This window comes from Pleurodeles waltl, chromosome 3_1 (genome assembly GCF_031143425.1).
Source record: "Pleurodeles waltl isolate 20211129_DDA chromosome 3_1, aPleWal1.hap1.20221129, whole genome shotgun sequence".
NCBI classification, from domain to species: domain Eukaryota; kingdom Metazoa; phylum Chordata; class Amphibia; order Caudata; family Salamandridae; genus Pleurodeles; species Pleurodeles waltl.
The window spans coordinates 1,303,712,899-1,303,857,077 of record NC_090440.1 but is presented as its reverse complement, the minus strand read 5'-3'; the positions used below and the strand labels follow the sequence as shown (position 1 = coordinate 1,303,857,077).

At 43.4% G+C, this 144,179-nt stretch overlaps 1 protein-coding gene across 1 annotated transcript; it reads right to left on the bottom strand.

The window, feature by feature from the left end:
• Window positions 1-28,472: 28,472 nt before the first annotated feature.
• Window positions 28,473-135,937, bottom strand: CCDC14 (coiled-coil domain containing 14). The gene is made up of 13 exons (XM_069224653.1): window positions 135,803-135,937; window positions 113,334-113,389; window positions 112,996-113,059; window positions 110,671-110,737; window positions 110,444-110,584; window positions 109,262-109,507; window positions 101,248-101,342; window positions 97,675-98,251; window positions 96,485-96,626; window positions 91,989-92,071; window positions 67,209-67,427; window positions 51,420-51,552; window positions 28,473-29,688 (listed from the first exon to the last, which is right to left on the bottom strand). The coding sequence occupies exons 1-13, from the start codon at window positions 135,830-135,832 to the stop codon at window positions 28,641-28,643; spliced, it is 2,901 nt and encodes a 966-aa protein (XP_069080754.1). The 5' UTR covers window positions 135,833-135,937; the 3' UTR covers window positions 28,473-28,640.
• Between the last annotated feature and the right edge of the window lie 8,242 nt (window positions 135,938-144,179).

Here is a 144,179-nt window from a genome sequence, read left to right as displayed (position 1 = left end):
ACCAGAAGCCTCTGGGAAATAACAGGCTTTCAACAACCTTAAACCCAGCACCTGAGCTTTATCATCTGAGGGCTTACCCTGCTAAGTAGTGCCACCCTAGCCTGGACCCTGGAGGTGGGCCTGAATTTGTTGTGCCAGCCCAACTGTGGACCCAGCAAACCAATGTATCTCCTTTGCTGCATGTCACAGTCCCAAGCAGAACTTGCATTGTCTCTGCTGCGTGGACTTTCTTGGTGCAAGGACTATGCATCGTCCTTGCAGCCCGATCAGAACCACCTCTGTGCAACGCATTCTCAATGCACGTCCTCACATCGCAAGCCTCGACAATGATGCAGAACTCCACTTCACCACCCCACAGGCCCACAGAATCACTGCTGCATGATATATCTCCAACCAGGACTTTGCATGGCACATCCTCAATGTGGGACTCCGCAACTTAAAGTACTCTTGATCAGCAGAACTAACTGGGTTCCTGTAGCCAGCCAGTACTCCATCATGGACAGCCTGACTTTGTCCCAGTTTAGTGCAACCAGATATCCCTAATTGGTGCTTTGTGCTTTTTGGCAATATTTCCACTGAAACCTTTAAACTCAAGTACTACTGATTAGATTTGTTTTGTTTCTGTCTTGATGTACCTATTAAAAATTCTTCTAGTTTTTTGTTAATTGGTGTCAAATTTTCTTGTGTTGTGTTTTCATTTTATTACTGTTTGAAGTGATGCATAAATACTTTACACATTGCCTCTAAGTTAAGACTGACTGCTTTTTGCCAAGCTATCAGCTGGTTGAGCTACAGGTTAATTTGGGATTTGCTAGTGCCGCACTCTGAATAAGACTGTGGTTGCTGCTTAAGTAAGGGTTTCATTCCCCTCATCCAGTAACCAAATTTCTCACAATGAGATATACATTTAACAAAGTGAAATTTATTTTGGCTTCTGTATAGCTGTCAACAGATACAATATGAAAACACCATTTTTATTGGGACCCCTGAAGAGGTAATAAAGCACCTTTGCAACCACAGCTGGCCATAGTCAGACACAACTCCAAAGCCATTCGGGCTATTTGCATAGATCAGCATTTTCAAATTCTCTGATAAGGAGCAAGCTATAGTCAATCCAACCAATTCCATCACTTGTGCTGAAGCTACGTTTGGCAGTAAAGATGCTTTTAGAGTCTCAGAAATGAAACATACTGCATTGACAGCTCTCAGTGCTCCATGTTGGCCTTTCAAGCAAGAACCATCAACAAACAATAGCGCAACAGCCATTTCCAAAGATGTCTCTTTTATGACTGGTATTGTACATAATTTAGTCACCTCCAAACAGTTGTGATATGGTTTGTCATCAATCTCTTCATTTTCCCTGTCTTCACAACTTTTGTCTGAAATTGAAGCAGTGTTACTGGGTTCACAACATTGCATCTCCAAACAGAAATGTTCTGTGCTGCACATATGGTCTGCTCATAACCACTCAGTCTACTGTTCATTAAAGGTTAGGTTCTCAATCTTGTCAAAATGATTTCAACTGAATGGTGGAGTTCTACACCTGAAGTATGACCCATAACATTCCTTTCACTTTGTTCAACGACAATGCAATTAGTAGAAACTCATTTCAAACAACCTGGAAGACTTACAGGTACTGGATTCAACCACAGGAGAAAGAGATGCCTCTGGGCATAGTTAACCTCCATGTTACTCTCTTACAATCAAACCTACACATCAATTCCTCTCATGAGAAAAGAAAAAATGTTAAATTATGAGGCATCCCCAGTGCAAGCATATGACACAAACACTCTTTTGGTTCTTCTTAAATGCATCAATGCATTCATTAGCAAATGGTACCGGATCTTGGACATCACTACATGTTAACCACACTAAAGGCTTTGGAATCCAGTAAAAGTTTGGAATCCACTGACAACAGTACCCAAAAATTCCACGAAACATCCAAACCAAATATTTCAGAATTGCAGAAACTCATTTTTGAGACTTTCCTCACATCCTTTTCAATATGGTGTCCTAAATAGATGACTTCCTTCATATAATACTGCATTTTAGTTAGGGACACCTAAAGTCCATTTTCAGCTAGATGATTCAACAAAGCAATTGTATCAAGTTTACAGTCCTCTTTTGTCTTAGATGCAAACCAGTAGGTCATCAGTGTATTGCACCTAGACTGAATTGCTTGGAAGCATCAACCTCTCTAGATCTTTCTTCAAGATTTGGTGAAAAATGTAAGGATTTTCCGCATAACTTTGTGGGATTCTGCACCACACAAGAACGATATTCACTAATTAGAATGCAAAAAGGAACTACAACTCCTCATGCAAAGAAATTGAAAAGAAAAGAAAAAAACTTGGAATAAGTAATTGACTGTATACCATTCTGCTTCTGATGGAATCTGGAACAAAATCACTGTTGGATTTGGTACCACTGGACAACAAGGAACAACAATTTTATTAGGCTTGTGGCAATCCTATACGATTCTCCACTTGTCATGCAGCTTTTTTCATCCCATCACAGGAGCGTTGCAAGGACTACCAAGTACCTCCCTGGGGATTCACTGCTCTATCATCTTTTCAATCAATGGCTTCTTTCCCGCTTCTGCCTCTTCAGTCAGTCTGCACTGCCTTGTTCTAGGAAATATTGGATCAGGTTTAATCTTTAGTTTGACTGGTCTTGCTCTTTTAATCAATCAAATCTCTCTTTCACAAAAAAATCAAATATCTTCTTTGATTGTATGTTTTAAATCCAGAGGTAGGTCTTCTTTGCCAAGATCTTGTGAACTGATTTTGAACATAGAATCAACATCTTGTGTTTCAATCTCAACACTGTCCTGTGTGGAAAAAAAATAATCATACAATTCATTTTGTAGAGCAAGTCCCTTCCCAACAAATTCACAAGCCCTGAATCACACAAAATAAATTGGTGCTTTTTCTCCATCTGGCCAATTTTAACTGGAACATTTGCTGTAACGTGAACAATTAATTTATTGCTGATCCTTACAACTTAGACTTCTCTTCCTGAGAGGGATAGGTTTGGTACTTTCACAGAATGAACGAGTAGCCCCCATATCAATCAAAAATTAAATGGGATGGCCATTGACTCCTCCATCAACATATAGGCCACTTTGGTCGACCTCGAGGACTGCTCCAAGTATGTAATTTTCCTCCCCCACAGGCACCATCATTGTGAACTACACACTGCCAAGTCGCCATTCAGAATCAGTAGATTCTATGGGTACTCTACACAATAGGGCATTTTATTCCTCATGTTTTGCTGCATCACTGGATATGTGGGCAGTGGCATTACATTCTGCTCAGCATTAAGCATATTAGGAAACATCACATTATTTCTCTGCATCTGTGAAATTTATTTTACATTTCCCAGAATCCTGTTAGATTCTATCAGCATTCCCTCTTCCAATGTCCAACCTTCCCACAGAAGTGACAAGCCATATGTATTTATTTTCATCCTTTCAGCACTCATATTAATGCCATCACCTCTAACACCAACTTGCATTTGCATCCGATTCATTCCATCTGTATCAGTATGAACAAAATTTATATTTGAACCTCTCTGATTCTGAGGTCCTTTATCCAACTGCTTCATTTGGCCATCAACTTCTCCTTAATCTTTTCCTGCTTCTTATCAATATAGTCACAACTATATTTCGTCAATTTCAAAATGTCATCTATGATCTTTGTCTGCCAACACAATTCACTCTACTGAATGTGATTACTAATACCTGGTCTCAAACAATTCATGAACGCAGGCAGTAAACCACTAGCCTCATCCCTTTTGGAGTCTTTAGCTCCACAATGTCTCTTGAAAATCTTTATATGTCTCTTGAAAATCTTTATATGTCTCTCATAAAAGGCATATGCTGACTTTTTCAGCTCTTATGAAGTTCTCAAAATTTTATTCTAATGTAAATCTTTCTCGGGTACTCACTTTTTCAAATGCTCAGTCACATACTTGTATTTGGTAGCTACCTCTCCAAAAGGAGCAGCAATAGGAGTAATCCTAGCTGGTTCTTGAATTGGCCATCCAGCAAAGCCTTACACTCAGCCCACAAACCCCTCAGACCTATGATCTCAAACAGCATAATCAAAACAGAGCACAACATCTGGAAAATGTGTGTGAATTTGTGCATCTCTTCATACCTTGCCATGTATTCTCTCATAATTTCAGAAAATTATTAGTAAATGCATACAAATCTGCTCAAGTTCATGGCGCATGTACAAAATTATGGAAACAAAAAGAGTATGCAGTTCCTAGGATGTTAGAGGGGTCTGATCTCACAGGATCAGATCTCTCAGGAGCAAGGGCCCTCACACACCCAAATGGGTATCATGCTTCATCATTGGACAGCTCCTCAATGGGCTGGTGCTGCAATGCCCAACTGACCCCACTGGGGGGGGGGGGGGGGGGGGGGGGAGCTCTTTGCCGAAGATCTTCGATATCTTGCCAATGTGAAGGATGAGGTGCTGTGTTCTGTGTGGTGATGTGAGTAGACTGGCGTGAGTTGGAGATAAAAATAACAAAGGGGTAACCCCTTCTCTTATTTAATATACAGTTATCCTTGTTATGATTACAAACTAATATAACATAAGCCAACACTGGATGCAATGGCCCAAACTGGCTCAGAAAGAGTATGTACAAAGAAGGTTGACATGTCTCTTGCCTATTTAGCGTACAAAATGATCAGGACAATTTATCAGGCTCAAAATCCTAATCTACTTTGAATATTGGGCCGCCAGAGTGTACAGGGATTATTATAATCATGTCCAAAAGGTGTTCTCACTAGTATATGATATCTCTTCAAATTTTAAAAGCTGACCATATTAGGTATAGAGTAGTGACCCAACATTGGTGACAAAGCAAACGCTCAATGGCGTTCAGAACCATAGAAAGCAGGAATGAATTTCACCCATGACCTATCATGTATCATGTCCTCTGTCACCATGGAGGCACACTCTGGCAGCCTAAAATTCACAAGTAGATTAGGAATTCGGTCCTGATGAATTGCCCTGATCATTTTTTACATTAAATAGGCAAGAAACATGTTGACCTTGAGCCTGTATGGACCATTGTATCCAGTGCTGGCCTAAGTGTTTAATCCATTTTGTCATTTCTTTTCACATTCTTTATCTTGCGGATATCAACCTCTAATTCATTAACTAATTCTTCTAATTTAACATGTGCTTCATTTGCATATCTGGCTGCTTCTTTAACCAGATACGTAATTTCATCAGCATTATAAGTCAAAAGTCTATTTTAATCAACATTTTTCTGTAGCAGTTCACCGAATTACATTTTCAAAATGCCAATATTAATTTGTTTAGGAACTTCTTCAACCACAACTGTTCTTATAGGTACAGCAGTTTGAGCCTGCACTCCTGACTGTGTATACCCACTTGTGCCAAGCACAGCAATCATTCCTATTTCTGTTGGTGCACTCAGTACCACTTCAATAGTAGAAGAACTTTGTACAATCATATTACCATCCCCCCAGCTAGACTCACTTGTTCCTGTTGATCTTGCTGTATAGGAAGAAAGTCTAGAGCTAAAAGCTCATTTGTAACTTTATCATCAATACCAAAATTATCTGTTTGCTTTTCCTTTTTATCTAGTTTACTTTTGTCCTCCTTTTCATCACCTATAACATGGATCATACCCTCTCTCCAACTGTTTTCCTACTGATCCCTTTTACTCTCAAGCCAATGTTTAAATGAGTTCTTCACCTTCTTCACTGCTTACATTTTTCTTTTCCTGTTGCCATGCAATCCAATTTATTGAGCGCCTCAAACTGTGTGGGCCGGAGACTGGCTTCATGTCATACAAGGCTAATCTCAAGAAATCCAGCTCCCTAACATTAAAGGTCCCCCCAATGGAAATTGTGAAACTTCATCTTTATTACAATTTGAAATCCAGGTACACATATAAGAACCAATCTCTCATCATTTCGTGGGCTGGCACTTCCTCTGCCAGTAATTTTCGACCCTCTCTAGGTACAACAGCTTTCCTAACAAACGTCCCATTATTTTTCACTTAAACAAATTCAAGTATCAACTCAAAATCACAATGCCAAGCTAGCAAACAACAACTAATCATAGCACAGCTCTGTCAAAGGTCAACATATCAGAGGGCCTCATCAGTAACCAACCAATTGGAGCACTGATTTGTGATGACATATCACCAATCCCAGCACGGCTTCCTAGATGACTAATTACAATAGGGAGAAGGGGTCAGGTCCTTTTTCAATTTATTAAAATGATTAATCTCCACAATTTCACCAAACTCTACAATCTACTTTACACAGCTAAAGTAACCTTGTGAGGGGGGGAAGAGTTCTTCAGTGATAGACTATATTTTTGTTAGTGAGGAGCTGTGTGCTTTGGTCTCTAGGGCCAAAATTAACAAAAGTCCCTTTAGTGATCATAATCCCCTGGGTCTTGGATTACGAATTACCAGGAGGGGGTGAGCTGATCCTGACGGCCCAGACCCTTGAAGTTACGACCCAGTGATCACGTTTGGTATGGAGAATTGTGGATATAGATTCTCTCTGAGGAAAAATCAAATCAAATCATAAACCTTTATAAAGCGCGCTACTCACCCGTGCGGGTCTCAAGGTGCTAGGGGGATGGGGTTACTGCTGCTCGAAGAGCCATGTCTTGAGTTGCCTCCGGAATGCGGAGTGGTCCTGGGTGGTCCTGCGGTTGGTGGGGAGGGAATTCCATGTCTTGGCCGGCAGGTATGAGAAGGACCTCCCATCTGCTGTGGTGCGGCGGATGCGAGGGACGGCGGCGAGAGTGAGGTTGGCGGAGCGAAGTTGACGGGTGGGTGTGTAGAAACTGAGGCGGCGGTTGAGGTATTCGGGTCCCTTGTTGTGGAGGGCTTTGTGTGCGTGGGTGAGGAGTCGGAAGGTGATCCTTTTGTTGACAGGAAGCCAGTGCAGGTGTCTCAGGCGGGCGGAGATGTGGCTGTTGCGGGGTATGTTGAGGATGAGGCGGGCGGAGGCATTTTGAATTCGTTGCAGAAGTTTCTGGAGTTTAGCAGTGGTTCCTGCGTATAGGGTGTTGCCATAGTCCAGGCGGCTCGTGACGAGGGCGTGGGTCACGGTCTTTCTGGTGTCGACGGGGATCCAACGGAAGATCTTTCGGAGCATGCGGAGGGTGAGGAAGCAGGAGGATGATACGGCGTTGACATGTTTGGTCATGGTGAGAAGTGGGTCCAGGATGAAACCGAGGTTGCGTGCGTGGTCTGAGGGGGTTGGTGCGGTGCCAAGGGCCGTGGGCCACCAGGAGTCGTCCCAGGCAGTCGGGGTGTTTCCGAGGATGAGGACTTCCGTTTTGTCTGAGTTCAGTTTCAGACGGCTGAGTTTCATCCAATCTGCGACGTCTTTCATTCCATCTTGCAGGTTGGTCTTGGCGCTGGTGGGGTCCTTGGTGAGGTAAAGTATCAGTTGAGTGTCGTCGGCGTAGGAGGTGATGATGATGCTGTGTTTGCGTACGATGTCGGCGAGGGGGCTCATGTAGACATTGAAGAGAGTCGGGCTGAGCGAGGAGCCTTGTGGGACGCCGCAGATGATCTTGGTGGGGTCTGAGTGGAAAGGGGGGAGGTAGACTCTTTGGGAGCGGTTGGAGAAGAAGGAGGTGATCCAGTTCAGGGCCTGTCCTTGGATCCCGGTGGAGCAGAGGCGGGTTATTAGGGTGCGGTGGCAGACGGTGTTGAAGGCAGCCGAGAGGTCGAGGAGGATGAGGGCGACTGTTTCTCCGTTGTCCATCAGGGTTCTGATGTCGTCTGTGACTGAGATGAGGGCGGTTTCTGTGCTGTGATTGGCTCGGAATCCGGACTGAGAGGGGTCGAGTAGGTTGTTGTTTTCAAGGAAGTTGGTAAGTTGCTTGTTGACGATCTTCTCTATGACTTTGGTGGAGAAGGGGAGGAGCGAGATGGGGCAGAAGTTCTTCAAGTCGCTTGGGTCCGCCGTAGGTTTCTTCAGTAGGGCTTTGACTTCAGCATGTTTCCAGCTCTCGGGGAAGGTGGCAGAAGAAAATGAGCTGTTGATGATGGTCTGGAGATGCGGGCGATGATGTCGTCGGCTTTGTTGAAGATGAAGTGTGGGCAGGGGCCTGAGGGGGCACCGGAGTGGATGGAGTTCATGGTGGCTTTGGTCTCTTCCGTGTTGATGTGAGTCCAGACGTTGAGGGTGATGGCTGGGGTTGTAGGTTCTGTGGTGGTTGGCTGGGTCTGGTGTCCGAAGCTGTTGTGTAGGTCGGTGATCTTACGATGGAAGAAGGTGGCGAGGGACTTGCAGAGGTCTTGTGAGGGCGTGATGGCGTTGGCGATAGGGTTGGAGAGCTCTTTGACGACATTGAAGAGTTCTCTGCTGTTGTGAGTGTTTTTGTCCAGTCTGTCTGTGAAGGAATTTCTTTTGGTGCCGCGGATCAGTTGGTGGTGTTCGCAGGTATCGTTCTTGAGGGCAGTCATGTTGTCTGCGGTGTGGTCCTTGCGCAAGGCTTTCTCGAGGGTGCGGCAGTTTTTTTTTTTAATTCCTTGAGGGTATCAGTGAACCAGAGAGGTTTTTTGGTGTTGGTCTGTCTTGGGAGGCGTCTGAGGGGAGCGAGGTTGTCTGCGTAGTTGGTGATCCAATGCGTGAGGCTGAGGGCTGCGTCATTGGGGTTGGTGGAGAAGGTGGGTTGGTTGTCGCTGAGAGTGGAGAGAAGCTGTTCCGCTGGGATTTTGTTCCACTGTCGGCGTGGGATGGGTTGTGTGCGGAGGTGGCGAGTCTTGCGTCGGAAGGTGAAGTGGACACATCTGTAGTCGGTCCAGTGTATAGCGGAGGAGTGGCTGAAGAATACGTGGTTGCTGGCGGAGAAGATGGGGTTGAGCGTGTGTCCGGCGATGTGGGTGGGGGTGTTCACCAGTTGCTTAAGACCGAGGTTGGCGAGGTTGGCGAGCAGGGCGGTGGTGTTGGGGTTGTTGTTCTGTTCCAGGTGGAAGTTGAGGTCACCGAGGAGGATGTAGTCCGGCGAGGCAAGGGCGTGCGGGGAGATGAACTCAGTGATAGAGTCGCTGAAGAGGGCGCGTGGTCCAGAGGGTCGGTAGATGAGAGTTCCTCTGAGGGTGGTCCTGGGGTCGGTGTGGATCTGGAAGTGCAGGTGTTCGGCGGCGGTGGTGACGTTGATGGAGTCCTTGAAGACGATGGCGATTCCTCCACCTACTTGGTTGGTGCGGTCTCTCCTGGAAATCTTGTAGCCGTCGGGGATGGCTATGGCGATGTCGGGGGCCGAGGAGGCGTTCATCCAGGTCTCAGTGATGAAGGCGACGTCCGGTGGAGTCCAGGAGGTGCCATAGTTCAACGGCGTGCTTGTGGACGGAGCGTGCGTTGATCAGGATGCATTTGAGGTGGTTGTTGGCGCGTGGGCTTGCAGGCGTGGTGGTTTTGCGGTGGAAGGTGAGTTTGCAGGTGCGACATACGAAGGGTCCGTGGGTACATTTCGGGTTGGCTTGGAAGCAGGTGTTGGAGCGCCCTGGGTTGAGGTCGTGGAGGGTGATGGGGTCGTAGCGGTGCTGCGGGGTTTGGGAGTGCTGGGTGCCAGGGGTCATGGCGCTGGGCGCGGTCATGGCGCAGACGCGCTTGCCTTTGGCGTGCCCGCTGCGCGGCCGCGCAGCGGCCGCCATAAAAGGGAGGAAGGGGGAGGAGGGGTCAGCTGGGGGCGGGAGGGTGGAGACGAATGGGAGCAGGGGGGACGGGGGCGAGCAGGAGGTGGCAGCAGGAAAGCGGAGGGTGGGGGGGTCAGGTAGAGGGGAGGGGAGAAAAGATAGGGGAGGGGGGGTTAAAGGTGGAGGGGAGTAAGGGAGAAAGCTAGGGGAAGGGGGTTAAAGGTGGAGGGGAGTAAGGGAGAAAGATAGGAAGATAGAGGAGGGGGGTTTACAGAGGTGGAGGGGAGTAGGGAAGGACCGAGAGAGGAGTCAGGAACAGAAGAACAGAAGAGAGAAGAGCCAAGAAGAAAGGTAAAGAAGAAGAGGAGCGAGGCGTCAAGAACAGAAGAGAGAAGAGTCAAGAACAGAAGAACAGAAGAGAGAAGAGCCAAGAAGAAAGGTAAAGAAGAAGAGGAGCGAGGAGTCAAGAACAGAAGAACAGAGGAGAGAAGAGCCAAGAAGAAGGGTAAAGAAGGGGAGGAGAGAAGAGTCAAGGAAGAGGAGTCAGGCAGAAGAGGAGAGACCTGAGAAGCAGAGGATACGAAGAACACAGATGAAGAACACAGAAGAAGGGCCAAAGAAGAAGAGAGAAGACGCAGGACGGGGTACAGGGAAGAAAGAAGAACACAGATGAAGAACACAGAAGAAGGGCAGAAGAAGAGAGAACCCGCAGCAAGAGGGCTGCAGAAGAGGAGCAGAGAGCGAAGAGAAGAAGGACAGTGGAGGAGCGGAGAGAGGTAGGAGGGGAGAGCGGAAGGCAGAAGACAGAGGCACAGGAGAAGAGGTGAGTAGCGCGGGGCAGGGCGAGGGGCTGGGCGGGGGGAGTACTTACTGTTTTTTAGCAGGACTTGCTGGGAGGTTTCAGGAGCCTGGGCTGGTGGAGCTGCAGCGGCAGGGGGAGCGACCTACCCTTGGGTCAAGGGTCGCTAACTCTGTCGGGCAGCGGGCGCCATAAGAGGGAGGAGGGGGGGAGGAGGGGTCAGCTGGGGGCGGGAGGGGAGCGATGAATGGGAGCAGGGGGGGCGGGGGGCGAGCAGGAGGTGCCGGCGGGAAAGCGGAGGGTGGGGGGGTCAAGTAGAGGGGAGGGGAGAAAATATAGGGGAGGGGGGGTTAAAGGTGGAGGGGAGTAAGGGAGAAAGATAGGAAGATAGGGGAAGGGGGGTTAAAGGTGGAGGAGGGAAGGACCGAGAGAGGTCAGGAACAGAAGAACAGAAGAGAGAAGAGCCAAGAAGAAAGGTAAAGAAGAAGAGGAGCGAGGCGTCAAAAACAGAAGAACAGAAGAGAGAAGAGTCAAGAACAGAAGAACAGAAGAGAGAAGAGTCAGGAACAGAAGAGAGAAGAGCCAAGAAGAAAGGTAAAGAAGAAGAGAAGCGAGGAGTCAAGAACAGAAGAACACAGGAGAGAAGAGCCAAGAAGAAGGGTAAAGAAGAGGAGGAGAGAAGAGTCAAGGATGAGGAGTCAGGCAGAAGAGGAGAGACCTGAGAAACAGAGGATACGAAGAACACAGATGAAGAACACAGAAGAAGGACCAAGGAAGAAGAGAGAGAAGACGCAGGACGGGGTGCAGGGAAGAAAGAAGAACACAGATGAAGAATACAGAAGAAGGACCAAAGAAGAAGAGAGAAGACGCAGGACAGGGTGCAGGGAAGAAAGAAGAACACAGATGAAGAAAGAAGAAAGCACACGCAGGTCGCGGTGCAGAGGAGAAGGAAGAAACACAGATGAAGAACACAGAAGAACACAGATGAAGGACACAGATGAAGGACACAGATGAAGGACACAGATGAAGAGAGAACACGCAGCAAGAGAGCTGCTGAAGAGGAGCAGAGAGCGAAGGGAAGAAGGACAGTGGAGGAGCGGAGAGAGGTAGGAGGGGAGAGCGGAAGGCAGAAGACCGAGGCACAGGAGAAGAGGTGAGTAGCGCGGGGCAGGGCGAGGGGCTGGGCGGGGGGAGTACTTACTGTTTTTTAGCAGGACTTGCTGGGAGGTTTCAGGAGCCTGGGCTGGTGGAGCTGCAGCAGCAGGGGGAGCGACCTACCCTTGGGTCAAGGGTCACTAACTCTGTCGCGCAGCGGCCGCCATAAGAGGGAGGAGGGGGCTCTAATCACCTCCCTGCACTACTTGCCTGCCTCGAATTGCCCAAGAATTGCCATGCAGTGTCTACCCAGCTTGTTGAAATGGGTTTAGTGGTTAGTTGCCTGAGGATAAAACCCAGCAGACTTAGGCCAGATGCGCTCAAGTGTTTTGACTCCATCAGGCAAAGGAACACCAAGGGATACACGTAGAGTGCAGCAATGTAGAATGGATCACAGGCTTGTGCGAAGGATTAGGCGTAAAGAATCATAAAATGAGTCATGGAGTGAGTTGGTGATGGTCTGCAGACTGAAAGACACAAGAGCCTTTTGGGTAGCCATAGGAAACATTAAAGATCCAACACCGTTATTACCGATAATAGTCAGGAGGTACGGGCCTGTCACTTTAAAGCAGTTTATGGGTCTTCGAATGAAACTGTGGCAGGTGAGAAAGAGGTGGTATTTCCTTTGTGAGCGGAATTATCTGTAAAAGAAGTGTGCAAGGCTATCAAAAAAACACCATGCAAGAAGGCACGTAGCCTGGATGGGATTCCCATGGACTTATACAAATATGGCTTGGATCTCTGGGCCCCTCTTTTGTGAAATTGCTTTAACGCTCTTTGTTAGACAGGTTACACACAATCATGGCATTCAGCTGTAATTATACCAGTTTTCAAAAAATTTAACCCGAATCTCTAGAGTGCTATCGTCCAATATTGTTACTGGATTCCGCTGTTAAACTGGAGGGAGAGTGGTCTTGACATGCCTTTTGGACTGGGCAAGGGAAGTCAGCATCCTGTAGGAGGTGCAGTATGGTTTCTGTGAGGGGCTCGGCACGATGGAGCACTGTTTAAATTTACACCTGCAGATTATTAAATACACAATTGTTAAGCAGTCCTTCATCTGCCTAGCCTTCATGGACCTGTCCTGCGCCTGCGACAGCGTGGTACTGTCTAAACTCTGGGAAATACTGACAGAGATAGGGGTGGATGGTGGTCTGGTTCAGTTTCTGAGAGCCTTTCATTACGACCTCTCTGCCTCAGTTAGGTTTTGCCACTCTGGAGAGAGGACTGACTGGTTCAGGTTAGAAGGGGGGTAAGGCAGGGGTGTGGCCTGCTGTTTCTATTGTACATAAATGGACTAGGTACCGCCCTGTCAGCTAACATCTCCGATGCTCTTTCCATCTGCAGCAAAAAAGGTTCCCCTCCTTTTATATGCAGACAATGCCATTCTGTTGTCAAGAACCCCAGTGGCCTACTTGTCGGTTTCAAGAATTTGTCACCTTTATGGTCCCCCTTCGTCTGGCTACTAAACGCTCTAAAATCTTTGTAATGACGAGCAATCTAAAACAGACCAAGATTCGGGGTATTAAGCTACAAGGTCAGTCCGTGGCTCTCACCCAGGACTTCTCTAACCTGGGCGTAGTTTTTGATGCAAAGGGGAATTGGGGCTCTTGAGTGGCTAAAGTCCACCAGAAACTTTTAGGCTCTGTTGAGTACGTTTTTAACCTGGCCAGACGTTTTGGGGAAAAAAACCTGGAGCCATTTGTTGGAAATATATAGGAGAAAGTGTCTTCCCATTTTAATTTATGGAACAGGCATCTGGGAATATATTAATCCCACAATATTCCAGGATGTACTAAACAGAGTGTTATGGAGACTCCTGGGTGTGCCACCTAATTGTTTCACCTTTATTCTGCACCAAGAGCAACGAATGGATCACGTGGAGGACTCTATTAACCTGGCTCCTCTCCTGTTATGGTGCATTTGAAGCAATCCACATTCTCCTTTTAATGGGGAAATCGTTCAGAACGTTTTATCTTGGGGCAGAGGTCTGCATATTCCCTGGATTAATTATTTCAAATCTGCCCTGTCGGATCTGGGGGAGCTGCAGCTTTTTTTTTATAAGCCTGAAACTCTGTCAAAAAATAAGGCCCACGTTAAAACCTTGTTTAAAATGAAAAAGCACAATTTCAGAGAGAATGATTCATCTAAACCTACTGTCAGGTCATACATTGCTACACTGAACACACCAGGCATGGTGTGGACAGACTCTGGAGTTGACAGACTCCTCCTGGGACAGAATGCTACTCACGCGCTTTCATTTGGGCTTCATGAGATGGCATTTGAGTTTCCCTTTGGGACAGTCTGAGCATTCCAAAATTATGGTGTGCCCATGTGATGAATCATCACCCCAGAGCCTGTTACATTTCACATTTTATTGTGAATTTAGTAAACAATACCTAATCCCTATCATTAGGGATCAAGATATTCGAAGTTCGGTGATGGCCTTTGAATACCTGCAATTGTTGGACTCCCCATCGAACTGTGTTAATGTATGCTCCTTTTTAAAATGTGATGTTAACAGAAGAAACTTAATGCTCTTTTAATTAGAAGGATGTTTTTCCCCTTAGGCCGCAAGAAAATGTACTATATTGTTCATACTTGGATGATTCCCAAGCTGTGACAGTAACATTTTGTGGTCATCTTGAGCTGGCACTTGCACATTATTAGGCCACGTGGAGGTGCGATGAAGGACGTTTTAATATTTAACAAGCGGGTTGATGCCACCTTATATGTGACATGTCAAAGTAGATTTGATGCCTCCTTCTCTGAATGTTTTAGAGTATGGATGCTTCTGATGTATTCTAATCAACGCTCAGTGCTGTTATTTGTAGTTTTTAACAATGTGATGTATGTTTGCCTACTGTACTTTTATGGCTACCTTGGTGGCCGAAATAAAGATTTTAATGAATGAATGACTAATTCACAGCATGACTTATCTGTGAACAGGGACACAAGATTAAAAAAAACTCTTTAAAACCAATAAACATAAGCATTTGTCTGCTTACCCTAGAAAGGAAAGAAAAGTCAGTAAATCTAGCAAGACAATTCAGTGGTAAACCATGAAACTTCAGAAACAAGAACAATATTCAAAATCAAGAAGGGAAAACCAGAAAATCCATGAAAATGATTCTTAAATTTGTACAATTAACACTAGGCAGAATCCTCAGTTCCCCCCCCTAGCCATGGTAATCTACCCTATTCAGTGTGCTTGCTCTCATCCACTCAAAAGCAAGACTTGCCAGCTCAAATTAAACACACTATCTGCGGAAGAAAGCATGTTAGTTCCGAATCCCTATGAATATGTAGGTGGTGCCTGGCTCTACACACCATAATTTACAGAAACGTAAAAACAATATATCTCAAGATCTTGGATTTCGTTGAATCCGATAACCAAACAATAGAACTTCAAATGACCTCCGAATTTGTTTATATATTTGAATAATTCATCAGTACAACAGTAACCAAGCCACCAAGTGAACCCACAATCATCATTGCATATCAAAATATTGTATATTCACAACAAAAACAGAAATCCATTCCTCAAACATGCACTCCAGCATACATCACAAATGGACACACCACACAGATCAGTTAACCCTATTTATACTTACACACCAAACCATTCAGAAATGCTCATCAAAACACTTCTTGGGAGTTTCTGACGTCAAAAATTTGGCAAACTTCTCAAAATTTGCAATTCACAGGTAAATCTTTTGGGGAACCCCTATCATGCTACTGTTACACAACCGTAAGCTGCTACCACTTCTGTAGGAACTGAAACCCAATATTTTACTATACCCCAATATCATGATTACTCCAACATTTACCTCTGCGCCTCAGCTCCTGCACCCTTTTTCTTGCCATAACAGTCAACACCCTACTTGACATCAGGCCCAACAAATTAGAAGAGTAGATGAAAATAGTAGCTGGAAAACTCAATAACTCACTTGTAGATGGATAAAAAGTTAAAGGATTTTCTAACAAAATCTCAAAATAAGGAATACAGGGAAATGCAAAATAAATGCCATAAAGGCTCATATACAGAACACACAGTTAGCAATCAGAACCAATTCTAAGTCCCAATGGGCAGCAAAAATCATTAAAGAAACGGACAGCATCCCCAGAGGAAAAAGGAAAGGCTCCAGCTCACCCTCAAAATCAGCGGGTTTTATACACATTTTACGCATAGGTAATAAGCAAAAAACAACCAGTTCAACATGGCATGTCTAGCGATAACGTATATTAGACAAATCAGAATGGAGATTGTCACAAACATAATTATAACACTAACACATTTCTAATGTAGAGAACATCTTCCATTAGCTTCCACAGCAACAGTGCAGTCCGAAGATGTCCAACAAAATATGAAACATTTTCAAACAGACATACACCAGTGAACTAGCAAGCTTGCATTAGAACTTCCAGCAGAAGAGTCCTTCATAATGTTATATTTACAACACAAAGAAATTTTAATTCACAATACAAGTTCTCATAGGAAAATAACCAATTGTGTAGCAGTGTCCAGTGCGAAAACTGAGGAGAGAAAACATACTGGGGGGATTAATTGAGAGGGGTAATGAACAGGAACAGATTGAACAGAACAACAAAACAACATCCTTTTTCAATAAAATAGTGTCTCTACAAAAATGTGGCACACTCGACTATGTTAATAAACACACTTCTAAACCCCTAAAAAAAAATTCAAGTGCAGCATAATTAATTCATTGGTTACAACTATATTCACTGTAGAAAACATAAGTTCTGAAAAAAAAGTTTGTCTCTCAAAATTGCACATTTAGAAAAAGCTTTAACACTTGCCCATGAATATCCATTACTTCCGAGCAAGAGTCATATTTTAAATTGGAAAAAAAAACATAAAAAGGGCAAACAGCAGCATTCCCTTCAGCAGTGCTTGTCTGTTTGCCAAGCGCCATTGCCACTGTGCCCGAGCTGAAAAATGAAAATGAACGAGCACACCCAAATTACAAACCATTGGTGTGAAATCCTGATCTCTAAAGTCTGGCACTTAGTTCACAAACTTTCATAAAAGAGCAAGACACGGTTTCTCTTACCTAGAAACTAATTCAGAAACAATGGATGTCACTTAAGAAAAAAACACTGTGACTAGGTCTACACTATTCACAAGCATTTGAAACTAAAGTCAATTATATTTAACACAAGGCTGCCACCCCCTGGACAGTTTTTAAGTAAAATAATGCACGGCAATAGCGTGATGAATCATGCATATAACCATAGCTGGATCTGAAAACTTCGATAATCATATTAAACCTATATCATCAGTGGTAATGTGCAATATATCTGAGAAAATATAGAAGTTCGGCTCTATGTAGCGGCACTCTAAGAGAACACATTCTCATACTCTTCATAATCACCCATGAGGAATGGAAATTATTTATTTCGTGCATTTTTACTCATAATTGAGCAATTTATTACATTTTGAAATCCACTTCTTTATATTTTGCAAGCTAGAACTTGGCCTGTAGCAATGCATCATATAACTATTTTTGCATTTGCTTTTCGACTCTCCTTTGGTGTACGCTTTTTTCTCGCTTTCTCTATCTCCTCCCCCTGTCAACCCCATCCCTTTCGTTGATTTATTAAAAATAATTTAAACTGTATTTTTCAGAATGCACACTACTATCAGGCCGCTCACTGTCCCGCCTGTGCATTGACGGGCAGCCTTCTTAACATATTTATTTATAAGAAACACCCTTCCAAAATGCTCGACCATGTTTAGGGAGGACCCGGCAAACAGTTTGGGAAGCTTATTTCTCATAAAGTATTACACTTTTAGGTTTCCTTTGAATCCATTTTACTGCAAGTAAAATGGCTACGTAAAAAACGCGACACGTTAAAAGGCGAGACCTATTGACTTTGCCAATGCTTGTTTCTGTTAGGAAGCATCAGTGTTAAAACACAAAATCCATCTCGTCTCCAGCACTGGAAAGGACCATTAATAAACGTTACTCCTGACTTGCTGGCTGATAACTTCACTAGAGCTTTGCAATCTTTTGCGTCAGTAGTGGACTTACTGAAAGAATTGACTACTTGTTACCAGTCACTGGCTCCTGCTAACACTAGTGATTTGGCTTCAATGAAAGTCAGACAGTTTTCTCAACATGCTGCTGCAACCTGTAATTCATTGTGTTTTGTATTTCACATTGTTGGGTTCGTGGACTGGGAAATCGGCGGAAAACTTGTGGTGTCCTTTACTGCTGGCTGAAATTGAATCCAATTGTTTTTTGTGTAAGCAAATTGTAAAGCAATTAAAATCTATCTGCAATAAATCATGCTAGAGAAGTATTCGCTGTTGTGAAAGTATTTACATCAAGCTTCATCTGTTCTTCCTGCTGCATCCTTTCCTAGGCTGCATGAAATAAATTCTTATTCAGTCAATTAAAAAGCCCCATTATTAGCAGCCCATTCCCGAGGTATAGTATTAGTATTTTAGTCCGTGCCCTAGTTTTGTACATAAGTGGGCTAGGTCTGCCAAAGTGAAAAATATCTTTTGGGTGCTATTAAATGTAAGGACATTGTAGGAAAGTACCATCTTGCCTGGCATGTTACCCCCATTTTTCACTGTATATATGTTGTTTTAGTTGTATGTGTCACTGGGACCCTGGTAACCCAGGGCCCCAGTGCTCATAAGTGTGCCTGAATGTGTTACCTGTGTAGTGACTAACTGTCTCACTGAGGCTCTGCTAATCAGAACCTCAGTGGTTATGCTCTCTCATTTCTTTCCAAATTGTCACTGACAGGCTAGTGACCATTTTTACCAATTTACATTGGCTTACTGGAACACCCTTATAATCCCCTAGTATATGGTACTGAGGTACCCAGGGTATTGGGGTTCCAGGAGATCCCTATGGGCTGCAGTATTTCTTTTGCCACCCATAGGGAGCTCTGACAATTCTTACACAGGCCTGCCACTGCAGCCTGAGTGAAATAACGTCCACGTTATTTCACAGCCATTTTACACTGCACTTAAGTAACTTATAAGTCACCTATATGTCTAACCTTTACCTGGTAAAGGTTAGGTGCAAAGTTACTTAGTGTGAGGGCACCCTGGCACTAGCCAAGGTGCCCCCACATTGTTCAGAGCCAATTCACTGAACTTTGTGAGTGCGGGGACACCATTACACACGTGCACTACATATAGGTCACTACCTATATGTAGCTTCACCATGGTAACTCCGAATATGGCCACGTAACATGTCTATGATCATGGAATTGCCCCCTCTATGCCATCCTGGCATTGTTGGTACAATTCCATGATCCCAGTGGTCTGTAGCACAGACCCTGGTACTGCCAGACTGCCCTTCCTGGGGTTTCTCTGCAGCTGCTGCTGCTGCCAACCCCTCAGACAGGCATCTGCCCTCCTGGGGTCCAGCCAGGCCTGGCCCAGGATGGCAGAACAAAGAACTTCCTCTGAGAGAGGGTGTGACACCCTCTCCCTTTGGAAAATGGTGTGAAGGCAGGGGAGGAGTAGCCTCCCCCAGCCTCTGGGAATGCTTTGTTGGGCACAGAGGTGCCCAATTCTGCATAAGCCAGTCTACACCGGTTCAGGGACCCCTTAGCCCCTGCTCTGGCACGAAACTGGACAAAGGAAAGGGGAGTGACCACTCCCCTGACCTGCACCTCCCCTGGGAGGTGTCCAGAGCTCCTCCAGTGTGCTCCAGACCTCTGCCATCTTGGAAACAGAGGTGCTGCTGGCACACTGGACTGCTCTGAGTAGCCAGTGCCACCAGGTGACGTCAGAGACTCCTTGTGATAGGCTCCTTCAGGTGTTAGTAGCCTTTCCTCTCTCCTAGGTAGCCAAACCCTCTTTTCTGGCTATTTAGGGTCTCTGTCTCTGGGGAAACTTTAGATAACGAATGCATGAGCTCAGCCGAGTTCCTCTGCATCTTCCTCTTCCCCTTCTGATAAGGAATCGACCGCTGACCGCGCTGGAAGCCTGCAAACCTGCAACATAGTAGCAAAGACGACTACTGCAACTCTGTAACGCTGATCCAGCCGCCTTCTCGACTGTTTTCCTGCTTGTGCATGCTGTGGGGGTAGTCTGCCTCCTCTCTGCACCAGAAGCTTCGAAGAAATCTCCCGTGGGTCGACGGAATCTTCCCCCTGCAACCGCAGGCACCAAAAAGCTGCATCTCCGGTCCCTTGGGTCTCCTCTCAGCACGACGAGCGAGGTCCCTCGAATCCAGCGACACCGTCCAAGTGACCCCCACAGTCCAGTGACTCTTCAGCCCAAGTTTGGTGGAGGTAAGTCCTTGCCTCACCTCGCTGGGCTGCATTGCTGGGAACCGCGACTTTGCAAGCTTCTCCGGCCCCTGTGCACTTCCGGCGGAAATCCTGTGTGCACAGCCAAGCCGGGGTCCACGGCACTCTAACCTGCATTGCACGACTTTCTAAGTTGGTCTCCGGCGACGTGGGACTCCTTTGTGCAACTTCGGCGAGCACCGTTTCACGCATCCTCGTAGTGCCTGTTTCTGGCACTTCTCCGGGTGCTACCTGCTTCAGTGAGGGCTCTTTGTCTTGCTCGACGTCCCCTCTCTCTGCAGGTCCAATTTGCGACCTCCTGGTCCCTCCTGGGCCCCAGCAGCGTCCAAAAACGCCAAACGCACGATTTGCGTGTAGCAAGGCTTGTTGGCGTCCATCCGGCGGGAAAACACTTCTGCACGACTCTCCAAGGCGTGGGGGATCCATCCTCCAAAGGGGAAGTCTCTAGCCCTTGTCGTTCCTGCAGTATTCACAGTTCTTCAGCCTAGTAAGAGCTCCTTTGCACCAACCGCTGGCATTTCTTGGGCATCTGCCCATCTCCGAGCTGCTTGTGACTTTTGGACTTGGTCCCCTTGTTCCACAGGTACCTTCAGACAGGAATCCATCGTTGTTGCATTGCTGATTTGTGTTTTCCTTGCATTCTCCCTCTAACACGACTATTTTGTCCTTAGGGGAACTTTGGTGCACTTTGCACTCACTTTTCAGGGTCTTGGGGAGGGTTATTTTTCTAACTCTCACTATTTTCTAATAGTCCCAGCGACCCTCTACAAGGTCACATAGGTTTGGGGTCCATTTGTGGTTCGCATTCCACTTCTGGAGTATATGGTTTGTGTTGCCCCTATCCCTATGTTTCCCCATTGCATCCTATTGTAACTATACATTGTTTGCACTGTTTTCTAAGACTATACTGCATATTTTTGCTATTGTGTATATATATCTTGTGTATATTTCCTATCCTCTCACTGAGGGTACACTCTAAGATACTTTGGCATATTGTCATAAAAATAAAGTACCTTTATTTTTAGTATAACTGTGTATTGTGTTTTCTTATGATATTGTGCATATGACACTAAGTGGTACTGTAGTAGCTTCACACGTCTCCTAGTTCAGCCTGAGCTGCTTTGCTAAGCTACCATTATCTATCAGCCTAAGCTGCTAGACACCCTATACACTAATAAGGGATAACTGGGCCTGGTGCAAGGTGCAAGTACCCCTTGGTACTCACTACAAGCCAGTCCAGCCTCCTACAGACATCACATATCCTACTTTTACATACCAGGCAGCCTGCCTGGTGAGCTACAAGGCTTACATAGGAGTAATATTTAAAATGGAGGGTTTTGACCTGTCAAAGGGTTTTATTATGGCGGGTTGTATTTAAGTTCTTACACTGCTACATTCAGGGTACAATTTTAGGCCTGAAGCCATATTTTCACAGCCACTGCAGTGGATGGCCCAATAGGTGCTGCAGTGCACTAGAGGCATATAATCTACAGACTCTGGGTACACTTTGAAACATATACTAGGGATAATAGGCAAGTTAACTATGCCAATTATGAGTATGTCAATTCAACTATGTTTTAAGGGGGAAGCACAGGCACTTTGTGCACCTTTCCCTTGCTAATCAGTAGCAAGAGTTCTAAATAAAACAAAAATATGAAGTCCAGCAGAAGGCAAAAAAAAAACAAGAGTGACCACACAGAAAAGACAGATTTTCTACATTGACTTACCTGAAACATGATTTCATTCTTTCTATTATTTTTATTTAAAATTGTGCTTTTATTCATGCTTTATTTTACGTTATGTTATTTCTTGAGTATTTTTGTATCAAATAGGTCTTTGTTCAGCACCCCTCGCCCATTTGTGGTATATATAAAATATAAAATAATTTGCTTTTCAGGCATTAGTAGCATCGGAGGACCTTAACACACAGATATCAATCAGTTTTTGTAAAGCGCGGCTACTCACCCGTGAGGGTCTCAAGGCGCGAAGATAGTGAGTGACGGGCTTTGTCTGAGGTGAAGGGGGAAGGTTGTTTCAGCTCTTTGCAGCGATGTAGGTGAAGGATCGTCCTCCAGCAGTGGTTTTGCAGATGTGAGGGATGGTGGCCCGGGCCATCTGGGTTGAGCGGAGGGATCTGGCGGGGGTGTGGAAGGAGACGCAGTGGTTCAGGTAGGCTGGTTCTGCTTTGTGTATGGATTTGTAAGTGTGTGTGAGTAGCTTGAAGGTGATTCGTTTCTCGACCGGGAGCCACTGGAGGGTACTCAGGTATTGGAAGATGTACCCTCGGCGTGGGAGGTCCAGGATGAGTCTGGTGGTGGCATTCTGGATGAGTTGCAGTTTTTTTATATTTCTTGTCGGGATGCCGGTGTAGTGTGTTGCCGTAGTTGAGCATGCTTGTGTGACTGTCCTGCGACAGTCTGCTGGGATCCATCTAAAGATCTTCTGAAGTTTGCGCAGTGTTCGCCAGCAGGAGGCGGCGACTGAGTTTATCTGGCGTGTCATGGATTGGGAGGAGTCGAGGATAGGAACATAGGGAAGAGAAAAGTGGTGGATTTAATCTTCTCTGGCACCAAATATGAGAAATCTCTCATTTGCCCATGATGCGAACAAAATAGTAGCGAAATACTCGGATCTGGGATTGTGAAATTTGAAATATTTCCTAACTTTAAAACAAATAGAGCTACAAATGAGAAGATTTTGAGTCCTGATGCCAAGGTAGATACAAGTATGATGGACAGTAATACAGTAGAAGCATCAGGAGTTAAATGGAGTAAAATGAAGAGTTTATATTACACTGGGCAGGATACAAAAGCGTATAGTCAACCAGGAGTCTTGTACTGTCTTCTAGAGAAAGAAGAATCATGCTAAATTCTGGATTTTCTGCACATAAATCGTAATGCTCCAGCAGTTCTCAGATTTCTGGTATGGTCTGCCTGCAGAAAAAAATCCCAGTCTCAGCTAATTTCTCCTTTAGGTCTCTTTGCTTCGCAGTTACAGAAACAGTATAACAGTCAGATGGACCAAGGACAATACTGCCAATGAGCAATTGTTACGCCCCAGTTCATTTTGCTACTATCCATTCTTCTTAGTAAAGTTGTCTGTGTTGCCAGACGAAAGAAATGATCAAACTAGAAGCGTTCAAATCCTGGACACTAATATAATGGGAGAAAAATAGTCCCAGCATAAATTAAAACTTAAATTTAAAATCCTCATAGGATAAAGAATGCATTCATCAGAGACGTTTTAAGGCATGGGAAAAGAGGACAAGTGCCCAGGTTCCCCACCTGCTAATAGGTCTGGCTTTAATGGGCTGTGCCCTCCACTCAATATAGGATGCCACTCACTATGCTTTTACACAGGCACAACACTGTTCTTCTACAGATACACCATCTCCATGCAATCACACAGGAACACAACTCATTTTGCACTCGGACACTATTACCCTGCCCTTACAAACCCACTGCACTCCAACAACACTCACTCTACATTTACCATGCACTCCTACAACGCTCGCACACCTCATCACGTACTCACACTGTTCCCATACCTCACCCTTCACTCAAATACCATTCACATTGACTGCTCACCCTGCACACAAGACAGCTTACACTGCATTTAGACCTGTCACCCTGCACACCATACCTTTCACCTAGCACTCCCCCACTACTCACACTGACCTATCATCCAATACACATACCCACTTATCCCTGCATTCACTCACCCTACAACAGAATAATTTCAGCTTTCACTCAGACACCACTTATCTAGCACATTCACTCTGCACTTTGCTTACCACAGACCTACACACTCCTCACCAGGCACTCAAACGCCACTCCTAGACCTCTCTCCCAGCTCTCACACCTCACCGAACAATCATGCACCGCTCCCCTTGCACTCCACTAACACCATTCACAAACCACTCACTCTACACCAGAGGTCTTCAAACTTTTTGATGCTGAGACGCCTCCGTCAACCTTTTTTAGGCATAAGGAACTCCACCTGACAAAAAATTTCTAGAACCTGGTACTCCGCATCATCGACAACCATAAACGCCCACAATTGCCACAACATATAATTTTTACAGTGGAGAAATAATACTAAACAGTGTTTAGGAAACCAAAGGTTTGTGGGTGACTCCTGGTTATGTTAGCTTGCTGCTGTTGTTGGCTTCTGTCATGTTGTGGGGGGAGGCTAGAGGGCCTTGAGAGTCTGAACACTGAGAGCCATATGGAAGCGTGTCCCGAGCCGGTGGTATAACATCCTGTACTGTGCCCCCCATGCACCACAGGGATAAATTAATGTGTGCACCTGCGACACAATGCTTTGTCTCTCCGCTGCTGCTGGCCTCAGTGCAGAGGTGCAGCCATATGCAGAGGCAGACAGAGTCTGGGTGAAGAGCAGGTGTGGCAAAAGCTAGCACATTACTGTATGACGGTCCATGTCTGCATGACTTAAAGGTGGGGTGCCCCTTACATTTAAAAAAAAAAAAAAAAAAAAAAGTATTGGAACTGTAATGCTGGATGCAATAGGGATAGTGTCTGTGGATGTGGGAGCAGGGTCAAAGGTGTGTTTAAAAACTAAATATTCTGTATGGTTTTTTTTAGGTCTCTCACCATCAGGTAGCTACATATAAAACAGCATGCTGCTTAAAAGAAAAAAAAGAAAAAGTTCCACAATAGTACATTAAGAAACCTCTCTTAGTTAATGCACTGCAGGTCTGTGTGTAACCAGTCGCAGAATTAAATCTCGCGTGGTGCAGTGGAAAACTGTGACGTGTATTTTTTTAGTGCTACGAGGTCACAACCTGTGACAGAAAGCACTGTGAATATGCAAATCTTTGTTTTAAACATGCATTACACACAGTATAAAATAGACTGCTACAAAATTCTTCAAAAGTTTTACGATAAAATGGGGCTTCCAAAATATATATTTTATGAATACCCAGACTCTAGGTAATACAACCCTGCCCCTGAGGAGTTGTTGAAGAGGGAGGTGCGTAAAATAAATTGCAGTCACCACTGCAGGTCTTTTGCAGTTCCGGCCAATCTCTGGACTAGTAGAAGAGATTCACCTGATGCTGCAGCCAGTGGGATCTCAAGGCACATTAGAGAGACGCATATGTCAATAAGCATGTGTTACCAGCAGGATGAAGAGGCCATGAGGCCCTGCAGCCTCAGCCAGTATCATCAAAACCCAGGATGGAGGCTGAAATATCTAAATCATAGTCCAGATATCCTGGACTTGTCGTTCTGGAGGATAGGCCAGAAACAACACTATCCAGAACAGTTCAGATGAAAGGAAGCATCTGAAAAGGAGTCAAGGTTGACTTCAGTACGTTTATAGTGAACCCCAGCAAATGCAGGTAGCCCGTCATAGTCTGGAGGTCGGAAACAACTGCCTGGGGTGAGCCCACCTTCAACAGCCAAGCACTGAGGTATGGTGTATGAACCCCTGACCTCTGCAGGTGAGCTTCAACCACCATCACCTTGGTGAATACCCAATGGGTTCTGGTAAGACCAAAAGAGAGCGACGGTAACTTAAAATGTTTGTGACCCACAATGGCCCAAAGGTAATGCCTGAGGGCATGCAGGATTGGACCATGCAAATAGCCAGTCCCGCTCTACAATACAGTCTCCAAAGTTGAGGGCAGACAGAACCCGAGCTGACATAAGCACCCTGAATTTCAGCCTTCTTCAGAAAGAAATTGAGAGGGTGCAAGTCTAAAATATGGCACCTAAAAGTAGCGGGAATAACAACCACACCCTACTTCTGATGCTGCCAAGGGGGCATGTGATGTCTGTTCTTGGTTGCCTGTGATGGTATGAGGGCAAACTAAAGTGGTTTTGAGGCTGCAGCCTCCGGTGGAATGGAGTGGAGGGGGTGGGTGGCGGACTTGATAGACCCACATTGGTGGCAACAGGGGTAGAAAAAGAAAATGGGGTTCTTGTGGGGCCAGGGTGGCTCAAAACCATTGCAGTAGCACAGCTGTCAAAGTGCTCCAGTGCTGAATGCCTAATTGCTGAAAACGAGGTTTCCATTGAAGGGCATGTCCATAATGGATGCCTGGACATCCCCCAAAACATAGTTGACCTAACCAAGGCGTAGTTTGGTGCCACAGACTACACAATTGCTCTGCCTAGTAAGTCGTTGTAGCCTATCCACAGCGCCCCATTTACAGAGAAAAACATAACACAAAAAAGATAAAAATTAAAAAAGCTAGAGGAAGACAGTGGTGTCCAACGGTCCTAAACCAATAGGCTTTATAACATAAATGACTCAAAATTGCACAATGATTCTTCTAGTCCTGGGTTCTAAGAGATTAAATAGGCTTCACTGTCCCGCCATGTAAAACTTAAAAAAAAAAAAAAGTAGTCGTTCTTTTTCCTCTGGGTACCAGTTTTTAACTAGGTTAACTGATTTCAAATTTTTTTGGAGAAAGAGTACGACAGGTGTTTTTATTTTCTATTGCCCCAGAGAAGGAAACCAAGAATAAAGACCTGATACTGTGAATATCCCGTGCAGGATATTTCAATCCCTTCAAACAGTAGAACAAAGCTTCTTGAGTGCTTTCTAGAAATGTTCCTATAAAATCTGATATTCTTATTGATCCGTCATTTCAAACTTTTAGAACTATTGTAAAAGTACAATCCAGCCTAAATTTTTTACTTTGCAAATTTCTACCCCCTACCACTGGGGCTTTTCCAAGCATCCCTTACATTTTTATAGATACTACCAGTCAACAAACACCTTCTTTCTTTTCTATTTCCAACTTCCTTGATTCACAGATTGTCTTGACTGTTAAAACTCTATTGGTTTCACGCTTTACCTTCACTTTATAATTATACATATCATTAGTGGCCTTGTTAGAAGGTGGGTAATACAGTGGTTTAGCATTGTGCTTTGTGTTCTTTTTCTAGAGTTAAAGCTGACATTTTGCACAGTAACAAGTAGACACCTTCTCAGTCATCGACAAGCCTTGTTTCCTTAGGGGGGGGGGGGGGGGGCGAGGATTGTAAGTCTTACAACATTTTGAATGTTCTGTGGAGGCAAACTAACAGACATCAGGTTTAACCCAACGATATACTTCTCTTTCATCTGTAGCTGGCTCTGATGCTAGTTAGTAGGCAGAGGACAGAAAACATGGAAAATTGTTGGTAAACCATTGGAGATGCAGCCAATGTTTCTAGAAGAGAGAGTAGAAGAGAGTTTGCTCACAACCAAACTCTTCAAAAGCTACATTCTAGATAGAGGCCGACCATAGTAGTAAGTACTATGAACCCAGAAATTCTTAGAACAAGTTTCTGTCAGAAACCCTGCGCATATTAGGTGAGTTAGAGAGCCTGAATGCAGGGACCTAACGTCCACATCTATTACCAGGCATTCACAGGTATTGGAAGAAACATGGACTAGTGAAATCTCAACTGAAAGAACGAACAGGGGGTTTCTTAAGGCTATGGGGACGACAGGTGGTGTGACTGATGTGCACAGAAGACTTGACATCAGCTGTGAACAGAAGACTTGATATCAGCTGCAACACTAGGTTTTGTCAACAAAATCTGAACCTTCTAATCAATGAAGCTGCGGATTGGATTTGACAGTGTGATTGTGTTGAGACAAACGTGCTTTTTTGATCGCTGAAGTTGTGGCTTGGATTCCACAGTATGTTTGTGATTTTGACAACACCAACTATAAGCATTTGCTACCATGTCACGAAAGAGTGAGGTGCCACACTACTTATCACGTGAGGACAATTTTCATATTCTTACAGATTGTCTCCTTTTTTATTGTGGGCACTCCTTGTTGCAGTTGTGCAGGAGTGAGCTTCTAATTGTATTCACAATCTCAAGAATTTTATTTATTAAGCAGGCGAAAACATCAAGTAGAATGGCCACTTCTGCCAGTAAATTTGATCAAACAAAAGATAAAATGCTGAGGTTAAGTTGAGCAAATGTGCTAAAAACATATGAAAAAAAACAGCTATTATTAAATCCCAATACTCATTCAAAGCCAAAACGACCGACCTGAAAAGGGTGAAACCACAACAAATATGAAAATGCAGCGGAAATGTAAAAATACCTGGCACAGCTTTACATTGGTAAAGAAAACATTACAGATGTTACAATTTGTGGAATGAAGCTTTCTGAATGTGCACAAAGAAGAAATGCCTTTCTTATGTCGCAACATTCTACTTCTTACATCAAGCTCATTTTGACTAGTGGCGTTTCAACAGCAAGGATTCCACATGTTTGTGGAACAGAAAAAGATTTTTAAAAATCATGATTGTCTCTGAACAAGATATGAATGTTTTCTGCAAGAATTCTTCTAGGATTTTGCCTCTATGCTGGGAGAGTCCTTCACTTATTTAAACTTCCCAAGCCAGCCACACAAATTACTAACAAGTTGATTTTCTTTAGTTTTCGAACAAATTCACTACTTGCCACAAAAGCCACATAGTATTTTTTTTAACATTGAAGTTACGCTCCTATATGCCCCATCTGGACACCTTTTGCTGTTACTCTCGCTTTAGTGAATACATCTTTAAAGACAGTTTAAATAAAAATAATTTATTTCAATAAACAAATACACAAATAATATTTCAATGTATAGAAACACAACAACATTTAAAAACATTCAAATACTTTCAGGACAAGAAGTAAGTAGAAAACATGCTGTACTAGAATAAATATATTTCACATAATATATATAAATCTTAAATTCTTCATGCTAGTTTTTGTGGGAAGTTGGCTTGAAGTGTTCTTTGCAATCTTGCTATATTTGCATCCAAATCAGCAAGTCCGTCTCTGAAGTCCTGTTCATCGTGTGAAGTAAATGTTGAAAAGGACGACATGCTACCATCTGTTTTCTTTGGCCGATAGTCAATGGTTGAAAAACTAGAGTTGACCACGGATATTCTATCCATATACCGTGAGTCGTTTGCCTGCTGGTATGCCTGAGGGGTCCAGTGACATTTAGTCCGAGTTGGGCTTCCTACCTTGCCACTCATGTCAAAAGGAAAGTCCTTCGCTTTCTCGCTAGTCTTTGCAGGCAACCATTCTTCTAGCTTAGTTCTACTTCCAATCAGTTCAGGGTCGCTGGGGACTTTCTTTTTTAAACCAAACTTGTCAACAAAATCTGAACCTTCTGATCGCTGAAGATGTGGATTGGATTCGCCAGTATGTTTGTGATTTTCTGAGTTTGAAATCTTGGTTTTACAACTGAGGTCCCTAGGGGGTAATTCTGTCCTCGGAGGGGTGCACATTCTTCTTTCAGGCATTGCAAATTTTGTTTTGGAAGGACTGCTGGCTAAAGGAATATACATAGTCTCATCTGGTTTATGGTCCTCCTCTAGCAAAGTGTCAGAATCGCTTTTGGGGTTTATGTTACGCTTTAAAGGACTTCGAGATGAAATAGGAGACAGACTGCCAGATAAGAGAAGACTATTTTCAAAGTACCGCATGGCTTCTTCAGACACGGGCAGTTTTTTGAAGAGTGAATCAGGTGCCCCATGGCTTTCATAGGCTGTGCCATCAGGTGATTTTGCCTCTCTAATTTTGTCAGAAAAAGGGGCTTCTTCATCGAGCGATACATTATCAGTTTCTAGTTTTTTCAAATAACTCATTATGGAAGTGCTAGCTGGGCAATGTTCGTTCTGTAGCTGCTTCTCATAGGCTGCCAACAGCGATGGTGTGAGGGTTTTCCCAGGCTTAGGCCGAAAGTTGTCTGCATTGAGGTCCGAGAGAAGCTTAGCCATGCTGCCTTGCAAGGTCCTGTGAAAAGAAATTAAATATATTAATTAAATTGGGTTTAAAAGATAATTCTGTTTTTAGACAACAATTTTCGATATGAAACATAAAATAGTCATAATACATCGTTTCAACAGGCGGAAACAACGTTTACTAAAACAACATTCTTGTAATAAACCAAAAGAACACTTTCTTAAATTCAACATTTATTTTTCATCTGGGACCCGTTTCAGGGTATCACCCCCCCCCCATATCCCTTTACCAATATGGAAACGACTGCCACCTCAGTCAACGCCATTAAGCTCATAGTTTCTATCACTGGGCTTTTCTGTTACAAATTGTGGTCATTGAGTGCGTCATTAGAAGTGACTCCCAGAACATATTAGGTAGCTCAATGAAAGACTAGGGCTATAGACCTGGTGTCCCCTCTATACATTCAGCAAAGGTACATTACGTATGTTTGAAATCTAGGAAACAACAAATAAAAACGTTTGAGAACATTTAAAAATGCATTTTGGATGCACAAGCCCTATTCTATCCTGTCACACCACAAACTCGGTGCTGTAGTGTCTGCTGTAATAACAGATTGTATGCTATACAACCTTTATTCAGTCGGCCTAAACAGCTGGATATCATAATTCTGTGAAAGAGGATCAAAGTATTTACAATCTCAGACTATTTTTTGAAACTCATGCATCCAAAAGTTTGTGAAGGTGACCCACTCACTGTTTATACAGATGCATCCAGGGCCACTTAACGCCTTTTGATTTGCTGAATGAGAATCTTCTTCAGTGTTGCGACACGACTTGGCGTGTAGCAAATCTGTTACTGCCAGCATCAGTTTGGAGCCCTGGGTGCTCTTCTGCTAAGTTTACAGCATTGATGAAGCTTACCTTGTTTATCTACTTGAAATATGGTGCTATTGTCCTGAAAGGAGTGCTGAGGCTAATCTGATGCAGGCAGATCTAATTTGCTAGCATCAGTGCTCCTGGTTTTCCCTTAAAACACTGCTGGTTCTGCTGACACAAGGCACAACAACATGACTGCGGCTCATATAAACCTGTGAAGTGGCAGAGAGCGACCACCCTCCAACAATTACACAACTCTTGTAGAACATGGGCGGCAGTAAAAGAAATCCCCCCTTATGGATACGTTTATTCTACTCTAGGTCAAGAAGTTTATGGAGCGCTCTAAACAAATCCAACCAGCATAAGGTACAATGAGTATCTGATCTAGTGGATCCATAAGTAGAAAAAAAATTATGCACCTTCGACGTATGTCCACCTCATAGGTGAAGGGTGGTTTTAACCCAAAGGCGCCCTCTAGAAGAGAGCAATTGAATCCATCCATGAGAGTGGCTGGCATCATCTAATTTTTGCAAAAACAACAGATGATGGACAGAATGCAGAACAAATCAAACATTCACCCCTAGTCACAGATCTGGGATTAATCCATCAGTTTTTTTGCTTGCCATGCCATTCCAGTTTGGACCCAGCCATATGCAAATCAGTCTTGACCCTGTTCCCCATGGGAACAGTCCAGCCCAAACTGCCAGGCCAGGTCTTCCCTGGACCAGAAACAAGCATCCTGGGACCCGTTTCAGGGTATCACCCTTCATCAGCCAGGCTAGCTTGAATCTGGTGGCATAGCAAGCACAAGCCCCAAGTCTGGGCATACCCTTCCCACTTGGGGCAACAAATGCAAAAACAACAGATGATGGACGGAATGCAGACCAAATCAAACATTCACCCCCAGTCACAGATCTGGGTTTAATCCATCAGTTTTTTTGCTTGCCATGCCGTTCCAGTTCGGACCCGGCCATATGCAAATCAGTCTTGACCCTGTTCCTCATGGGAACAGTCCAGCCCATGGACGTCAATCCAGTATATTCCATCACTAAATACCTTCGCTTTACTCCAACCTCATCTGACAACATCCTGTACGACTTCCACCTAACCTATATAAAAACAGTACCAAATACAATATCAATGTTCTGATCCAAGTCAACGAGAAATTAAGAACCATAAAGGGTGCCTCAAAGCTCAAAGTGCTTCAGAGCCATACAAATGGTGGACATATGCTAGGCAAATTCACTTAACATAAGGTATTTTGCTTTGCATACAAGCATGTCAATAGCAAACCCATTTTACAGTGTGTTCTCGTTTTCATCTCTCATCTCTCGAGAGATGAAAAAGTGCATCTTTACAAAAATATTTTCCACTGGAAAGGATAAAGTGTTAAGCACTTGAGGAACATGCCATCAGATAAAAAGACCAATGTTCAAGACTAGATAAAACTCTCCAGGAGGCTTGCATTCTTTCTCTCTCCAATTGCCAAAATTAGTTCTCGAAGGGGGCCTTCGTGAGCAAAATAGGGTAATTTTCAGTTTGGTGAATGTTTCAACATTTCCCCTTTAAGCAGGTTGGGACACCACTGTGGGTGCCCTCCAGAACACCCCTAGATTTGTTCAAAGACTTGGACTGGATTTGCCATCTCAATCAATATCTGCATGGCGCTGAGGAACAACTTATTGCGAGGACCTAAACATTTGTCATAAATAAGCTCCTGGAAACAGAAGGAGCAGCTATTCTGGTATTGTGGGATTCGGAGCCTAGCCAGACAGCGGGCTCTACCCAGCGAAATCACAACCCTCCCACCATTCTGCTCCTCATGATTCCCACAAAACCTGCAACACGATGACAGCCTATCTGGGGGTACCGCAAGACCACCCGTGTGATTGGTGACCTCCTCGTCATCTGCAGGACCTGTGTCGTGACATCGAAGCTTGTGGCTCATATGTTGGCCCGCGGTCACTGCCTGCTCCTCGCGGCCGTGCTGCAAGCTACCCACACGTGGTCTACACCGGACCAAGCCACACCCTAGATGCTGGGAGCTGGCCTGAGGCCATTGCTCCAGTCACCACCCTGGAACTTGGGCTCTGGTCCCCGCGCTTGCTAAGTGGCGACCTCGCAGCTCCCCGGCACCCTGCCCATTTCTTCAGCTTGGGGAGCGGCGGCTGGGAGCATTGTGAAAGGCATCTGCCCCACCCCCTCCCTTGTGACCCAACTGGGTCCCCACTGGACACTAGGAGATGGACGGGCCAGCCCCGAGGCCCAGTGACACTGTATTTTGCCACCACTTTGCTACAACATGAAATGCAGCAGGTGGACGGCATTAAGGCCACAGCATCTCCCCCACAACTGTGTTGCAGCAACGGGGGCCCTTGCATGAATTGACACTGAGTGGCTGGCCTCGAGACCTCGGATTGCACACCCATGCTACAAGAGCAGCCATTACAAGGCCCCTAGTGAAGGCCCGCATTGTAGGCGCCGGACACCTTCTATTTTGCGAGGGAGGGGTGCGACCTTAGAATTGTTGGAAACACCTTGAACCCGTGTCAGAGGACACTTTGGGACACCGCTAGGGTCAGTTGGACTGAGTCAGCCCAACTCCCCGACTAGCTAAATGTCGGTCCCATGCCTGCTTGTGACCTCTGTAGTACTGCAGTGAGGCAGGGCCCTGAGGGGCAGGTAGAATACTGCCATCAACCCACCCAGTCTGCTCCACACAACCACCCTGTTATACTCGCTGCAATCTACAGTGCCAACACTGACAGCCCTGACTTTTGATTGGCAGCATTGGCCCAAGAGATATCCTCTGGGGAGGAGACTTTAACGTGACATTAGATGACAAGCTGGACTGATCGGGCACCTCAGTATGCTCCAATCCCACACCCGACAGTTCAACACGCTCATACAGGAAAACTACCTCAACAACTGGAAACTCACATGTGACTGGATTGGAGGACAGCTGTGTTACTGTTTCCATAATGCGTGGTCACATATCAACTACTAGGTACTTTCTTGAGATGCCCAAACCTGGACTTCATCATTAGAGCACCTGCCCCGCACCCTATCAGAAAATGCCACATCCTCCTGGAGCTCGTTCTGCCACTTGCAGCCCCCTGAACTTTTACTTGGCAGTAGCCCCCGCTTCGGCGCTCCGCGGGCACTCTGAGATACGATGTTCTGCAACAAGGTTCGCACCATGATTGTGGATTACTTGGGGGCGTGGCCAATATGGCAGCCGAGACGGACGTCTAGAACACAGCTCAGTTTCAGGCCCAAGAAAATATCCTGCCAGGCATCGCAATCGTCCCAGACACCTGCTACTTCAAGTGACGGGCACGTGGAGAAGGGCCCTGCGTCGCCCGAGGCTGGAATTTGTCACCGGGAGCCGCCGGACCGGACAGACAGGCGGAGGTGCGGCCTGTGGAACCATCGGCCCTTGCTGATCGGCTCGCGACTCCCTGATTGTGCGGCGCACCGGTGGAGCTGTGGAGGTCTTGGGGCCTGGCCCGGAAGGGGGCCCGAGGTGAGCGCTGCAGCGAAGCCCGTCCACCCAAGTGTACACCAGGGCGGGGGGCTGGCAAACCGAGATTGCTGACAGACGCGTCGCGGGAGTGGCGTAACATGGCGTGAGGAGCCACAGAGCTGTGGCTCTACTGCAGGAATAAGCTAATCTACACGGCGCGCTTTGGCCTCCTGCACTGCAGCCTGCAGTGGTGATATGCCCCTGCTCACTCGGGATGCCACTGCCTGATAAAGGTGCCATAGGGCCGGGATACCCAGTGATTTGAACCTTGTGGCCCTGCAAATAAATGGTTGTGCTGCCACATGGTGCACCATCTTCATAGGGGATCCTGAGGGGACAATGGGTCCTGCTAATGTCCTATGGCGCGACTGCAGCCCTATTGCCTCCCCCCTCCTTGGGCAAAGATCTGGGTCCCATCGTGTGGACTGAGGTGAACCGCTGGCGGCTGCGGGATCATCACGGCTTGGGAGTGTGGACTTGGGCTGCTGAGGGGATGGGCTCCCCTTCACCCCCTTTTTCATGCCCTGCTTGCATGGCAAGTCATCCATATATCTGCATTGAATGAAGACACGGTTGGTGGCATAACCTGTGAGAAGTGTACCACCCCGAGTAATTGGCTTGCACAACTAGAATGATGGGGAAAACGAAATCCGCCAAATCACTATTGCAGTGCAAGGCAACGGCTCCTTCTGAGGCGTTGATGGGAGCATTCAATCTGCAAACTTTGGAGTCTACCCTCCAAGCCCATTTGGGACAATTTGAAAGGGTATTGCAGGCTATCATGGACACTAAGCAGTCACTTGAGCCCAGAAATTGACACTGTCTCTCAGGATCTTAATCTGCTTAGAGACGATCACCGCAGGCTGGCAGACAGGGTGACGTAGACCGGCTTGCGAGCCATGGACCCTGCTGTACTGGATCTGCAAAAAGACATGCAAAAACTGGATCTGGAAGTGAAAGTGCTCTAGCAGCGCGAGGAGGGTGCTGAGGGTAGATCCCACCACAATAATGTAAAGTTCATAGGATTCTCGGAAAACATAGAGGGCCACAGCGCAGAATTATTCTTGGAGAATTGGCTCATTGCAGAGGTGTTGAAAGGGGCAATACCAAAGTTTTTCCTCTGTGGAGGGGGCACACTGGATACCAGGCAAGTCACCGGCTCCTGGCCTGCCACCTCGCCCGCTCATAGCGCACTTTCTTAACTAAAGGGACAGAGACATGATCCTACAACACTTCCAAAACAACGGCCCAGAACGCTGCGAAGGTGCCTCAATAACAGCTTACCCAGACTTTACAGCGGAGGTGCAGCGCCAACAATACTCCTATGTGAAGATCAAGCAATGCCTCAGAGAGCACAACATTAAATATGCCTTGATGTTTCCGGCCAAACTTCGGATGATCACGGATGACGGCACTCATATCTTCCCCACACCTGCTGATGCCTGGACGTGGATGCATGCAAAGGGCATCACCCATACGGTGGCGAAGGACAGTGAGGTGGGAGAGTGGCTCACATCGACTGCTCGTCGGAAGCCTCAGAGGCGGTTGAAGGCACAACCCACGAGAACGCAGGTGGCTGCAGAACGAGCGAAAGTGCTGAAAGACACGTCGATTCACACACACAACTCCTTTACGCTGCTCCAAAGTAATACGATGATGCACATGGACTCTGATAGTACTGATTCAACAATCACAGACTTGCTTAGGGACCTGGATGTCACTCCCCAGACGGCAAATGACCTCTAGCGCACAGGTATATGCCACCCAGGTGTATGGGAATCTGGGATAACACATCTACTATTGCTGCTGTGGTCGGGGGCATACCGTGGACAATGCGGGATTAGGGAACTGCACGGCATAGGTGGACGGTGGGTCCCATTGATCGAGACCTGCAAGAAATGACTTAATGTCTAGGTCAGACATAAATACAGTGTTTCTTATGTCACATTATTAATTGTTTTCTATCACAGATGTGGCTGCGGATGGCGTTGTGATGGCTGCCAGTCATCCTTTTTGCTTTAGGGGCTGCCTCATAGTTTCCCCATGATAGCCACCACGTCCCCCTGGTTGGTTTCCACATGGACAGCCCTTACGTGTGATTGTTCTATATATGTCATATTGTTATTTTATGGGGTGCTCACAAGTGCACCTCTTGGCCACCAGATTTGGGGGTTTAGGATTATGATGGTGGGGTAGGCGGATGTTTCCGCATGTTTTGGTGGGTCGCACCGCATTTCAGGGTAATGGTCAAGCAGATATATTCCCTGATCTTGCAGGCACACAATCCTTATGGGGATCGGGCACACGACATGGCGCATGACACTGTACTACTTTTTGCATCATGGGTTCACATAAATCGCAAACTTTTCAAGATTAGAACATTCTAACGTGGAACGTTCATGGGCTGGCTATGTCTGGCAAACAACACTGCATTTACACTTTCCTTAAATGACAGAGGGTACGCTTTGAAATATTACCAGAAACGCACCGACTGGACAATGATTTACAGTCACAAAAAAACAATGGAGGGGTCAGATATAGGGCACGTCTTCATCTGCATATGCATAAGGGGTTTTGATATGGGAGGCACCTGGGGTGCCTTTCATACACCATAGACAGAGAGCGGATGTGGGGGGTCGACATTTTGTGTTGGAAGGTCAGCTGGATGGTAAACCGGTCACTATAGTAGGGGTGTACGCTCCCAACTGCGCGCAGGGATACCTCTTCCAGACTCTCACTCCTGCACTATTGTCAGATCCCATGGTGCCCACTATCTGGGGAGGGGATTTTAATTGTGTCCCCAATGCATTACTGGACCACTCGTCCCTGCCTGCAGAGAGAGCAAACAGCAGGCGGAATTCCAACCTCTTGGCGGAATGGGCCAGGGATACTGGGATACACGATATGTGGCGTATGGGTCATCCACAGCATAGACAGTACTCATTCTACTCCCCGGTGCATGACATACACACCAGGATAGATTTGATTTGGGGAACCCCGGCAGTGTGCGCTATGAGAACTTTTTCAAATTATCTTGCAAGGACGATCTCTGACCACTGCTGCTAACCATCAGATGGGGACGAATGCGCTCCACTATACCCACTTGGCGCCTATAGAGCGAGGCGTTACTGGACGCCCCATTCAGAGAAGAACTGGCCACTTGTATTAAACAGTACTGGGAGCTGAACACTGAGTCCACTACCTGGAGGGCTAAAGAATGGGATGCACACAAAGTCGTGGTGAGGGGTCACTGTCTCTCGGCCTCATGGGGAGCAGGTCGCTTGCTGCAACAAGAGGTAGTCACCCTAGTAAAGGATGTACCCGTGCTAGAAATAGCAGTCGCGCAACGCAGGGCACCCTTTACACTCCTCTGCGATAAACAACAATTATATGGAGAGGCGGATCAACGACTCCGCCGACATGATTATAGTTATCACCTAATGCGATTGCACGCGGAGGGCGACCATTTGGGGCGGCTCTTGGCGTGGTTGCTCCGAGAGGAGTGGCGGCATACCCCATAGGGGCCATCCGCTTGCCTAACGGGACAACAGTTTTCACACAGGAGGCCATTAATGATGCCTTCAGGGATTATTACACGGAACTGTGTCGGGGGTGGGAGATATCCAACAATCAGAAGCTAGGACTCTTTTAATCCGAGACACCACTTGCAAAGTTATCGGCCAGTAACAAGGCGGCACTTGATGAGCCCTTTAGGCTGGAGGAACTTAATGTGGCAATAGCACAAACAGCCTGCAGCAAAACCCTAGGCACAGATCGTCTGCTGATAGAATATTAGGATACTTACTTGCACCATTTATCCTGCCCCTTGCTGTCTGTGTTTGAAGAAGCACAGACTCGTGGCATGCTCCCGGTATCTCGACGGGAGGCGCTGATTGTGGTACTTCCCAAACCTGACCGGGATCCCACAGATGTGAGGTCTTACAAGCTATTGTCCCTTCTCAATTTAGATTGTAAGATTTTAGGTAAAGTGCTGGCAAATAGACTCGCCCCTGTTATACACACCCTAATACATGACTAACAAAATGGCTTTATACCCACCCCTAACACATCCTTGAATATACGTAGGCTGCTCGGCATCATTAGTGACACTTCAGCCGGTGCTCATGATAATGTGGCCGTCTCTTTAGATATAGAGAAGGTATTTGATACCCTAGGTTGGGACTTCTTGTTTGCCACACTGCGTTGTATGGGTTTTGGACGAGGTTTTCTGGGGTGGGTGCAGACACTTTACGTTAATACTACTGCTAGGGTGAAGATGGGACGAGTGATATCTGATAGTTCCCCATTGGGAGAGGGAATAGACAGGGATGCCCATTGTCACCCCTGTTGTTTGCCATTGCAATGGAACCTCTGGCTGCCCGGCTACGATTGAGGGCTGAGCAGTGGGGGCTATACAGGATGGGGAGACATCACATCATCTTGTTTTATGCAGATGATGCTCTGATTTATTTGGCGAGCCTGGGGACCACCTTGCCTGCAGTGATGGCATTACTGGATGTATTTGGAGAGATATCAGACTTAAGGGTCAACTGGTCCAAATCCTGCATTTTTCCTTTGGTTAAACTTCCCACAGAGGTGGGTGAGGCCCAAGAGTAGACTGAAATGGTGCTTTGATACCTTTAAGTACCTAGGCATACAAATATACCACAGGATGGATGACCTAAGAGACGGTAACCTGGCCCACACGTTCCTTTCCATGAGCAGCTCGCTCCCATTTTGGTGCTCGCTGCCTCTTTCCCCATTGGGCAGGGTGGCTATAGCGAACATGTTAATCCTGCCAAGGCTCCTATACTATTTTGCAGCCTTGCTCATAGCAGTCCCCAGGAGCTTCTTCCGCAAACTTAATAGTATGTTACTAGAACTCATCTGGGGGCATGACAGGCACCGGGTTGCACTCACCACCCTGCAGCGTCCGTTGCGATTGAGGGGGCTGGGAGCCCCGAACTTCGAATATTATTATGCAGCAGCACAAGTGCAGTGGCCACTGCGCTGGTTGAGGAGGCCTGACTCACTTGAAGCCACATGGTTAGATACACAGATAGGTAATACTCCCCTTTATAAATTGTTATCTGAGCATGCATCACAACGCGTCGGCGACAATCCATTGTTGGCAGCAGTATATACTAGCTGGTGTAGATTTATACAGGATGGAAAATCTGACCCCTCCCCATACTCACCCCTTATCCCATTGGGTAAAATACCAGGAGGCATGATGTTATACCGCACTCACTCCACGACCTCCTGGACAGAAGCGGGGATGGACATGGTGGGAGACTGTTTTGATAACGGCACACTAATGTCTTTCGAGGCAATTATGGATCTTGCCTCGCTGGGACCGGGACACTTTCTTACATACCATGTTATCTGTCACTTGATTGAGACAGCTTGGGCTCATGGAGATCGGGAACCTCTGACCTCCCCTGCCCTGCATGCTCTGCTCTCAGATAATGGTTCCAAAAAGTTCATCACTAATTTGTACAGAGCACTGACTAGCGTGCCCATTACACAGCAAGAGGCAGCCCTCCATAGATGGAACCTGGCTCTACCGATTCCCCTATCTGTTATGAAGTGGGCTGAGGCCCTCCAACGGGTGCAGAGAGTGTCCCGAAACCCCAGATTTATATATACACAATTTAATAATGTCCATCAAACATACCTGTCTCCATGTCGTATACAACTAATATACCCAACGGCGACTCCAGCATGTCCCCATTGTGGGCTTCACGCAGCTAGCTTTTATCACATGGTGTGGGAGTGTGCCTCATTGCAGAGGGTCTGGCTGAACATTCTAGCAGGCAACACAGATATAACTGGACATGCATTTGCACCCACTCCGGAGTCTTGTCTTTTGAGTATACGTCCTGGAGCTCAGCGGCATAAACATATTCATAAATTTTGTGATCTAGCGTTTATTATGTACAAGCAAATGATTGCTATGGGGTGGAAGGGCTCTCGACCTCTCGAACTGTCTAGCTGGCGTGCTATGACATTGAAATGGGTACGGGTGGAAATGCGCGTCCTGCGGGCTCTGCGGGACAGGGGGTAGGCGTTTACAGGCTATGACAATTGGGAAACATTGGTGGACAAAATGGAGGCTAAGTATGATGAGCGCCCACCATGATTCCTTAAGAGGTGAACACGGGATTCGTACAGGTATTAACCTTCCTATGTTTGCTGTATCTAACTGATGACAAACAGTTTCCTAATTAAATACACATTACTAGTGGAGTAACATCGGTAATGGAATGCCATAATGACTAGACTATCACCCAACAATATACTTATGGGAATATCACAAGCAATAGTAACCCATTGGGCCTGACCGGGTCTAGAAAGGAGGGCAAGGGTACACACGTGGGGGTTGCAGTGCTTCTTTGCTAGACTTGCATTGTACTATTGGACATAATGGTGGGAAACTGGAGAATGTGTATTACCACCATCCCTGTGAGAATCGGTCATGGTGTAACTTCTCAAACTGAATAAGCCCATGGACCAATGCGACTCCTACCTATCACTCTCCATGATCAACGGAGCCAATAAAATATTTGCCAAATTACTAGAAACTCACCTCCTTCCCTTGTTGCCTACTATAGTACAACCAGATCAATCTGGATTCATCCCAGGCCAGTCCACTTCCACACTCTGCACACTCAACTTGCCGCCGCACTATTGGACACCAAGAAGGCCTTTGATTCCTTTGAATGGCCATACCTATTTCTCCTACTCACACGACTCTGCCTTAGCCCTCGCTTTTTTTCCACCAGATCAACCTCCTCTATACATCCCCCACAGCATGTCTTCATCTCAATGAAATATTGTCTTAACCCCTCCCAATCACTCACAGAACACACAAGGGGAGCCCACTATCTCCAATCTTGTCATGGCGATGAAGCCCCTTGCAGACCCGGCTGCGACAGCACCATGACCACCCGGCCTTTGCTTCACGACCAGAGAGCTGGTGGTGTCAATGTATGCAGACGATGTAACCTTATACATCCGTAAGGTGCAGGTGAACCTAGCCCCAGTTATCCGTGAGGTCATACACTTTGGTGGCTACTCCAGCATCCAAGTTAACTGGGCAAAGTCAACACTTTCATCTCACTGTCCTCACACAGCCTCTCCCTCCGATTCCCCGCTGCAGTGGGCCTCTGAACCGGATCGGTACTTGGGCATTTGGCTCAAACGTGATCCGAATGAGCTTTGGAGGGACAACTGCAGAGGTGCTTTTGTGTGGCTAGAAGACAGGATCTCAGTATGGTTCCACCTGCCTCTATCTGTGATAGACCAATCGCTGTTTAAAAAATGGTTATACTACCCAAATTCCTGTACCTCTTTTTAAATATATAGCTCTCCCACTTACCTTACCTCAAATTTCCTGCGGAGGCTGCAATCGAACTTCGTTGCGCTGATCTGGGCTGGCAGACAACCTAGGCTTTTCTGGGAAATACTCACCTTACCTCTCGACCAGGGGGGACTGGGCGCACCTGATATGGCCCTGTATGCACTCAGTGCCCAGGGGCAATACATTCACTTCTGCCTCTCCCCCACGCAATTTCAACCACACACAGCTATTGAGGATGACCACGCAGCACCCTGCCCTTTGGCCAATTCACCCTATGAACCCTACAAATTGAGCAAACTGATATAAACACAGTGTAGTGTGTGCGCTGGGTGTGGGACGACATGGGCGATGCGCCATCCTTTTCCATTGGGCGCAACCCTCTCCTGGTGCCCCTGGGGGACGAGTGTGCCAGATCAAGGGCACAGGCGCAGTCTCATAACCTTTGCTGATATATAACCAAAGGACCACATTATACCCCTGTTTGAGGCCACCGACATGATGCATCCAACTGCACTGGACTGCACTTCTTTATCACCAACTTCGAGCTACTTGCCATGAAATACACAACACCTTCCCTGACCCTCCTCCCACTCTACAAGCTGTGGAATACACACACACCAACCCCTCACCTGGCAAACTAGTTATTCGCCTCTACTCAATCATGCAAGCCACAGCACCAGTCCGGACAGTGGCGGCACGAGCCACCTAGGAAAGACACTCACCCCTCCCATCAAAGACACCCAATGGTCCTCCTGCTGTGGACAGATGGTGTCCACATCCCTCAACTACAGACTGCGACTAATGCACTTTAAATTCCTTCATAGACTATAGCGCACCCCGCTGCAACACCACTGCATAGGCCTAACGCTAGAAACGCGATGCCTTCACTGCGCTGCACCTCAGGTTTCCTTCTTATACCCTGCATTGAAGTGCCCGTGGGCTGGGATGTTCTCTGCCATACATACAATCACCAGCCATTTCCCATCTCAAACTCCCTTAATCAGTCTCCCGAGATATGTCAAAGATGTCTCCAGAGGAGACTATCTTCTCACTGCCATGCTCCTTCTCCTGGCTAAACACCAAGTTGTCAAGCACTGGGGCAGACAGCCTGCCTCCACCACAGAGGAATGGTTTCGGTACGCAACTTATTGTCAAGAACAACTGTCCAATTTTTGGGACCTCATGCCACCATGGTCCCAATCCAAGTACATCTGGGAACCTCTACTGACCTTATGCCAAAGAAACACATCAAGCTCCTCTCGCCCCCACCACGCGACAGGGAGCCCCCTTCCAGGAGAGGATACCCCTCCTCCCAAATCCAGAAGTCCGGAATGCACATTCTGCTGGAGCTGTGCTAGAACTTGCACTCTCGCATCCTGTTGCCTGAGCTACAGAGGCTGAGAGGCTGAGAGACTGTCATTTGTCTATCTGATTGACTGTCAGAATATTGAGCATATTCAAAATGGGAAATGTTATATTGCTATCATAACAGTTGTGGTTCCCCATTGGATGGGCTACTGTGTTTCACTTCATGGTACTTTGACTGTCTTTAGCCATGCCTCCCCCAACCCCCCTCATCCCCCAACACATAGCTCTGTTGATGTTGAGCAATGTTGTTTATTTCTGAACGTCAATAAAGAAATAAATAAAAAAAACACTATTCTGGGATGCAAAATATGATCCTGAATGTTTAACTATTTACCCACATCACTATTCTGTCTAACTGATGATTTGTCTTTTGTCTAAGCTCACACCTTCCGAATCTCAAGTTAAACAAAATAATATCTGGAAGGTGACCCAATAACAGAAGTTCTATTAAACTACATACTAAACTCTGCATTTGGAGGTACACTCTAAGCATTTCATTTTATCTCAGGAAAAGGTGGATTCTTACAAGGGGACATATTGCCATTTTTCAACAGCTAATATTGTTCAGCCCAGAACATTGTGCTATTCCTGTGAATTGAAGAAAACAAGAAAAGTAATAAACTGTCCTAACAGGTTACAGGCAACTGTAGGAGTTGTACAGAAGTATCAAAACAAATGTCAAATATTTAAGAAACAAATCAAATCTATTCTACCTAACAGCAGCCAAAATTGTGCATTTGCCAGCTCTAATCAATATGCAAATAAAACTAGCAACATGCCACTTCCCCAACTCAGTCCATCACAATCAACTTCATCTACAGGTCTCCTGGGTAAAGACAAGAACTCCAGTGACTCAGAGACAAATCCTTGGACCTTCTTACCACCTCATCCATCCAGCACAACCACATGCTCGCGGACTTCAACCTCCTAGACAACTCCAGCATGAACACAAATAAGACACATCCTACTTAACTTCGTTGAAGTATAGTATGTTGTCCAACCAACACTCTACAAATGCCACATACTGCACCTCCTGCTTCTAACATAACCAACAATCACCCACCAGCCTTTCATGACCCTCTATGTGACAAACCACCTTGCCATCCCCATCACCTGGCTAAGCGTTAAACTAACACATCAAGGTCAACCCAAAAGAGAACAAATCTTCAGATACTTCAAAGGCTTTTCCGCAATGCAATACCCAAAACCCATCTCTCATTCTGCCACCATTTTTGGCTGATGTGAACATCCAAAATACATTTCAAGCATTTCTGGAAACCCGTGTTAAGATCTACACCTCAACCAAAACATGAATGTGCATGCCACAACCTCTAGTGTTTTGGTCCTTGGAAAAACGTGGTAAAAACATTCAATACTTCTGCAAAGGGGGAAAGGTTTGTTTAGAGAAAATTAATGAAAACAGCAAGTCCAATGCCCTCATGTGACTGAAGTCCTTCTGTGCAATATGCAGGGACCTGATTGTGTCAGCCAAAGCAAAGTTCTACAACACTATCAAAGAAGTTGCCAAAAGAAGCAAAAAATGCTTCATAACAATGAAACACTGTGCAATGTCATTAGCCAATTCTTCCAATAAAATACAGAAGATGTGAAAGCACATCAACCGTTCTCCCCCAACATTCCTTTGTATCCTGCAATGTTACTCATCAAAACTCTGCCTCGCCAAAACCTCACCAACATCATTTACCTCAGAGATACACATGAATATGTTTTACCCTCATCCTTCATCAAAGCCCGCTCTAGAGAAGCTCTCTGACCCTTACTCGTCACAGTCAACCCCTCCCTCACTCAGGCATATTTCCTAAAGCACTCAAGGCAGACCAGATCCTCCCAACCCATGAAAAATCCCACAGCAGACCATGTTGACCTGGCTAACTACTAGACCACCAATTATCTATCCTTCATTGGCAAGGTCACCGAATAAGCAATTTATGCACGACCTCAAGATTACATGGAGAGCAATCATCTCCTAAATGACAATTAATCTGGCTTCATGTCATGCTGCAGCACTGACACAGTTAACTTACAAATCATTGATGTTGCCCTCCTGACTACAGATAAAGATAAACCCACCAATTAATTTATATATCAGCTGCCCTCGACAGGATCTTTGATACCCCAACCTCATTCACATCCTGAAGTATCAAATGAGGCAACTTTTCACTGGTTCCCCTTCTACCTATTCAACTAAAACTAGTTTAAGGACACTTCCAGGTCCCAGACAATGCTGTCACCTGCAGAGTTCCCCAGGATTTAATCGACAACCTCATCTTCAACTTCTACATGGACACCCTCGGGCTCTACTCATTGAGAGAAAGATCAAAGTTCACAAATATGCTGACAACAAACACACAACTATGTTTAAAGGCCTCCTCTACTCAGGACATCCACAAAACAAACGCTACTTCAATCTCATTCAGACCTACCTAAAGCATAACTGTACCAAAACCGAACTATTGTTGTCGGACACAACCACTAGTTCAAACAAGGCTCAGCGACATGAACCTGGTCGAACTTGAATCCTGTAACTGAACGCTTAGACTCTCAGATTAATTTTGGATACTTGCCAAGAAAACTAACAGTCTAGTATAGTCTAGTTAATTTTTTTATGCAGAAAAGAAACACAATTCATTACAAACAATGGGGAGAAGAGAGATCAAGAACCAGTAATACAATACATTCCAATTAAAGTGCTTTGTACCTCCTTTTCCTGAGCCACTACCTAGACCTGACCCAATCCCCAAATAGCCCCCATATTATCTGCCTCTTACGTCTAGCCTTCCTCCTCTTGCGTTGATACAGTGCAGTCTTCAAATGATAAATAGATAAGTCATCCCAACCACTGCTGACATGAGGGGGCTGTGCGTCTAACCATACAGATGCAACACACAGTTGATCCACAGCCATTGATATAAAAATAAAAGCTTTGTGTGGCTTTCCCCCTCTCTCTGATACACCTAAAATCATATCATCCGGAGTAAGCACCACTTCAAATCCTACCATCCCCTTCAACACATGTTTAATCTCCCCTTTCAGGAGCTCCAATTTGACACAGGTAGCAAACCGATGTATAGTATCTGCCCCAAATACCTGACATCACTGGCAGTGAGTCCCCTCCAACCTTTCCCATTTAGCTATCTGAAATGGGGTATAATATAAGTCATATACGGTCTTATAATGCTGTGCCTGCAATGCTGAATAAATCAGCATGGTCCATCCAAATCCAAGGGATTCATAACATTTGATACCTCCATTATTGATACTACCTTCCCACTTTTTGCTATATTTCTCGAGATCATTGGGTTGCTCCGACATCAACATTGAATATAGAGAGTTTATTGACAATCTGGGGACCCCCTATTACCCTCTGCAGGAGTGTGTTTTTGCAAATCCCTGTATCCCACTGTTTTTCTTACTAAAGAAGTGTCTTACTTGTAAATATTAAAAAAATTCCATTTGCTCCAATCCTTACCTTTCTCGGAGATCCTCAAACGTACTAATCCTAGTACCCTCATAAAAATCTCCCAACCTTGGAAACCCTTGCAGGAACCACTTAGCAAAGCAACGATCCTTAAAAATCTCTTGGGGGCGGGATTATTGTCTATTGGCGTATATCGATTACACCTGCCAAGTCCTGCTTTTTTCCGCCAAGGGCTCCAACATTTTAAAGCAGCTTCTAATACTTTGAACCGCACTTCCTTGTAATAGCTAGGTTCCACCAACACCAACATTCCCCCCATTTGCTATTGGTCCAATTATTAACTCATAAATACTTGGTTGATATTCTATCCCTATCACACCATGATTACCTACCACCAACGGACGCATATATTGGAAAGAAGCTGCCAGCTGATACAATTTAAAATTCGGAACTGGGACGTTTGTTCCACCTGTTGAACCAGATAGCGACTTTATATGCCTACGGTGTTGCCGCTGCAGTTTTACTGTGGGAGCTACCGCCGATGATAAGCTCTCAGACCCTGATCTCCTCCATCCTTAGACCAGTCCATATTCTTTCAACCCCTTTCCAGCTTTCTAATCTCCACATCTAGACCTTTCACAGCTTTGGCACCTGCTAGACTTAATTCTTTCCCTTTTCTCTTACGAGATTCCAGGGGCTCATCAACAGTGCCATGGATGTCTTGAGTATCTTTTTTATAACCCTCCATTTGCATCTGCATGCTTACGTTTACAGGTGCCCTGGTGATTACTTCAGTCTGTTAAATCTGCCCCTTCAGGCTCCTAAACTCATCTAATTGACCCTCCCCCCCCACAGGTTTGCGACATGTCAGTGGCCAGGTTGCTCTCCGGGGCCCCACTACTAGCTTGTGGGAGCTCCCCTTTAGGATCCATGACCTCTGGATTCTCCCTTGTACACGTCGGCACGTCCTTAGATGAGAGTAGGGTTCACGTTGCCATTCTCTTGCCCTCCGTTGGAAAAAAAAGTTAGTAATAGCGGGTTGTGGTGTGCCCTTTGCCTTGTGACCTGTCTGAGGCACCCTACCCATACTAGACACATCTTTAACCGTCCCACCACCAACTTTACTGTTTGATTTAGCCTGCCCTTGTCTGACGAGTCCCCTCCATTTTATCTCCAACATTTCGTATATTTTTAGGCACCTTTCCTTCTTTCCAGAACCCAGGCCAGACTCCAATTAACTCACCAATCCTTCTTATTATCTTATGCCAATGCTCTACCTCTCTTACTATACAAATGAGTGTGCTCCTCAATGGTCCAGTCAAAGTTCAAACAATACTGCCTTGGGGGCCAATCCTTGCCCTCTCAGGCACACCCTCCTTGCTGCATAGCCCAGTCCACATTGATGTCCCACCGTCCAGCAGCCTCAGCGCAGCATCAGGCTGGCAACAATCTCACTTGTGACGTGTTTTTTTCCCAGGGAAAGCCGGGAAGCTTTTACCACCTCAGCGCCTCATTTCTTACAGAGGTAACTCTGAGCCTCCCAGAGCTTGTCTTGTGATCTAGCAGCCACGGCAGGCATGGAGGAGGGGGCGTCCTTTCTTGCAGAGTTAGCTCCGAGCCGCCCAGAGCCTTTACTGCAATCCAGTGGCCTCAACAGGCATGGAGGGGAGGAGCACAAAGTAACACCGGCACACAGCATGATCAAGATCTTTGTTGTCGCAGCATCTCTACACAGCAGCTCTGCTTCCTCTGCAGCGAGGCGTTCGTCCACATGGCATCGGGGGCGGGGCCTGCAGTCGCCGACTACGCAAACACCATCTTGCCTAGTCTGGTATAAGTTCTAGCTACTAAAAATTGTGAAACCATTCCTTTAAGAAAGCTACTTCAGAACTGCCACTCCAGTCCTCATACTGTCCATAATAGAAACAAACTGCCACACCTTATCGCCAACCTACATGTAGCAACATGCCTCATCAAGGGTGCTGTAATGGAATAGTCCCTTGCATTGTACCTGGATTTCAGGTGCTGATTTTTTATTTTTTTGCTTAGGCATGGGTGGGGGAGGGGGGTGCCGTGACATAGGCCTGTCCACGATCTTGTTGAATCAGGAGATGCGCCCAAAGCCCTATCCTCATGGAGGTGAAATGCTACAGCCTTTACCAGGAGTTAAGTAGCCCAAACACGGTGGTGGAAACATATTGTTTAATGATCAGAAGTGAACTGGCCTTCTGGGGTGAGGCATACAGGCCCACTCATGTAAAGTTTAGCTACTATCTGCTTAATTTAATTCGTGGCTTACATCAAGTTGGTATGTAGCACTGTGTAGCATGTGTGGCTGCAAGTGTGTCTGAGTGGTACAATACATAGAAGACTCTGGGTTCTATTTTGTCAGACATGTCTCACGTGAGGCGCGTGAGGACGTAGAGGGCTCCCCCAGACAGTTTTGTGGATTGCTGCATTCCTGAGAGCTGGGTGGGACACTCACTGGAGGAAGAAAAAGCCAGCTCTTCTGTGCACTTCAAAGGGTGTCTTTGATTCTGAGAGAGGTCACTGGAAGGGGCCTGGGTACGTATTAGAAAGGATATTGGTCCAATAAGAGAATCACAAAAATCAAGGCTCTAGGGCCCAGGGATAACCTTTGATGTACATATCACTGTGGCTGACATTCATGTGTGAATCTCTAGTCACTCTTATGGACTGTGTTGTGGGGCTATCACATATGGAGTCATTCCTGCTGTGACAGACTGCTTTCCAGAGGGAGAGCACGACAGAGGAGTGGGCACATGAAACATTATATCAGTTCAAGTCATAAGCTCATAAAATGTATGACTTTAAACTTAAACTCACTTAGGATACTTATATACCGGACAGGCTGCATAAATGGGAGTATTAGGCTGACTCGAAATGCCCCAGAGGTAATGTACCTAATGCTGATACAGTCTATATGTTTATTACCTGCTGACTGTCCAGGTAGGCTGCCAATAGGTTGAACAGGAACTTGGTTGGTTGCAAAAAATAGCAATCCCCATGTCATCCAAATTCATTTTGTCAGGGTATTCCGAAATAATTCTGGCATGATTTATGGATATTGTTTGTGCTTCTATCGTTTTGACCAACCTACACATCACCAGATTATGGCTAGATTGCAAACTACATGATGTGAAAGAATGGTGGTGGTATAAATTTCTCGATTTGTCTGGCATGAAAATAACAATCATCAATCATGGCAAAAACTGACAAAGCTGAAAAAGATTTAATCGGAAATTTCAGCTTTATGCCAAGAAATTGCTAATGTGTCTTGAACTAGTTTCAGTGTTTCTGAAACTAATTATGCTTTCTATTTTCACTACGAGTCTGCTTTGTTGAATTTACTGCATGCTTTAAGGCTTGATGAATACGACAAATATAAATATTTTTTTTAAAAGACAGAGGATTGGGCACTTCAAAAGGAAGCAGATCCCCAGCACAAACTTCACAACAACGCTAAATCACATCTGGTGTCTGGAAATGGACTATAGTGCTTCAGCCACCCGAAAAGCTCTGCAGGACTTCTACTTGTGACCAGGGACATTGGGGCTAAGGTCGGTTGGTCTCCGAGCTCGGTGGGTGAGCATCACAAAGAAAAATCCAAAATCACCAGCCCTGGAACACCAGTCCAGTGGGGAAATCCTCGGGAAAGGATCAATTTAGCAACGGGTGAAGAAGCGGTTGCGGCACCAATCTGGCCATCACCTGTGGGCAGATTCAAGTCAGCAATCCCGTGGGCCAGAAGGGACCACTGTAAAGTCAGCCAAGGCTGCACCCATCAGGCCTTTGTTCATGTGCAGGAAAAGCCAGCAACCCAGTATGCCTGAGGACACCACTGTGAAGAGTGAATCACTGTTGAGCTGATCAGGCCACAGCCCCTGTGCAAGAGAAAATTGGTAACCCCGCAAGCCAGAGTGACTACCGCAATGAAGATCAAAAATCATGACCTGGTTTTGCTGGTGCCAAGAGGGAAGGCCGCCGTGGTGACCTATGAATGATAGCACCCCAACTGAAGCATCGGAATCTATATGAGCAGCACTTACCTGTGAGAGGGATCAGACAAACTTACTCCAACACTGGAGGGCGAGCCACGGACAACCAGCGGCAGTCTCTGCAAAGTCATGAGTACTTGGCAGCCACTATAGACCTCCGTAACATCTGAGTGTTGAATGCTCCCGGAGACTGTGGTAAAGCAACCACACAAGGAGAGGGTACAACTGTTCACAGGGCTGAGGGCCTCAGAGGAACTTGTTCTGCCTCACAGTGCTATAGGCGCTGGACTGGGGTGCTGGAACACTTTTGTCTTTGGAAGAGTTGGAGTGGGACCCCTAAGACTAGGACTGCCAGTGCGAACAAATCGGAATGTCGCCTATTGTGAATGGCCACTACCGATAGAGAAAAACATAGTACATAGGACCTGCCTATCTAACTTCAGAGTACCAAGCTCAGGAAATGTCAGTGTATTATATGTGTATGCCGTATTTCACTTAGTGTTCGTATAAAAACAAGTATTTGACTGGACAACCATTTAAACTCCTGCCCTGAGAAGTCTTGGACTGCTAGATCCGTGTCAAGGGCTGCTTCGCCCAGACACTATAGTAGGTGGGATACGGGCCCATCAGGAGTTAAAGGCCTCAATCTCCATGGTTGGTCCCAGTAGCTCCTGCTTGTCCTGTAGCTCACTGAAAGGGTTTCTGGAAAAGGGCTCACTTAATACCTGAAGAAACATACCCACGTCATTCCCTGATAAATCTCCAAAACTAGCTGCAATTTGTACAAAACCATCTTGGAAGGCAACCTTCCATTCCTGTCTGACAAGCTCACCGAAGCCAGCGGTTCTTGACACACCTGCAGTCAGGACACCATCAAAATGGACATTAAGAATTGCAAAAGATGAAAAAAAGAAAAAGACGACATGCCTGCTCCATCTCTGCATGGAGGATCTAGAATGACAGCCTTATATACATCAGGACTGGTCCAACCCAGCTCTAGTTTATGAAGCTGAAGGCCCACCTCTTTAAAAACACTGTATCAGGATGCAGTAACAGTCCACTTTCATTCTTAAGAAATAACTACTCCTCCAATCACAAACTGACCGAGTCTTTGCGTTGGATCTATTAAAGCACTCAGCTGCCTATCGTATACCTTCACACTATGTAAATTTCACATACATACATTAATTACCTGGTCAGTTCTCGAAGTCGGTGCACTTCGGCATCACGCTGTCGTAATGTTATCCCTAAAATATTGTTCTCCTTTTCAGAAGCTTCTAACTTAAACTGAATGCTCTTCATTTTTGTCAAAGCTTCTTCCACTTCTGAAAAAAAAGTTAAGACAATCCTTTAAGAGTACACACCAAAACCGGTTTCTACACGTATTAAAACAGCACAGGACTTTCACAAAATCCTCTTTGCAGTTTTGTTTCACTGCACTACATAAAATATGTCTGATGTAAACATGTTACCACATCTCTGTGCATCAGGCAAAGTTGCAGAGTATTACTTGTCATGTATAGGATATGACTAAAGGCCAACTAATCACTGTCAATCAAAACAAAATAACCATAATGCACCATACAGGTGACTAGAGATCACCTTTATGACTTGACATAAATGACTGAAAATTTCGACAAAGAGAAAGAAGTGTTGAGGTCTATCATTTCTAAGAAAAGATTCAGTATGTGAGCTTTACAGAACACCCAATTGAGCTCTTACACCAAATCAAAATTAGCCACTGACCTAGTAATAACCACATCAACAGGTCTATCACTGTGCCCCAAAGGTAACTAGAAGGTGAATGTGCTAGTGTGTTCTCGCTATGTGAAGACATCCACTCAGACAGTATCTTTAAAAGATGTGCTGTCGGAGGTCATAACAGCCTTAAAGTAAACAGGGATTGTGCATATGCCTATTGTACTTTGGTGGTCTTGGGACGTTTCAATCTCTGTACACTCACTCTATGAGCCTTTATTTTGTCTTGAATCTCAACTAAATGCTCATTTAGTCGGCATGTCCTCCCTGCCCTGCAACTACCTCCCAGACATCACTCTGGGGGTGTACAATGTAGAGAAGTTGTCCAAGCATCTCCAGGACAATGGAATATGCTTTTGCTCATAGTAATGAACTGCTCCTAAACTTTGTATTCTCAGCCTGCCAATGCCATGGAGCCATAATTGAGGCAGAATCCTCATCAAGGTCTATCTTACTGGCACCGTCGGGCTTCTATTTATATGCATCATTGTAGTCATCCAGAGAGGTGGAATTATAGAATGTGCATCTGCCAACTGTACTAAAAGTGGAGCTAGATCTTTAATCATGGTAGACTGCTAATTCCCATGCCTATTTAATTGATAGCTGCCTACTACAAGAATCCCATGCATTACTAAAACAGTTAATGTGTTAGCAAATTAAACCCCAATTAAGGTGTTTCAGGTTTGCTACACTGTCTAATTTAACTATGCCACTCACTGTTCTATGCATATATCTACAGTCATTGGACAGTGAACAATGCCTCTGAAATACATCAGATCCCATCAATTTCCTTGCACTTACTTTTTAATGTTGTCTTTTTCAAAATCAACTTCAGCCTCATGTTAGATTTACTTGTACTTCTGAGTTTTAGTATACATTATTGTGACCATACCGCACAGCGGCCAGGGATCGTGGGAGTATTTTGGCAGCAGTGTAAGAGAGCGAGCATAAGGGTGGCCATTGTTTATAAAATGAGATTAAAATCACACTACAAATAAAACCCTCTGAATTTTTTTCACAGGTTCCTATTATCGCTAAAATGATTGTTCATTTTCACTGTCTTTGGCAACGAGTATAAACTATTTTTCAGATACAGTGCCTTACGCAGTCACCAAACGTCCTTACAGAATGTTTTCTAGTAGGTTTTGAGTCTCCATCGGACTAACTAATACTCTACTGTAAAAAGGCTAACCAACCTTTTTACTCTTTTTATTTGTATACAATTAGTGGATGGGGCCGCTACTCCAGTGGGAAATACTCTGCATTTTATTGTTGTCTAAACTTCCTTTGTATTCCATAATCCCCCCAAGACCAGTTACTTGGTAAGACCACTATATGACCACTTTTTCTTTGTATTTGCTGGTGCAGTTAGAGACACTAGGCCACTTATTACTTACTCTTGGAAATAATATTTTAACATGTTGTGCCACAGGATCTGTATGAAACCACTGCAGAGTTTAGCCAATTGGATTGAGCCCATTGGCTGTCAACTAAACTGAGGCAGGCCATTACGCAAGGTTAGAAGTTATCAACACATCGATTCTTCTATTAACGATCTAATATCCCTACACACCCTAACCATGTCAGTCAAGCCAAAGTACTACACCTTTAATCTAAAATCACACACTGAATCAGCCTTCTGAGCTATCTTCTGTAGAGGAAGCCCTGCCTGTAACCTCTTATGCCAGCTCATTTCATCCCTGCTGCGACTAAGTGACATATTAATACCCTTTTCTCTAAAAATAAAAAAATAAAATGTTTGTGGGCCTGATCAGCTCCAATATATCTTCCCTTGTTCTATATTTCAGAGTTTGAGACTCGGTTCCATGAAGTGATTTGGATTTATTGATAAGCCAATTCCTGCTTTTTTGTAGAAATGGACATAGTTGGCTTTAAAGATTTACGTAAATGTACTCTAATTAGTTATCATCTCCATGCACATTTCCAACTATCTGTAAATTAGGATAGGTGGTTCACGTTTTACAGAAGCTTCCACTAAATTTCATGCCATGTGAATTTTCGTTCCATCATTGATTTGCCCTTTCTAGATATGTACTTTAAGAGGCAAGAATCTGCACTTTTAATTACTCGCACATGATCCCATCCTCTTTTTCACACATATGCATCAGGCTTCTGCTCTGGCCAAGACACAAAGACACCTAAAATACAGATTTGCCTGGCTTGCAATACTTCCTATATTGGCAGGGTGCACAAATATAGAACTTTAGAGCTGCATGGTTTCTTATCATTTCTGCATAGCAAAATCACACCTGGACCGCCCCCCATACCATGCAGGGTAACTGAGTTTAATTATGTTTCTTATTACTGTCTGTTGCACCTGACCCTTTTTGCAGTGTCATCCTCATTCCTTTTGCCTCCTTCCTCCTAATTTTCTGACCAATTTATGTCGGCTTTAGGACTCTGGGCACTTTACCACTGCTAATCTGTGCTAAGCTGCATATGCTCTCTATGTAAATTGTATTGTTGATTGGTTTATTCCTGATTGGCATATTTGATTTACTAGTAAATCTGTAGTAAAGCGCACTAGAGGTGACTAGGGCCTGTAAATCAAATGCTACTAATGGGCCTGCAGCACTGGTTTTGCCACCCACATTAGTAGCCCTGAATACATGGCTCAGACCTGCCACTGTAGTGTCTGTGTGTGCAGTTTTAAACTGCCAATTCGACCTGGCAAGTGTACCCACTTGACAGGCCCAAACCGTTCCTTTTGGTACATGTAAGGCACCCCTAAGATAGGCCGTAGGTAGCCCCATGGGCAGGGTGCAGTGTATTTAAAAGGTAGGACATATGCTGGTGTGTTTTACATGACCTAACAATAAAATACTGCCAAAATCGGGTTTCAATGTTTCAAGGCCTATCTCCCTCATAGGTTTACACGGGGGCTGCCTTTAAATAACTTTAAAATGCAGATTCCCTTTGAGGGCAGATAGAAATATAAGTTGGGGGTCTTTGAACTCACAATTTAAAATAAATAAATATTTTAGTGAAGTTGGTTTTTAGATTGTGGGTTTGAAAATGCCACTTATAGAAGGTAGGCATTTTCTTGCTTAAACCATTCTGTGACTCTGCCTGTTTGTGGATTCCCCATCTGGGTCAATTTGACAGTTGGGCTGTTCACACCTCTCCTCTAGACAGTGACACAAAGGGAGCTGGGACGCAGCCTGCCTATCTCGATGAGCCACCTGAGCTAGATTGGAGGGATGAGTGGTCGCTTGCGCCAGAAAGGACTGTGCCTGCCTTCACACAATGCAGTCTCCAACCCCCTGGTGTGTGTCTGGGGCCTGGTCTGGACAAGAAAGGATCTTGCAAACACTTGAGACTTTGCTTTGAAGTTTGCCAACTTCAAAGGCAGAACAGGGTATAAGACGACCACCCAAAACCCCAGACTTTTAGAATCTTTCTGGAATCAAGAGGAGCCTCTGCCCAGGAAAAGAGCTGAGGGAGGAGTACTGTCCCTTTGCTGTGTTGCTTTGCTGGACTGGCCTACAGTTGCTGGTTCTGCCAGACAAGAAGGCAAAGGGAGAACTTTGCTGTGTGTACTGCTTGAGAAATTTCTCCAAGGGCTTGGAGTAGAGCTTGCCTCCTGTTGGAAGTCTCAGGAACAACAAAGACTTCAGTTTCCTCAACCTGCAGCACTGGGAACTGGGTGTTTTGTGCTGTTCAAGAGGAGAAACCACCACGACGGCGCCAACGACGCCACTGGCCTGCACCGTGACCTGCTGACGCCACACTGAGTTGCACTGCTCCGCTTCGCACGGCGACCCTGGTCCCCCAGACGCAGTCATCGGACAACTTCACTGAGCTGCTGCTCGCACCGAGACTGGTGGGCCCCGCACTCCGGCATCGCCTTACTCACCCCGCAGCCTGGGCATCCCAAACGCCACCGCTCCTGCTGACACCGGTGCCGCTGCCTGCATTGTGGCATGTGGAACACAAAGCACCATCCCGCACCGCAGCCCCGGTCCACTGACGCCAATACCATTGGCTCCAGTGTCGTCACCAGGCATCCCTGTCTGCACCGTGGCCTGTTGACACCGCTTGTGAGGATCACGAAGCACCATCCCATCCTGCACTGCCGGCTTGGGCCTACCAATGACAGCTCTTCAGCAACGACGGCGACGCTGCCTGCACAGTGACCTGGTAACAGCGCATGTCGCACTGCCCCACTTCACACCGCAGTCCTGGTCTCACCGATGCTGCTGGGCGCCGTCACCGAGCCGCTGCCTGCACCGTGACCTGTGGGCACCACATGTCGCATCTTCCCGCTTTGCACCGCAGCCCTGACGCCATCCACACCAGAGCTCCTGACTTCATCAGCCGGGAATTCGATCTGCAACGCGTGTGACTTCAAGGGCCGGACGACTCCCAAACAGACTCCGGAACCGACACTGCGACACCGCTCTCCTGATCTGACTGCGAGGATCACGACGCCCTGCAATTTCAAAGGTACAGTCGGAGGGTATTCCTGACACCATAGCTGGCCCGCAACGGCGCAGCCAGCCCGAACTGTCGGTTTTGTTGATCATGATGCCGAGATAGCCCCTAGTGGAGCTATCGACTTCCAGGAACTGTATTTTTGAGTAAATCTTGCAGAATTCATATTACTGTATGTTGGATTTTTATCGTACTTGATCTTGTTTTATATAGATAAATATAGGCTATTTTTCTAAAGCTGGTGTGGTGTCCTTTTGTAGTGTTTTCACTGTGTTACTGTGTATTATGTGCAAATGTTTTACATTGCTTCTGAGATACGCCTGACTGCTTGTGCCAAACTACCAAGGGGATAGGCAGGGGTTATCTGAGAAGGTATCTCCCTTATCCTGACTAGAGTGAGGGTCCCTACTAGGCCTGGGTACAAACCGACTGCCAACTAGAGACCCCGTTTCTAACACTGTCAATATGGAGCACCTGCGTGATGAAGGGACATTTTACTCCACCAGCATGCTAATCACACAATTTCAACTTAAAGTGCCATCTTTCACTGATGTGCTCCACTTCAGGAACTTGGTTATCTGTACACTGTTTTAAAAGGCAATACTGTTAAGAACTAAAAGCCTGATTTAGGTCTTGATGGAGGGTAATACTCCATCACAAATGTGACGGATATCCCTTCTGCCTTATTACGATCCCATGATATCCTATGGAGATCGAAATAAGGCAGACAGGATATCCGTCATGTTTGTGGCAGAGTATTCCCTCCACCAGGCGCTAAAGCAGGCCCTAAGCTCTTCTATCTTCTTCTTACTAGTTTGTTTTCACCCATCATGTACAATGACTCCCCACTTCTTTTTCTTCATTTTAGTCATCTCTTTCCTCATTTTAGTCTGCCTACATTCCTGTTTCCACTGTTCCTTCTTTACGCTTTCATTTTTTATATTGTACCTTAATTTAAAAAAAAAAAAAAAGTATCTAAATTAGGTCACTCTTGCCATTAGTAATTGCCTTTAGTATTGGATAAAGCCTTTCTCTTCTGCCTTGTTATCACCACATAGGACGGTGGAAAAAGTGGTCTTCTCAGATCTCAAAAGTGCAAGGGAATATAGACTTTTTTAATGTTCTCCCTTGTACTGTTTTCCATGATGTTCCACGGATGGGGGAGGTGTTTTGAAGTTTGGTTGTCATTCTCATCGGGATTTTTTCGTGAGCTATAAGTTGTTTATTCATGAATAACTTTGCAGGCATTTTGAAAGCAAATCTACCTCAAAAAGCAGCAATATGATACAGTTATAAATTCCCATATTTAGGTATTCTACATTTACAAACCAAGCTCTTTGCATTGCGCCAACTAGGGTTTGGAATTCGCTCCTATCCATGTGCAAACGGAGAACACACTTGAAAGTGGAAGGACAAGAAAATTTGGGTGGTCCAATATACAGCCTCCTGATTCATACAACAATAACAAAAGAGTACACTGTTCCAAAACCTCTGTTCCAGTGTCCAATTGGGGCCTGGAACGCTTCTCATCACTAGGAACAGTAGCTTGTAAACACAATTGCCCTCACCCACCCAAAAGTGGCATGTTTCATCATCAGGCCTGCCCCTCACTAAGCTGGTGCTGCAATGCCCAACGGGCCCCTCAAAGAGGCTCTTCGCTGGAGATCTTCTCAATTTCTCAAAGTGACACTGAGGATATATTGTGTATCCCTAGTATAATAGTGGGAAGATCGAAATGAACTGTGATCTAAAGGGGACTATAGAGATTTCTAATGAAAAATGTAATTCTAAAGGAAAATTTAATTCAAGTGACAGTATTTATGCCAAGGTTAAAAAGAGCGGGAAGCCTGGGAAAATGATAATGCTTGCTTCTCTTGAAACGGTGTAATCCAATGGATTCTGTTTGTTATAAGTACAAGGTCGACATGTTCAAGTAAGGGTACTGTATAGTGAGTGTTATTCCATTTCTGTATGTAATGTATTGTGTAACTTGTGGAGTGTATGCTCCTACTATTGGTGACCTGGTAATAACAGAAAAAACAGACAGACATACAACAGACATTGGCACCACAGAGGTGCTATGTTTATAATAACACATTGGAAGCACGTGTACACCTTTGAGGTCAAGGCTGTGAAATAAAAGCAGACCATACTCATACAGCTGTATCAAATATTAGTAATGATGCCTGCTCAGAGGGACATAGTGGAGAGAATATTACCCTCCTATAGTAGGGTATTGGCCCCCTTTGTGATAGTTGCGGCTTCAGCGTTTCTAGTCACAGACCAAAGGCGCATCTTCAAATAAAATCATGAAAATGCTCCTGCCACAATAGCAGTCTGAAGGAATTGTTTAGCAGATAGCAATAAGTAAATTCAGTTGAGCCAACTCGTAGCGTTGAGACTTACTTTGCCGAGACAGAAGCAGCAGGCCATTAATTTACCCTGCATCTACAATCCTGGAAGTAAAGCAATCTGTGAAATGGCCTTCTTATTAAGCAGTTTCGTAAATGCTGGTTGCTAAGTGTACAGTGAAGAGCTGCCAAGCAACGTCCCCAGCTGAGTGAGGATACTTCTGTTTGTGGAGCAGAGGAGCCAACGACATGAGGTTCAAGATGATCTATGTTTCAGCAAGGTGATGCTAAGTTGGGCGAGGTGTTGCGAATCATGGAGTTGCAGCTGTTCAATACCACCCGCCGTTTGTTTATATTCTTCTTGATGAGTTTGGACAGAGGGGGATATGTGTTAGCCTGTTTTGTTCATCTGTTGTGTGGGTTGCCTGGATGGCCTCCCTATGGTTGTTCAGTGTTGATGATATGACAGGGACACTGAGTTTTTTTTTTAAAATTTTCGAGTCAGTTCAGTTACCTGGGTCTCGAAGGTGAAAACTTCAGTGCACTTTCATTTGAGTCTGAGGAACTGACTATAAGGCAGGTTGGTTCTAAGGACCGATCTCAAAGTGAAGGAGGCTGTTTCCGTCAGTATTCCTGTGAACAGTTCTTGTCCTTAATTGTCGATCCTCAATGGAAATAGAGATTCAGGAAGGAGAGTTCCTTATCTGAAATAGTTGCTGTGAATTTCAGATATGGAACACAGCTGTTGATCCATCAGGTGAACTCCAGTATGACATCTACATTGCCTTTCCAGATGATCAGGATGTTGTCTATAAATCTGCACCACAACTGGATGCCCTGGAATAAGGGATAGTTATGGGTGAGAATTAACTTCTGTTGGTTTTTTAACTTTTCTGTTCTTTCTTGCACAAGTACTTTTTTCTATCACGATTCTGGGTGTTTTGGGGGCAACAAACCTATTTTAAACATGTCTGGTACGTATAAATCAATTTTATAGATTTCCGTGTAGGTAGTTTAAAAATAAAAAATAAAAAAGGATTTGAATCTCAATATACTAGTCAATGCTGCACGGTTACTTATTAATATTTTTTTTTGAGTTACCTATTTTCTATTTGGACCTCTTTAGTGGTAGTATATGATTTACCCAGGTCCTTGTGTCTACTAATGGGTTACCCTCATTGTATTTAATAGCATATATCTTTTGCTGGCGTCTAGCGGTGGAGTCTTGTTGGAAGGGCAGGTAGTGAGTAGGATCCCCCAGAAGTCTGAGTCATTTATTTCTGTATTTTGTGGTGGCAAGGATGACAATTGTTCCACCTTTATCAGCCTGTTTCATGGTGATCTCTGCATCATTGGCTAATGTGTCAATGGCATCCCTCTCCTTTCTAGAAAGATTATGAAAGGGTTGTTTGAGTTGCAACTAGTCGATATAATTCTTGAAATGTCAATATCTCACAAGGGATAGTGTTTGAAGAGGGGCTAAATGGTGGAGGGGTTCCTAAGTTTCGAAACCTGTGGAGGGGGAGAGGGGGATTTGTCCTGGAAGAAGGATTGAAGTCTAATCTTCCTGAAGAATTAGACCAGTTCACAGTTCAGTCTGAATGGATCTTCCCGAGGTGTGGAGAGAAAGCCTAAACCTTAGCTTAGGCCCGCTGATTCTGTTTCAGTCTGGGGTCTGCTAGAAAGATTCGCAATTTGGTTGTCTTTTGTTGTTCCCTCAATCAGTTCCTTGTAACCATTTCAGTTTCCTCTCTGTTGCACTGCACCTGCTTTCCTCTTCCTTTGGTTCTTCCTATTTCTCCATCTCTTCCTAAAAAAGATGGGTTGTACGGAATGGGCAAACATACCCATCGGGTAATTATGTCGTTCTGGATGGCCTTTCCATTCGTCGTCACTGCTCACTGCTCTAGCCATCTCAGCCCGAACTCCCTCTTCACTAAAGTAAGGCCAGGTGTCTCATCTGGATGACCTTGATTTAATTTCTTCTTGGTAATCTTTTCTGGTGTAGGGGGATGACTTTCTTTCTGCTATTTGTTTTTATATCTTTCTGTTAGTTGGAGATTTTTTTGTTGAGTCAGAAATTCTTTGATCTCTCAACTGATTTCATCAGATGTCTTAAACAGAGATATTTGAATAGAGGTTTTGAGTGAGTTTTCTGCCATTGTGACTTTTATAATGATTGCATCGGCTAGTCTTTTTGAGGTGTTAATAATCAGGACCAGCCAGTCTCTGGTACATTTCCATGCAATCTGCGCCCAATCTCTTCTAAATTCCAGAGCTTCTAAGAAAAAGGGTGTGGGATGTTGGTTAGTAAAAGGCCTGTAGGGGCTTTATTGGCTCTTAGATATTCTGTCATTATAGCCCATGAAGGACTTTTCTAATGAGTTATTTTTTCATGGATGAAAGTTTGTCAGAGTTCTCCTTGAGGCTGCCTAATGGTGTGCACCTGTTGTCTCCCAAAATGGAAGGAGTTTTGAGTTTGGCATCCACAACGTCGTCAAAGCTAAAGTTGTGTAAGTCTTATATTGTGGTTAGGTAAGTTTCTCAGGAATATCAATATTCTAAGATATCTTAAGTTGCAGGTCCTACAGCTGAGCCAATGTACTATAAACTCTCAAAAGTGGAAGGACAGTTAGAATTGGGCGGTCCGGTATTCATACTTCTGATTCATTCAATAGTTACAGATAGAGAACACCTCATCTTCCACAGATTGTTACAAACGAACGCTTTTGCTCATCCTTATTCCTCAAAGTCATCTGTTTTGGGGTTTGTGTGGAACTACACTGCAATATCCATGTTAATTGTGAGTCAAACACTTGAAGCACGTGGTGCTGAGCCACTTTTAGTGAACAGTGCCTTGTTAACTTGAGATGACAATACTTTACAACATCTATACATAAATAATATACATTCTTGAGAGGTAGAGAATGCTTCTGAATTTCTTTATCTCACCAGTGAAAATACACTCAGTTGTGACACTGCCTCAACTAAGAGATGGGCACCAGTCGAATAAAATATTGTAGAGTAGGTGTAAGCAATTTTAAGGAGTAGGGGAAATCAAAAAATATATATATATATATATATATATATATATATATATATATATATATCAGTGCCCACCAGGTACATAAAATTTGTAGATTTTGTGTTTTCACAGTCCCTAAAACTGAACATTGGTGGGAAAAGCAACTCTCAATTCAGTTTTTGGTAGAAAACTAAATAGATGTCCTGGAAATCCAAAGCATTGGCATCTGAGAAGGGCATTTGAAGTTTGGCTACATCAAGATCCTCCCTCAGCAGCACTGACTCTCATTTAAGTTGCAAAGAGCAAGACTAAGCCTTGACTCAGTTTGTTTGAGGAGTAAATCACATGTGATGCTATTCATATCCTGTGGAGGCCCCTTGTTACCAAGATATGGGATGAACTAAGTGTCTTCATTGATGTTCATGCTGCCCTTATGGTTACAACTACCATACTGCATAACACTTCTGACGTCCCTTCGTTGGCCTTCCAAGCTAGACGATTTTCCTCTGCATCCCTGGCTGTGGCCCAGATAGGCTTCCTGAGATACTAGAAAAAGAAAACATTACAAAAGATGGGTAATAGGCTAAAAGATACTTCTTGCATGGCCTCATTTTGAAAAATTGATTTATGAGTTGAATGGTCATGTGTCAGAATTTGAAGAAGACTGGAGCAGGCTCCTTAAATCTTAGGAGGAAGTTGGCTGCATCTGAATCCATGTACACTACTCAACTTTCTTGGTTGTGATATTACCAGATCAGTGTGCAGATGCTTAGGTCATGCAGATCGCAGAATGGGGGTACGTATTGCTGTATGCTCAGGTCTCACAGTCAGCTGTATGGAATGTTTACAGACCATTTTCCTCAAAATCCCTTCTGTATTCCTAGGTACTGGGATCCTGTATAGTCCCACTCTGTTGACGGAGTATGATAGGTGACAGAGATTTGGGGAACTGAGTCACAGTTGTACACATCACTCAGAGAGCTCCCCGTAATGGCTCATATTTTCCAGGTGGACGCAGTTTACATGGTAATTGAGGATCCTAGTAGACACTGTATTTTGATCACTCTGTGGTGGAGGGGTTGGATAAAAGGTGTACATTTCTCTTTCCCAGTGGTCGGATGCTTGTAGATTATGTGGAGGTGGTATTGAGGAGTGAAAAGCGAGAGGGGGGGGGGGGCAGGTATGCTACCTACTGGTTTAAGTTGTGTTTTAGTCTATGTTAAGCCTTCAATTTAACATGGAGCTGTGGGTCTCTCTTTGAATAGAACTAGATTTGCCTGATTGTTGTTTGTTAATAGGTCAAAGTGTAGACCATTCGGGCAGTCAATACTTTGAGAGGGCCAAAGTACTAGTTTTCGTTTAGTTCAAAGAAACTAATGAAGCTAAAACCTACTACAAAGTCAGTCTTCCTGATGATGGACAGGATAACCTATGGCACAATCTCTACCCTTATGGTCCTAGTGTGGTTGTAGCGCCAGTGTGCTCCATAGATGACCCTCGGTCTGGGGGGTACCTACATGAAGACAAGAGGAGAATAACAGTGGGTAATCAGGATAGTCTGCCATGTATTGTAGGGTGTGTGAGGTTTCCATTGGATGACCCCTCCCAATCACAGCCATGAGGAGGGGGAAATGTTACAGGGTTCTCAGCAACACGTAGGGCGAGGTCTAGGTTGAGAGCGGTTTCGCAGCTACCTGGGATTCACCGCGGGTACCTGCATCTATGGTCTCCCGATATTGATGTCATTGGGCAGTTAAGAGCTGGCACGCGTGAGGTGCATGAACCGCCTCCTTCTCAAGTATGCGAATATCATTTTCAAGTTCTAATACGCTGCATGTGAGAGAGGAGGTAACCCGTCCCCCAAGATGTGGCCATACAGTGACCCTCATAACCACTTTCATCACGATCTCCACCCCTAGATCGCCTACAGACCCAGAGTTATTCTTAAAATACGTCAAGATATGAGCGCCTATCATCTCTCTGTATGCCATGTCTCTTAAGGCATCCACTCTTAGTTTCCACAGTGGGATGGGCAGTTTAGTTCTGCCCCATTGTAAGGTAATCTTGAAGGGATTACGATCAGCTAAAGTCCAAACCAAATATTCAGAGCCTCGCACATGGGGCCAGAAATCTGATTTGCAAAAGATATAGTCAAATCTTGTGTGTATTTAATGCCCTGGTGTGAAGTCTTGCCAGAACAATCTCATGTCATGCTGAGCAGAGGAATAGATTAGCCTTGTTAGGCACTCATTGCGTTTAATGTATCCATTCCCAAATGTTCCAATTATGCTCTAAAGTCACCCTCTCTACTCATTCCGACTTCCAAGTGTGCTCCCTATAAAGCCCAGCAGTAAATGTCTTTCAGAAAGACTGTGAAAAGATTGAAATTTGTAATGGCTCTCATAGGCAGAATTGGAATGTATGTGTTACAATGCCCGTACTAAAGTATGCATCTCATTAGACACTGAACTTGAATGTGGCACATAACAGCATACTTATAAAATGTCACTATAATATAAAAGGAGCTAAAATCTGAAATATGGTCTTGGTGATTCAGAACAAATTTCATTTAGGATATCATTTTGGTATTGGCTGCGTTTTTCAGATCTCAGATCCCAAAAAAAGCAAACTAACAGTTTCTTCTATAGATATAGGTCTACAGAGATTATCAATTAATAAACAGATTGGGGACAATGAACCATGAATCTCAACTTTCGCAAATAACCCTTCCGCACTTAGTTGGGCTTTGGCACACTAATACTGCATACATATGAGGAAAGCAGTATTAATTTTCTTACAGTTAAGTCTCAGTGACAGCCAAGTGCCTTGAACCATTGTGGTAGGGACAAAGAAATGGGGTTACAATGAATAGGCAAAAATATGCATTTTTTTTTTTTTTACAAAATAACCTCGGTCTGAGGCCTGCTTTTTAGGAGAAAATGAGAAAACAGTGTGGGTGGATTTCTTCACAATCTACAAACAAAATCCGCTGATTCAGCGCCAAGGAAGATGTTTCCAAATCTGCAGGTAAACCACACCAAAAATATGAAACATCAATACCTTTTGCAAGGCAGGTGGACAGAGGCTCATATGAATCAAATGGCTAAATTGGCCGTGGTGAAAACAAGTGATGTGGAATTCAACAGAAAGGCAAAAAATGTACTGGTGGCAAACTCACCTGCTCACAAATGGCAGTAACTCCCTATGTGGCTCCTGTACTTCTGCATGAGAAACGATGGCCTACACAAATATGGTATACAGTCAAATGCACAATCTGAAACAGGGTTTGAATAAGTACCAGGAATAGTTTGGTAGGGAAGCAGCAAAAAAATAAAAGTCCCAGACCGTGTTCCAGACCACTTATCTTATCCGCTGAAAAAACAACAACTCCACCCCCATTATCTATGGCTGAGCTCTTGAGCTTCCTGGATTGACATTGTAATTAGAATGGGTGATGGCAGTGGGGGAGAGCAGAGAGAGAAGGCTGGTACGGAAATCTAAACTATGGTCTGATACCTAAAAAAACAAAGTTCCTTAAACTCATCAAAGTACAAATCTTTAATTAAATTTGATTTGTCTGTCTCTATTCAAGGAAGCAGTGACACGTAGGATTTGTGATATTCAATCCATTTTATGGTGGAAGATTAGACTGATCTTCTTGTCAGTCAAAGATCTGCGCTTTAAAGCACAATTCCATACAAGTTTGGTTAAGGAAACTATTTCTACTTTGAAGCATCTCAATGCCGCCCCAAAAGAAGCTACAAATAGGACAGTATTGGACAGCTAGACCTATTCAAGGACTGAAACGAAGACTCCAAATGACATCTTATAAGAAATCATGACAGTGGTTGACAATAATCAAGAGCATGTTACTTGAACAACTTTGTCTAATCCATAGGGTAGCGAACAACAAGAGCCTTATCCATTGCAATCTATATTCAAATCCTTTGCATCAACCTAACTATTAAGGTCGGACCCTAGCTGCCAAATTATAGTTGCCAAATGTAAGAAATCTAGAGCTGGTGACTGTTCTTTTTACAGCTGACACCTAGAACAAGTTGCCGCTGTATTTCCGTTTTCTAAAAAAAAAGTCACTGTCTCCTTAGGAAAAAATTCATACCTGAATTGTTTCTCAAATAAGCTTGGTGTCAAGCATAAACTACTTGCGCCAAGCTGAATTTCTGGGTAACAAAACGCTATAATTTCACTAACATACCAAAACTATTAAGTTCACATCCTTTTATTTGCCACACTGGGACATTCAGAGGAAGGCATGCAGTTCTTTCATAAAACGTTGACTATATAAAATTTTTAATGCAGTAAGCTCAGTGGCACTTGAAATGACCCTAAATTTTAAAAGCTCAGGACTGGAGGCGAACATTCATGGTAGAACTCCCAAAAGTGTGGCATGCTCTGTAGTTAATTGAAGGTGACTAGTTTTTCTGTGACCAATTAAAACACATTATTTCTCAGAGTATAATTTTCAGCATTGAACTGCCATTAAATTAAGTAATTTAGCTTCCAACATTATTCATACCACAACTCATCTTTAAGCATAATCTTTGAGAACATTTTCGGGGGTTTTTAATTTTCAATTACTTCTTTTAATCAAACCTTCTCCCAAGACTATAAAAAGACAAACAGCTTGCTAAAATTGAAAGAATTTCTTTAACAAGTGGCAACACATAAAACTGTCAAGTCTCCTGACATTAACTGGAGATGGACAACATCTGGCTGGCAATGCTTAGTAATCCATAGAAAATGTTGGTACCATGCAAACAAGATTCAATAGCTCTATTGTCTGAGGATTCATGACAGCAAGCACAGGCCACTTTGAGTTCTAACTATGGATGTGCAAAATTCACAAAATAAAATGTTCATGGTAAACCTTAGTCTCACGAAAATTATACAAAACTACACATACTTTGGAGAAAATCATTGGCACAACATAATGCACATGCCAAAGCCACGCGGTATCCCAGCAGTAGACTGGGTTGAGGAAAAACTGTCTCCTTGTAGACATTTTCCAATCAAACCAGTCAGCTTAAGGCTAAAACTAAAAACAATTTTGCATTATGTGAAACTGTTAGGTGCACATTTTCTTTTTTGCTTCATGTGAAAAAAAAGAAATCACAAATCACAAAAGATTTCACTTGCAAAACAGGAATTGAGCAAAGTCCTACTTTGAAAGTAAAATTGGTCATCTCTGTTGGCTCAATCATCAGAAAGGTCAGTCGTTCAACACTGCAATAAGGAGACCATATTCAGAATAAAATGGGAACAAATGAATAGGGTCTCTTTAAACCAAACTCAATAGACTGATCATGAAATAAACGTCACAACAAAATACAGTCATCCCATGAGCTAACTGAAATATAGCCAATATACTCACCTATTTTAACCTTTGCTGCTTCAATCTCTGCTTGCTGCTTACTTTGGAGCAGCTCTTCTTCTCGCTCATGAATTGCTTTGCCAATATTTTTGTTTTCTTCTTTCTGGTCATTAATCACTTTGAGAAGCTCCTCATTTTTACCCTGGAGAAGCTCCAAGCTTTTTTGGGATTGACTTAGTTGACTTTGGAGGGTTATGTTCATTGACTGAAGAGAAAGCACTGCCAGGAAACAAATGGAAATTCAATCCTATCAACCTCAACGTCCAAGCATGGCACTGTGTTCAACAACCTAAATTAAAACATCTTGGAAGTTAAAGAGCACTGTTAAGATCTTTATTTAACTGGCGCTGAAGGCGCCAAATAAGGAAACTGAATAGTTCTCAACTAACTAAGCAATCATCAGACCTAGATGTACATGGTGTATATGTATATAAAGTAATGTAGCTTTCTGGAAAGTATACTTGTTGGTAGGTGCTGCCTTAGTCCAAATATGATGTTTACTAATTCTTTGGTGCCCCAAAAAGCCATACATCTCCACTTGTGCACACCATGATGGGAAAAAGTATTTTCAACAATAAACCTTACTGTAAAAAAATCCTGAAACCATTTTAACACTCTGTAGTAAAATAGGTGTTTTTGACCACTGACTTTGTGTTGCACCACTTTGCATCTGGATTAGTAGTTCAGTGTTCACCAGTTGCAGATTACATTTGGTATTCAGTTTAGCTGCCTATTGACTTTATCGTAGCGTTAGACATTGAGTTGAGCTGTTTTTTTCCACATGGTATACTGTGCTTGTTTTTCGTATTCTTTCTCACCGAACAGTTAATCAGTCAGCATGATAAGAATGCAAATGTTTTTTCAGTGCAGGGAACGGTTCGGCCTTGGGAGGAGTGACTTGAGATGTTGGCCAGTTTTCAACACTCTTCTTCCAACTCTGACCAACAGTAGCCAGCATGTGTGAATATTTCTCTTTCATGGAAGGGGTTTTCTCCAGAAAGCCCTTTTGGTTCTTTAAGATATAAAAAGGTGGCCCTGCTCAGTAGCAGTGGAATTTCCAAGACCTCGGTCAGGATTAGATGTCGAATGTCTGACACACATTTGTCCCGTGAGGGTGGATATCTCTTTCTCGCAGTTGAACGGGGTCATCTTCTTGCTGGCATGAGAAAGATGAAGAGCTTGGCAGGCCCTACAGTGATGAATTTTTACTTTATTCTTTGCTTAGCAATTATGATATAAGATAACCACATGTATTTGCTGGGTACATTGCTGTTGAGAATAATTAAGATATATTTTCCTTTCATTGCTGTGACTATTTTTAAACGTGTGCTTTCAACCTACTAATCTCCTTTTAGGAAGCTTGTGGTGAAATAATAATGTCTTCTTTGAGCGGAGAAGTGCATTCCAGAGATTTTTGTCTGCTCGGTCATTAGTGAAAGCAAAACACACTATGTAAGAGTGCATTAATTTGAGAATTAAGTATGTTTTTCCATGAATTTGAATTATTGAATGTATGGTCATTTCTGTGCCATTCATACATTTTAAATTATTTTGAATGAAAATTGTGCATTTTTTTTAATCAAAGTAAATTGGTTACATTACGACCACATGGCCTTACAGTAAAGAATTAAAACATATGAATATATTATTTATTTTTTTAGCAGTGCAGCAGTATGGATAACGCTGAAACGTACATGCCTTAAGCTAGCATTACAGATGGAAAAACCGGATGGACTATTAAATGGCAGCCTGGGTTAAAAGACCATGTAAATCAGCACCGTAATACCCACAAATGCTATTATTTTCACAATTAAACTATGTCTATTTAGGGTGATGAATAGGCCTGTATCAAGGAACCATAATATATGTTCCTCAGTGAATGAAAGGAAAATGGATTATACTGAAAGAGTCCCTGGAGAACGTTGTCATCCATCCAGAAATGCAGAAAGTAGTAGAGTTTGTGTGGCCATTCTCCCAATGAACAGCAACTCCATGAAAGGAGGAAAACAAAGGTAAAAAGGCAGATTGCCATTTTTGAGAATAAATGTGAAGAGAAGGGCCAAGCAAGAAAGATCTACTTACAGCAAGGCAAAAAATTTAGACAAACACAGAGTTAATGAAGGGTCAATTTTGCTGAAGATAAAACATAACCTGAGCTATCAGGTTAGGAACGGAGCGCATCTAGAACTTAAGAGGCAGCTGTGATCAGCACAGGCGAGAGATGACTTTTACATATAAGCAGATAAAGTGGGGTCATCTTAAGTTTACTGAAGGAGCTGAGTAGGACACAACAGAAGACAGAAAAAGTAACAAAGGTAATGAAAAACAGAAGGGAAAGAACTGAAATCTGTTGAAATATTTAACAATAACATACAGGGATCTCAGTCAGGAAACATACATTTCAAAGAGGAAGAAGTGCAGTATACAATCATGCCCTACCATGTTACTTTTTGTTAATTTTTTTTTTTTTTAAGGACACGCATCGGGTTACATGTTTGCAATAATAAAGAGAAAACAAAAAAAAAAAAGAAGCGTAAATACATCAATATTGTCGTACAGGTGAAGCAAACATTCTAAACAAGAGTCAATGATAATAGTTTCTGCTCTTAGGGATCCCATAAATTTACTTATTTAGTCGGCACATTCTCGGGGCCCAAGAGCCATACGGAGAAAGGTGCCCAAGCTCTAGTGAATCTTTTACAGGCCGCTGTTCCTTTTAGTTCATACAGGCTATTCTCCAGGTGATACATAGATAAGAGTTGTGAAAACCATTGATTGAACGTGGGGGATCAACATCACGCCACAGAGATGCTATGCAGTTGCGAAATACTGACATGGCTATGAACAGAAAGTATCTATCTCGACTATTGCAGACTGAATGATCAACTCCCAGTAAAACCATTTGAGGTGTCAGATAGATAGTCTGTTTCGAGATTTTCTTCAATATATCGCATATCCCAGTAATCAAACTTCCCAGTTTTACACATTGAAAGAACATATGACAGAGATCTGCTTTCGGGCAACCGCATCGTGGACACATAATACCCGCCGTTTTGCCCCAGCTCGCAATCTTAGCAGGTGTATAATATAAATTGTACAATACCATACAATGTTGAGCTTGCGGGCCAGCAGACACTAAAACAGTCCGTGCCATTTCCATAGACTCACAAACCTCTGTCTCTTTAGCTCCAACCCATGCTTCCCATTTTTTAACCAATGACGCCAGGTCATCTTGTATAGCATTTAAAAGCAGTGGATACAGGTTTTTAATACCACAGCTAGTGGGGTGTTGTGAGACTTCCATTAGCCTAATCTTATCTATGTGCCAACCTTGGGTCATATTAGTTAGTAAGAAGGCTCTGATCTGTAGGAATTAAAAAAAGTCTATTTTTTCCAACGCAAATTCCGCACTCAGTTCCTCAAATGATTTGAGGTGGTTGCCAGAGTGAAACAAGTCCCCGATTTTGTGAATACCCCGATTGCTCCACCTCAAGCAATAGTGGTCTTTAAATATTGGTGGAAGCGTGGGGGTAATCCACAAGGGAGTGTAGTGGCAGATTCGTCCTATACCTATTTTACGCTTAACCTGGGTCCATGCCTTAAATGCAGCATAAATTACCTTAAATTTAACCTTTTTATAGTAGCTGGGTTCCAGAATCCGCAGGAAAACTTCTTCTGCTTCTTTGCCCAGAATCAGGGTATATATCGAAGGGAGAGCATCTTGCCCGGGTCTATCCGTAACAAAGTATCTGTGCATACTGAAGCACTGCTGCCAGATAATAAAGTTTAAAATTGGGAAGTGCCCACCCCCCTTGCTCTCTTGGGAGAGTCATATAATGGAAAGACCGGCGCGGCTTTGTATAGGACCAAATGAAGCTATTAACCAATCCCTCTATTAATTTGAACCAATCTTGCCCAATCTCTAAGGGGATTGTTCTAAAGAGGTAGAATACTTTGGGTAGAAACACCATTTTTATCACATTACAGCGTCCCATGAGTGACAAGTGCAGATTGTTAATGCGAGCGAGATCTTTCCTAGTCTTTGTTAAAATTGGGCCCATGTTTATTTTCACCACTTCGTCAAGGTTTGCTGTAAGTTTAACACCTAAATATTGTACCTGTGTCAGCACCCGCTCGTCGTTAAAATCTACTGATTCATTCACCAATATTTGACATTTACTCTTGTTCAGCAAATAACCAGATCTTTTCCCAAACTGCAGGGCTTCCTGCTCTATTTCCAATATAGCAGTCCTGGGCTCCGTGGTCACCACCGCGATATCGTCTGCATATGCTAAAATCTTAGTACACCCTCCTTTCAATGAAACTGGCATGATCCGACCATTCCGGATCATTTTCCTGATCAAGGGATCAATATATAGCGCAAAAAGCAGTGGTGAACACGGGCACCCTTGTCGCGTACCTCTCTGAATATTGATTGGGGACGACTTTAACCCGGCAACTTGTATCGTAGCCGTTGGGTTTTGGTAGAGCTGTTGAATTGCCTTGACAAACCCGGGACCGATGTTGTTTTTACGCAGGACAGACCATAAAAAGGGCCAATGGACCCGATCGAAGGCTTTTTCCGCGTCTAACAAGATTACTGCCATGGGAAGCCTGGCTGTTGCACTAACATCAAGTAACGTAATAACTCGTCTTATATGATCTGCCGTGCTTTTCCCCGGGATGAAGCCATGCTGCCATGGAGATACTAAACCTAAGATTACCAAACTCAAGCGGCTAGCAAGTATTTTAGCGTAGATTTTGGCATCGTTGTTAATTAAAGAGATTGGGCGATATGAACCAGGCTGAGTGGGTTCCTTGTCCTTTTTCAAAAAAACTACTATCTTAGCCTCCGCCCAGGAGGCCGGTTGAGGAGCCCCTGCTTGTACTTCAATAAATAAGTTAATTAGCTGTTTACATATCTCCACAAAAAAAACTTTATAGAATTCTAGTGGAATTAGATCTCCCCCTGCCGCCTTCCCGCTTGCCAAGGCACGAGTTGCTACATCCAATTCTTCCAATGTCATAGGTGCTTCTAAAGCTGCCTTACCTTCCTCTCTTAACTGACCTGATATCTCATTGCCCGCGGCATCAATCCCTTCCTCTTCTGACTGTTCTTCCCGGGTATATAATTTTTGATAGAATTGTCTAAAGACTTCCATAATCTCAGGACCGTTGTGTACCATCCGCCCTTCTTCATTCACTAAACGTTTAATACTCCCAAATACCTGCTTTTGTCTTATTCTTAAGGCCAGCTGTTGGCCCACTTTCCCGCTATACTCATAGCATTTCTGACGATATACTAAAAATTTTGCAGCAGCCTTATCCATGAAAATCTTGGCGGCTTCTGCCTTAATGATATTCACATCACACAAAATGTCTGAAATATCTACTCCACTGCGGATCACTTCCCCTAGTCGCTGCTCAGCTTTAACCAGCTTTGCCTGAACTAATTTTAGCTGATCCGTGCGTATTTTCTCCTTTCTTAACCCATAACTCAGGGTTTCTCCTCTGACAGCAGCTTTAAAAGTATCCCAAACTATCTGGCAAGAAGCAGAGCCCTGATTTATCTTAAAGAATTCCGGGATCCATTCCTTCATTTTATGGATATCCATGGATCAGCTAATAGTGTCCTATCAAATGTCCAAGATCTAGGCTGCAGGCCCTTTCTCCCGGTCTCCAGAGCCAAAACCAATGGGTTGTGGTCTGATATGATTCTAGGAAGTCTATTGACCCCTATTTGGTTTTGTAGAGAGGCTGTCACAAAAAAGTAGTCTAACCTGACTAATTTCTTATGCGGAGCAGAGAAAAAGGTGGACCCTGAATCCTGCGGGCAACACAACTGCCAGACGTCGATCAAGCCCTGATTAATGGCCAATGACTGAAGTGCCCTAAAAACTTCGTTTTTTCTACCCAGGTAGAGTGTTTGTTCCTGAATGGGTTCTTTACTATCTAAATGTATATTGAAATCTTCACACATTATGATAGGTGTTGCCCAATTTGTAAGTTCTAAATTAAGCCAATCCAGTATCTCTGGATCATCTGTGTTAGATCCATAGATAGAACAGAGTAAACCTTAGTCCCTTAACCAAGCACTCCAATAGAGCAAGCCTGCCAAGATTATCAGCAAATTGTTTATGTATAACCAGAGTACTGATCCGAGTTAATATCGCTACCCCTCTAGTGGTTGTGTGTTGTCGCGTAAAAACCGCTAGCTTCCACCCATAAAACTCCATTAGCTGCTTTTGTGTACCTGGAATATGTGTTTCCTGCATACAAATAATATCGACATTCCATGACTTGAAAACCTCTCCTACAAACTGCCGCTTCTTGTTATTATTGAGCCCACAAACGTTCACTGTGGCAATACGTATTTCACTTTGCTGTCCCATTTTTATGGATGCTGGTCCTTCTAATTCCCCTGTATGCCTCGTTTGACTTTGCTGCTTTCACACCCTGCCACCTTTTCCACTAATAAGAGCCAACCCCACTCCCCCTGCTGCGTGTCCCATTGTCCTTTTTATCCCTGTGATTCCCCCACACTCCTCTAACCTACCCCCAACCCTTACCCCTACAAATGGAATCGCCAGGCTCCTAAGCCTGTAAGATGGTATTGCCAGTCCCGTTAGCCCGCCCATACGTAAAACACCTTCACACAATTATGGCTTGCCAATCCATACACGCGGCCCCTCGTCTTCACCCTCCCGATCAAAAACCCTTAACCGATATATGTTAAAAAAAAAGAGAAACCACCCCAAACAGTATCACATACATTTACATATAAACAACTATTCACGGCAGTCCCCCCCACCCCCTTCTCCCGTACCCCCTGCACTTGACCGGTTTTCAGCTGCTGTACATATTCCCCCGCCTTAATTTCTGAAAGAAAAAATCTTGGAGTTGTTTTGTAGACAACTTTTAGACGCGCAGGGCTTAGCAAGTAAGCTTCTGCCCCCAACTCTTGAAATTGAGCAATCATCTGCCTAAGTCGCCACCGTCTTTCTACAGTGGCATGTGCGAAGTCTGGCCTACTAAAAAATGATACACCTTCCACCGTCACCTTTGAGTTGGGGCGAGCTTTTTCAAACACAGCCTGTCTCAGTAAAAAATTACCAAAATACACTATAATGGCCCGTGGGTAACTCTGGTCTCTATTAGTAGCAGTCAAAGCTTGTTTTTTCTTCATTAGCGGAAAACGGTGTGCTCTCTGAATCTCCTTTTCCCAATCCCAACCATTCAAGTCTGGGAATGCTTTCTTAAAAAGTGAAGCTATATAAGCCCTAGTATCCTGCCCCTCGAGGTCCTCTGCTATACCCAAGATCCTCAAGTTATTCCGCCGCTGACGGTTTTCAGCATCTTCCAGTTTCCATTGAATATCCGAGATCTGCTGCCCTTGTGTCGTCGTCTGTGCTGTTGCTGCTTTAACTTCGATTTCCAGCTCCTCCGTTCGAGTCTCCATGGTGGCGATGCGTACACCAATGTCCTGGCAGGATTTGACCACTTTTTTAATAGATAGTTGTAGCTGTCTGCTTGCTGCTTTCATTTTCCTGCTCTCCCTCTGAGTCTGTTCATGATTCTGAACCATTGTCCTGTAAATAAGATCCAAAGAAGGAGGTTCTGCAAGGTCGCCCGTGGGGGGGGGGGGCACCAGAGTACTACAGGCCGAATCCCTTTTTGAAAAGGCCTGTTGGGTGGCTGTATAATCCCACTGCATTTCACCATCCTCCTCTTGAGGCTTAGTCGGGTCTCTCCTAAGCTTGGCCCCTGAACTGCTCCTGGCTTCAGTTTGCTCAACTGATTTTCTTCTGCATGTTAAATAGTTCGATACCCAGATACTTGCAGCAGAGCTACTCTCAATATCTGAATCTGTTAAAGGAATTTCTTCGTCCGAATCGGAGTCTTTAGACTGATCGGAGAGAGAAAAAAAAACTCTCTGCTGTATCAAATGGCCCCTGATCGGTGTTTTTTGGTTTCGCCTCTATTCCCCTCTGGGCAGGAGCTGGGAGGGTGGTCTCATATATCGTTGAGGACTTGGCCATATCCTCAATTTGTTGCAGATTTAACTTGCAGCTTGATGGGCTAGATTGTACTACACATTTCTCTGGAATGGATTCCTGAGACCTCTGATTTGACTCCTTAAGTTCCTGCTCAGATAGCTTTGCACACCCCATTGGGGGGAGGGCCGCCCCCTCCCCACTATTTCCTGGACTTGTACTGGCGGTCTCTTGACAGGGTGGCTCCCTCCCCCCTGCATCGAACATAGGAGTGAATGCTTCAGGAGATGTAAATGCAACAGGTACATGCTCATCGTTGACTCCTAACATGTTTGATTGCGCATCACAAGCTGCCTTTTCCGTGGACCTTTGCTTAGGCCGCATTATACTAGAAAACATTGTTGGAACAGAGTACCTTGCGTCTTTTTCCATGTCGGTTGTTTTATGCGGGCCCCCTTTCACATAGAGATTGCTGTGCTCCTTTGATCCGGGGACCAGTAGCTTTTTGTCCTTTCTGGTTCCTCCTGGGTCTTGGTTCTGCCGTGCCCGTAAGGAGCGAGGGGTCCTGATTATTTTTGGCGCCATCCGAGCGTGCCACACGCCCCAAACACCAACTAATATTGCCAGGAAGCGGCGGGAATCGCGCTTAGCCGAGAGGGACGAGAGCGCGGGTCTGGAGCGAGCGCCACGCTCGCCTATTCTTGCGGGGCCCTCCGGTGCCTGCCGTTGCGGCCCCGATCCTGGCAGGGACAACCAGAAAGCCGAAAAGTGCCCGCAGCGGTCCGTGCTGCCGGCGCACAACGTCCACGGCATCCGCGGCCGAGGGTGAGTGAGAGCCGCGTGTAGTCTGGGGATGGGCTAGAGCGGTAGTGGCGATCAGCCGGGAAATCCGGCCGCCATCTTGGATTCCCATTCACCAGTATTTCCAATGCCCTACCATGTTACTGATGTAGCAGGTATATGAAGATATACAAGGTGTGCACATCTCGATACGTAATGGAAGAACACTGCAAATAAGTCAAGAGTTGCGTGGTGTACTTCAGGCAGTTCACCACAGCTCCTTTAATGCCACATAAGCCTTTAGAGTAATAGCTCTAGTGGCAAAGTGCAGATAAGTACTACAATGTCTACAAAATAACCAGGAAGAATACCAGAAGATAGGAGACTTGGCGCACTGGTGCATGAAGTTTTAAGAAGCTTGGGAGGCTACCATCTTAAAAGGGCAGTGACGATAAGCACTAACTAGTAGACCGCAGAACACAAATTGTGCGTGCTGTAATTCTGTGAGCTACCAGTCACTGATCTATATGAATGGTAAAGAACAGTGGGGCACTGGTTTAGTGGAATTGCAAGTAAATCAGTCCTTGTTCTCCAAAGTTCCTTACTTATTTAAGGTGAATAGAACTTAATACACCAGCACACATCCAGTTTTTTAGAAGCCACAGCAATAAGTAGACATCTAATAGATTCTGGCATGGCCAATTTAGGATGGTATTGCCCTTACACTTTCTCCTGGGTTTGGTTCCTTCTGAATTCTATATCTGCCTCAATATACACAATAAATAGAACTGTTTTCCCGCTACAGCTAAATGGAAGGACATCAGGGTCTGGCAAAATTAGTTTGTGTTTGAAAAATCAAGCTAAATCAACATCTGGAAATTAGTGAGAGCCCCTAAGTCTATCATCATGTATGCCCCTGCACCATCCTGATAAACTAAATCAGAAGGATTTTCACATCATACATTTAAAACAAAAAAGTCACAATTTTTTGCAGATCATATGAGATGAGATTTCATTAACTCTTTCTTTACTTTAAAAGCTTTAGCATTACTTAGTGAACTGGTCTTTTTTACCCCAAGCTTTGCAAAAGGCCGTAATAACTGGACAATCTTTATTGATGACTACCTGGTATGGCTTACCACAGTGAAAAATTTAACTTCTGGGTTTAGCAACAATAACAGCTTTCAGAGAAAATGTTAAATTTCAAATAGACATTTTGCATATAGTGAATTACCTCTATGTTTGCATTACTCTTTTACAAATGCCATGAAATGCTCAACCTGCTAGCTACATTGAGAACTTCATTCAGCTTGAAATTGTCTCTTAACCAGAGTTCCTCCCAGGTTTTATCATTCTTTTATTCCTAACCATCTCATCAGCTCCATGACCAAAGTTGCAGACGGAAGCCAAATTCCTTAATACTGTAAAACAGTCATCTGAGTTTTGTCAACTCCCTGCTTTCAGATGCCGAAAGGATAGCATACAAGATTTGGGGACAGTCTAGGTAAGAAATTCTTAACAAGTTTTTTAAAGCAATATCAAATTAATTTATGCTAGAGGTGGGGAAGCGCAGAGTCCTCATTCAATAGACCAGGAACATTCTCATTTATTTCCGGACCTTTCACTCTTAAACGATGCAAAACACAGAAGTCTTTTTTTAAGGGGAAAGTTATGGACCATACTTTTAAAGAGTTGATAATGACCTTTTCTTTTATTTGGACCATCAAAGTATCAGTTCGCCTGTTATAATTATATATATATATATATATATATATATATATATATTTTTTTTTTTCAGGAGGGGGCTTGCTGAAGAGTAGAAGTTAAAAAGTTGAATGCCAGCTATTGTTTTGAAAGACATTAAACAAGAAAACAAAATTTGTTTAAAAAACCAAGCAATTAGCAATAAAATATAAGTAATAGCTGTAGTGATACCAAACAGCTTCAGCATCCAATGAGATACCCAACTTAAAAGGAGGTTCACCTATGAAGAAAACGTGTTAACACAAAATACCGGATAAATTGTTAAAATTGCAGAAATGTCTGAAAAGATTTAAACTCTTAAGCTTAGCAAAAATGTTTTCTTTCTCTCTTTGTTCTTTTCAAATTGCAGTTGCAAGAACACCAATGGTGTGGAAAACGAGCACTTGCAGAAAACCACAAGTGCTTTAAAAAACAAGCAAGTTTTATGTTGAAGGCAGATCACAGGAATGATAGAGGGATCCATGCAGCCAATGTCAATGTACCAGGAAAACCAAAACAGGACGTTGAGTGGCATAAAAATCCAAGGTGCAGAAAGAGCAGAAACCGCCTTGTAAAGTGGGCTTCAGAGAGTGTGTGGCTAGGAAGAAACATGTTGAACCACATACTCTAGTCGCTGTAAGAAGCAATGCTTGTGGCCACTGAAGTAGGAGGCATCACAAAAACAGAGAGCAATCGAGAATACAGGTATAGCTCAAGTGACGCGCACAAGGCAGAAGTAGGCTTTTCTGATCCTCGCCATCAGGTTGAGACTTCTACAGCTCGTCTTTGCGGTCTGCTCGATACCGAAGCAGCAGTTAGTCACAATTCCAGAGAACTTCATGAAAGCTGTTTAATCTCTAATATGATTAGAAATAGCTGCCAGTTAAAAATCCAATAAGAATATAGGATGCTGGCAGGGTAGGTAAATTAAACAACATAGAGGGAGAGAAAGAAATGCATAACAGAAATTTATGGTGCATGAGTTCCTAGAGCTGATTAAGCCAGTTGTTGTCAAAATATGGTAGCAGCCTAGTGGAAAAGCAAGAACGTTGGTTTTAGTGCTCCAAAGCAGAGTATTTGTTTAAGATGAAAGGTACTCCCTGCACCAGTGCACATCCAGCACGATAGAAGACACTGCAATAACTGAACTTTCATCTGAAAATAACAGAAAGGGCAAGACAGAACCGAGAAGTTTCTGTAATAATACATTTCCAGGACAAAAGACGACACCACAAACAGGAGTAAAGTTCTGCACAAGAAAAAGACAGAAAATCTCAATAGTTGCACAGAATCTATTGCCGACAGAAAGAATAATCAAATGACAATGAGGTACACTAAAATAATACTTTAACAATATATCAATAGGGAATGGCAAAAGAATGAGCTGTCTAACAGTCAAAGATGCATCTATAGAGTTATGTGGCACAATACTTGTTGAATTAATAAAAATGATAAAAAATGAACACACGAGCACCTCAGAAGATCATGGTAAAATAAGATATACCATGTTTTTGGGAGAATGGAGATAACAAATGGCTGTAAAAGTGCAGTTGTAAACAGACCCACAAATACTTAGGATTGGGACCTACAAGTGTAAGAGTTGAAATCTGCAAACAAAGTTGGGGACAAGAAAATTGACAATTCCTGAAACTCCCCAAGGATATCCTAGAGCAACGATTTACAAGACCATCAAATTCAGTTATTCTCTGATAAAGCTGTCAGTGAAACCATCCAAAAAATAATAATGAAGACCTTTCAGGCCAGTCGGAGCTCTGTTACAAAGCCTTTACAAAAGTGGGTAAGCCTTGAAAGTTACTATTAAAGAAATTAAACAAGTGGTGACAAAATGGATAGTTTGTCAGTTCTGTTCAGGCAACCGAGAATAAGAAAAAAAAGAAAAAATGTATTTCTACGTAGAAGACAGAGTAGTCAAACGTCTAAGAAAGCTGGATTCTGATGCTGAAAATTCCACTCCTCTACCAACTTTTAAGTATTCATTGTCTACATAAGCAGTGTCAGCTACATTAATATCCATTGGGGCATATTGTGAGGAGACGTATATTAGATCCGCCTGCTAGCAATCTTCTTTTCAAAAGCCAGATCGTTTTGCATTCTCGCAAAAGTCAGCTGAAGAATCCTCAGTTAATTTTCACACATCTAACAATACATCGGATCCTGGTCTAGATCACGCTGGCGCTGACTTGACTCAAAATGTTCTTGCTAGGAGTGATCTTCTTTTAGTACTTTATGAAGTCAATGAGGTAATGATTGCAAATTTAGTTTTCAAAGATACTGACCAGGTCCAGTTCTTGCTTTTTTAGCACAAGAGACATGACCAAGATTCTACTAACCTCCAAGGATTGTATAATTGCAAATGGGAACAACAAACTAGGTTTGTCTGGTGAGTAATGTAGATTTTCCACTTAAATTATGAAGGAAAGTCTTCATTTTATTAAAGACACGGAGGCGAGTATTATGCTTTTCTCTTCCTGCTTTGGTTTAATAGCAGTTGCAGTCAAGAAAAAATCCACCAATCCCAGAAGGCAAGCGAGCATGCAGCCAATGGGAAACTAGAACCATATAGTTCACCCATCAGATGTAGACAGTAAACGTAAGGTATACCTAACTTGACTGCAAGCAGCCAGCTTTTCTTGTGTGAGAAGAGTCATGAATAAGTATTCAACATTGGAAAAATAAAAGCAATAATACAGACAGCCAAGACTAGTGAGAAAAAGTCTTGAATCCAGTCCAATCGAAAAACTTTAAAACTCAAGTCAGGAACCAGAAGACATGGATCCCTGAGAGAAGCAGGCGTAGCAAGGAAATCCTAACTCGTAGAAGAGTTGCAATGAATAAGCTTGTTAGGTGGAAGATTATGTTGTATTTGCTGAAACTAAAGGGTGTGAAAGAGAAATAAACACAGGTAATGATATCATGTGGCGGGATAATACTTGCCTCTGTGTCTTTAATAAAATTAAGATTTTCCTTTATAATTTACTTGGAAAATCAACATTTTATGTCAAGACCGTAGTCTCATATTATGCTTGTTTAAAGCATATCAATTACAACAGAAAATGCTGTATTAACAGGTTTGCAATAAAAGGTGCGTAAAATAGCATCATTAGACCAATCTGCTGATCTCAGAATGTTCTCTAACCCGGAACCTGCCCAAAACGCATTGGAAACCATGGACCCCCAGGAAGAGTGAGCTCCAAATCTAGAAGTACTGATACCCACTAGGGTCATATCCCATTTAACCCATCGAGCCAGAGTGGGAGAAGAAACAGGCTTGTGGGGTTTTCTGAAGGAAATAAGAAGTTGTGTAACAGAGGACATTCTGAGAAGCATAATTTTTTGTTCATAAGAATTTAGACAACTTCGTTCACAGTTTTGGTTGATTGGGGAAGAATTATAAAAAACAGTAGAAATGTTGGTTTTGGTAGGTCTTGTAACATTAAAAAGAACACCATTAGGAGTGAAATGACAGGACAAAATATCTAGTGCCTTTACACCGGAGTCGTTTTATAGAAATTAAACATAATAACATGGTTAGTTTAGCAGAAAGCATTTTGAGCGATAACGATTCATTATCTGGCCAGGTCAAAAACAACTGTAAAACGAGATTAACTTCCCATAATTCACTATAGTTGGGAATAGTTGGATTAGAAAATTGTACTCCCTTTAGCAAACGGCAGATGAGATGGTGTTCACCAACAGGATTACCATTAATGAAAGGATGATTTATAGAAATAGCCGAAAGATAAGATTTACCTGAATTAGCTTGAGAAGCAATGACATTAGCAATTAAAGTGATATCTGCTGAAAAGGGATTGCAAGATTTTCCCAAACATCAGCTAGACCAAATCAACCAGGCTGATGTATATGCCTTCGTTGTGCCTGGTGCCCATGATTTGCTGCTGTAGTTTGAAGTTTCAGCTGAAATTCCTGGATAAGATAGGGAAGCGTACTCGCTCGTGTGAACTAGACTAGCCGGGTCATGTAGAATACCAAAAAACATTTGGAGGTTAATGGAAGATATAGACGTATTGGCAGGACATAATAACAGACTGGGCATTTATAGACAATACTATGGAGCGTATCTAGCAATCAAGTATATTTTGGAGGAGGTCCTGATGAAATCCAGGGGTACTCCCCGGATGAAACACGTGTTGACGAAGATGCTGGACTAAATTGGTAACTTTGGGATCAATCACGCAGGATATGCATTTTGGACTTGTGGATATTACTTTCAGACTGTAGAGGAGAATATATAATGAACGTTGAATTTGCTGAATAATTGGACTGAATTTTTTTTTGGAACCTATATTTCAGGAGGAATTTGATTTAAGAGTGAATGATACTATTCCAATTTTTGTTTGTTAATACTCTGTATAAATGTAATACATTTCGAATACTCTAAGAAATTAGATACATTTTGTTACAATTCACGTGTGTAATTGTGTAAATTCATCATTTTTAAGATAGGGAAGACCTGTTACTTTTCAAGCTGAAAGATGAAGGGTGTTGTTGAGGACTAGGTCGTGAGAGAGACCCTGAGGGTTGAAGAGCTTGGGAAAGGAAGGAAGAAGACTAGTGAAGTCCATTGCTAGTTCTAGAAGGGGAGGATACCAGACCCTAAGACTGGCAAAAAGGAACACCAGGAGTAACGTGGCTTTCTGTTGTTGCACCTGGGCGAGTACTCTGTTGATCACCAGGAAGGGATGAAAGGCATAATTGTTTGTCAAGGACCAGTCCTGAAAGAAAGCGTCTGTTGCTAAGGCCAGAGGATCCAGTCTCCAACTGAAAAATTGAGGAAGTTGGGAATTTAGAAGAGACGCAAAGAAATCTATGTGTGGAGGATCCCACTTCTGGGAAAGAGAGTTGAGGACTGATGGATGAAGTCTCCAATCGCTGGTGTCGCATGCGTAACGGGAATACCAATCTGCTACTGAATTGAGTTCTCCTGGTAAGTATTCCGCTCGTACCGATATTTTTTGCCAGAGGCAAAACTCACAGAAACTATTTGCTAGCTCTGCTGATGGTCTTTATTTGGTACCGCCAAGATCATTGATGTATCTGACAGCAGACAGATTGTCCATCCGCAGAAGGATTGAACACTGAACTTTGTTCTTTGCAAAACATCTGATCGCAAAGGAGCCTGCAAGCATCTCTAAACAACTGATGTGCAATGAAGACTCCTAAGGAGACCATGTACCTCCAGTCGATATTTGCCCACACCTTGCGCCTCAACCTGCTAGGCTTGCATGGGATTCTAACACAAGATCTGGGGCTGAGGAAAAGAAGGTCTTGCCATTCCAAGCGTCCAGGTCATCTAGCCACCATCAAAGCTCTATACGGGATTCTTAATCTAGAGGGATGGAATCTTATAAGCAAGACCTTTGCGTAAGTGACAAATTTTCAATCTCTGAAGGGCCAGATGGTGGCGAGGTCCTGGAAAAATTGCTTGAATGGAGGAGGAAAGCAGACCTACAATCTTTGCAAGAGACTTGAAGGAGAGAGAGAAGGAAGGCGTAAAAAGTGGGTTATTTCTGATTTATTGAGTTTACTTTTGACTCGGGCAGGTGAAGAGTAGTTCTGTGGAAATTATGAGAAAACAGAGGAACTCCATGACTTGAGATGGAGTCAGAATAGATTTCTCTCTGTTTATTATGAAGCCCACGTCCTATAAAAGAGAAGTATAGGCGATTTGTTTGTTAAGGGTCTGAAGATTTTGACTCATTAATAGGATATCATCCATATAATTAGTCTGATACCCAGGGCTCTGAGATGTACCACCACAGGTTTCATTAGTTTGGTAAAACACCATGGGGCTTAAAAAAAGACCAAAACAGAAAGCAAGAAAATTGATACATTTGATCTTGCCATTGGAATTGTAAGAATTTCCTGTGTTCATGGTGAACAGGGACGGTAAGGTATGCGTCTTGGAGATCGAAATGTACTATCCAATCGTTCTGTAGTAAAGCATCCCTGAGATGCAATATAGTATCCATTTTGAACTGTTGATAGACCACAAACTAGTAGAATTGTTTTAAGTTTATGACTGGTGAACTTCTTGTGAAATCAGACAAGTCAAATCCATGGAGAAATTTAGAGCAGGTGGAAAAGACATCTGAAAAGGTTTTTCGTAAAGTTCTATGGAATAACCCTGAACTCCCTGACCCAAGTGATGTTTTCCCATCTGTGAATAAAGAATTTTAGACCACCCCCTACGGAAAGATGTCCAAAAAAAGACACTTACTTGTGGGTTCATAGGACTTGATGTTCCGCTGATTCTGACCTCTGAACCCTCTTGCTCTTTGGGGATAGAATTGTGGATGATATTCTTGTTGGGGAGCAATGGAGGAGCCGCTGTAGCCTTGGGATCTGAAAAAACGGCCAGTAAAGTGACTCCTTCCTCTACCGGCCCTGGCAAAAACACAGTTGTTGAAAACCTTTTTAAGCGACTGTTGAGCCTTATCCTGGGAAGCAAAAGTTGTGACATATTTGCTTAATTTCTTGATGATGGAATCGCTGAACAATAAGCGTTCAGCTTTAGGGCCTGGATTCATAATGGCTACATTAGCTAGTTTTGAATCCAATTTGAGAAATAAACCTTTGGGTCTCTCGTGTTACCGCACAGTTCGCATTTCCTAAAAGACAGAAGGCTCATTGAACCCATAATGATAGTTCTGGGTCAACTGCATTATTCTCCAATCTGGCTATCTCTGCCATATCAAAAACACGGGATAAGGGTCCAACAACATCCAAAATGTTGTCATGACAGACAGACCAAGCTCTGCCAACTCCTTTACGAGGGTCCTTGGGAAAATGTTCATAGAAGGGTCAATAATCGGAGTAGACGTTATATGAAGAGGTATGGAAGGCCTGGGACATATCGACCGGAGCTTTGATCTTACTTGCATATCAAGAGGTAAGCATAACTTTGCAGTAATATAATCCCCCACGTGATCTGAGTTAAGCCACTCCGTGGAATTAGGATGGTGAATCTATTTAGGATCTAACATGGGATTACCTTCAAAGTCCAGAAACTTTTGGTAATGAAAGAATCGGCAGAGGGAAAAAATGTTAGTAGGGCAAAACCAGAAATTGGAATTGTCAATATCGTCTGCGTCATAGTATAAATGTCTTTAAAAGTGGAAATCACAATCTTTTAGGCAGGAGTTTATAAGTGTTTAGTTTTTTACTTACTTTTAATGCCTGAAGTTTTCCCCTCATGGTTGGCAAGCCTATGAGGAACTTCGTCCTCTATCATTTGTGAGGAAGACTCACCATTCAGAAGCACAGAGTTTGGTTTAGATTGTATATTTTAAGAAGCCACAGTGGCTTTGCGCTTTCTGCTTTCCCCCGCAGATAGGGCCAGGTTAGATTGTGACATAAAAGATGATACAGTATTTTCAAACTGCTTGGAAACTTTGTTCATTGGGGCAGACATAGCCTTAGTGACAGATGAATGAATACATTTATTCAAATTGTTCTCAAAACCCGCTTCGCTGTCATGCTTATAAAAAATATAGAAAAATCCATTTTGGCAGAGGCTGAGGGAAAAAAACTGAAAAGGTTAAAAATAAGAGGAGTGCAATGAGAGGAGATTTCAGTCAGGAAAGGGTGGGGAGATGTATTATAATCGATTGAGAAAGGAGTGACAGGCCGGTGAAAGCCGCACCTTCTCAGAGGAAGAAAACACGTTCCTGGGAACACACAAGATGAAAACTAGATCAGAGCTACGGGCTTCGAAAGCCTGGGCTCCGTAAAAGCCAGTAATCCGCTCGTTGATAGTGTAAACGTGTGATGCAGATGACACATGTCCGAAATGAAGGAAAGGATCAGAGCACCACCTGAGGAGACGAGCGCAGTAGATAAAGGCTGTTAGGGCCAACACCAAGGTAACAGGCAGCGAGGGAGGAGCCTGAAAGGCCTGTTAGAATGTCGCACAGCGTGACAAGGGCTTTAGAGGGTAGAGACTATTAAATAACGATACGGTGAATAAACGACTACAATTACGAAAATATAAACATTAAATATGAAATAATATTTTGCGTATAATGAAAGGTATACTTATCTTGACTGAGAGCAGCAAGAAAACAGGGCTGCTTGCAGTCAAGTTAGGTTTACCTTATGTTTACTGTCTATATATGATTGGTGCACTATATGGTTATAGTTTCCCCATTGGCCGCATGTTCGCTTGCCTTCTGGGATTTGTAGATTTTATCTTGAGCACAGCTGCTATTAAAATAAAGCAGGAAAAGAAAAGCATAATATGAGACTCTGGTCTTGACATAAAATTAGTGTTTCGATGGTCTCATGAAGCATTCATTATGAGCTGTTTTCCAGGCACTTATACTTATAGAGGGAATCAAAGTTCCCCATACCTATCAATCACTGCTGAAAGATGACCACAGGCCCTTTCACATAAGACCTTTTACAGCCAAATGTTACAATTCTTTGGCTTCACAATTGTACAATTCTTTGATTGATTGGGTAGCTCTATGCAGAATCAAAGACAAATTATACGGACTGCTCCTTGCTAGCTACCTCACTTTTCTTTGCTGATAACCAGCACACCCAATATTTTTTTAAACACTTTCATAGCTTTTTGTAACTTATATAGTAAAAACAAAGTCTTATACTGGAATCTGGCAGGCTGCTCAAGCTGGAATCATCAACACCACAAGTGGTATAAATTGCAAACAGGAATTTTGGCCAACTTCTTCCATCCTGAATTTTGCTACTGAGATTTTTGGTTTCTGAAATTCACAACACACTGAAAAGGCACTGTAAAGGATGTCTCATTCTTTTGTTGGCCAATTACTCATCCGACCTAGGTACACTCACCTATTAGCTATCCATGCAAAGGATTATTGTCGACTCGTTGCCTTTCTTGTTAACCAATGCAGAATGCTCTTGTGCCATAATGACTTGGAACCGTGTGACGTATGACCTTACCACTTCTGTGGATTAGCTCTGATGCATCCCTCCATCTACAGTTCCTGACACAGAACTAACACAGTGGTCTCATCCTCTTACCTCACTGCATGCTATTAATTCAAGGACTGGATGTCCGACCAGGAAAGGGCATACTAATTCAACTGATTAATTATTCATGATTTAGAAAAACTCATTCAGGCACTATCTACAATCTCCCTAAATTTACAGGTAGGTGAGAGCACCAAGCCAGCCAAGGTTTGCATTGCCTGAATCTATCCTGACTATCGCCAGCAGCCATTCTCAACTTCTTGAGGGACAGTTGGTGTTTCAATTCATTTAATTTACGAAGATGAACGTTGGCAGAGTGAGCCGATTTACTCACATTTGGGATCATGGTCAGAAGGCAATCAATAATTAAATTTAGTGATTTGTTGGTTGTGTTAGTGTGCAGACCTTAGTTGAAATTTGATAGTTTGTGATTAAAGATGGGTCAATTTTGCTAATGGGCTGTCTGGATATGACCATAAACTCCATTTGTTGGGGATGTCGTTTTAAGCAATGTGAGTCCATTCAATTGTGTAATGTTCTTGTTCGGGTCTTTAGTGTGACAAGATATACTTTTGTGCCATCTCTGCATTGAGGAATCCTCACATTGGAGTTCTTCATTCGATAGGCAAAGAAAGTTGTCAATTACTATCAACATGACTGTTTCAGTTCTGTGTTCTTCTAGGAAGATTGGGAAAAAGCTAATAGGGAGTCCTTAGTTATGAAGCTGTTTAACTGTAGTGCCGCACATTAGTTTTTCAAGACTCTGGAGGACATGAAATCTGCCAACTGAATGATAGGCAAATTACAATAATCTTCGCATTCAGCTGCGGAGTGCAGAGACTACGGGTTGTACTTATAACTTAAAGTTCCAATTTAAATTCTTACTTACAGATTAAGGCAACTTTATGACACGTTTAGTTTAGAAAAAAAACTTCTCTCTCTACACTCTTTTCAGTGGTTTCTGCCAAAATCTTTCCACAAGCTACTCTTTTCTCACAAAATATTTTCTTCTAAACTGGCCTATTCGGTTGAGAGGGTGCAGTCAGGGACTTTACAGCACTGCCGAACGTCCCCAGTCCACCATTCAACTATAAATTAGATGCAACTTGGTGCGCCATAAACACAACATGATTTCATACTGGCATTTTAACAGCTCTTTTGTCTGAGGCTCTACGGTATATTGAAGATGTTGACTCCCACTTGACTAACTAAATCAGAGTGAGTCTAAGGACGTCATGTCTTGAAAATGTACCGAAAACCACAATTTCAAATTTTCAAACGGTTGGAAACAAATATTGCAAATGTGACCACGTACAAAAGACTTGGGGCCTCATTATGACCCTGGAGGTCACCAGACCGCCAGGGTGACTGTTAGACCGCTGCCAAGGCGGCGGTCTGACCGCAACATTATGACCATGGTGAAAGCGCCAAGGTCCCACAACCGACACTGTCACTTTTTAGCCACCAGAGGGTCTTGCGGTGCCGGCGGTCCCAAGGACAGCGCTGCCCTGGGGATTAGGACCCCTCTCTCCGCCGGCGTTTATATGGTGGTTTCACCGACATGTAATGCTGGCAGAGACAGGGTGCCAGGGGCCTCGGGGGGGGACCCTGCACTGCCCGTGCATTTGACATAGGACGTGCGGGGTCCCCCTGGCCAGCCTTGTCACGCTTACCACGGTCTGTTTTGCAGACAGTGATTTGCGCGATGGGTGCTGGTGCACCCGATGCACAACAGCATTGCCGCCAGCCGTATTACAAGTCTGCGTCAATGTTGTTGTGTGTTTCCTGCTAAGCCAGCATGCCCACTGGCCCAGCAGGAAACTCATAATAGGGCCAACAGAAAGGCGATCCCACTGGCAGTCTCCTGACCTGTGGGAGTCTGGCAGGCAGCCTTTTCCGCCCGCAAAACTCCTAATGAGGGCCTGGGTGTTGTTTACAAGGAAGGGGTGGTAAGGTTTTTCATAGATAGCTATGCTGCCTCGCCTCAACCTCCAAATATATAAATTCCATTAGGCGGTTCTGTCAGAAAGAATGTTATTGTTCTTTGTTTTTTGCTCCTTCTGAACTGGATAACAAGAGCTAACTGGCATTCTATGAGAACTGGTACATCAGTATGACGTTTGTGTTCCTATTCTAAGGAAACTTTAATGCACATATGTGCTTGCTCTACTTTGCTAGCAAACAGAAAAAAATTGTGGAAAAATGTAGTCAGAAAACAGAACTTGAGAGGCTAGATGGAAGCAACTCAATTTATGCTTAGGGATAAAGACCTGTCGATGACTAGTAAAGTAGTGAAGTCTTTGGGCACTGCCATAAAAAACGTTTTTACACCAATTATTTGTTTTCAATTTAAGTGGTTCTGGTAGAAGTGCTAATTTGATCTTCTACAATTAAATGTTCCCATGGTATTTATTCATTTAATATTGTTATACTGTGTAATTTTTCTTCAGGTAACAGCAGTTGTGTCTTGATAGTCAATGGACAGTGAATTACAGTATGCACCCATATGGGTAATATGTGATGTGATGGACTTTTCATACAGTGCAAAAGTAATCACTTCCAGTAAACTGTTGGGACTGTCGGCTGTTAGAAATTCTGGTGGTGGATTGGCCAAGAAAGCGAGTGCTCCTTTATGGAATTACGTACGATGACTGTCCAAGGGAAAGAGAAAAATAGTGAAAAAGAGTGTTCAGTTATACTTTCTGGAATCCAAGAACGATTTATTCCTATTAATGTATAGTGTTAGTGGGCACATAGTTTTGTTCTTTTGGTTTGCTGACAGTCACACACACTGCTAATATAGTAGGATGGATTTATCACAAGATGCAGATGAGAGAATATGGAAGTTGGTGGTGCGTGGTGTCCCAATATATCTTTCGTTGGAGAGTTGTGGGTTCATCAGTGCCCTTAAATTCCTTGACTGCACTGTGTTTTGAGAAGACTGCATTGCATAAACAGCTGTTGTTCTCATATAATTTACCCAGTTGTTCCTACTATCCTGACCAGGGTCGGGCTGGCCTATGAGGCAAGCAGGGAGTGCCCGATGGCTGGTCTGAAAGATCAGTGAGTGGGCCATCTTTTTAGCAGTTTGTAGACAAGCTTTATGGCAACGAGGGCCAGTTTTTACTGTGGATTTCTCTAATATCACAAACATTACCTGCAAGAAGCACACATGCATGCATTCTCCAATACTTTGCAAAATATCCATACGGTATTTCTTTTCCAGCTTACATCAGGCTTGACAGGCATGATTTGCAAATGTGGGCCACATTTTTAGCTAACCAAGTCACTTTTATTTTGGAGTCCTTGCCTGTTTTTTGTCGCAGTCCGACCCTGGTCATGGGCACAGTCAGAATGAACGCAGGAATCACGTGTTTCTTTCTTCCCTGCACCAGACATTCAGCAATCTGAATGTGACTGTGTTTCTTGCACACACAGAAATGGACAGATCACAAAGTCATGTAAAATAGGGATCCCTTCGAAGTAAGACCACACAGATTATTTTGTGCACCAAAAATGCACTCCATGAAAGGTCAATGACTGCTCCTTGTTTGAATGCAATCGAAATAATGTTATATCACAATGATCATGTACATCCTACTGTGGTGTGAGGTGATGTGATGCGATCTCAAGCGAAGAAGAAATTATATGGTCTTGTTCAGGGAGTTGCAGTGCAGAAAAGCATACTGCGATATGGTGTGAAGGGGCTATGTGTGAGTGTGAAGTGGTGTAGAATGGTGTTATGCGTTGTGCTGTCAAGATGCTGTGGTGTGGCATTTGGGTGTCGAGAGACAAGACTTGATTTGTGATGTAGTGAGGTGCAGTCACGTGGACCTGGTCTCTGCTTACAAGTGATGCAGTGCCAAATTTCGTGACGCAGTGTGCTTTGTTAACTATTGTGTTTACTACTGTGGTATGTTGTTAAGGTTGCATAGACTGAAAGGTTGATGGGCTGCATTGAGTCGCATGGTGATTTAGTATGGTAAGTGATGTGGTAGTTGATACTGCGGAATAATGTGATATCATTTCTTTGTTGTGGCAAGGTACTGTCTGGGTTAATAATTGTGCAAGAGATAAAGTCAGATAATAGATCAAACAGGTAATGTTTATGTTGCAAACCAATTTCTTTTTTTATGGCAGTCAATTACTATCATCTTAAGTGTATGAGCAGTGACAATTCCTGATGAACAAGATTAGCAAAATTAATTGGAGGCACAAAAATACATACCACTGAATGGAAACGTGCTGTATTCCTACTACATTTGTTTCCAAAAAGAAGGAGTAACAAACTTGTACATAGCCAAGAGATTGCTCTCTGAATTTATAGTTAAGATTTGTATTTAGGAAAAATAACTAATTTTGTTTGTCATAGATTCAGACTGTGAAAAATAGTTACTAGTGTTTTTCAGAACATGATTCAGAATTTCTACTGTTTGTTAAAAACTGCAATAATGCGTTCAATCAAAATGTTGGTGGTAAAAATAAACAAATTAAGAGGCAGAAAACATTTTAAAAATCATATGCACACTTGTCTGTGTTTTGGGATATATATTAGTCTGTGATATGCACTTAGTACCATACAACAAACTTGCTGAGGGTCTTGAGTAGCCAACTTACATACAGGATGAGTAGCACAACTTTTCTTATTAATAGACCACTTGGTCAATTTGTGTTTCAAAGAGAGCCTCTCAGTCCTAAATTTGTAAAACACTGTGTGTCAAAGAGGCTGCATGAGTATCAAAGAATGATCAGGAGCAGGTACCCTTTTAAAGGCTATGCCAAAAGGCAAGTTAGACATTTTAACAGACTTGCTTGATGTTGTAACTGGAACAAAATCCATTTTCAAAGACAGTCCCCACATTTAGCATGTAAGAGGAGAGACAGTTCAGGACAGAATTCCTCACTACACAATACATTCTCCAAGTCTGTGCAGGCAGCATTCCTGTCAGCTAGGAGGTGATGTCTTGGGGGGAAAAAATTACAAAATGGTATCATTTAACAGAAGGATGGGTGGGAACTAATTTCCCTGGCATCTTACACAGGCTTATCCCGCATACAAAACCTACCCACAAAAGGACTAGGAAAAAGTTGGTTTCAACTTAAACAGTGTATGTCCAATCATCATGAGCAACATAAGGCTTAATCAAAATTAACTGCTGGAGCAGCATGGACTGGATAGGATCTGCATATTATTGCCCCCTGCAAATTACACCCAGCTCGTGGTCCATGTCTGAATAAACAATAGTAAAAATAATGTTCTTGAACTTACATTCAAAGTTTAAGTCTGGAGATCTTGCTTCTTTTTCCGCTCTCTCACGTTCTCTAAGTTGCTGGTTTAAAATTCTTAGTCGCCTTGAATAGAATTGAGAGCACAAACTTAAAAGCATAGAGAACTATCAACAAAGGCTACAAAGATACAAATAGCAACCACAATATGAAATTGCTCTAGATATATAACATATTCTATCAAATGTATTCTAATCCAGCCTTTAGCAGCAAGGAGGTGGCAAGGGGTTAAAAAATAGGAGGGGGAAGGAACGACTTTACTTGTCTAAAGGAAGGTGACCTCTGATCTTAGAAAATGTATAATTATTCAGGTCAGGTCATACCTGAAATTTTATGCAAAACAGCTCACCTGTTTCACCTCATGGTTACAACACCAGTGTCCCTAAAATGGTACAAACCTCCATGCAGTGATGGAAATTCTATAGAAAAGTGGCCTCCCTTTAGGCACAGGGCAAATTTATACTAAGAGGTGCATAAGTTGGGAAACTCAGTGACATGATTCATTAACAGATCAAATAAACGTGCATTTAATTTTTAGCTGAAAAGACACAAGCAGAGGCAGGAATGTGGTGTTTATCCATTCAACTTCCTTAACAAATACTTCTTAATAAGTAATTCACTAACATGCCACCAGTCTCTTACATCTTCAAAGCAGTCAACACCCCCTTGCTGTTATATATATATATATATATATATATATATATATATATATTGATAGATAAAATTGCCTGAAAAAAAAAAAAAGGTTACAGAGACGTTTTGGTTAGGTTGACATTTTACCCGCACAAAACCATAGAAATTCAGCAGCTATAATTAAACTTATGTTAAGAAAAGATAACTCCTTTTCCTAAAGTTACAGAATAAGTTTAACTATGAGTATAACTATAATTGCTGAATTTCTGTGGTTTTGTACGGGTAAAATGTCAACGTAACTATAACGTCCCTGTACATGCATGTTATTATAAACACTGGCTGTGCCCGGCAGGGGTTGGCTGAAATGCCTGGCCTATGGCCGGGCATTGCGGCCAAACCCTCCTGCATGCACCCAAACCCAAGCTGCGCACAGGGGGTTGGATGCAGTGGGTGTAATGTTTTCAATTTTTCTTTGGATCAGAGGATCGTTTGCAATTTTACACAGGGGACCACGCTGAGAACTGCGGTGGATCCGCGGATAGGACAAATAAAATTAGGCAATTTTTTGCCCAAGAGGTGTCCCAAGCGACCCCTCCCATCTGTCCTATGGAGTGAGGATACCTGTATCCCAACTCCTTTTATGTTTTACACTATATTTTTACCTTTCCTGGACTGATGCGAGAAACAAAATGGTAGCCGTAACTTTCCTTTCAGGTGGCAGCTCACAAATCAGGGCCTTGCTTTTCCCCTGGATCCGCAAATCCTCGATGGGTGGATCCGGGAACCTAGATATCTATGTTTTTAACCTTAAATAACTCAAAAACTACTTGACAGATTTACACCAAGCTTTCTGGGCCAAGATCTCGCTTCCTGCCAAATTTGGAGTAAATCTGCTCAGCAGTTCAGGCAAAGCTCCTGCCAAGTCAGAGCAAACACTCTGCTGTCAGCAGGCGAGAGCTGTCAAAGTGCTCTCGCCCGCTGGAAGCAGAGGTTTCATCTCTGTCCTTGCCTGCAGAGATGCAGGCAGGGAAAAAGATCAAATGACTGCTCTTGCGTAGAGGGAGCTGCATGTTTAGCAGCTCCCTGTGTGCAAAAGCAATGGCGGCTCCCGCAGGAGGCGGTGAGCCAGCTGGGACCACAGGAGCCTTGAGGCTCTTCCCAAGGACCCATTGCATACTAAATGAAGGCCTGGCCCCACACTGTCCACTTTAGTAGTATGCAAAGGTCTTCCTGCCTTTTACCAGGATGATGTACAGCATTCCAAGATGCCTCCTCCATGCGTTTTCCACTGATTTTGGTGGTGCGTTCTTGATGCAGAGGAATATGAGGACTTCTCCACAAAACAAAGAAGCACTTATGTAATAAAGCTAAAAGAAAAGACCCTGGTTTGGTGGTGTTTTACGTCTTTGTAGTCTTGTTGGCTTCTCTATAGCAGGATTCATGTTATCACAGAATTCTGGAAAAAAGACGCAAGAGGAACAATCACAAACAACGTCGTCTGGAGACATTTCCTTGTGGTCCACTGCGCAGCTGTAGTGTTTAATACACACTGGACATTTACCCAACGAGGTAGCACTTACTAACTAACCAGTAGAAAGTACTTCAGTTGGGTAAACATTTTGTGCAAAACTGTGGGCTCTTGTTGGATAAACGGGCAGGTGCAAGTTCCTTTGTGGTCGAGTCACTCACGCAGCTACTGACACACCCACACAAGCACTCACAGATCCACTCGGGCTCACACACACCCACTAAGACTCATGCACTCTCACAGACCCACTCAAATTCATGCACTCACCAGTGCACTCAGAAACTCATGTACCCACTCACAGACATACTCCGACTCATGTACCCACTGAGAGGTTCTGAATTTACTTGTACAAAACCTTAGAATTTCAGCAGTTACAGTTAGTTATTTCTAGTTACTATAACTCGCTCCCTAAGGTAACTATAACTCACCCTCTCGCCATGAACTGCTAATTACCACAGATATTACAGCACTTATGACAACTTCTATAACTTTATTAAAAATATAAATAAAGCATTAGCAGGCAAATTAATAAAGAAAAAATTTGTTTGTCGGGGCGCGAGTTATAGTTATGTAAGGGCACGAATTAAAGTTACTTGAAATAACCAACTATAACTGCTGAATTGCTAAGGTTTTTTACGAGTAAATTCATAACCTAAATATAAGGTCACTGTAACTGATGGTCAACACAACGTAGTTAAGGTTCAGGTAGGAATAAAAATTATAAAGGAGTGAAAAAACAAGTAATTTCCCATTTTAGTTTGCATTGACATTTTGGCATGGCATGAAAATAGAACTTCACTTTTAAAGCAATCTTGTTTTGGTTTTGTCTACATCCTTTAGTGATTTTTTTAGAAATTAGTATTAAGAAGAGCTCCTGAGTGTGCTTTAAATTATTAATAATTTTGTATACATCTGCCATTTTAACTTGCGTGTTAGGACTAAAGAATCCTCTCAATCACATTTTTAATTTTTACAAAACGTGATTGGTTGACTTAGGTTGGTCTCAGGGCCAAAGAGAATACGCAGCTGGGATGTGCGCTCAACCCCACTGTACAGGGTGATAGCTGTGCACATTTGAGGCTTGCCGGTCAATGGCAGATTGGGCTCAGAGTAGAAGCCCCACTGCACATAACCAGAGCCCATGACCTGCAGGGGTTAGAAACGATGTACATTGTTAATTTAAAAAAAAAGAAAAAATAATGGTTATCATTCAAACACTTAAAACCACTGACAATTGTTCGTTATGGTCTTTGTTGTGTGCATTCATAACCATAACTCATGACGTCTGTATACAGAAAACAGCAATTTAACAACATAGATGCCCAAAACCGACGACAGGAGAACGACGCGGCAAACAGTTATGACGTGTTTTATGTGCGTTTATAGGCAGGACTGGCCTTTAGTAGGTCATGATGATGCTCCTTCCCTCCTTCAACGACGGTAATAAATGGCATATCTCACTTTGCGCATCTTTGTATATGGTTTCTGCCATGGTATTTTTTCCATGTGCACTAGTTTTAACAAAAGGTATTTTACCAAAACTAGTACAAAACACATTACATTTGTGCCGCAAGGTAAAATGACACAGAAGAGACCTCATGATTATTAGGAGAGCTGTTCCCCTGAGTGAGGCAACTGTTACATCTAATCTGTGAAGCAGTAGAAAGTGTTTTACTCATCTCAAAATTGCTATACTTTGGTAATAATCCTGAACATGACCTTGGCCCTTCAGTAACAAATGTGTGTTTATCAGTACCATGAAACAAACCTGTTGCATGGCACTAAAGAACAAGTGTTTTGAGTCACATTTACAAAGGCTTCTATACCTCAAGATTCCCAACCTCTTGATATTCTATGGCTAGCCCAGGGCAGGAATACAATACATCTACCACTTATGTCCAAAAGTTCTTAACTGGGTGTGTGAAATGCAGTCAGTTCTGTAATGGGAAGTGCCATCTATTATTAAAAGGTATGTCTCTCAAAGAAGCTCAAAAGACTAAACTGCATCATAATAGATAGCACAACCATGGAAATCTAGACACTTTACAGCCTGTAACATTCCTAACCCCTTCTTTGAAGTAAAAGAGGGTTCATGTCAGAATTTAGAAACAAAAGAAAATGGAAGAATGTAAAGTTTCAAAAGGGCACCTAAGAGAGGTCATAAGATAACAGTAACAAGCACAGCCCACCAGCACTAAGGGCCTGACTTAGATATTGACGGATTGGTTACTCCCAGCCTCTGAACATGTACCCTACACATTACTGGACACAAATTGCTTTAATAATTAATCATGACTTTCATTTTTTCGGATACTGACCTGCGTAGCTGTGCGTTTTCACTTCTGAGCGGCTGCAAAGCTAGAGCTATGTCAGCATGTAAATTGGTGGTTCCAACTGCTGCAGGCAATAGGCATACACTCTCTTCCAACTCAGCTATCAGCCGCTGGACTTCAGAGTCGTCTGCAAGGAGAGATCAGATAGACTGAATCAATCCACTTTAAATCTCCTTACAAAAATACTTTCAACAGAACCCTCTGTGAATAGACAAGGTGAGACTCAAGAAGTTCCATTGGTGGTTCTCTCGGGGGAATGAGAAGGGTAATAACTGCAAATGAACATAGACAACACAAATCGCTATCTTTTATCTCCAGATATGGTGCAAAAACAACACTGGGATCCTACAAAGACCATGTGGGCTTACAAATGAGAGGAAGAATTCTTCAGAGAGCTAAATCAAGTCTCGATTTTTAATTTCATGTAACTGGCAGTTTTTTACTGTAATAGCATCATAAAGTAGAACCATGCAGTGTTTATTCCTGAATCTTTAAGGTTGCAAAATAGCACATTTAAACAAACATCTATTCAGTCTAAAACAACCATATCATGACAAGGACAGTCAGACTATATCATTTTATTCCACATTTAATTTGACAATGGAAACAGCATTTATTTTCCTTTAGACCAGCGGTCCTTTAAAACAATTACATTAAACAACATAATATAATATCACTATAAAAACACTCAAAATAGTTATATGCACAGCAAAAACTTATCCCAGTCTTTAAATTCATTTTTGAGACTGCCTTTAAATTCCCCACCCACCAAGGCCAAATTAAGGAAACCAGGCTGATTAGAAACTTACTGGTTTTTAATAGTAGGTGTTACTCATCACTACTGCAACAACGTTTCCTTGATTCTAGTCTCAACCTCATTTTAAACAAAATAAAACATTTGCTGATGGCACAGATTTTAAGTAACCAAAGAGCCCAAAAGGGATTTTATATCTTGGCCTGGTCTACCGTTTAGCGAACTGTGATCCCCTCTACACAAGTACTTATGAGATACAGTCTTCGCTCAAATCAAAAATTATCATGAAACTTCTGAAACTCCGATGAGGTTTCACATTTTCTTAATGAAGAAATTCTATACTGGAAACAAAGGCTTGGCCCACCATATCTGACTTGAATGCTAAAGTTATATACAGAAGCCCAGGAAGAAAAAAAATTACCTTGATCTGATATCAATGCTTTTATTTCTCCCAGAAGATATTTCACTTTGTTTACTTTCTGTGCTGTCTTTTGAGGACTCGTTTTTTTAGTCTGGAAAGCAGTTTTCTCAAAACTTGTCTGACAGCTTGTATCTCTAACTGGAGCAACATCTAGTCCATTCACATCCTCCTCCTCACTTGATGAGATCTCACTCTGCTCCCTAGAGGATATTTCATCCCTGGGAGAATCAGACTCCGCTGGTATGTGCATTTCATATTTCCTGGAAACCCTTTGGCTTTCTGCATTGCGTTGCTGGAGCTCAGTCAGTTGGGCTTGAATGTGCAACAGCATTTCAGAGTCCCTCAGTGGCTGGTGGTCACTGTTTGCTTCCTTTGAAGAAGTCTCATTTTGGAAAGCTGGTGGAAGGTAGTTGGTCACGGAATGATTAGATGGCCCACGTACTGGTATGCATGATAGCATATCAGAAGCAGAAGAGATAGGCTGATGTGAAGTAACAGTGGCAGCAGCATTAGAGCCAATGGGAAAGATGGGTCCTCCCAAAGGAATGTTTTGGTTACAGCACTTGGTAGGAGCACTCTGAGGAAAAAAAAAACATGACAACAAAACCAACATATTACTGAGCTTCAGCTCCACATTTATGTCATTCATACAGAAGAAAGCACTGTATCACAGATCGAAATTGTGTTGGTTGATTGGGAACTCACAGAAGTAATTAAGGCAAAAGGTAAAGTCTCCAAGAAATAACTAAAGACAATATATTAACATCTATCCCCAGCCTAACAAGAGTTTAAGCTCCAGATTGATATTCTGTGCAATTACTACTTAAGTTCTGAATTTACTCGTACAAAACCATAGAAATTCAGCAGTTCTAGTTATTTCAAGCAAATATAACTTGCACCCTAAGGTAACTATGACTCGCACACTTGCCATGCACAGTTTTCTTTTCAATAATGTTATTGCAAACGCTGCAGTGATACCAAAGATGCCATACAAGATCTCATCAATTACATAATATGTGGAGCATTTTAACTGTGCCTGGCAAAGGCACGAGTTGTAGTTATCTTAGGCCGAAAATTATAGTTACTTGAAAGAACTCTTAACTATAACTGATGAACTTATATGCTTTTGTTTGAGTAAATTCTGAATCTTACTATAACGTTCCTGTAACCTTTGGCTTCTTCAGTGAATCTCGATGGTTTTTTAACGTACAGTGATTATAATTTCTATACATTATTCCAACCCCTGCAGCCAAGACCTTATAACCACCCAACCCGCTGCCACACATGGCCTTTGGCCTGCTCAGTGCAGGATGGCCACAAGGCCCTTCTCTGTCAGTGGATGTGTGAGAGGATGTGTGAGTGTCTGAGAGGATGTATGAGTGGACGCGGGCACCTCTGAGTACATGAGTGAGTGAATTAGTGTATGAATGAGTCTGTGGTTTTCCTTTCAAATTTTTCCATAATCACAAATATTTTGCAAATAAATCTAAGACATATGTGAAAATTCGCGAATATCGTGCCCTGCAAAGCAAAATTATATTAAACCTATAATTTGCCCCTAAAACACACCTATATCACACCCCTGGGGTCAGGGTACCTTCACCCTGACCCCTTATGCCCCTTTCCATTTCATTTTCCACCCCCAGGGACTGTGTCCCGTAAAATAAGATGGCGGCCACATTTTTCTAGTCAGGCTGCGGTCAGCCAATTGAAACGCTGCTTTTCGCACTCGTATTTGCAAAAAAATAAAAAAAATTGCGATTACTATCGGCCAGAGATATATAAATGTATTTACCCTTAAATATTTACTGAACAGGTTTACACCAAATAACAAAAATCACAATCTGCGTACCGGCAGCTAGCTTTCTGCTGCATTTGGTGTAATTCCGTCCAGTGGTTCAGGCTGTAGACAGGTCCTATGGGAATTAACATGGGATGCGCAATGTTTTTGAGACCCCTTTTTCTCAGCCCCCCTCCACCCCCGCTTGACGGATCACCCCAAAACTTCCCATGCGCAACAAGAATCACCGGCCCACTTTATATTCATCCAATGCGCCTGAAATAATGGGCACTCATGGGGTCATAATTAATTAAGATGTATTGATGTAACAGCAAACAAATGCGTTTTGGCTATGCACATCAGGACATTGGTCAGCAAAAAGAGTAATGGAAATAAATTAATCTAATAACACACTTTGAATATTTGTTGAGAATTTCTCTGAAGCTTGCTGCTGGGTCAAAGAATATCTGAAGGCAAAGGATTATGTTAGCCGACAAACCTGCAAATGTGTATGAAGGACAAAAGAGAAAAAAAACTTACTGTACTTTTCCTAAAATGCTACTGAAATTTATCATGGAAAAGACAATGGAAATCAGGGATACTGTCTCACAAAGAAGAATGCTCATTGTAGAACAGGGATAAGAGAGTAAATACATATAGTTAAAACGTATATTAATTAAATAACGAGATAATATGCAATGCTCTGTATTTACAGTACAAACCAACACATGACCAATACCTTCAGCCAAAGAGGGAAGGAAGGAACGAACGAAAGGTAATCGGCCACTGGGAGTTGCAGCCTCTAAATCCATTATACCCAAGACAAAGAATAATCCTAATGATGAAATTTATGTAGTATGCCAAGGATAATTTCCAAATTACTGGAATACTATAGAGAAGGTCTGAAATTCCCAATCATTTGTGGCTATCCGGCAACATAATCTTAATGTAATGTAATAATTTGGACCCTTAATGCACAGACCATGATTTTCTCAATATTGTGACCTCGCCGCCTCTCATCCACCCTTAGAATACAACCATTTTCATCTTTACTGATATAATGAAATATATATATATATATATATATATATATATATATATATATATATATATATATATATATATATATATATATATATATAAGGATTTTTATTCACCGCCCCCCTAGAGCTAGAATGAAGTCTCCTGATGGAAATTAACTATGTTTACTATCAAGCCCATGCTTCAGGGTCACCACACACTTGCCTCACTCTTAAGAGTGCACGAGCAATGACATTTGTGGACAATGGTCTCACATAAGAGGCACAAAAACCAGGAGGTCCCGGCTTGGAACCTAAGAGAGACTTTTATTATACTTCCAAATTCCTTCTTCAGATTAACCCTCTTTATGTGCTTTCTGTGATCTCGAAATCCGATCTGTCATTATAAATATCCTTGACAGATCAGGATACTAAGGATGAAGCATGACACCTGGGTGAGAGTGCGAGTGATTACCTACAGTCTGAATTGCCTTACCCCAGTGTGTAAATTGCCTCTTCTTTCTTTGGACGCAGACACTGGACCTATTCTAGAGAAGCAATAATTTAGAAAGTTCCCTGGGTACAGTACATCTATTTTCTTACCAGGATTGGACATTACAAAACCTACCGTGCTTGAGGTGAGACAAGAACATTTCTAGTGAAAACATGTAGCCATGATCTAATACAAATTATTTTGCCATAAATGGAGCTAGCAAAAAGAAAATCAGATAATGGAAAAACATTTTATTATCCTTGAATGAAAAATACACTTACTGTGTGGTAGCCGACAGGAGTGGCAGGATGCTGAGGTGAAAGGGCAGGAGTTGAAGATGGTAAACGATAATTAAAGGGGATAGACCCTTGGCATCCTAAAATTAAAAAAAACTCTCACGGATAGTACAACATTACAAAACAAAAAGTCACAAAATGAAAATGTCACTTACCCAGTGTACATCTGTTCGTGGCATCGGTCGCAGTAGATTCGCATGTTCTGCAATAGCTCGCCATCTGGTGTTGGGCCGGAGTGTTACAAGTTGTTTTTCTTCGAAGAAGTCTTTCGAGTCACGGGACCGAGTGACTCCTCCTTTTGTCTCCATTGCGCATGGGCGTCGACTCCATCTTTGATTGTTTTTCCCCGCAGAGGGTGAGGTAGGAGTTGAATTGTAGTAATAGTGCCCATGCAATGGAGTGACTAAGTATGCACCTATTTAAGGTTGAGATGATACATATATAAATAATTGAAGGTAACTTCCAAACTGCTACAGGCTCCCGGGGAGGCGGGTGGGCACATGCGAATCTACTGCGACCGATGCCACGAACAGATGTACACTGGGTAAGTGACATTTTCAGTTCGATGGCATCTGTCGCTGTAGATACGCATGTTCTGCAATAGACTAGTAAGCAGTTATTTCCCCAAAAGCGGTGGATCAGCCTGTAGGAGTGGAAGTAGTCTGAAATAATGTCCTTAATACAGCTTGACGTACTGTGGCTTGTTGTGCGGATAACACGTCTACACAGTAGTGCTTGGTGAATGTGTGAGGCGTAGACCATGTGGCTGCCTTACATATTTCTTGCATTGGGATGTTTCCTAGAAAGGCCATGGTAGCACCTTTCTTTCTGGTTGAGTGTGCCCTTGGTGTAATGGGCAGCTGTCGTTTAGCTTTAAGGTAGCAGATTTGGATGCATTTAACTATCCATCTGGCTATACCTTGTTTTGAAATTGGGTTTCCTGCATGAGGTTTTTGAAATGCAATAAAGAGTTGTTTAGTCTTTCTGATGTTCTTTGTTCTGTCAATGTAATACATTAATGCTCTTTTGACATCTAATGTATGTAGTGCCCTTTCAGCTACGGTATCTGGCTGTGGAAAGAACACTGGAAGTTCCACTGTTTGATTTAGATGGAACGGTGAAATAACCTTTGGCAAAAATTTAGGATTGGTCGTTAGGACGACTTTATTTTTGTGTAGTTGTATAAAAGGTTCCTGTATAGTAAACGCCTGAATCTCGCTTACTCTTCTCAGGGAAGTAATGGCGATGAGAAATGCCACCTTCCAGGTTAGGAACTGTATGTCGCAGGAGTGCATGGGTTCAAAAGGTGGACCCATAAGTCTAGTTAGGACAACATTTAGGTTCCATGAAGGAACAGGTAGTGTTCTTGGTGGTATAATTCTCCTAAGGCCCTCCATGAATGCTTTAATGACTGGTATTTTATATAGGGAAGTTGAATAGGTAGTCTGCAGGTATGCAGATATTGCTGCAAGGTGAATCTTAATGGAAGAGAAAGCTAGGTTAGATTTTTGTAAGTGAAGCAAGTAACCCACTACATGTTCTGGAGTTGTGTGTAATGGTTGTATTTGATTAATATGGCAGTAGCAAACAAACCTCTTCCATTTACTTGCATAGCAGTGCCTGGTGGATGGCCTTCTTGCTTGTTTTATGACTTCCATACATTCTTGGGTAAGTTGTAAGTGCCCGAATTCTAGGATTTCAGGAGCCAGATTGCTAGATTCAGCGATGCTGGATCTGGGTGTCTGATCTTTTGGTTGTGCTTTGTCAACAGATCTGGCCTGTTGGGCAATTTGATGCAGGGTACCACTGATAGGTCTAGCAGCGTTGTGTACCAGGGTTGCCTTGCCCAAGTTGGTGCTATCAATATGAGTTTGAGTTTGCTTTGACTGAGTTTGTTTACCAGGTAAGGAAGGAGAGGGAGAGGAGGAAAAGCGTAAGCAAATATTCTTGACCAGTTCATCCATAGGGCATTGCCTTGGGATTGTTTGTGTGGGTATCTGGATGCGAAGTTTTGGCATTTTGCGTTCTCCCTTGTCGCAAACAAGTCTATCTGAGGTGTTCCCCAGAGTTTGAAATAAGTGTTCAGTATTTGGGGGTGAATTTCCCATTCGTGGACCTGTTGGTGATCTCGAGAGAGATTGTCTGCGAGTTGATTTTGTATCCCTGGTATAAACTGTGCAATTAGGCGAATTTGGTTGTGAATTGCCCAATGCCAAATTTTTTGTGCTAGCAGGCTTAACTGCGTGGAGTGCGTCCCTCCCTGCTTGTTTAGATAATACATTGTTGTCATGTTGTCTGTTTTGACGAGAATGTATTTGTGAACTATTATTGGTTGGAAAGCTTTTAGTGCTTGAAAAACTGCTAGAAGTTCTAGGTGATTGATATGCAGTTTTGTTTGATGTACGTTCCATTGTCCTTGTATGCTGTGTTGATTGAGGTGTGCTCCCCACCCTGTCATGGAAGCATCTGTTGTTATTACGTATTGTGGCACTGGGTCTTGGAAAGGCCGCCCCTTGTTTAAATTTATGTTGTTCCACCACAGAAGCGAGAGGTAAGTTTGGCGGTCTATTAACACCAGATCTAGAAGGTGACCCTGTGCTTGAGACCACTGTGATGCTAGGCATTGTTGTGAGGGCCTCATGTGCAGTCTTGCGTTTGGGACAATGGCTATGCATGATGACATCATGCCTAGGAGTTGTAATACCATCTTTGCCTGTATCTTTTGTGTTGGATACATGCGTTGTATGATGGTGTTGAAATTTTGAATTCTTTGTGGATTTGGAGTGGCTACTCCTTTTGATGTGTCTATTATGGCTCCCAGGTATTGTTGTACCTTGCGTGGCAGAATTTTGGATTTTGTGAAATTGACGGTGAACCCTAGTTTGAAGAGGGTTTGTATGATATGATTTGTGTGATTTGAGCACTCTATTAACGAATGGGCTTTGATTAGCCAGTCGTCTAGATATGGGAACACATGTATTTGCTGCCTTCTTATGTGTGCTGCGACCACTGCTAGACATTTGGTAAAGACTCTTGGTGCGGTTGTTAATCCGAAAGGCAGTACCTTGAATTGGTAATGTATTCCTTTGAATACAAACCTTAGGTATTTCCTGTGCGATGGGTGTATTGGTATATGGAAATAAGCATCCTTGAGGTCTAAAGTTGCCATGTAGTCGTGTAGTTTTAGCAATGGCAATACTTCTTGTAGTGTGACCATGTGAAAGTGGTCTGATTTGATGAAAGTGTTCACTACTCTGAGGTCTAGGATTGGTCTCAGCGTTTTGTCCTTCTTTGGTATCAGAAAGTACAGTGAGTAAACTCCTGTGTTTATTTGTGTGTTTGGCACTAATTCGATTGCATTCTTTTGCAATAGTGCCTGCACTTCTATCTCCAGGAGATTGGAATGGTGTGTTGTTAAATTTTGTGCTTTTGGTGGTATGTTTGGAGGGAATTGTAGAAATTCTATGCAATAACCATGTTGGATAATTGCTAGAACCCAAGTGTCTGTAGTGATTTCCTCCCATGCTTTGTAATAATGACCTATTCTTCCCCCCACTGGTGTTGTGTGGAGGGGGTGAGTGACATGTGAGTCATTGTTTAGTAGTAGGGGTTTTGGGGCTTTGAAATCTCCCTCTATTTCTAGGGAATTGCCCTCCTCTATATTGTCCCCGAAAACCTCCTCTATACTGTCCCTGGTAAGTGGACGGTGTTGCTTGTGAGGTGCTGGCTTGTGTGCTTTGACCCCGAAACCCCCCTCGAAAGGGCGTTTTACGGAATGTGCTGTAATTCCCTCTGCTCTGCGGGGAGTAGAGTGCGCCCATGGCTTTGGCAGTGTCTGTATCTTTTTTGAGTTTCTCAATCGCTGTGTCCACTTCTGGACCGAACAGTTCTTTTTCATTAAAAGGCATATTGAGAACTGCTTGTTGAATCTCTGGTTTAAATCCAGACGTTCGGAGCCATGCATGCCTTCTGATAGTTACAGATGTATTAATTGTCCGTGCAGCTGTATCTGCAGCGTCCATGGAGGAACGTATCTGGTTGTTGGAGATGGTCTGTCCCTCCTCAACCACTTGTTTTGCCCTATCTTGGAAGTCTTTGGGCAGATGTTCAATGAGATGTTGCATCTCGTCCCAGTGGGCTCTGTCATAGCGCGCAAGTAGTGCCTGGGAGTTCGCGATGCGCCACTGGTTTGCAGCTTGTGCTGCGACTCTCTTACCAGCTGCATCGAACTTGCGGCTTTCTTTATCTGGGGGTGGTGCATCTCCAGATGTGTGAGAGTTGGCCCTTTTCCTAGCTGCTCCTACAACAACAGAGTCTGGTGGCAGCTGTGTTGTGATGAAAACCGGGTCCGTAGGAGGCGGCTTATACTTTTTTTCCACCCTTGGTGTGATTGCCCTACTTTTGACCGGGTCCCTAAATATGTCTTTTGCGTGCCGGAGCATACCAGGGAGCATAGGCAGGCTTTGGTAGGAGCTGTGGGTGGAGGAGAGTGTGTTGAACAAGAAATCATCCTCGACCTGTTCTGAGTGGAGGCTTACGTTGTGAAATTGTGCTGCTCTAGCCACCACCTGAGAGTACGCGGTGCTGTCTTCTGGTGGAGATGGTTTTGTAGGGTATGCCTCTGGGCTGTTATCTGACACTGGGGCGTCGTATAGGTCCCATGCGTCCTGATCTTGGTCACCCTGGCTCATGGTGGTGTGAGCTGGGGAGTGTGATGGCGTTTGTGCTGGTGAAACGTTAATCACGGGCGGAGGAGAGGGTGGTGGTGTAACTCTTTTCACCACTTTTGGTTGTGGTGCTTGTTCCGTCTGGAACTCCAACCTTCTCTTTCTCCTAATGGGGGGAAGGGTGCTTATTTTTCCTGTCCCCTGCTGAATGAAGATACGCTTTTGCGTATGGTCCACATCAGTTGCTTGTAGCTCTTCCTCAAACCTATGCTTTTGCATTTGGGAGGTTAGCGAGTGCTCTTCTGTATAAGAGCCTGAAGCTGGGTCGCTTGCAGTTTGTTTCGGCATCGAAACTTTGTCTGTGTGTTTTTTCGGCTCCGAGGTGACTTTTTTCCTGTTCGGGGCCGAAACCTCTCGGCGTCGATCTGTTTCGGTGCCGCTGTCTCGGCGTCGAGACGTGTCCACACCGGCATCTCGGTGTCGAGGCTTGTCTCCAGCACTTTCTCGGTCCCGAGAAGGCTGCGTGCCGGTGTCTCGACCGGAGTCGGACGATCTCGGCACTGTTTGGGCCTTTTTCGGTGCCGACGGTCGGTCACCGAATTTATGGGTCGAGCCATGGCCTGGTGGCAGTGGCGTCCCCTGGGCCTTGTAAATGTTTCTTTGTGTGGTTTTCGACGTCTTACTCACGGTTTGTGTATCGTCGAATCCTTCGGAGTCTGAGTCTTGGATCGAGAAGGTACCTTCCTCTTCTTGTTCCTCGAACTCCCGTTGGGCTGTCGGTGCGGACGCCATTTGATGTCTTCTGGCTCGACGGTCTCGGAGTGTTTTTCGGGACCGGAACGCACGACAGGCCTCGCAGGTGTCTTCGCTGTGCTCAGGTGACAGGCACAGGTTGCAGACCAAGTGTTGGTCTGTGTAGGGGTATTTATTGTGGCATTTGGGGCAGAAACGGAACGGGGTCCGTTCCATCGGCGTTCTTCAGCACGCGGTCGGGCCGACCAGGCCCCGACGGAGGATCGAAAAACTACCCCGAAGGGCACCGGAGCTCTTCGATCTTCGATGCGGTGTGGAATCTAAGTACGCCGATCCCGAACGCAACAATACCGACGAAAATCTTCCGAAATTAACTATTTTTTCCGTTCCGAAACTCGGAGCGACAGGAACACGTCCGAACCCGATGGCGGAAAAAAAACAATCAAAGATGGAGTCGACGCCCATGCGCAATGGAGACAAAAGGAGGAGTCACTCGGTCCCGTGACTCGAAAGACTTCTTCGAAGAAAAACAACTTGTAACACTCCGGCCCAACACCAGATGGCGAGCTATTGCAGAACATGCGTATCTACAGCGACAGATGCCATCGAACTGGCAGTTTACAATTTAATTATTACCTCACTGTAATTTGCTGAATTTCTTTTATAAACAACATTAATGTGAGGTATATACAAGAAAGGAATGTATGTTTTGGCAGTCCACTGCGTGGCTATCTTTCCAGGTGCATTGCATTCGGTTTAGTCTGTTTCACGAACGACTCAACCCATTGCAGGAGCGGGGTTATTGGGGTTCAGAAGCACTCTTACACTTGGATTAGACTTATTCTAAAGGGTGTGAATTTATTTACATCCTCTACTCTCATACTGTAATGATTTCTGAGCTGTACACTTAAATCTTTAGCCCCAGCTGGCACAAATGTGGTCCATTAATTATTACATATACTGGAAATTGAAAGTTGCAATATTTGAAAGGACCTGGAATGAAAATACCAAACTAATTTAAAACTGTCACTTTCCAGTGTCTTGGATTGGGAGCAGAACCAGGACTTCGGGTGTGACCAACCACACTTTATGTGCTTTGCAACATACAACTTCACTTCCTGTCCCTGACAGCCCTAGAGTGCATCAGGACACACAGGAAAAAATACTTCAAATCATACTTAGAACCTAAGTACCAAAGGCAAACATTGTGTGGATCAGTGATCGACATCTGTTTTTGCCAGATGTGGCACAGATTAAAGCCTGTAGTCTTTAAAGAGGACATTTTCCCTAATGCAAGGTGTCACAGAAGAAGTTAGGGAGTGGGTGAACACTGACGAAATATTTGGTAGCAGAGCTCTAGATATGCATTAAAGAGTGCGGAAAAAAAAGAATAACTGACATCAGTGCAAAAGAATGGTGTCTATTTGGAGCTTTGTGAAGTAATTATTGGAATAGGGACGAGTCTGCCAGAGCCCAACGGCAAAAACTGTCCACGTGTGAAAGCTGTTGGCTAAAAAGTTTCCAGATCCGGTGTGGAGCCTGGTAATGTCAAAAAAGCGAGCAATGTGCCATCAGAAGTACCCATCATAACATGGTCTATCAGATGGTTCATCAAGTTGCTTTAGTTGGAGCTTTGGGGGAAAGGAGAGATGAGAGCTAGAAGTGTTAAAGGGACATGATTAGAAGGGTAACACCGAGAGAAGCATGGAGTTGAAGGTAGGTGAGAACAGGCTGGAGGAACACAAAAGCAAATATGAAGAAGTATCGTGTAAAGATTATAGTAGGAGAGGATTTCCTAACAAACCAGTGAGGGTTTGTTGATATTTTGGGACTGCATCCTTTGTAATCGGTACTGCAGCTGGGGGCATTCATGAGTGGAGGGAGGATTTGGGGATCTGTAACGCAGGAGACAAGAAGGACATTTTTTGCAAGAGGTGTGGTGGGTAAAGGGGAGGTGGGTAAACTATTTGTTCGTAAGACTAGGTTGAAAAAACTGCATATGTTTAGTGGGAGAGGTTACAGAAGGAGCAAGGTCAAATGCGTAAATGTGTGGGAACTGGCCAGCACTGAAGAGGAATAGTAGATACGATAAGAGTTAAAAAGGAGAATGAAGTTGAGTTAGGGAAGACAGGATAGCAAAAGGTTTGATGAAGCTAAAGAGAATGAGTGTAATGTTAAGCGTTTTTTGTGAGAATTGCAATAGTTAAAACCCACGTCTGGACATTTACCAGGCTTTTATGTTCAGTTAAACTTCAGTAGGTTTGACTTGCCAAAGTTTGCCCTGTGAAGTCACGTCTGTGCAGGGGTTTTGGATTCCTAATGGTAATTGTAACAGAGTCCTAAAGAGGTTAATACACTACTGCTTCCACTTTTATAAGTTTGCAAATCAGTGGTCAAAAGAAGGAATGATGTCTAATTTGAAGGCATCACAATGCGGTTCGGTGTGGAATTAACTACAGCACAGGATCTATTGCCTAGCAAAAAGTTAGTTTAGCACGGGTAACTAGGCATGGGAAAACAGATTTTTTAAGGAAAACACAGAACTCTATGACTAGAAAAAGCAAAACAGTTCTACGTACCACTGTCAGAAACGAGGCCACATGACTTTGAAGGCATCGCACTACGGGCACCTTCTGGCACTTGGCTGGTCATCAAGGACATTTGCGTCTGCACATGCTCACACAGCCCTGGCTGCATCAGAGGCGATTGTTTGGAGCTTGGGATACGGACTGGCTGAAAATTTGAATTCCGTTCACAGGTAGAACTTTGCTCTTTGTTCACAACTGCTGTTTTGCCTGGAATGGTGTTCCTCTCTAAAGAGGAAACTGATTGGAGAGACAGAGTGTACAATGAAATCTATCTTACTTATTTTTTCTAAGTATCACTATGAAAGCAGGAAACAAAACTGAAAGGCAAAACTTCAAGTCATCAGAACGGGCACAACAAAATTAAATGCAAAAGTGCCATAGTAACTTAAAGAAAATAAGAATGTTGCAATTAAAAAAAGTAATGGGTTTATAAAATGCTTTTTGACATGGATTTTCTGCTCAAGTCTGGATGTTATTTGACAAACTTTTTTGCAGTAGCTTCAATGCAAAAACATTCTCAAACACTATTCCAAAGGAACCTACAATAAAGCAAAACAGGCCTTGCACAAAGGATATTTAGCACGACTTTTCGATTAATGACAGTCGCTCTGCGCTCTTTCACAAGGCTGCCCCTACAAAGTGATGATGCATGCTCCTTTCATACAGTCTGTCCCACCTCATCTTGCCATCCCCATATCCAATTTGCAAACTCAATCTAGATGAATTATCTTCTGCGACTAACTCATTTTCTCACACTATGTTTATATCTCAAGAGTACAAAACCAGAATAAAACAGAGTTTATCTATTATTATATTGTTTAACATTTCTGTCTCTCTTATGCCTATTACAAAGGTATTGCAAGCCCTTGACTTATACAACAGGCCTCATTCTCACTAGCTGAGCTGACAAACAGCTGCAGACCAAGATAGAAATCCTAAACTCTTCTAGCTTGCCGAGTTAAGCAGGGATATTGTGATAAAAACACTTGTGTTCCATATTAAATGTCAGCAATATTTTCAGCTAAAAGAAAAGCATGTGCCTGGATAATCATCATTACTTGTATTTCTTGACATCTGATTGTCTGAACTCTCACCATCTTCATTGCGTATGTACAGATTTAGAGAATATATCATGGTTTTGTTCAAATTCCAAAAGCTACAACAAGAACGTACCAATTTCTTTGTGAACATGTGAAGCAAGGACATGTTTCTTTGGAACTTTCTTCTTTGAGATAGTCCCCTTTCCCGTCAATGATTTTGAAACTGTTTTAGTAGACACTGTTTTTCCATGATTGGAACGTGTAATTTCAGAATCTAGGAAACAAAAACAATAATAATTACCAAGAAGTGTCAAAGCAGAAAGGATAATGCAGATTAATAGAAACTGTTTGTAACATCACCTTCATTGTGTAAGATGTCCTTTAATAATGCTGCACAGCGATCAAGTCCTTTGTGTATGACGACAACCTGCAAGAAGTGAGAACAGTTATTTAAGGAGGCAAAAGTGGAACGTGACCATTTCAATTCCAAGCCGATTCGGCGATGTTTCAATATATGGTGGAGAGATGACAACATATTCTTAGCAGAGACACCTGTTAATGCTGTGTTAGAAACTAGAAGAATAGCAAACAAGCAGGTTCTGTGCCTACAGAGATATGGAAAACGCAATTTAGTTAGCCTGGCAATCTCCAAATGGCATGAAGCACTTTTTGGTAGGCCAAAACAGGCTGTATAATTTTTAGCAGGATATCTCCTACAAGACAGTAACTTAGTCTGCTGTCAACGTCCATTTGAAGGGGTAAAAACCAAGAGTGTTCTCAACAACCACAACTTCTGGCAATATCACAATCCTATGGCATTCAAAAGTAAGGTCCAAAAAGAGGACATCTATAGTGGATTTGAAACAGCAGAATGAAAATTGAGAGCAGGGAGGGCCAAATTGAATACAAGAGAAATGCTGGCAGTGCTGCAATACCAACTGCTGAAAATAAACATCCAGGCCCATTTGAGCTGTGAATCTGCATATGCTCATTCTGTTTGTAGGACAGGTGGGAGAAATGTGTAATATTGTATCATAATTACACTTATATGGCACTGACAAGCTATGGAAGTGCTTTTGTTGGACTGGAACCACGACACTACCTAGACTGAGCTTTTTAGGAAGAGCGAAGGTTTACTGTGAGGTCTCTGTGGAAACTATTTTCTGTGTACCTGCACCTAAGAGTGAAGATGACCAAGACAGCTTTATATATGCCCATAAATACCATCCACGTGTGGCAAGCTGGTTCTGCTTTTTTTGGGTAGATATGGAGGAGTTATCTGGTGGCTAAAATCCAGGTTCTTACCAAATACTTGAATAATGGATGTTTATCTTTGAAGGGAGTTCCAGAGTTATGCCTCCTATATGGAGAAAGAGGTTCCACCAATGCACAACTGTTTGTGGGTTGCGACTTTCAGTATAAGCAGCAGTTTAGTACACCGGGCTTCCTTCTGCACATTGTGACGTTTCATTTAAATGATGGAGGGCCCAGTGCCATATGTGGCACTGTTGGCAAGGCATTGTGCATATAAGGAGGGTCACCTTGCCACGGGTAGCCGGGAGAGAACTGAGAGGGCTGAGGAAATAGGATCAAAGAAGTGCAAGCATGTAGTAGTGGTCTCCCTGGTTCATTCTGGAGTCTGAGACGTAATTATAGTTGTGCTTCTAGGTAGAGTCCATATGCGTAGTCTAGCATGGCAGGACTGGATTAATAGTACCCTGGAGCTTCTGTATGTGGAAAAGAAACATCGAAGGGTTTGCATAGTGTATAAAATGGGTTCCGTGACTTGGTGCACTCATGAGGAAAGAGTGATCAGCTGGGATGCATGATCACTCCCACGTTTCTTAATCTAGTAGAGGTTGCCTAAGGAAGGTAGAAATCCTGGGTTCAAATAACAGTCAGCTGGGTGTTCTCTTTTTTGTGGAAGTGAGAAGGAGTATTTTGAATGAGTTGAGTTTCTGGTGGCTACTGTGCATCCACTGAACAATGGCTTAGAGTTATTGGTGTAGTCTCGAAGATTCTAGATGAGCTATATGTCCAGCTTCAATACAATCTGTGTGATCTGCATATTTGTTGTATGTGTAGCTGAAGGATGAGGTCCAGTAGTGGGCTGAGGTACCAGTTATGTTGGCGCTGATCAGTACATATCATGGAACTCAGATGTGATGCTTTGTTTGAAGGAGCCTAGGGTCTGTTGTCTACCAGCAGACGGTGTCTAGTTCTTTGTGGTATGTGGAGGAGGTTGTGCTACCTACTTCTAAAAGTACTGCTGCAGGACCGTGGTCTTTGGGTTGGTCTTCAATAGCATACCAGAAGTCTTGACAGTGAGGGGGTCTTACAGGAAGTGCACTTCGTGTTACAGAATTCTGAAAGGATTCTCTGTGGCTACTTGAATAGTTGTTTTGCTTTGGAGATAGGCTAGTGCAGTGAAGACTTTCTGCATTCTTGAATGGCTTGTACATTCCGCTGTAACCTCACAAGGATGGTACCATCCCACGGACAGGGAGTTTTGATTCTGCATACCAACAAAATGATTAAACAAGTGCTAAATCCTATAAAATCATTAAGCATGTGCTTCTATACCATACTTTAGACAAAGTTCATCAAATGGGTCAGTTTCAGAATACCCAAAGCATTACTGACATGAGAACTACCAGCACTGTGAGCATGATTAATAGGAATTACCTGATCTTCAGAGTCAGTGGAACACAGCGAGTTCATAGAGGACTGAGTTTTTCGCACAGCAACTCTGAAAGACAGTTAAATCATTGCGTGATTTTGACAACAACTTCTCTTGGAACACGAACTTCTAGAAATGTGCATTTTATCTCTGTGTGCCCATAACACAAGGCGACTATCATACATGCTTGATGCATTACTGAGAAAACCAGCGGATCTCTAAAAATCATCCCAGGGAACAATCAGTACTGGGTCTGCAGGGCTCACTCCCCTATACCCGAGACGTAAAAGGTAACTGTGGTCAAAATAGTTAGCAACTCGAGAAAATCATACTTTGTACTGACCTTTTTTTGGCTCCTGGAACTTTAGCAGGTCCAGCTAGCCTTCCAGAAGAAAGTGCCTGTAAATAGCAATATGATTACTAACTTTCTTTATTTAAAATGTCTGTTACAATTCCTAACCAACAGTAATGCCAATCAACTGACTTCGTACCGACAAAACAGCTTGTATATGCTCTCATTTTAAAGGATAAATTCAATATAAACTAGTTACTTTATTCATTTCTAACAAGCTAACTTTCACACAACTTGAAAAGTGTAGGCAGCCATACTTTGTGTCAGAATTGCCTGGTGGTTGTCCTCACTGCATACAAATTGTTCCTTTCTTGTGCTTCGTGATTCAGACCTAACCCCCTTTCTCTTAAATATCTACTGTCAGACTCTGTTCAGTCATTTCCACACATCTGGTCTGCTATAATTCTTATGCATATGAACCTCAGCACAAGGATGCACATATTGGTCAATAAAACATTAAAATGCATCTTATAGAAGTCTCCAATGAATGGATAAGTATTTATTAGCTCACGCTCAATACATGGGCATATGGAAGGCACAGAGGTCTTCATTCGATTATTTTTTTAATTGTATTTGAACAGGCTGCTGTTACATGGTCAAACTTAAATAGTGCAAATATCAGTCTTACAGACATATGTTGAAGAGACTTCAGTCTAGTCAAAGCTATTGCTGGTAGCACTGTGTAGCATGCATTTGCATAATGTGGTCTGAAGAGGGTGACTGTACAGACTACTACAGCTTTCCATTACTGCAGCACATGAGGGAGGTCACTCCTTAATCTCCTCAACAGCAAAGGGCAGTCCGAAATTACAACACTGATTGGGGGGGGGGCATAGAAGGCGGTCCTTGTCAAAACAGAACCCAAGATTATTACGTAGGCCTAAAGGACAGAGTAGTTATTTCAAGAGTTGTCATCCCACAGTCTACCATTCGCCTCTCTAGTATGTCTGAAATGAATTCTAGCAGATTCTTGCTCATCCAAGATTGTGTGGCTAAAAAGCACAAACGAGAGTAAGCTGAACGTTCTCAGGGGGTCAGTCGAGTTTGAGGATCAAATTAATTTCATCCACACAGGACATGAACTCCAAAGGATCTGATGATGCGAAACACATTCATGTAAACAATAAACACGAATGTTTGTGCATATATTTTATATGTATGTGAGCAAAGCAGTTTATTATATGGTTTGGTTGCTCAACCCCACCATATATTAAATTCAGAAATTTGTCTTGGGTCCAGTCTGCCTCTTTTGCAAAGCCTAGGCTCAACCATAAGCAGTTGTGGCTACGAGCAGTCATGCTTTAACAAAGGGACAAGTATAAAGCATTTAGAAGTACAACAACAGTTGAATAAGAAAGAAACAACACAAAATAAATCAGACACCCATTTATAACAAACAAAGCCAATTGATTAAGCCTACGAGAGAGCTATTGGCTTTGCCAATATTTTTTTTATCCATGTTCTACAGCAGAGTGAAGTGGAGTGTCACGGTATAGAGTGGCCTGGAGTAGAGTTAAGTAGAGTGACGTGAGGTGGCGTAGAGTTAAGTGATGTACAGCAGAGTAGGGTGCTGTACAGTGGAGTGGAACAGTGTAAAGTGGCGTGGCATACAGTGGAGTAGAGTGCAGTGGCACAGAGTGGTGTACAGTGGCGCAGAGTTGAATAGAATGGTGTAGGCTAGAGTGGTGTGGACTAGAGTGGGGAAGAGTAGAAGAGTGGGCTGGTGTAGATTGCAGTGGTATAGAGTGCAGAGGCATATAAAGTCACTCATATAGCGCAATGAGTGCAGTGATGTGGTGTAGACTACAGAGACAGAGCAAAGTGCTGTATAGTCAGTGGCATAGAGTGCAGTGGCGTAAAGTGGTGCATAGTAGAGTACAGTGGAGGAGAGTACAGTACCATGAGTGGCGTAGAGTGCAGTTGTGCAGAGCGATGGGCAGCAGTGTGCAATGGCGTTGAGTAGAGTGGTGTAGAGTAGAACAGAGTGGTATAAAGTAAAGTGGCGTACTGTGCACTGGCAAAGAGTGGTGCAGAGTAGACAGAGGGACGTAGAGTAAATTGCCACTGGCGCAGAGTGCAGTAGCATGGAGCAGAGTGGTGCACAATAGCCTTGCGCAGAATCGAGGGACAGAGTGCAGTGAAGAGTGCAGTGGTGCAGAGCAGAATGGTGTACAGTAGAGTGACAGAAGTGCTGTGGAGAGCTGCAGAATAAAGTGCAGTGGCATCGAGAGCAGTGGCAGAGTAAAGTGGTGTAAGGTGCAGTGGTGTAGTGTAATGGCAGAGTAGAGTGGTGCAGAGTAGGTGGATTAGAGTGCAGTGGCTTAGAGTGGTGCAGCGGAGGGTTTAGGGGTGCATAGTGCAGTATGTAGAGTGCAGTGGCATAGAGTGCAGTGCGTTAGCATAGAGTGCAGGGGTGTAAAGGGCAGTGGTGTAGAGTGGTGCAGTGGCGCAGAGTGCAGCACAGTAAGGCAGAGCACTGTGAAATGGTGCAGAGAAGGGGCAGTGTTGCAGAGTATAGTGGCATACATTGGTGTAAAGTATATTGGAGGAGAGGGCAGTGGCGTAGAGTGGCATGGCGTAGAATAGAATGGCATAAAGTGGAGTTGCGTAGAGCAGAACAGAGTGGCATAGAGTACATTGGCATAGAGAAGAGTGCCGTAAAGTGAGGTGGCATAGAGTGCAGTGGTGAGGAGCAGTGCAGAGTAGAGCGCAGTGGCGCAGAGCAGAGTGAAGTGGCGTGGAGTGGTGTAGAATGCAGTGTAGAGTGGCGCAGAGCAAAGTGGCATGACGTAACGTGCAGTAGTGTAGAGTGCGGTGGCATAGAGTGAAGTGGCCTAGAGTAGAATGGAGTAGCGTAGAGTGAATTGACAAAGTGCAGTGGCATAGAGTGGTGCAAAGGAGAGTGTACAGGGGAAGAGTGCACTGGCAGAATGCAGGGGCATAAAGTGCAAGGGGGTAGAGTACAGTGGTTTAGCCTAGAGTGCAGTGGCTAAGAATAGAGTGCAGTGGTTAAGAGGAGAGTGCAGTGGAATAAAGTGGTGCAGACTAGCAAAGTGGTGTAGAGTATAGAGGAGGAGAATGAAGCACAATAGAGTAGACTGGCGAAAAGTGCTGTGGCATAGAGTACAGTGATGCAGAGTATAACAGAGTGGCATAGAGTGCAGTGCCACAGAGTAGAGAACTGCAGAGTACAGTACAGTGGTAGAGAGTTCAGAGAGGTAGAGTAGAGGGATGTGGAGTAGCGTGCCGTGCCGTGAAGCAATGAAGAGTTGAGTGCAGTGGCGTAGACTGCAGTAACGCAGAGTGCAGCAGCGCAGACTCCAGTTTTGTAGAATAGATTGGTGTAGAGTAGAGCGGCGCAGAGTGGAGTGGCCTAAAGTAGATGGGTGTGGTGTAATGTGTAGTGGCATAGAGTAGAGTGGCATAGAGTGCAGTGGCCTAGAGTAGAGAACTGCAGAATAGTGTGATAGAATGCATTGGCAGAAAGCATAGTCCCCTAGAGAGGAGTGATGCAGAGTAGTGTGTTGTACAGTGCAGTAACAAAGTACAATGGCTCAGTGTGCAGTGGTGTAGGGTGGTGCAGACTAGACTGTAGTGGTGCACAGTTAAGTGGTGCAGAGAAGTGTTCCTTAGAGGGCACTGGTGTATAGTGCAGTGGCACAGAGTATAGTGGCAAAGAGTGCAGGGTTATAGGCTGGTGTGGCGTAGAGTGGCATGGAGTGGTGCAGAGCAGAGTGGTGTAAAGTGCCATAGAGTCCAGTGGCCTAGATCAGAGGGGTGTAGAATAAAGTGCAGTGCAACAGAGTAGAGTTGTGCAAAGTAGAGTGCCACAGAATATAGTGGCATAAAAAGCAGTAGTGTGGAGTGCAGTCGTAAGGAGTGCAGTGGCACAGAGTAGAGTTGTGCAAAGTAGAGTGCAATAGAATACAGTGGCATAAAGAGCAGTGGTGTGGAGTGCAGTCGTGAGGAGTGCAGTGGCACAGATAGAGTGGTAAAGTGGGGCAAAGAAAAGCAGAATGGCGTACCGTGCAGTGTCTGCTCCAGGGGATGGCCAAACACCAGAAGAGGACACGACGTGACAAACGTGGAACAGAGGAAACAACAGTAACACTGTAGTTAAAAATGGTAAACTATGTGCAGGTGGTAAACCCACTGTATGTAAACATGTCTCGCAGAGACAGATTTTGCGCTGTCTAGGCAAAAAATAAAAATAGGTCTCGTCTTTATGAATTTTAGACACCAAAATGAACAAAATTCAAAAGCGTCCTGGAGATATAAATTATGTAGAGAATATTAAATCACTCCTTTTTCCTTCAAATCTCAATCAAGCATTGTAACTAAGGCGGTTAGCCGTTACTTGGTAAACTTTTGTAAAGTTCAGTACGACTACTCTGGCCCTACCTGTGTGACCAACTGCAGCAGACAGCGAGTCACAGGGGCCAATGAGGCTTGACAGGACAGTTACCTTGCAGTCACGGCAGTTGCCAGTCTAGGTCTACTGAACCGTGATAACCATCAAGAAGAGTGGCCCTGATGTAATGGGAATAGGATGCTAAAGAAGCTGATCCTGGGACAAGGGTCTTCCAGGGGCTACCCCCTGGTCCACAAACATGTTAGGACAACTTTGGCCACAGGGTCAATGTCCCTTGAAGTGGTGTTGAAATCCAGCAAAATAAAACAGTTGGCATTGGTCTACTGGTCTCTGGTTGCAATGAAACCAGCTGTTTCCTTTAAGTGATAACTCCTGACTTGGGCGGCCAAACTGCACTCTGACAACTCTTGCAGGCTCAGCAGACATACGTGTAACTTTTAAAGGGCTGTGCCTCAGTCTACCAGGCTGCACTTCAGTGATCAGCAGTGGTCAGGCAATCTTGACTTCCAGCTAGCCTAGGCAGGCTTCTTCAGAATCTGCGGCCATGTAGCTATAACAGAAGTCAGCCAACTGACTTTTGGAGTGACTTCTTCTTTCTGGAGCTCTGGGGTGACTTTTTCCTGTGCAGGATGCCACAAGCACAGTGCTCTCTTTGCTAGCCCAGGAGCAGCAGGTGCAGTTTAGTTGTGGGTGCAGCCTCTCTTTGCTAGGTGCATGAACAGCAGATTGGTCCTTCTTCAGTGCAGGTGTGATTTGAAATCTGGGTGACTGGGGTGCAATGTTCATGCACAGAACTTACACTCAGGGATGCTGTGACTACTAGCCAATGAGCTACCAGGTCCCCTCCAACCTGATGACTTCCTTCAAACGGTGGCATCAAGCTATCCCAGACTGCAATATTCTTCCCACTCCCAAAAGTAGAGGAACCCCTCTCTCGGTGTGTGGAGGTTGTTGGCCCACCCTAAGAGCTGCAGCAGGATGAGGGCTGCACACCGAAAATAAAACTGATTTGGCAATTCTATGTCAGGAGTGGAAGCTCCAAATAAGCTTCTCAATCTTTACTGAACATGTTTACAGCAGCCACTTAAAATACAACACACTGAAGACTACACTTCCCACTTCCCATGAACAACTTGTAACTGTCACTCATCACATGTGCCAATCACAGAGCTAGCAACTTAAGTACTGGAACGCCATTTTGATTCCTCTTTCTTTGCTGCTGTGCAGCCAGTTAATTACTTGTTTATTTTATTTCATGTTTAGATTGTTTACATATTATACAAGGTATGCTTTGGTTACCTAATGAAACAACAGAGATAAGCTCTGGTCAACGAACCCCCGCAGGATCCATCTCTCTAGTCTTTGTACTGTTGTTTTCTTAATTGTGCTTTTACTTACCCAGAGCGTGTGCTCTGCCTCTGTGTGCCCAGCAATCAATTGATACTAGGCCCTTTCTCTGTGAAGCAGAAGCAGGCTGTGCCTGTCGCTTGCGACGGATGCAGTCTTATTTTAATGCTTGCGACAGCGCAATTAAGCACATGGCAGCATGCGTGGAGTCACATATTAGACAGAGCTTCGAGAAAGAGGTTAGTGTTCGGTTAAGAGCAAAACGTCCAGACCTCCCAGGCAGAGTTAAAAAAACTCCTGACATTGATCCTACAAAGGTCACCTTTATGAAGACATTCAATAAATAACCTAAGACAGGGCAGGGCTTGGTGTAACTGCCAAGACAAGTTACTGAAAATATTGGGACCCTTGAGCAGGATCCTGAAAATCGCATATCACACAAAAGACACAGACACTTTTGTTGATCCTGAAACCCTAGTGGGGTGGGCCCAAACTGCAATTTGTAGTTGAGGGATTCCAACTGCGCCATTTCTACAGAGGGCAGATGCTCTAGATTGGTATGCGTAGTCCCCAAATTGAATAATTTGCCTTCCTCTGAAGCTGAACAAATTGCAGAAGGTCTCCTCTTCGTAGGTCCATTTATCAATGATCCAGTGAAGTTTGTATCCACATACAGCATCATAGACAAATCTCAAATGTCCCTTACAAAAGTGTTCAGACACCACTCTTTTTGGCAGGGCCGGAAGATTCATGGGGAGGTTGTCAGGCAATTGTCAATGCCAGAGCTCCCACAGACTCCATTTCCCCTCATGGCAGAGGCTGTTTTCATAGAGAGAACCTCAGAGGCGCATAAGGAACAGGTCAAGACTCCAGATTTGCAGGTGAGGGTTATTCCCCTTTCAGGAGTAGTTGGATTTAAAAAAAAAGAAATTTAAGACAATCTCGAAATATTTCTCACGATCAATGGGTCTTGGAGGTGGTATCTGGCTACAAGCTAGGTTTTTACAAAATCACTTGCAACTCCAGCCCCCACGAGAACTGCATTTTTCCCTACACAAACAGAAGTTCATAGATTCCGAGATCCAAATGCTTCTTCAAAAAGAAGCAATTTGCCCATCAGCATCTATCACAAACAATTAATCAGCACCATTTTCTTGGTAGAAAAAAAGGTGGGGGGTTACGCTTGGTTGTGAACTTAAGACAATTCAATGCATGGATAATGTACAGGCATTTCAAGATGGAAGGCATCCATCTGTAGGATATTCTGAGAGAAGGCGACTGGATGGTCCGTTTGGATTTGAAAGAGGCTTATCTCACAGTTCCCAATTTTCTGCTAAATAGGAGGTTCCTGCACTTCCTATGGCACAGGTGCTGGTTTGAGTTTAAAGTCCTCCCTTTTTAGGCTATTGTCACCTTCTCAGTGTTTCATTAAGCTGATGAGACCGGTGGTGGAAACACTTCCAGCAAGGAGAATTTCCCTGAACATTTATCTGGACAAGCTCATTCTGATGGCACAAGATCAACGAACTGTGATAATCTACCTTTTATGGACCATTCAACTATTACAGAATCTGGGTTTTTCCATCAACGAACAGAAGTCCGTTCTAACTCCCAGCCAACAGCTGGAGTTATTTGGTTTTCAAATAGATTTGGTCTGGACTCTATTGATCTACCCTCACCAGAGGATGAAAATGATCAATAAGGAATTGAAATATGCTATGAACAGTCACACTGTTTCCTTGGGATCCCTGGCCAGGATTGTGAGCCTCTTGGCTTCATCGACTCCTGCGATCTTCAAAGGGCATGTCTATTACAGAGCCCTACAGCGGCTAAAGATCCAGCATCTCAGGAAAAGGAACTTCCTATGCAGACCAAATCAGCTTGTCGGAGGAAGCCAGGACAGAAATGTCATGGTGGCTGGATCACATGGAGTCCTGGAATGGCAAAGCGATTTGTGGCAGTTCCCCAGAAGTCCTCATAGAGTTGGATGCCAGTAGATGGGGCTAGAGAGCAAGATGCGGCCCAGACTCCACGGGGGGGGGCTGTTACTCAGAGGTGGAATTTCACCTCCACACAAATGTTTAGAGCTTCTAGCGGGCTCCTTTGACATCAAAAGCCTGTCTCCCGTAAGGATGGATTGTTGCATTTTTCTAAAAATTGACAACATCTCAACAGTACCGTATGTTAAACTGGCTGTGACAAAATTTCCTATTGGCAGAAATCGTCAAGGATTTCTGGCACTTCTGCCTGCAACACTGGATTTCGGTCATGGCTGAATTTCTGGTAAGAATATGATAGCTGATTGGCACTCTCGCTGCCTCAGGGACAACAGCTATTGGAGGCTACATCAGAAGATATTTAGAATCCTCAATACTCTCTGGGGTCTGTGCTTGGGGGACCGTTTTGTGTCCTGGCTCAACTGTCAACTTACATTTTTCTTCAGTTGGCGTGTGGAACCGATGGCACAAGCGACTGATGTATTTCTCTAGGATTTGTCACACAGTCAAGGTTATGCCTTACCCGCTTTCATAATGATTTCCAAAGTGCTGTCTCAGGTCAAGACGCTCAAAGCAGAAATCATTCTAGTGACTCGGTTGTTGGCGGAACATTCCTGGTTTGCAGTTCTGCTGGAAATGGCGTGGGCCTGTCTGGTCAAACTCTCAGCTCAATCAATAGAATCTGCTGTTGGATCCAGTGGGCCAACCTCATACCGTGCTCATGTCTGAACAACTGACTGGTAGCCTGGAAAGTTTTAGGAAGAGATGGATTATGGCAGGAATTTCACAGCAATCTGTATTCTATATCAAGCAAGCCTGTTCTGCAAATACCCATAAGTGCTATGCTTCAGCATGGAGACCATTGATTAGCTGGTGTGGAGAACAGGGTGCTGATCCCTTGGGAGCAAACTGTTACTTGGTGATCAACTTATCTTCCTTGGCAAGCTTTTGGTCTAGCTTACAGATCGATTATTAACTTTCGGTCAGCAATCTCCACGAGTCACCTCCTGTTTGAAGGTCATAAGATTGGAGAAGACGCCTTGACCAAAATATTTGGTTTTAGGAGATGTAAACATAGTGTTCAGGCTTCTGGATCAATGGCCGGATAATGGTGCATTATCTCGTAAATAGCAATCCGCAAAACTCTGTTTTGTTATGTTTAAAATCCTGCAAGAAGGTTTCAGATACCCATGCTCTAGATCTGTCAGCTAGCATATTCTCTTCGGATTCAGTTTCTTTTTTTAGCTATATGAAGTCCAATTCTATATCTGTTTTATATCCAGTTTTCCTCAATAATGCCAAATAATGTGCAGTGTGCTGTTTGAAGGAGTCTGAAAAATGTACTAGGGAGTGCAGACAAGAGCATTTGGGACAATTGTTAATTGATTTGTAAAAACCATTCAAGCCAGTCACTGTGGCAACTTTGGCCCAGATGGCATGCTGCCTTTTGGCAGAAGAAGGCATTGATGTTTCTAGATTTGCCGCTCATTTCCCAAGCGGGCCATGGCTTCCAAGTCTTATGTCTTTCGTTCACATCAGGAAGAAATCATAAGGGTGGCGGATTGGACCTTGGAATCTACTTTCAAAGCTTTCTTGTACAAACCTATTGTAGATGCGGCTTCATTGGTGGTATCTCAGCTTTAAAGTAGCATACCTGGAGCCTCCGGTCTTGAAATGAAATAAAAATGTTTCAAGCTTATGCAACAAGAACTTTTGAAATCCATTAGGGAAACCGATGAAAGGATTATTACCCGTTAGTATACATTTATTCTGTCAAAACTGAATGGATATGAATTTCATGCTTTAGTATATTGCACTATTCACAAATGTGGTTTGAATGTATCCACCCTAGATTGTCTGGTGATGTTTAGGTACGTATCATGTTGACAAAGTTTATGGCTTTTCTGTTCTCAGACGATCAGAAGTAAGGAGAAGGAGGAGCTGAACACAGAAAAAGTCAGTTGAGGAAGGCGATCCAGTAGATCCGGTCCTGGACTCGCACTGGGATTCGCACAGTCGTGTAGGATCTTGGCTCCCCGTCAAACCAGGCCTGGTTAGACATTGGTGTGCTAACTGTTCCGGATGTCTTGGTTTGAACTTTTGACATAGTTGCCATACTACAGATGGGCTGAGACGTTGGATACACTGATTTAAAAAGACTTAGAATAATTAATCAAAATGGTGGTACCAGTACTTAAGAGTCTGGTTTTTATAGTGATTGAAGCAAATGATGGGTGCCAGGTACAAGCTGCTCATGGTAAATGTGGTTTTGTGTTTATTGTGTTTTAATTGGCTGCTGCAAAAATGTGCTGTAAAGACGGAAGAGCATAATTCTCACCTCTGTGCACTTACCAGAATTGAAAATTCATGTTGCGAAAGCTAGAAAGTTTTTTACTGTTTCCCTCTCTCATTCACGGATGCCAACCTGGCTCCCACAACAAAAGAGCAGCCCCTCTCATCTGTATCCACAATTTGCCCTTTGAAAATTGCTTTGGGACTTATACCCTGCTTGGCCTTTCTGCTCCGGAAAGGTACCACCTCATCCAATGGCAGTCCTTTTTGTCTTTCTTCCTGAGAGTCACTCACACCTTCCCCCTAAACCCCGCCTCCCACCCCCAGAGGGCCAGAAGGCTGTGTTGTGGATAGCAACAGTAAACATCCAATGGAAAACTTTGGGCAGCAGACTGTCAAATTTCTAAAGTTGCCATTCACTTAAAAGTTACATTAAAGTTGTCTTGGGCATTAAGTCAGGTTTGATGCAACAATTCTTTTGATACCTTAAAGTACCAACTTTAGTAATCCCAATCAGAAGTTAGAACAGCTGAGCTGTCAGCATGTGACCCTGTGACCCTGCAGGGGCGTGGAATTCCTATTGCCCAACGCCCGGGACATTTTGTTTGAGGTCAAGGGCAACACGTTTTCATGTTTATTTTGTCCTTGGGACAAGTAGGCCCAACCCCTCCAGCGCAAACCCGTTGGCTATCAGTGTACAGAGAAGGGAACTGTCTGCAGTTGAGGTAATATGTGTGTCTATATGTTAATAATGTTCGAACTTGTATTTATGGTTCATTAATGAAAAGCCATCATCATTAGGGTGAGCGCTATTAGGGTGAGCGCTGTAAATAAACATTTTATGGTCACACTGCACTACTAACAGTGGTTCCAGAAAAAAAAAAAGATTAGATGCAAATGTTAGTGGAAGTTTATAAGCAAGAGTGATTATCCTTTGGTTTTAAAATGTTCAGAAAAAAAAAATGCAAGTATGAATAAAACGTTTTGCTAATATGACATTTTTGGTGCTATTTCTTTGAAACGTCATTTAGTAAAATGTATGCAAGGATTTTCAAAACATATATTCCTAATGGAAAAATCAGTGTAACCAATTTCAACAAGATTATGGGAAGCATGAAAATAAACAAGCACTGGCAAAGCCAACCGATACGACATTTTGGTTTCGTCAATGCATGTCTTGTTTTGGCACGGCTTTTGTAACAATTTATTGTTGTGGGAGCTGCCAGGCCATCACCACTGTAACAAACACTTCAAAAAGAAAAGAAAAATGTGGTCTCAAAAAGCAAACATTGACACCAGTAACATAACAAAGGAACCACAATCCCCCACCAGGGGCCCCCTCAGCACAGCACCTGCCCTGAGTACGTCTGAAGGGGGGCCCACTCCAGTTTCGTTACACCATTGATTGCCACAGTAATTCCTGGTACAGAACAAAACTACTTTGTGTGCCAATATGCTCCTTGCAGAAGAGCAGAATAGGATCATTCAAAGTAAAGCCAGCCGATAGACAGAGAAAGAAATAGAAGTTTAATAAAAACAATGTCTTTATTAATGCCAGACCTTATTAGGGACCCAGTTCTTAAAGAAAGTTATAAAAGTACACTCATGGTATGTCTTTGAATTAGTGGCTTTCATTCACAAAAATTTACAGAAGTAGACCAGGAAATCATACTCCTAGAAAATATTTGTAAACTGTATTTTAGCATGAGCAAATATACATTTGTAGATTTGCTTTTGTGATAATCTAATGAGCGTTTACAAGTTCACATTCCATCCAACTACTTTTTTCCCCAAACCTGGACCACCATCTACTTCTGCCATTGTCAGGAGTAAATGTCCAACCTTTCATTAAGTGAAAAGATTAGAGAAGAGCTGATGAAAATCCTTAAAACATGCAAGTTAGTACATTTGCTGACTCAAAGGCATTCCAGCCCTGGAACTATTGCTTACTGTTTCCTCCAGCCCAAGTGTGCAGATCTGCGGAAAGGTAGCAAAATAAGGAAATTGCTATAGTAGGAATTGAAATTGCAAGTATTCAAGCCCTATAGTAGTAGCCCTGGCATAATCAGAGAGGCTATCATCATAGTTCTTACATAATGAGATTGCTTTTATAATTTGTCACTGCACTACATGGCACCGAAGGGAGAAGTAGATTTTTTTACAGGACAAGTAGATTTAAGAAGCAACGTGTCCCATGGACAGGTAGATATTTTATTAAATTCCACACCCCTGTATATGCAAGTTTCTTCCTTGTTTCATCCCCTATTAGCGTAAACCCTTGCCTCTAAAGTACAAAAGAGGTGACGTTCTGGCTTATTGCAAGCGCAGTTGTCTTCAGATTTATGAGGTGCCATAAGCAATGGCACTTGCTTTTTGAGTTAGATTAAACTGCTCCAATTCACCACAGAAAATATATAGCCTCATTGGTGGAGCATCACATGTTCATCCTAGCCTCCAGCTTCTAACCAGGTGAAGGTTAGACATATAGGTGACTTATAAGTTACTTAAGTGCAGTGGTAAATGGCTGTGAAATAACCTGGACGTTATTTCACGCAGGCTGCACTGGCAGGCCTGTGTAAGAATTGTCAGAGCTCCCTATTGGTGGCAAAAGAAATGCTGCAGCCCATAAGGATCTCCTGGAACCCCAATACCCTGGGTACCTCAGTACCATATACTAGGGAATTATATGGGTGTACCAGTAAGCCAATGTGAATTGGTCAATTTAGTAACTAGCCTGTTAGTGACAAATTTTTAAGTAAAGAGAGAGCATAACCACTGAGGTTCTGGTTAGCAGAGCCTCAGTGAGACAGGCATCAAACAGGGAACACATATAGGCCACAAACGTATGAGCACTGGGGTCCTGGCTAGCAGGGTCCCAGTGACACATAAACATACTGACAACATTGGGTTTTCACTATGAGCACTGGGCCCTGGCTAGCAGGATCCCAGTGAGACAGTGAAAACATCCTGACATATACTCACAAACAGGCCAAAAGTGGGGGTAACAAGGCTAGAAAGAGGTTACTTTCTCACATGTACCCATTATTATGATGCATTTATTTCTTGAGTTTTTGTTTGCTTGTGTTGGAAAATAACCTTAATTGTGATATGAAGCCTTTTGCAGTCAGTTCTAAAAGCAACTGGGAAAGACACAGAACTAGAAGAAAACACAGGCCACTACAGCTCTCAATGAGATCTGCTTTGATCCGGTTTGTTCCCAAATTCCTTGGGTCCAGCTCAGTTCTTTATATTTATGGAGAGGAAGAATAAGGCATGAACAGCATGAAGGTGGATCAATTTACAAGCAGTGGTCTTGCTCCTCAACTCTGCCTCATCACGGTCATTCCCACTTCAATAAGTTCATTCAAAGTGATAAGGACACCAGATGGTACACTGAAGTGATATGCAGAAATTAACACAATGCAAGTTTAACTAAGTCCCTATGACTCTAAAAAAAAAAAAACTTCAGCCAGAGCTATCGCTTGGAATACCAAAACTATCGTCTTATTGAATATTGCAGTATTGTCTCAATTGTTCCAAGTTAGTTTTAGAGCTTTTATGTCTGGTTTTAAAATGCAGCTGTTGCCAGACATTATGTGATCACAAAGAAACAGAGCTTTCAGAAGCAACCAAGTTAGAAGTTTTAACTCTACACATAAGTTGATTTTCTTGAGTACTACATTTAATTGGACAGAATTTGTCTGCCTCTCTGGAAAACGAGTGCTTTTATTGCACTTTCTCCCCTGAGGGAAAGCTTATTTTCAATAATGAAGGATCAAATTGTCCATGCACAGTAAAAAGCCTATTATAAATATTGCAGACCTCATGTGTTTATTTGAAACATTCTGAAAAAGGCAGAACGTCTAAAATATTGTCAAAACCATATGTTAAAACTAATAGATATTTCAAGGTGGATTGTTACTACACTGTGCTACATATTGTAGACATGTAATTTGATATATGGAAACTCAAAGACTACCGCAGTAGGCGAGGATTTTGGAGTTAGTTACCACCAGACACTAGAAAAAGCAAGACACAACCAGGGTCAGAATGAAGAATAGAGACATTTCATGCAATGTCCAATGGTGTATCAAAATCTTGTGCATAAAGGACTAAATCCCTCACTCATTCAGGATTGGCATACGTCATCCTCAGAACCCTGCTCATATTGATAGAGGCACTCCACCTATACCTATGTTGGGTATGGCCAGAAGATACAGGGACACACTTGATGTGAAAATATCAAAAGCTATGAGGTTCCAAACAGCTTGAGTCTTCTGGAGTGGGCATAACCCTGTTGTGAAATACAGAGGAACTCCTCCATGTCCGGACCTAAGCCTAGCTGCTAAAGGACAAGAGTTATCAGTGGGTCTAGCTATCCCACCATGTAAAAAGTCCTCGTTACAGAAACATCGACAAAAAGACATCACAGCTTTGGGGTAAGAGGAATCTCCATCAGAGAGCGAAAGCCAGAGATCTTCGGAAGCCACAAATCCGATCAACCTGCTTTCAACCAAGACCATCACAGTTGAGACATGGAAAGTGCAGACCATGTATGGAACGGGCAAGACAGTCCAAGAGGCAGCAGAGATGAAAAACTACGATCTTGCCCTGCAGGCATCGGCGCAATAAGATGGACACCGTCTGGACCGATAAGACTGGATCCAGGAAGAATGCTACTGTATTCTGGACACTAGGAAGAAATGCCCCACATACTCCGGGAGTAGCACTGACGATAACACCAACAGCAAACAAAGCTCCGACTGGCTAGGAAGCCCATGGTATCAGAACAATCACATCGACCTTCCACAAAAAAAAATACAACAAAAAAAAAAGGAGGATCAACAAGATGTTATCCAGTGCTATGTATCTACAAATGACAACAAAGAAGAGGAAAAAGAACAATTTTACAACAGACTCCAGTCCGTCCTAGAGAAATGCCTTCTGAGTGGCGATTCCTACACAAAAAAATACCAAGGCAAGGTGGGTATCACCAAACCTTTCAACAAGGGATCAGATTGAACATTTCTGCATTGACAAGAAGTTCTGAAGGTCCTTGTAGAATGGATGTGCGTCTGGCAATCAACTTGTTGTGGCCAGTCTGAGGCTAAAGCTGAAGAAAGCATGGATGAAATCAACAACAAACACCAGTAATATAATACCACCCTCCTCCAAGATGTACAGAAACTGAGTAAATACTCAGTAACAAGTCTAAAGTCCTGCAAGAACTGAAGGATGAAAGAGACCTAGTAGAAAATCAGTGAGAGAAGATCAAACAAACAGTGACATCAACCTGCCAGGAGGTACTGGTTCCCAAGAACCACCAGCATGAAGAATGGCTCTCCACCAAGACTGTCCAAAATTTCCAAGAGAGAAAGGAAAAGAAAGCCGCAGTCAACACTAACCGAACAAGAGCAGAAGAGGCAAAAGCTCAAGGTGACCACATCAAAACCAACAAGGAAGCAAAGAAAAGCTTTAGAGCATATAAAAAAAGATTCATCAATGGTCTTTCCACAGAAGCCCATGAAGCAGCAAGCCATGGAACTTGAAAGAACTCTACAATATAACAAGGAAACTCTCCAGCAGATACAGCAAGCCAGAAAGACCTGTTAAGGACAAAGCTGGGAAGACAACTGTGGGTAAAAAGGCCAACAACGAAGAAGGGAGAAGTGTTTAAGAACTGCTAAATAGACTGTGCTGCACTCTCCACCAAACATACAGCCAGCTGAAAAGGAATTGCCAATAGACTGCAGCACACCAACCAAGGAAGAAATACGGCAAGTCATCAAACATTTGTAAAATGGGAAGGCAGCAGGATCTGACAACATTCCTGCAGATGCACTGAAGGCAGACACTGAAACATCAGTAGAGATGCTCTACTCCATGTTTGGAAGGATCTGGAAAGAGGAAAAGGTACTGTCGGACTGTAAGGAGGGATATCGCACCATGATCCCAAAGAAAGGTGATCTGAGTAAATGTGCATCATACAGAGGGAAAACGCTTCTATCAACTCCAGATAGTGTCTGATAGAGTTATCCTGCACAGAGTGAAGGAACAAGTCAATAATCAATTGTGAGATGAGCAAGTTGGCTACCGCAAAAATCGATCCTGTACAGGCCAGATTGCAACATTGCAGTCAATAGAATGGAACTCCCTTTCTATGTCAAATTCATCGACTTTGAGGTGGCTTTCAATAGCGTGGACAGAGAGACCCTTTGGAAACTCCTCTGCCACAATGGTATGCCAGATAAACTTGTAAGAATCATCAGGAACTATTACGCAGGAATGACCTGCAAAATAGTCCATGGAGAACAACTTACGCATGCCTTGCAAATGAGGACCACAGTCCACTGGGGTTGTTTGCTCTCACCGTTTCTCTTCCTGCTGGCTACAGACTGGATAATGAAGACATCATCAGCAAGGAGAAGAAATTAGGTACGATGGACGCCTTGGATGCAGCTCGATGACCTATATTTTGCAGATGACCTGGCCCTACTCACAAACACACCTGCAGGTGCAAGAGAAGACTGACAAGGTGGCAACCACATCAGCACAACCTGATATCAACATTCACATGGGGAAAAAAATCAAGAAACTGAAGACTAAAACGGGAAGCACAACTTTGGTCACTCTTGAAGGTGATGCACTGGAAGAGGTTGAGGCTTTCACCTATTTGGGCAGTGTCACAGACAAGCAGGGAGGCAAAGACACCGACAGCAAGGCAACATGGGCAAAGCAAGGTCAGCCTTTATTCAGCTTAAGAAGATCTGGAGCCCCAGGGACCTAACACTCCAAACCACAACAAGTCCTTTTGTATGCAGCAGAAGGACATAGAGGACAAAAGTGCCCACCACCAACAAAGTCCACAACTTCATCAACACCTGCCTGAGGAAAAATCCTCCAAATCCGCTTGGCCAAATACCATCAGCAACAAAGACCTATGGCAGCAGACGTTCCAACTCCATGAGCATGAAGAAATCATAAAAAGATGCTGAGGCTGTATAGGTCACACCCTCTGCAAGCCCCATTCCAACATCACCAGGACAGCTCTAACCTGGAACCCTCAAGGGAAAAAGAAAAGCGGAAGACCAAGAAAAAACCTCCGACTGAGGCCTTGAGCATTTAGGCAAGGTAATAGGTTTCACCTAGAGTCACACAGAAATAAAAGCCCTGGGCCAGAGGTGGTTGAAGAGTCCTGGGTGATGGCCTACGCCCCAGAATGGGTAGTAGGCATACGTAAGTAAGAAATGCAGAAGGGGAGACTGTTAAATTCTTGCTGGTAGACTAAACAATTCCAAAGCTCTCAATGGTGCCCCATCATGAGCACCAACCCACAGCCTCAACTCGCTCAGACACCTATAGGTGTCTCAGTTCACAGTATGTAGTACAAGAGTCATGTTACATGAAATAAAACTACTTTAAGGCAGTGGTCTTGAAACGTTTAATGCCAAGCCCCACAACCCCAGTGGGAAAAAAATAATAATAATGATAATAATAATTGGGGGTTCCCCCTCAGAATGTTTCACAATTATTCTATTAAGTTGGCAATGTTTAAATGTGTCTAGACGTATTTAAACACTGCAGGTATGTTGCCTTTTTTTTTTAATTTGTTATCAAATACATGATTCCCAAAATTACTATTCTAGGTGATGGCCTATGCCCCAGAATGGGTAGTAGGCATACGTAAGTAAGAAGGGCCTGGTCAGACAGGCCTTACTAAGGTGTAAAAGTATCCACATTGTGATGATTAGAGATGGGGGTGGGGATTTTGAAGAATATTAGTGTCCTTTCCTTTTTAACACATATTCCTAGCTAGGATATAAATGACAAAATATGTTAGTGATGGCCCATTACAGAATGGTATACTGCTGCTCATTTTTTTCTGCTTAACACAAAGCACTGTTGGTAGCATAATGCTTCTTTGAACCAGAGCCTGGCACCCCACCTGAGATAATTTGAGGGTGCCTTAGGGGAGTGCCCCCTAGTTTGAAGACCCCTGCTCTAAGGGAATATAAAATGGGGTAAAACATGTGACATGTAGATAGAAAATGCATCACTTACGTGGATGTTAGAAGTGGTGTCTCTGGTTGACTAAGGTAGGAAACTCAGTCAAGCAGAACCCATTCCCTCCAGACAGGGTAAGTCAGATACACAACTATATTGGCCTACGCTCACCCCCTGATACCTTGGCACAAAGCAGATGGGCTTAACTTAGTAGGTAATGTGTAAAGTATTTGTGCAAGTCTCCCCAACAGTGACCGACGTAATCACCACAAAAAGGACTCCACACCATATATATATATATATCTATATATGAAATCTTTCTATGTTTGGCTATATTTCAAAATTATAATAACCCAATTAGTAGTACTTTAACAAATGAGCACTAAATAATAATACTCTCAAATAAGCACTCAATAATAATATTCTGGAATAAGCACTCAATAATAATACTCTGGAATCAGTGCAGCTCGATAATCCGATCAGTTGCGGAAGGCTGGGCAGACTAGAAGGGTGTCAGATGTAATTGCAGAGGCACTTTCCCTTAGGTTGATACAGTAATCTTCTACCAGTCACACTCACCTTTGCTTGAGCGGCCGGAGAATAATGTTCCAGCTGGAGCTAGGTTCCTTGGCAGGGTGAGTGACTGCTGGAGGCACTTCGCCTCGCCTTTAAGCAATGGTTCCCAGTCGCGCTCTTTTGAACGGCCAGGGTATGGGGTTACAGAGAAAGTCCAGTCCCCTTTTTGAGATGCAGAAAAGGGAACAGCGGCTTGGGTCTTTACAACACGGGTTCCCCGGCTGTTCTCTCCTCAACTACATCGGCGGGGAAGGGTCCGTCTGCCAAGGTCTGGCTCCTGCACTGACTTGGAAGCTTACGGAGGAGCTTCGCCTCAAGTAACAAGGATTGGTCTCCCAGCTGTGCTCCATCCTCTGGAGCAGCCTGTGAGTGTGTCCGGGCCGGAGCTCGCGCTCAATGGAGGTGCTTTGGAGTCTCAGTACAGCCCTCGGCCTCTCCGGATCAGGTGAGTGGGAGGTGAAGGGAGGGATCGCTGGTGTGGGTGACAGCGGGGCCAGCTTCTCAGTTGTAAGTGGCCCCAGGTGTCCTGTCCAGTCAGGTTGGAGTGTGAATCTGGGTAGCGCTGTTGACCCGGTGGACATGGATCCTCATGGGGGTGTTGGTAATTTAAAGAGGACGCCGAGTCACAGAGAGCAATGGCTCTGGGGCCGATTCCATGGTCAGTCAGCTCAGCAAACAGACACTGGAGGTAGGGCTGAGATGTGTTGCCCCAGATGATGGCCAGTTGTGACTGGCAGTCGTTCGCTCATCTAGGTTTCTCAAGCAGACAGGGCACGTTGGGCAGGCCCTGGAGTCACTCTGGGGTCCCTTAGGGAATCCTTCCAAAGTGCAGGCAGAGATCAGCAGGCTGCAGGGCAGCGCAACAGGTCAGAGCAGCAGTTCCTGGGAACAATCAGGTCTGGCAGACTGGCGATTCTGGCACACAGCAGTCTTTGTTCCAGCACAGTCTTGTGGGTTCCAAAAGTGTACTACTGAGTGGGCAAGGGGCCTACTATTTATAAAGAAAAGTGTCTTGACCAACAAAGAACCCTTGTGAAGTGTGCATGTCCCCTTTTAAAGTCAGTCTCGGCTCCAGACAGCCTTTATCATTAGGGTGAGCGCTATAAATAAAAAATTTAAAGTCACACTGCACTACTGACAGTGGGTCCAGTTAACACGAAAAAAGTGCACCCATATGTTTGAAAAATTTGATAACATGAGGTTAAGTAAAATGCTGTCTGATTAGATGCAAATGTTGGCAGAAGCTTGTAAGCAAGAGTGATGATTCTTTGCTTTCAAAATATAATGTTCACAAAAAAATGTAAGTAGGGAAACAAAGGATTTGCAACTATAAAATTTTAGACTATTTCTTTGAAGTATAATTTAGTAAAATGATTTGATGCATGCTAGTATTTCCAAAAAATATTCCTAATGGAAAATCAGTGTAACCATTTTCAACAAAATTGTGGGAAGCATGACAATAAACAAGCACTGGCAAAGCAAAGCGATCCGATATTTGTTGTGAGTCTTTTGGTTTCGTCAATGCATGTCTTGTCTTGACATGGCTTTTGTAACACTTTATTCTTGTGTGAGTTACCCAGCCCTCACCATTGTAACAAACACTGGCAAAAAGCAAAAAAGGTTTTTAGTCTCAAAAAAGCACACATTATCACCAGTAGCATAACAAAGGACCCGCAACCCCTGTGGTGCATGGGGACTCCTCAGTACAGCACCTGCCCTGATTGAGTCTGGAGAGAGGGGGCCTGCATGTTCTTTGCAGCCCCCCCCCCCACAGTTTTGTTATGCCACTGATTGCCACAGTAGTTCCTGGCACTGAACACAACTACTTTGTGTGCCAATATGCTCCTTGTGGAAAAGCAGAATGCAATCACTCACACTAAATCCAGCAGATAGATAGAGAGAGAAATAGAAGTTTAATAAAAACCAAAATATCTTTGTTAACATCAGACCTAATTAGGGACCCAATTCTTAAAGAAAGTCACATAAATGCACCCACAGTGTGTATGTCTTTGAATTAGTGGCTTTCATGAATTCACAAGAATTCACAGAAGTAGACCAGGAAATCGTACTCCTGGTAAATATTTGTGAACTGTGTTTTAGCACGAGCAAATATGCAAGTGTAGATTTGCTCACGTGAAAATCTATTGAATGTTTAGAAGTTCATTTTCACTCCAACCACATTTTTCCCAACCCTGGTTGAACATCTACTTCTGCCATTGTCAGGAGTAAATTTCAAACCGTTCTCATTTTGGGAAAAGATTAGAAAAGAGCTGGTGAAAATCCTTAAAACATGCAAGTTAGTAGGTTTGCAAACTCAAAGGCATTCCAGCCCTGGAACTATTACTTACTGCTTCCTTCAGCCCCTGTACGTAAATCTGTGGAAAGGTGGTAAAATAAGGAAATTCCTATATTGGGGATTGAAATTGAAGGCCTACTATAGAAATACCCCTGGCACAATCAGGGAGGTTACGATCAGAGCATAATGAGATTGCTGCCATAATTTGTTGCCCCTCTACATGGCACCAAAGTGACAACTAGATTTTCTTAAAAGACAAGTAGATTTAAGAAGCAACCTATCCCGAAGACAAGTAGATATTTTATTAAATTCTACAACCCTGCACACTTCCGCATGCCATACGTGTATTGGAGGGAGGCTGTAGACTCACAGGGCAGTGAGTGCAAAGAAATGTCCTCTTTCTAAAAGTGACATTTCTAGACTAGTAGTAATAAATCCAGTCTTACCAGTAAAAGGTAGTTATTACCTTTCCAATGGTACTAAACATGACCCAGCCATTCCTCTCAGATCAGGAATTACAACTTAAAGTTATTATAGGGATTATTATAGGGAATTCCAAATGCTGGCCTTTGAGAGAGGTAGGCCTCACAGTGATGAAAAACCACTTGAGGGGTTTTTCATTATCAAGACATGGAAACTGGAAGTATATGTCCTGTCTTTTTACCTATATAGCAACCTGCCCTTTAAGCTACAAAGGGCCTGCTTGAGGGGTGACACGTGTAAGAAAAGGGGAGTGTAGGGTTTGGCAAGTGGTTTTAAATTCCAAGTTGGGGTGGCAGTGGAACTGCACATACAGGCTCTCCAATGGCAGGCCTTGGACACATTTACAGGGCTACTTATTGGGTGGCACAATCAGAGCTGCAGGCCCACTAGTAGCGTTTAATTCACAGGCCCTGGCCATATTAGAGACCACACTACAAGGGACTTACATGTATATTGAATATGCCAATTGTGGATAGATCAATGTCACAGTGTTTTTAGGTGAGAAGTGCATGCACTTTAATACTGGTTAGCAGTGGTAAAATCCTTAGAGGCCTAAGACCATCAAAAAGGTACTGCAAAAAAACAGGAGAGAAATGCAAAACGTCTGGAGTAAGATCACCTTAAGGATGCCAGGTCTAAAAGTGGACCACATTACAGATTTTTACATTGCTGAAAAATCGATCAGTGTTTTTGTCTTTAAAGTTAAGGACATTAATTAAGCGATTGATGGGGAACGGTGCGTTTCAAAGTTAGAAATTACTACCGTATCTGAGATCTGGAAGAACCTTACCCAACCCACTTTACGCCGTGCACACAATAAACATAAATAACATAGGTCTGTCTCATGGAAACCAGAGCTCCGGCGAGCTCGCAATATAGCCATTTTATCACCAAACTCACTCCCATTAGCATTCTCTCATTCACAAATTAGTTATCCTCTAGCTCATATCTATGTGGCTAGAGAGGCTCTCATTCTAGCTCTAGAGTATTCGCTGTCTACCAGGATGTTAAATCCACTATAGAGTTACCCTCGTACAGCTCCGTTGTCACCCTCCCTCAATATTAAAAAGCCCACTCGTCCCCAAGTTATTACCTTGTGAGCTCTTAGCCCCTGCTTTGCCATGGTCCTCAGCGCTCTCACTTTGACTCCCTTCGCATCCCGTCAATGAAAATTCAAACTGCCTGGATAGTGTATGTTTTTTCCAGCAACAGGAGCCAGCGACCCTCTAGGGAGCGCTGTCCGCTTCCCGCCTACGATTGGCGGGACCGCAATCTGTTACAAGACATTGAAAAGGGACAAGTCGGATAGAGCCGTTGAATGTTGAACCGTTAAGAAAATATGGCCGCCATCTTAGCCGTATTTTATATTGCTCAGAAGTATATGTTGAATGACTTTTCTCCCTTTAAAATAATGGCAGGAAAGGAGATTCACCAAAAAAGGAAATTTATATTTTGCCATATTTGTTCAAGCGAACGAACACGTGGTACGCTAGCTGAATATATATGTAAATAATTGGAACAACAAGTAGGAATGTACCTTTCTTGCTTTCTTATTAAGTGGCAGGATAGCGGTGTTTCCACGCGACTCGAAGTAAAGTTATGTTATTAAATTTGTTTTCCATCAAGCTCATTATTACTTAGTATTTTTCGTCGAAGCATTACCGGCATGTTGTCCTGCCTCTATTTCGACGAGACTTGACGTAAAAGCACCTCAATGTCCCCTTGTTTTTAAAATATCGATAATGACAATGTATACTTATAAATAAACCGTCAAATATGACACCTAAAAACTTAAAGGGTTAAACATAATTCAGAATATTTTATTAGTACCGTTTGGAAAACAAAGTCCATATATTGCCACATTGTGTTTGTCACATTCTTGCTCATATAATACAATACATATTTTGAGTTCGGTGAACATTCACTGGAACTTCCATTTTGACCGATAGATGCTCCTTTCGACTTAGCACCAGCTTTTTACCTACTTCAGGCTCTTGGTGTTTCCCCCATAGGCACACGTTTCTGGCTAATGGAAGGCAAAGTTTCAAATGTGTACAATAGCGAGTCAAGGTTCCAATAGGCATTCGGGTCCAGGATGAAAAGAATGATGAAATTATTCAGGTTGGCAGGCGTCTATGTAGCTAAATGCTTCTGTGTTAACTGACGGAGGAAGCTGCTTGTATCACCCTTAGGGGCGGCGTAACAAAGTATCAAGTGGCAACATTTCTAACAAGTCAGTGGTGTTGCACGGGTGGTGGGCTCTGTGAACTCCCCATCTGTAGTGCTACTGGCTGCCAAGTTTTGAGATTGCATGTGTGTGACATTTCCATGTTTGAGTGCTTATGTGTGACATTTCAGTGTCTTGTCTGTAGCACTTTGAGTGACAGTTTATCACAAATGGACTGAAGTGTGATATTCCTGTAATATGGTGCAGTGCGAGAATTATTCTGTTATGTCTGATTTAATAATCTAGAATAACCTTTAAAACACAATTCTTTATAGAATGTCACAATTATTTTTTATAATGAATGTAACTATAGAAACAGATGAGGGCGAGGGTCCCCACTGCCTCTGCCAGCTGTACATGGGTCCATTTATAGCATACTTAGGGGAAGATAACAGATCTTTGCTCCTACCTAGGGAGAATTCATGCTGATGTACAGCTTTCAGAGAAGGTTGTTCAGATACTAGGAGCTGCAGAGTTGGTAGGATGTGTTCATCGCTCTTATCAGAATGCTGCCAAGTGGACACATCATAGGTGGCACTCACTGAGTCCTGTATTTTAGCACTTGCTTTGGCATTATAGGACTTTTGAAGCCCATTCATAGCATGTGCATGTCCCACATGTAGGTCCTAGATTGCAAAGGGCTCTTGGGTAATGTGGCAGGATTAGCCAAGGATATTATTCATGCATTGAACTAGATAACTTGGCGTGTCAAGTACCTAAATCTTAGGTTGTTTCCACTGTGTACTTGATACCCTGTGGAAACTGGGGGTTTTAGATTGGGAAAAGCAACAGTGAGTGACTGTCATATCCAGTCCAGAATAAACATACACAGAATCCAGAGCTCTCAAGTATGCCATTTTCAGGGCTAATGCATTCTACTTTCTTTATTTGCATTATTCCACTTGTAGTCATTCACTTATAATGGTATTAACATGAGTACACGTACCAGAATGTAAAGTAAAGGCCTGGAATGAATGAACTGTACAAACATGGGACTAGAAAACATGGGAGATCTGATAGTCAGCTGTAAAGCTGAACACACCAGTGCTGGACTTCCAGAATATTTATTTTTTCACTCAAACAATGCTCTAACGTGGACATTTAATTGTAGTATATAAAATCTGTAAATAAACAAAAAAAAACTATGGTGGCAGGCCTCCCAGACAAATCACCTGCTCTGAAATGGTATTCCATCTAATTTCACAAGAATAAACTATCTTTTATATGTGTGGACACTGCTATAATTCCTTCACTGAAGACACCAATAGTTGGGTCTTGCAGGTCACTGTACTGGTCCATAACAATGAATCTCCCAACTGTCCTGCATTTCAATATTAAGTATTTAGACTACTGAAGCAATCAGTATTCTAAATACCTAATATTGAAATGTAGGACAGTTGGGAGATTCATTGTTATGGACCAGTACAGTGACCTGCAAGACCCAGCTATTGGTGTCTTCAATGAAGGAATTATAGCAGGGTTCACCTCTCTGAACTCAAAAAAACTAAACGTACTTCAAATAATAATGGAACCCGAGCTGCAGTCGTTTCATAACTGTGGTTTGAGGATACACCTTCAGCCTCCTGAGTCACTCCAGGCTGCATCAGTCTTCTCCTCCCAGCGTGTCTGCTGCTAGCAGAGTTGTGGTGGTAGACTCTAGGCTGCAGCTCACAGTGCCCATCTTAGCCCTAACACCAAGCTGCCTGCAAATGACAGTGAAGGCTATGGAACACCAAGCAATGGAAAAGAGACATTCTGTCGTCCCAAACAGTACACGGAAGTCAGGATGAATGAACAACTGAGGCATGTAACAAGGCCCCTCAGGAGTAACCAGTGAAAACCACCTTTCCTTGACCCAGTCATTAGTCGCAGCAGTTAATGTGACCTTTAATAGAGTCCTTAGATCAGCACAGACTAATAAAAACTTTACACATCAAGCTGCATGTTGCATAATAAATAACTGTTGCTCATCTCTGCTGAACTCTGAATTGTGTGATATTAGTAGTATTGCATATGGGAATGCGGACACAATCACTTAATTGCTTTAGTTTGGCCCCTGATGACTGACGCTTGGCAGGGTAGATTGCTGAGCAGTAATATATGGAATATAGAAGACCCCTCACAACCTCAGTCCCTGTGGCACTGCGCTGCAAAACCATTGAAAGCTTTGTCTCTGATAAGGCAGTGCTTAAACAGCAAATACTAAAGAAATATGCATTGGCAAAGTTGCAAGCAATTAAAAAATTTAATATAGAATAGAATTCTCACCTTATTATTTCCTGTCATACTACATTAATCATTTGAAGCATGTGATGGAGCGCATGCTTCTTGCAAATTCTATTGCTAATCCAGGTTCATGAACTGCTCTCCAATTAATCTTTAGTTTCGACCAAAGCTAAAATCAAACTTCAATACATTTCAATAATCCAAAGCACATTAGGCTCCACAAGAAAGACGGAGAGTGGTTAAGTTTTAAACCATAAAGTTTATTAAAAGATTACCAAAGTTACAAATTCAAATCATCATGATCATCATCTTTCTTTATTTGGTTAAATAGTATCAACCATATATCACATAAATACATAACACTAAATAATCAAAACAAGCTAAAGCTTTACATGGTTAAAAGCTTAAATGCTACCAATTTCATTTTTCAGCCAAAATTCAATAAATACAATCCTATAAATAATTTAAAATTTACACTATTCCGCCAAGTTATGGCTCCCTTCAAAAAAGACCCCACCACCCTAGCACACCAGCACATCATGGACCAAACGCAGCCACACAAAGACTGGCCGATACTGCACAAAGCCCCTTTTCCTCAGCAGGGGGAGTAAGAATTGTTGCCTAAATGGTGCATTAAAATCACAGAACAAAGTAAAATGGATCAAAGACTGTGAGGACACCCCATTACAAGGGCAAATTTGTATAGAGTTTAGGTCATATTGTCCAAGCGGGAAGCACAAATTACTTCTAATTACTTTTAATCGGAAGCACGAAATGAGTGTCCTTTCCCATACATTCTGTACTGTCAGGAGATACATCTCTGGACCCATCAACATCTTTAACATTAGGAAATCCCTCACTGACTGTTTCCTTATTTCCACTGCCTCCCTCTTGGATCCTAGAATATTAAGAAGGTTCTCCTTTGTCCAGCATTTATCAGAATGTGTTAGACACTCTGGGGCATTAAACATTTCTGGGCGGCCAAGGGATGTAGCAAGTTCTTTTATATATAACAGCCAGGGAATATCTAAAGCGTGAACACATGCCATACAGTCAGGCGGGATTTCCCTGTTTTGGGAGGCACACTCATTTGACGAAACTGAAATCCATAGCAGAAAGGGCACCATCTTAATAGCATTGTCTATGAACTCCAAATTCAATTCCTCATGTATGCAGAAACCATAGATTATTTTGTCCCACACCCATCAGCCTTCTACAGAAGCGATTTTCCTCTGACAAGGGAACCTTGCTTCCTGAGCTGCCCCAGAGTGCTGCCCCATATGTTAAGACCGGAAGGCATTTGCGTCTATATACCTCAAGCAGGGGCTGTATGGCTTTATTCCCCACTCTTGAGGTAAACTCAAAGGTAGCTCCTACAGTACCATTAAAACACGCAGACCGCCTTGAAATGCAGGGCTTCCATGTACCCTTATTATCAAAAGTTACCCCTAGGTAGGGCAATTCCTGTACCCGGTTGATACATTGGCTATTGATCTTTACCGCACCCATTTTCCTCAGTGGTTTGCCACAAACTGTGAAGTGTGACTTACTATTATTTACCTCCAAGTTCAAGTCAGACATAAAATAGTCATACGCCTTAACCACCTCACGAAGACCGTTCATGGTACAGGCCATAAGTACCGCACCATCTACATATATCAGGACCGGGAGACCCTTTCCACTTATTATGGGAACATCCTTACATCTTTCCACCAGGAAATTGTGCAACCCACTAGTATATAAAAGAAAAAGGATGGGGGCCCAGAACACACCCCTGTCTCACACCCCTTCTAAACCCCAAAGATTCTGTGCATTCTCCCTCAGTCCCAAACCTCACAGTTACATTTGTTCCTGAATGTAAGTAACAGAGCAATTCCACAATTTAGGGCTCCAAGACCATCAAAGTTAGCCTTTCCCATAACTTATTGCTATTCACTTTATCGAATGCGCAGCTAAGATCCATAAAAGCAAGATACAGGGTACCCTTCTTTGCCTGTGTATATTTACCAATCAGCATAAGCAAATTTAGACATTGCTCTTGAGTTCCCATCCCTAAAACCATACTGCACCCTACTCAGCACATCATTCCCACTCATACAATCTTCAAAGCATCTTAAAACTATTCGCCCCAGAATTTTCACTGAGGAATCTAGGAGTGAGATTGGGCAGTAGGATTTGTGATCACTCCAGTTTCCCTTTTTATAAACAGGGACAATACACACTGATTTCCAAGAAGAAGGGATCCCTACACTGACTGACGCATTTAAGACATTGAGCAGTATGGGTGCCCACATCTGAGGACAGCATTTGTATAGATACATAGGAATGGCATCCGGGCCCGGTGCTTTGTGGCTAGTGCTGACCTGCATAGCCTCCAACACCTCATCAAGAGTAAATCTAATAGCCAAAATAGGGGTGTGTCCATTCAGCTCATCCATTTCCTCCCCATTGAGTACCCCCATGAAAACCCTGCAGAAATGGCTCACCCAGGCATCAGGTAGGATATTACAGCCCAGCCCTTAAGTCATTTCTGTCCCAAAAGTGCCCCTATTTACAATCTTCCAGAACAGGCCTGAGTTCTTAGTGCGCAACGCACATTCCAGATCCTCCCAGGCCTGCTCCTTGAGCTGCTGTTTTCTTTCCTTTAAAACAGATTTATACTGACCTTGTGTACTGCTCACATAGGCCTTATCTCTCGGCTGTGCCTTTAATGCCTTTCAGGGATTTCCTTGCCTCGTAACAGGGCTTACTGAACCATCCTCCCTAATGCTTAGGTGGGGGCTTTTCAGTTTTGGTCATACATTCTTTAATGGCTTCATTTACTCTGGTCACAGCATCATTTACATCCCCCGGTGGGGGGGACTCAGCCAAAAGAATCCCTATTATCCAAGTTAGGTTTTGGCTCACCACCCTCTCCACTACCTGTGGGATGCTCACCTGTTTCCATTCAACTCTCCTTCCCTGATTCTTTATTCTCACAGCTACTGGCCCTTTAAACACAGGTTTGCACACGTTAAAAACCGTAAGAGAGATATGATCACTAAAATACTGCCTTATGACCTTACCATGCTGGACCAGATTTCTCAACGAAGGGGATACAAAGATATAGGGCCTGATTACAACTTTGGAAGAGGTGTTAATCCGTCCCAAAAGTGACAGTAAAGTGACAGATATACCACCAGCCGTATTACGAGTCCATTATATCCCATGTAACTCGTAATACGGCTGGTGGTATATCCTTCACTTTACCGTCGCTTTTGGGATGGATTAACACCTCCTCCAAACCAGGCCCATAGTCATTTATCATCCCGGCCCCTCTCTCCACAAAGGTTGGTACCTGAGATTCACCTGCAGACTCCAGGTCACATATAGTCAGCAATCCCAGACTCTATAACCCCTTGATAAGAGACTTTCCCCTTGCATCCTGTATTTCCTAAGATACATGCACACTGTTGTCCTGCTCAAAGGGATTCACCCCTGAACAGTAGCCCCCTATCTTTGCATTGAAGTCCCCAGAAACAATGGCACAAAATTCAATATCACACACCTCCAATTTTCCCCTCAATGTCTGCACCATTGAAAAAAGGGCCCCAATTTGGCATCCAGAGTCCCATACTGCATTGCAGAAATTTGCCAGAAAGACATTATACTTATTTGGAAAGACTACCCATATAATGAGGAGACCCCGATGGTTAACATTTATTTGATCTGCTTTCGCTATCTTGGAGGACCGAACCAAGGTGACTAAACCCCCTTTTGGGCGACCGCCAAGAAACCGCTCAGCCGGAACTGCAAACCTTTGAAAACCATCCCAAACCACTTCTCCTTCTGACCAAGTCTCCTGTAGTACAATGAAACTATGATCTACCATGAACTTAGCCCATTGCCCATCTTGGAGCTTAGTGTCATACCTGCCACATTCCAGGAAATTACACAGCCCACACCTCCCAAACCTCAGGTTGCATTTAAGAGCCACAATGGAGCTACCATACCACTTTCCTCCTGTGCTACCGGAAACCCCCATTCATACCGTCAATCATTCTCTTCCAGATCATGGCTTCTGGTAAATCTGCATTCCAAACTAGATGGCTGTGGTTTCTATTGCAGATTGCCGGACCCCCTGACTCGACACCCATCTATTGGCCTAGTATGCCTGTAGAAAAAGCTCAGGGGGACCATACCAATCTTTCCATTTGCCTGGGGAGCCATGTGACGTGTTGAGAGAAGTTGTTGTGCCAACCCTGGGTATCTACAATTCACAATGATACAATCCCCTTTACCTTCCTTTCCCCGGGGGCCACCCAACCAAACCTTCTGACAAACAAAATATCCCTAAAATCCTTGCACTTGAAATAAAAAAATTTGCCCAACCAGTGTCCTGTCTTGTTTTTTAGTTGATCAATGGATTCACTTGAACCCGGCACTAAGGGTGGGGAATTTTTAAGTACCACCACATAGGGGGCACAGTCTGGAGGAAGCTCCAAACAGACAAGTGGGAGGCCATTGTCGGGATATGAATTTTGCCTCTGTTCTTGGGACAACACTGCTTTCTCTCCAGTCCCCCTCCCAGATCTTCCTCCATCTCTAAGTCTGCCTATATCCCTTGCATCAGTCCACACATTTGCATGGGCCATCTTTGTGCACTTTACTGGGATCCCTAAATTAGAGTGATACAGGGGCTGTAGGGTATCTCTTTCCTGAGCTCCCGGATTTTTGACTGACAAAGTCTCCTTCTCGTCTGTGGGACCATGACACACGGGATCCAAAGGCCCAAGGTTTGTTGGTACTATATCCGCATCCCCCCAACCCCCTCCTGCTGCCGCTCATAAGGAAACTGCAGCTTCCAAGGCCTGCAGTTTTTCTTTTACTGGGACCAAGCTTGCCTCAATCAACTCCTTAATTTTTACCAAAACACTATCAAGATCAGTAGCTAGGCATTAGCCGGCATTATTGCCTTCCTGGATACCATAGCAGCTCAGATTTTCAGGCTGTGGCACTTTGGATTTTTTCCTGGGTT

Coding starts and splice junctions, on each gene's coding strand:
- CCDC14 (XM_069224653.1), bottom strand. CDS start 135,832: ATGGCAAAGCAGGGGCTAAGAGCTCACAAG. Junction 101,343..109,261: donor TGGCCTCGTTTCTGACAGTG/GTACGTAGAACT, acceptor TTTTAATTTTAG/GATGCCAAGGGTCTATCCCC. Junction 29,689..51,419: donor CGACTTCGAGAACTGACCAG/GTAATTAATGTA, acceptor TTCTTTTCACAG/GACCTTGCAAGGCAGCATGG.